This window comes from Strix uralensis, chromosome 18, assembly GCF_047716275.1.
Source record: "Strix uralensis isolate ZFMK-TIS-50842 chromosome 18, bStrUra1, whole genome shotgun sequence".
In the NCBI taxonomy this organism is placed as follows: Eukaryota; Metazoa; Chordata; class Aves; order Strigiformes; family Strigidae; genus Strix; species Strix uralensis.
In genome coordinates, this window is record NC_133989.1 from 17370269 (window position 1) to 17485193 (window position 114925).

The window sequence follows — 114925 nt, forward strand, 5'->3', positions numbered from 1 at the left end:
CTTGAACCAGTCTGGAGCATCGAGAGAGGAAAATGTCTTCGTCTATGCTGGATGCTGGGCTGTCCCTGAGAGGTCACACGGCGGGATGGCAAGCCTTGGGTCGGCCCTTCGCATAACGCCGCCACACATCTGGGTTTGCCCAGACATGCCCTCTTTTTTTCCCCAGCAATTTTGTTTGGGCAGATTTTGGGGACTTTCTGTGTTCGTCTGAGAACATAGCACCGTGGTCAAGGCTGTGCAGGAAGAGCGAGTCCCCTACACGTGCACGGAACAACCGTCAGTGTGTGGACAGCAGTTCAGAGGCCTTAGGAAAAGGTAGAGCCCTGCTCCTCGACCACCGTGAGCAGCCTGAATAAACAAGCTGTGCACTAAAGGTCAGCCCTGCTACATCAGCTTTGTCAGCCACTGGTTTGGATTATGTCACTTGGCATGGTGGCACGACAGAGCCCCTGTTATCTCAGTGACTGCTGCGGTGTGGCACTGATCCCAACAAATTTTGTACGGGGTCCTGTTATTCCAGAATAGGAACAACCCTATGCACAGGCAGATGCTGGGGGTTGAGCTGCCTCAATGCCTCAGACCCCTCTAACTGGGGGTGCAATACTTGGCCAGACACTCAGTGGATTTTGCCACTAGCAGAGTGTTTTTTGGCCTTATCACACCATGCAGCAAATTTCTGCTATGGTCAGAAATGAGTCTGTTCAGCTTATTAATCACCCCAGGCGAGCCAGTGGATGGGGTCCCTGCACAGAGCAATACCACACTGGTGGTGCTCTCTTGCAGACGGTGTTTTGGCACTACTGAAGAACTTAAGAGTAACTTAATCTGAAGACATTCACGTGAAAGTCCCACTGCACTTTTAAATAACAAATAGAGAGACAGTGAGATCATGGCCGCTCTGCTCACTGGCTGGACGCGCAGCTGCATTGTGCTTACCGGGGCCTCCGTGCAGTGGGGGCTGGAGGAGAGCGGGGCCCCCGCAGGGGCTGCGAAGCTGCTGGAGATGCCCATGGGGCTGCAGGAGAGCAGGCAGGGGAGGCTGAGTTTTGTAGGGCTGCAAAGCTCAGGGACTGAGGCACAGGCTAGCAGGGAAGGAGAAAGGAAGAGTTAAACCAGGTCTGCGCTGGAAACAAGTTTGCTGTTGTAGCTCTAACGTGGTTAAATTGGCAGCTTTCATTGTGGAGATGCAGATATTACTCACCTTTGCCAAGAAAGGCTATACCTGTCCTCGGAGGGAAACAGCGATACTGGGAAAAAGCTTATAGCAGCCTGGCAGTCACTGTTCAAGGGCTCTTGTAGATACAGACTTGGTGTATAAAAACTTGAACCACCTGACTGACATTGCTGTGCTAGCAAGAACCTTTGGACAGACTGAAAATAGAAGCTCGGGAGATGGGAGGTTGCTTCAGGGGCCCCCCAAAATGAGTGACCTGACACGGTACATGGGCAGTTGGCTGCAGGAGGGACCAGACAAGAATTCATTTTTTCTGCAACATTCTCGTTTTATTTTGATTATTTCAGGGTTTGATGATAATGTGTAGGCTGTTTTCAGCTTACACCTCTGGCAGGCTTGCTGGAGAACCTGGAACTTCATTGTTTAGCTGCTGCAGCTAAAATTCTTGGGACGTGATTCTGCACATAGCATGCAAGATATCCCCTCTCTCTTGAGGCCAAAGCGAGCAAGCTGGAGGCACTCAAGGACGCAGAGTACGTGCTGAGATGACATCTCAGATCAGTCCTACTCATGAGCTAGCAGCCCTGTGCTGTCTTGCAGAAAGTCACGCAGCAGCAAGGCATCAAAATAAAGAGCAAGGAAACCACCATGAAGGCAGAACCTTCCCACCAGAGGATGGTCACATACCCGCTGGCACCAAGGACACTCTTGGGAGCAGAGATCCCCACTGCTGGAAGAGGAAAGATGGGTGAAAGGGGATTCAATTGCCAGGAACAATAAATGGTTGTGAGGCTGTGACTGGCACACAGGTGCAAAGCTGCCAGACTAGGGTCCACCTCTTCGGGAGAGCCAGGGGGTGCTGGTGGACATGAGCTGTGTCGACACCAGTGACTCAGGGACAGGGAGAGAATTCCCAGAGAGGAAAAATTAAACAGCCAAGGGAAAAGCTTCTTTTGTGGGACCTCTGCAGTGACTTTTTCAGAGGCTTTCATAGCTCAGGCAGTCATGGGCTGAGGAAAACTTCTACTGGTGGTACCTGGTACAATAACACAAGGAGATACAGGTGGGTCACTCTGTGACACGTACATGGAAGATCAAGTCCACCAGTCATATTGCCTGCCATCAGTACACCAGAGATGGCAGCAGGAGGTGAACAGGAAGTGTCTGAACAGTCTTTGAGAACATGGCAAAGACATCACAGCGTCTCTGAGAACAGAGGGTTATAAACCCTGGCTCTTTTGCTAATAACAAAACCACACTGCCTACAAGAAGAAACAGCCTTGATGAATTGTGAGGCTGTGAACACTAGATCACTGTGAGATGAATTAAGATATGTATGATCAATGTTTCCAGGCCAAGGTATCCCCCTGCTGCCTGTTCTTGGCTGAGGGATATTTCCTACAACTGTCACTAAAGAACTGCAAAAGGAGCCAGCACCCTGAGATCATGCTTGAATCGTTTCTTCAGATGCTGAGCCCAGGTGGAGGAAACCATATCTGGAGTCATACACCCACCCCCCATTCATGAAGCTGCTCAGCTGGTGGACGTTTGTACTTGTGCACACACTCCACGTCAGGAAATGGCACGTGGAGGACCTTGCATGAGGGGTCTTCTTCATCTGTGGGTATGGAAGAACTGGTGATGCTAAAGGTAAGGAAAGCTCAATACTGCACTGCTGCTGCCCTCCCTGGGCTGGGGAGATGGGGCAGTGCTCAGGCAGATGTGCTACAGCTGTGAGTGCAGCCAGTATGTTGTCCTGGAGGTTTGGGCCAGTGGGCACTGCCCTTGTTCTGCCTCCGTTAACAAACTGGACTGCACAGCCTGGAACCAACCCAGCCCAGTGCCAGTCCCACAGTAAGTGCCTCCATATACAGTAAGGGATGACTAACAGCTCCAGTCAGGTGTGAACAAACCCTGTATTGAGGAGAGACTGGTAATACTGGGAGTAGATGCCTACAATGCTTGGCAGGGTTTGGGTGTCTGGGCTTATGGCCAGCACTGACCTGGTGCGGCTGCAACCTTGGATCAGCCTTCCAGGGCACCACCGATGGTGGGAGGGTGAATTGGGAGATGCTTTATCAGTGGCTCCCTGCTCCACTCGGGAGCTGCATTTCAGCTCAGGGTCCTCACCCTCAGCCCGGTCTGAGCTATGTTCCAGTGAGGCTTCTGCCAGGCCTGGCAGCTCGCTGACCCTGACCCACCAGCTGGGTCAGCAGTCACTCGAGTGTGACTGACCCTGGTTACCATCACCAAACCTGCTCTGCTCCTCTTGCATGGTGGGTATGGCATAGCCCTGCTGTCACCTCGTCTCCAGCTCACCTGTCACCTCCTACTGCCCTCAGCACCACGAGCCCCCATGGCTGGGAATGGGAACAGGAGCAGCTCTGTGCACTCTTGTACTGAAGGAGCCAATAACACCAGAAAACATTCTGTACTGTGAAAGCTGTATGTTAAATAGGTCAAACTACTACCAAGCTACTACTGTGAGTGCCTACACATGGGCAAGATTTCTCATCATGAGCAGCTCTTTGTTGCATCAGGAAACAAGATTAAGTGCTAGGTTGACCAGAAGGTACAGTTCACCCGCATGGGTAATGGGATCTCCATCCTTGGAGATTTTCAAGGTCTGGCTGTGCAAAGCCATGGCCAACCTGATCTAGTGTTGGTGATGGTCTCACTTGAAGCAAGAGTTTGGGCTAATGCCCTCCAAAGGTCCCTTCCGACCAACACAACTAATTCTGTGTCAGGGGGCTTGAGGTTCGAGCTGGGCAGGCAGCTGTGGTGAATTGTCCGTAATTTCAGAGCACAGACATCTTGTATTAAATGTCTCAAATACCTTATTGAATGGGACTCAGCTGACCTGCATGTGGGAGGTGCTGGCTGAGGCTCTCTGAATCGTGCACTGTGAGAGTCCTCTCTAACAAATGGTCTTGGCATATATGAGGCAAAGAAAAAAACATCTCTGTTGTTAATTAACCCTGTCTGTGTTTTGAAGCTGACTGAAGATATCGAATAGCCCAGGACTGTCCTTTGGAAAGAGCTACTTGGCCATTTGTAAAAATACATGTTTTAAGCAACAATCAGCAGTTTTTTTATGGTGGGCATGATGTAAATTTATATAACAAGCCAGATGTTCTGCAATGGGGCTTTTTTAAAATCATCCTGTCCCAATTTTTTCCATCTTACCATCTTTAGCTCCCTTGCAAAGTAAGCAGTCATGCTATCGCATTACCAATTGGCAATGGCAGCAGCTGGCTGTAACCCAACCTTAGCAGCATGGGACGCGGAAACAGATGGAGCAGCAAATGCTCTTTGTTTCCTCTCCTGCTTTCTAAAACAGATTGTGACTAAAAACATACATGAGAGGTTTCTGCCATCTTCCCTGCTACTGTGGCTCCCTGGCTGCTGACAAAGCTACAGAATGAGCTGTAGCAGGGGTTGCCGCTCCCCACTGCTCCCCACAGGAGAGCTCTGCCTTTTTAGAGGGCAGCTGCAAAGAGGGGAAGGTCATCAGTCACGATGTTTACAGGCCCTTAGAGGGGAAAGAAGGGTGCCGTGGGTGAGATGGCTGAGCTGAGCTGAGGGCTCCCCATGCATCAAGTGCTGCTCCTCCTGCTGCGCTGAGTCTTGGTTCTGGTGTTCATCTGAGCCTGGGTGAACCGCTTCAGTTCATAAAACTGGCACAAAACAGAAGTGAGTGGTGTTTTGCACCACCAGAACGGGCAGGGAGGAGAGAAGAACGGGGCAGGAAGATGAAGGTGGGAATGTCCCTTGTGAACAGAGACTGACTCTGCTGTCCTGGGTAATCCTTGTCCCAAAGCTCGGCAGACACGCGAAGGGAAGTCTGTGCTGCCAGGTCACTTTCTGTGAGCCGAACTCTGAGGCTGCTGGCAATGATGGTCAGGAAAATGTCCACAGCAGATGTTTGTCCACCTTGCTTCAAAATTCCTGTGAGACAAAACCTCCCCAAAATAAGGTGCGTATGTCCCTGCTACCACATCAGTCACAGGTTCCCACGGGACTTCTACTCTGTCACAGCCTCTCACACCTCTTTGTGTCTGGTAAGAGCTCTGCTGCTTTCAATCTAGGTCCTCTAAGGATTTACCCATCAGTCCAAATGCGTGAGCTGGGCAATGATGCTCTCTCCCCGGCAGGAGACATTATACACTGGAAAACATGAAACTGTGTGTGGGGTTGGCTGCATGAGTCCCACCATCAGCTGCCTTGAGCCGGGGGACAGCTGCCTAGAGCAGAGGACACTTGCTGAGAGGCAGGTGGCCAAGGCCGCTGACGTAAGACTGAGCTGGCACTGCCACGTGCCGCCACACAGCAACGTGAGCGGTGGTGACACAGCTGTCCAGTCTCACCGCAGCTCCCTGCTCCCTCTCCCGCCCGGCTGCACGAGCTGCCTGACCTGTCTGGCTTTGCTGTGGCTGATGTTTGCGCTGGACAATGTAATGTTGTAGCTACTTGCCAAGAACTGAGTTTACTTTTTAGCCACAGACGGAACCTGTAATTCCTCAGACTAATCCTGCAGTCTGATGGCTTTTTCCTACAGGCCTTGACAAATTAATTGAATCCCCATTTCTGTGAGAAACCTGGAAGGAAAGTCCCACAGTCAGGACTCCAGAGTTAAAGAAAGACGGGGATCCGCGAGGTCACCTACACCATTTCTCACCAGTGCAGAGGTCTGGGGATATTTCTTGCTGGTCGTCTTGTCTCCTGGGGCAATCATTCAGACATCTATCTGTGATCCTGTCAGGGTGTTTTGCATTATAATCTTTCTAAGTTTTCTCAGCTTCATCCCATTATTTCTGTTCTTCTTAACTATCACAAAAACCATTTGCTCCATTTTGTTGTTTATAGATGTCCCCAACTGAAATATCTGCAGGTTATTATTTCTCACCATATCCTTTCAGTGAAATAATACAGATTTGATTTTTTAAAACTTAAACTTAATCCCTTTTGCCCTCAGATAGTGTCTTGAGTTCTGCCTGCACACCACGTGCTTACTAATACACATTGATAACAAAAAGTCCCATAATGAGTGCAAGAAGTGGTTTATTATTATTATTCTTTATCTTTTATCCTTTCTCATACAGTCAAGGCTTTGAGGACCGTGCTCCTGCTGAAGTCAGTGGGAACAGCAGCAAGTTCTCTGCTCTACCACATAACTGCAGGGAGAAGTTAGGTTTCTGAACCTGTGGTTGCCAGTGTTGCAATGCCAAAATGCCAAATCCCTGCCCTGTCAGGCAAGCTCAGTTCCTCCCAGCATCCAGGTATTCAGCTTTAGGGAAACCACTTTGAAAGCTGTTCTTTGCTAGTTTTTTAAACATCTACTAAGTATCTACTAAATATCTACTAAGCAGACCAACTCAATGAACAGGTTCTTGTATTTTGAGCACTGCACACAGGCTGGGTGCTGACAATCCGAACGCATACCTCTCCGTCCAAGTACCTCCATGGCTGAGAGGAAACGCTTGAGCTCACACCTGAGCAGCGTCTCAGGGGACCACCCGATGCAAACCCTGAGTAATCCGCCATGGCAGCGTGTCTGTAGGAGGCCGTGGTCAGCCCCACCGTGCCGGAGTGGTCCCACAGGGCAGCCCCGAGCCCAGGCTGTCAGGCAGCTTGTGGGGATGAGGCAGGTCTGGGAAGCCCGTCTGCAGGTTGGGGTCAGGATCCTGCCAGTGATGGTGACCAGGGTCAGACACAGTCCAGTGACAGCCATGCAGGTTTGTAGGAAAGGCAGACCCAGGCCAGGCAGTCAGTCTGCAGGTCAGGGTTACAGAGACCCAGGGCTGGGCACAGCCACGTTGGTGAGGGCACTGGAGACAAGTACACCTCCAACACAGCTCAGGCGGAGACTGAGGGCCCAGGGCTGATCTGAATTGGGGCTCCTGGGGTGCAAGCCCCAGGTGAGGCTTGTCAGAGCTGTCAGGGCTCGTTGGCACCCTTGGGGCCCTGCTCACAGTTTCACTGGCAGGTACAATAACAGCATGAGCATGGTCAGTCTAAATGAAGCCAACGGTCTGCCTCTCCCCATGTCCTGATCTCCAGGAGTGGTCAGTAAAGGGAGACCTTCCCTCATACACAATTCCTGGGCAAGCAGAGGTGGAGGGGTGTAGATGCTGGCACTGCTGCTCCTTCTATTGACACCTCCTCAGAGCTTCTGGGAGCAGAAGCAGCAGCATCAAGCACTGAGACTAGAAGAGAAGCTGAGGACAGGAAGACTGATGCATGGGAGAAACTCAAATCCTCAGTCCTTGGGGAGCAAATTGCCCCTCATCTCACAGAGATGGATTACGATCATCTCCTGCCAAAAAAAGCAGGGACCTCTGACTGGCAGCCAGTTCCTCCCCGTGTCCTTAGCACAAACCACAGCAACTTTGCACAAGCCAGTGGGCTGCAGCTGGGATCTACACGAGGAAATGGGACCTGCTCAGATCCACCTTATGCAGTTACCACGAGATCCCTTTGATGCCTTGGAACCTATTCAGGATCTCCTCACTGCCATACGGACATGGTCTGTACCAGCTTCACAATTTGAAGGGTATTTTATTTTTAATTTAATATTTCAATAGCTTTCTTTACCATGCTTTGCAGCCATACCAGCCTATTTTCAGTCTTTTTCCTCCTGGTGATATAAACTGTTCTGAGCCATTTTAGCAATCTCCATGTTTCTTACAAGCATGTTATCTTTTTGGCTTATTCATTTTTTAATAAGCTCTTCTGGGAGGAGTTTCTTTGTTGCTGTTGCTCTTTTGATGATACCAGATCAAATACATTATACTCACTCTTATGAGTAGCTTTTTTAATAGCATGGTTCTGAATGCAGCCCTTCACACGTCTCAGCACTAAACCCAGTTGCTTCTTTTATGTTCTCCAACCAACTGCTCAAAAAATCAAGCCTTTGTGGTATCTGAAATGTAGCAGCCACGTGGCATGCTGATGTGACATTTACTCACTCAGTGTGGGGGTAATTGGAGACTCTTCATTATGATGATGTTTTCTGCTTTTGGCAGCCTCTCTGATCTCCTAAATATATCCCTGTCACCACCACTGGTTTGGAAGACTGTTCACTACAGTAGTCCTAATATTCCCCTTTGCCTATTTAGGTGTGAATTTTCTATTTATAGGGGTTCGGTGTTACATGTGGAAGATTAAAATTGTTTAGGCACATTGACTCCGAAGTTTCTTTGGCATCCAGCATCACTCCTCCACAAACACAATTTCGTTGGTTCTTCCTGTATAACCTGCAGTCTGCTATTGCAGTGTCCGACTGATCATCTGCCGTGCACCAATTTCTGGTAAGGTCGTTCTCAGTCAAAACTGGGTAGTCCACTTGTTCCGCCTTATTTTTTTATTGCTAGAATTTGTACAGAAGCACATTTGTGGATGTTACACAGTTTCTGTACCGTTTTAGGCTGGACTTCATTTGTTTATCCTCCCACTTGTCATTTCCTTCTGCAGTTTTGTCAACCTCCATCCCCATCTTTTAATCGAGAGAATTTTAATGACTTAGGGAAGGATGACCCTAAATTTGGGGGGGTTTTGCACATCAGCCTTCTTCATTTAGTGCAATGTAACTTGATGAAGTGTTGGCAGCCCGACTCCTTCGCTCGCAGCCCGTGCCCACACTCCCACGACCCGGGAGACCCTGCCGGCACCCCCCGATCCCGGCACCCCCCGATCCCGAGGGTTACCTCCTTCTTTCGGGCACGTCTGCCCGGGGAAACGCGGCCAAACGGCCCCGGTGCAGCCCCCGGGCGCCGCTTCCCGGAGCGGCTGCGGAGCCTTTGCGGGGGGGGGGGGGGGAGTGCGGGCGCCCCCCGTGCGCGCCCCCATCCCGCACCCCTCCGCCCCCCGCCGGCGGCGCAGGCAGTGCAGGCAGCAGGCGGCGTGCTCAGGCAGTGCAGGCAGCAGGCGGCGTGCTCAGGCAGTGCAGGCAGCGGGCAGTGGAGGCAGCAGGCGGCCTGGTCAAGCAGTGCAGGCAGGCAGCAGGCGGCCTGGTCAAGCAGTGCAGGCAGTGCAGGCAGCGGGCAGTGGAGGCAGCAGGCGGCGCGGTCAGGCAGTGCAGCAGGCGGCGAGGTCAGGCAGTACAGGCAGTGCAGGCAGTGCAGGCAGCAGGCGGCGTGGCAGGAAGCAGAAGCATGCGGTCCCACATGGTCTAGCGGTTAGGATTCCTGGTTTTCACCCAGGCGGCCCGGGTTCGACTCCCGGTGTGGGAAAGCACATGTGTTTTTACTTTCCATCTATTTTTTTAAATTCTTTTTTGTGTTAATTCTGCGAGATCGCTTCCACCACCCGCAGCGCGGGGTAAAACGAACGACTCCCACCCCAAACCCTCTGTGTCTCCCCAGGGACGCCCATTAAGCAAACACCCTGGTGCTCGTCGCAGTCAGGGACGATGAAGAAACACCAGCAATGGCTGGCGTTGCCCCCACGTGTCTCCTACAGATCAAGTCATCCCACAACTTGGAAAACTTCTTAGGAAATGTGTTACTGAGAGCTTCCCCCGGCCTTCCCGTCAGCTCCAGCGGTGAATTCAGCCAAGCACGTAGCAATGGCAGCCACGGCCCTGCAGACCTGGACACCCGTGGCCGATCCACTGCCGGCCAGGGCAGCACCTCGGCACAGCAGGGCCAGCACCGCGGCTGGACACAGAGCTTGTGTGGCTGCTTGCCAGTCAAGGTCCCTCATTAGCTACCCCCACCCAGGCTGAAAGTAGCCAGCCCGAGGTGTGTTGGGCTCATCCTTCCTCCCACACCAACTGGGCAAAAAAAAAGACATGTCCAGCCTCCTTCCAGAGCCTGGCTCTGTAGGGAAACAGTGGGAGAGAAAACCCTCAGAGAAATTCAGCACGAGCCCAAGCACATACTTAAGTCGCAGTGATGGGGGAACAAAGAACACGGGTCTGGTTAGACCTGACCTGACCTTTCGGTGGCTGTGGCTGACTAGGAGCAGCAGTAACGAGTGGTAAGCGGTGGCAGTGGGGTGAGGGACATGCGGCCAGCGCGGTGCTATGGGAACAACCACAATAAACCTCATCTTGTCTGTGAGAAAATTATTAATTTTGTTTACAACCAACCTGTACACAAATTATTAGGTTGGAATAGACCTATTATAGCCAATGGGTTTTTTTAATTTTTAAACAGCTCATTTTTCCTAAATGTCCCAAACTCAATTAAGTTGACCAGTTCAGTTTAGAAAGATTTGGACACTCTGTGCAAGAGCTTCAGGATCTTTTTAGGCTATTAACATTTCAGGAACTTTGTTAGAAATGACATTAAATGATACAATAGCCTGGCAGTTTCATGAAAACAGGTTTTCATTTGGAAATCTCTGGGCCTGAGTTCTTGTGCCTCAGTTGGTTTAAGTATCTCTATATGCAATAGCAAAATTATCATTTCAGGAGGCAAAGTTTGTTTAGAACTTCTCTTTACATTGTTTCAGATTTGTAGGACAAAAAGGAAATAACCTAAAACTCCCAGCCGTTATTCTTGTGCTGACTTCAGCAGGAAACCCACTCAATGTTATCTACACTATGTTGAACAATTGGCCAAAACTTACTGCGTATTATTAAATTTAAATACAAATGAGCAATTTTGTGGGCTCCCAGGGGAAAGAAAGCACTGTTAATGAGGCAAGTGGGGTTTGTTTCACACAACACTACTTACTTTCTGAGTTAAATCATACGGCTTCAAGGCTCCAACAGTCTGCAGGGGCTTGGGCTGAAAGCTGCACTAGAATGCCAGGTCAGTGACAATTTAAGTTACACTTTGGACTAAAGTGGCTAAAAAGCTGTCAGACAGTGGTGGCCCATTAAGGGGGGTGTAGTTTCTGACAGACGGGTACAGCTGTAACACCTTCAGATGGTGTTACTCTTAATAAACTTAATGAATTCTGTCAAGACCTCAACCAGAGGGAGGAAGGTCAGACCACAGGCGCTGCTAAATCACATCAGAAGAACCAGTTGTGAAGGAACACAAACAATTTTACCTCCCTGCCCAATCTATGACCTGATCTGCTCTATCCCTCTGTCCTACAATAAATAACAATCTTGAAACAGCAAATCTTTAACACTACTCCAGACCATCATCCCAAGACAAGATAAAAGTATTTCGGCAAGGTAAGCACGTATGATGTTTCCTCCTGTGCTTTCAGGCACCAGCATCAGGAGCTCCGGGACTTCCTGGCCCAGGCACGACTTACAGACATGGTGCGTTTGTCACACCCGTTCAGTTATTTCCGCCTGTCAAAAAGGCAATGGGCATGAGATCCCCAACACAACTCTCACTTGGCGCTGCCACCCAAGATGTCATGCTTACGCTGGAAATGTTAACGTAAGGGTCAACTGGGACCTCAGGAAGGGTGTTAGTTTTCTTTTACAGCAAGCACAAAGTTATTTGATGCAACAGAAGTGGGTAGAGAAACGAAGAAATTCACTCAACAGTCAGAATCCAATATAACTGCTCAGCAGGTATTCTTTTATTGGCAGCGCTGGGGTTGCCCTGGGGATTCTCCACTAGCAAGGGACATCAGTTTACACACACACAAATCATATATATTTGTTAGATTTCCTGGAAAGGGGTGTCTTGTGGTAATGAGTTCCCGGAATTCATTTACATAGTCCGGGCATGCGTAGTAAAAACAGGCTGAGGGTCTTTGGTGGTCGGGGGAAGTATGTGGTCTTCTTCGCAGTGTCCGCTTGCGCTGTGAGGTAAAGTCCAGGTGTCTTCTCCCTAAATCGGCGAGATCATCCTCCCTAGATGGTATCTCTGGGTCCTTCTGTACAAGTTCCCCCTTATCTTAGTTTGCCCAGGTGCCCGCTGAGGGCTTTGAGTCTGGTATCAGTGAGTCATACAGGGAGCGTTTTACTTTTGCCTAGACAGACGAAGAGGCCGAGGGAAAACAGTTGAGGATTCCTTGGGAAACAAACACAAGCAAAACTTTCACACATCACAGTTTAGACTTAATCAGAAATTCATTGGTTTGAGCCCTTTCAGTAGAAATTTAGACACCGACATTAAATGGCCTGTCTACACAGGATACACTCTTGTTATTCCAGCAGTGCTCTTTGTTCTTTTGGGGGCAATTTTATAAATTGGCTTGTCTGAATTATACTTGAAAATGTCGTATTGAGAGGAAACAGGACACTAAATATGGAAGGCTTACAAGTTTGGGTCTTCATGAAACAAGTTTTAACATTTACTTTCCCCCAAATTTAGGATAACTTTCCAGCTTTTTTAATCTCATCGTCTTCTCAAATTTAGTCTCAACTCCTAAAACATATTTCTGAGTGCTCAAAGATCTTACAGACCCTCTAAACATTTAGACTGCAACAGGGGAGGTTCAGACTGGAAATTAGGAAAAAATGTTTCCCAGCAAGAGTGGTCAGAGAGTGGAACAGGCTGCCCAGGGAGGGGGTGGAGTCCCCATCCCTGGGTGTGTTTAAGGGTCGTTTGGATGAGCTGTGGGGGGATGTGGGGTAGGGGAGAACTTTGTAGAGTCGGGCTGAGGGTTGGACTCGATGATCCCGAGGGTCTTTTCCAACCTGAATGATTCTGTGATAGTGCAATAAGCATTTAAAGAGCTAACACAGCTTTTGGAGCTAAGAGACTAAACCCACTTACGGTTACACGGTGCGCATGAAAGGGGAAAAAATAACACTTTCCTTAGCAAATACACCTGACCTGGACAAGACCCCCGTGTACACCAGGGCAGAGGCTGCGGCACACACCAGAACAAAACCCGGGGAGAGGAGGAGTGGCAGCAGGCTTGCCGCAAGGCAAGAGGCCGTGACGGGGCTGCCCCGGTGTGGGGCTCGGCACTCGGGCTCCAGCCCCCAGGCACCCGGAGGGGTCCCGGCTGTCCCCAAGGGAACCCCGAGCGCGCTGCTCGACAGCCGCGCAGGGCCGCTCGGACACGGGATGCACCGGCTGCGGGACGGCGCCCGGGGCCCCGCAGAGCTCCGGGGGCAGCAGCGAGGGACCCTCGGCCGGGGCGGGGTCGGCCCCGGGTCACCTTTGACCTTCGGCGGCGCCGCGACCGGGCGCGAGCGCTCTCGCGAGAGCGCAAAGGCGCGTGACGGCCCCGCCCGGGCCTCGCGAGCGCTGGAGCCGCCGCTTCCGGACGCGATGTCTCGCGAGAGCCGGCGGGTGCGGGCGCGCGGGGCCTTGTCTGGCCCCTGCGTCTCGCGAGAGCCCCTGCGCCGCGCGCTGGGCGCCCCCGTGCCGTGCGCCGAGCCTGCGAGCCGCGAGCCGCGCCGGGCGCCATTTCGGGGAGCAGCCGTCTGTGCCAGAGCCGGCGCCCAGCGCGGGTCCGGGCACCGCCCGCCACGGTCGCGCCGCCCCTCGCCGCCTGCCGCCCTGGGGCTGGCCGAGCGGCGCCGTCCAGCTGAGGTTTAGCCGCCTGGAGAGGGGCTCCGGAGCCCTCGGGCCCATCCCCCACCCATAGCGCAGCCAGCGCCGGAACCGGGAGCCGCTGCCGCCGCCGCCGGACCGCGGGCGCCCGAACGAGGACAGCACCCGCCCGTGGCGCAGGTACTGCCGGGCGGGGGACCGGGCCCCGCCGCTGGGCGAGCCGCGGGCTCGACCCGCGGAGCGCTGTGGCCCTGGCCTGCGGGGCGGCCCGGGAGGCCTGCGCCCCTCCCGCCGCCATGGTCGCCTCGCCCTCGGAGGCCGCCGCCGGCTTCCCCGCCGGTGTCCGTCGCGCCCCTTTGCGAGGCCGAAGCGCCCGGCGGGGCTGCCCCCGCCTCGAGGCCGCGGCCCGGCCGTGTGAGTTTGGGTTGTTCCTATGGCCACGTAGCGGGCGGATCCGGCTGTCCCCGCCGCGGCGCTGTCCCTCCCCGGCTCCCCCCCACGATGGCGCTGTGCAGAGTGACCGGCCTCGGCCGCGGGGTCCGGCCCTGCTGCCGCTCTCGCAGCCGGAGCTGACAGCGCCCGGGCGGAGCGGCGGGGAGCGGCCCCGGAGCTGTTTACATGGTGGGGCGGGGAGTGACGGGAGGCGGCGGAGCGCCGGGCCGTCGCGGGCGGGCGGCTCTCGGCAGCGGCGCGCAGGGACCGGAGGCCGCGGGTGGTGCGGTGCTCGGAGCAGGTCGGGACGGGTTGGAGATCCCAGAGTCGATAAGTTGTGATCGCCCAGGGAGCGTGCGGAGGATTGCGGGTGGGAAGCTGCTGGGCAGAGGTGCGTGTGCTGCTGAGAGCTCAGCTGAGCTTCCGAAGCATCGTTCGTTCTCCCTGGATTTTCCTGGTGTTTTACCAGGAGGCTCCTTGCAAAGCGAGAGTGGAATTGTCATTCTTGGAATTTCAAAACAAAAAAGCAAGTAATTTTGAGGAGAGGACCTTTTTAAGCTCCTTTTATGTAATATAATACAGCAAAATAGGTGGAATCTGCTTTCAAAATACTTGCTAGATTAGTAGCAATAAAGTTCATGTCCGTTTAGGTTTTCTGTAGATCTGCAAGGTTTCAAGTATCGTTCACTTCTTGTTTGTTTTGATGTTTTGGGGTTTTTCGTGTTGTTGGTTTTTCTGTTTGTTTTTTTTTCCTCTACAGAGATGTTGGGCATATGCAGCTTTTTGAGCAAGCTGAAAGGCTTTTATGAAAATTATTTTGAGCTTCTTCAGTGTGTAATGAAAGATACTTAAAAATCTGTCATGATTTTTCTACTCTTTTAATAAGGACTCTTGTGATATTTTTTAAAAAGAGTAACTTTATAAGGAGTACGTGCATTACCTATGAATTGCAAAGTCGATAGTAGGTCTGTGTTACTTGAACAGAAGGTATTCTGATAAAAACATGGTGTTATACCAATGAAAGTGTTTTGTACAGAGTACAAAGGGCACAGATAGGATGGGGTGGGACTGAAGGTCCATGTAACTCGGGATCTTGTCTGTGGTGTTGGCCAACAGTAAATGACTAAGAAAGAACAGAAATACAGGACAAGCATACAACGATGCTTCTTGCTGTGCTCTTAGTCGTCAGCTAGTTGCGGTTCAGGGTCACAAGGCATGGCTTTGTTTAATGAAAAGCTTTTTCTGTTAAACTTTTGTGCTTTTTTGTTTTGGGTTTTTTTGAACACTGCATGTGTGTTTTTCTTTGTTGGAGCATCCACAGTGCTCTGTAACAGTGCATTCCGTGGCTAAATGCTGTGTGAATAAGGACCTTTGTTTTGAACCCACCGGATGATAGTTCATTCACTCTTATTATTTGGGTGAATGTCATTCCCTATTCACTTCTCCATGCTGCTCATGATTTGATGGTCCCTATTGTCGCCTCCATTCACACCCCCCGCCCCCTTCAGGATGAAGAATCCAACCCAGATGTAGCTGGATGTGTTGGTGAAATTACATACATGAAAATATAATTGTGGGTGGGAATTTTCATGTAGAACCCAGGTTTGGCACAGTGCTTTTTCGTGGTCCTTAATCATACTGATGTACTTGTTCATACCAAACACAGGGGTGAATTAAATCATATGTATGTATGTAGATGACTCAAAGCTGAATGTAAATACTCTAGTAACCGTTACATATAAACTAAGGATGATCGTATTTGTAAGTGATAGCACTATAGCCCAAGAGGTAATAACTTGAAAATGAGGTCAGCGTGCCTTGGTTAAGTAATTGAGTATGAACTTCCAGTGCTCAGATATTGCTAAAGGATTATGTTTTATTCTTGATTGTATTAATGGATGATGGTCAGATGTGGGTGGGGAAGTGACTTAATTCTTATATGTGGTGCAGCTCTGGTATAATATTCTCAGTTATGAGGTTATGAGCAAAGAGCTTAAGGGATCTTGAAATGTTGGAGCGATTTCATTATGCTGGCCAAGTCTCTGGACAGCGCAGTTCCTGCAGCAATGCCTGTAACCAAGGCATAAGAATTAACCTATATGAATAAAAATACATTTTATGGCACACATGCAGGAAAATCTTCACTCTTGGGCTGTCTGACTTGGATCTAGAGGCCTGGCCATTTTTGAGCTTAAGAAAGAAAATGGAGAAACTGTTATATTGAAGAGATTTGAGGAAGTTGAGTCTCCATACTTTAATGCAGAGACTCTGGAGAGGTTCTTAATAGTGTACCTGTATAGGGAAAGAAAATCGAATGTCAGAGGGATTCAGGGTGTAATGAATTGAAGTTGAAAAATTAGAGGAACAATTTAAAAAAAAAAGTTTGTGGTGACTAGTGTTACATGACATGGTGGATCTTTTTTGTTTGAAACCTGAAGTTCCAGACTGGGTGACTCCTGTGTATGCTTTAGTAGCTGTTGCTGCTTGAATCATAACCGTTTCTTCTGTGGCCCCCATGATGCAGGAGGCTGCATTTCTTAAAGGACCATAGTGTTCACCTTAAGTCTTCAGCTTAGTAAATATGATGGTAGTAAATCCCAGGAAGCTGCGAACAGGTTTGCCTGAATGTTTGTTCTTTGTTCTTTACCTGTCTCTCTTGGGTCCTTTGGTCAAGCTCTAGTACTTCTCAAGATGGCCACCAGATCTCTGTTTCTCTGTCATATATGTTCTGTGCTCTTTGTTTTGGAAGAAATAGGTGGAATATCTCTGGGGTTTCCACTGGCTAGTTGTGTTCAGTAGCATTTTGTTGTTCACAGCTATAATTGCTTTGTGTCACATTCTTTTATCATCTCACTGGGCAGAGCTTCATTCCAGTTCTTGTTGGAAATGTCTTCTGAGACACTGCTCTGTGAATTTGAGCCAGTGCAGTGATGGCCTCTTACGCAAAAGCCTTTGGAATATAAAGCCTCAAGGGTGTTTTCTGTCTCAGGTGGATTTTGTTTCTTCTTTCAGGTGTCCTGAAAAATGGCTGATGATATTGATATTGAAGCAATGCTTGAAGCTCCTTACAAGAAGGTGAGAAAAACGTGGCAGTGAGGTCCTGTTTACCTTTAATTTAGCATTATTCATGAAACTACTGCTGAACTGTAAACTAACATCCCTGGAGCCCTCATGATTTATCTTATTGGAGATGCATTACATGTAACTTACAAGTAAATATATACTGTTAATGTAATTATATTGTGCAGTAGTTTCACTTCAGCGTGATGAATAAATGCCCATCTATCTCTCTTTGTAGACTTGCCTAACGATATCTCACCTCTACTCCCATGAATTCACCTTTGATTCCAGTGTGAACTGTCAATCATAAGGTAGTAATTGAGTGACGTATCGCTGTACCGTGGTCCCCTAGGTTTAAAAAAAAAAAAAACCACAAAAACCCCACCCAAAATCAACCAAAAACAAAAAACAAAACACCCCCCCCCCCCCCCCCCCCCAAAACCAAGAAACTGAAAACCTCTCCTAAAATTGCCAGGTCCAGTTTGGTATAGCAACAAGGTGAATGCAGTGGTTTGGGAAAACAGCAGGGTTCCAAGAATAACCTTTTCACCAGTCCCATGGCAAGTAAATATTTGAACAGTCTGCTCAGTGCAAGAAGAGTGAGACTTGCTTTTAATGCAGAAGACTGGTGGCAGTTAATCTTTTAACAGGGCAGATGGAAATCTATTGCTGAGTGAACGAATTTACGGAAATTCTTGGATCCCTGAATAGAATGTTCTTAGCAAGTAAAAGACAGTATCACAATCTGCGGTGTCATTCTAAAATAAACTCTTGTATTCTTCTATCCTAGTTGTTTAATTAGGAAATGTCAATTTTTATGCAAAATTTTTATCAATTACCGTAGTGATGTCTTTTACCTAAACCAGCAGCAAATGAATACTGTCTTTTTTTGTTTTTCACCAAATGGTGGTGAAGTGTTAACATTATGCATGCTTTAGCACTGGTTTCGCAAAAAATGTATATTAAGTTTAAGTCGCTTAGGAATTGTACTTTGGATGTAACTGATGTGATTAAACTGTAAAGCAAGTATATAAATTATATAGCAGCTATTGTTAGTCTATTCTGCAGTGTTTATTACAACCATGTCATGAATTTTGGATGAGCATTTGTAAGTTTTAAGTGGTATATTTAGTTTATGTAATATGTAGCAGTTACGTTAAAATCTTGAAGAGAAATTTGTAAATTGTTATGTTAAAATTCTTGTGTCCTGGTTTAACATGGATATTTTCCATGTAAACAGGTATGGAAATAGGGAATGTTTAGGCTGGACTGGTGGATTATTGATGACTTTCTTGGGAGTCGACGTTACTAAAGCAGTGTGAATCCCTGTTTGCTTCAGGGCGAGATGTGTGACAGAGGTGACATCAAGCTCTTACAACCCTTCAACGAAAATGAGCGAAGATCTCGGGAATGACATCGGTCACAGGAAATCCATAGTGGCTGGCTGCTAGCATAGCCACTGGGGCTTAGGCAGAGATATAGCCTTGGTACTGATCAGAGGGGCACACAAACACAAACCTGAAACTTCCTCTTACATTTTATAGAAATAACATTTAACCACTTGAGTGCTGAATTCTACAGGATAACTTGCTCTCTAAACCATGTAAGGAAGTATCTACAATTTAATATACACTTTTAAATGATGTAAGTCTTGTATTTTGTAATTGTATGACTTAAATTTAAGCAGCAAAGTGGTTAAACATGCCTATCTAAATTTTCTAAAGCTTTCCACATTAATCTGTAAACAAGTAATTTAGTATTAAAATTTTTGTTTTGTATTTTCTTATTCCTATTCCCATTACCCTTTGACCACTTGAAATGTTTCCGCTTCGTCCTCACGATGTTCTTCTATCAACCCTGCTTAGGATGAGAACAAATTGAGCAGTGCCAATGGCCACGAAGAACGCAGCAAGAAGTAAGTATTTTCTCAGTTCTCTACGTTTGGGGGGAGGCTACTGATTTTTGTAAACTTGGGAATGCGTGTCAGTAGTGTTTAGGGAAATAAAATGGAAAAAATTGCAGTTGCAGCAATTGCAAATGTCAGCAATTACGAAATTTTGTTCTGGTTACAAACGTAGTTACACCCTGGTCACTGTCATCAAAGTTGTGAAAACATTTAATATTAGCATTAGATAAAAGTACAGACTTGGTAGGTGCGGCATTTTTAATTTATTTTTGTTGCTTTAGCAGTACAATGGATTTTTCATTTTAAAAAATGTTTGGTGTAGGATTTTATGTGATTTGGAAGAGTTCAAAGCATTTAAAGATAGGAATGCCTTCCTGAAAAGGTTTAGAGTGTTGGATCCCCTCCCTCTGTTCCTCCCTTGCCCCCCCCCCAATTTGAAAATTTTCTAAATTTTTTTGTTACTAGTCTAAAATTCATAAAATGATACTGTAACCTCTTTAAAGAACCAGAGTACAAGCCCACCTTCTTCAGGAAGCATAATTCCAGGGTCTGAACACCTGCTGATGACCCAAACACCCTGGAATCAAATCAGAAATTTGAAGAAAAATGCCTTGCGTAGAAGAGTCTCTGAAATGGAAGGCTTTTAAGTCTGTTAAATAAATTCTTTACCTTCCTCATCACCAAATGATGCTTGTTAGTTGCTGTAGGAAGAATAATATTGATTTGATAGTCAAGTAAACAGTAACCAGTGCATTTGTGTAATATACACCTAACTTAAGTGAGCATGTATGCTCTTGTCATCTTCTGAAGTAGTACAGCTGAAATGCTGTATGGATCCAAAGAATGTTTCTTCCTAGGTGTATATATATTTGGGACATGAAAAGTCCAATTCCAACATCAGACTTATGTTGGAATTGAATAATCTAAAATTGATTATACCTTATATCTGCATTCTAAACAATACTGTGAACATCGTTATCATGCTAAATACTGAGACCACTAAAACCCCATCAAAAGCAGCTTCTCCCAGTATTTTCAAGTTCTGAATTTCTATTGCTTTAAAGTATATACACATGGCATGTAAAACACTGCTTTTATTTGGATGGCTAGTCTCAAAATACAAACTGGGATCTGAAAGAAAAGCAGTGGCTTTTAAATTTTAGAATTGATTCTGACCTTGGTTCATGGTATAATGATGAGAATACTAGAACATACTTCAGTTAATTTTCTTTAGTTGTTGTAACTTCACGACTAAAGTAATGACACTTCTTATCTTTCTGCCCATGGTCCCATTTTCAGGTTGGACTTGTATCCTCTAAGTTTGTGTTTATACTCAGAAAAAACAGTAAATTCAAGTTTAGAAGAAAATCTTACTACTGTAAAATAGGAGAAAGTCAAGTTGTTTTGCTGCTGTTAGTCTGGCAGTGTTACTTGTGTGGAGCTTCACCTCTTTTCTGCTTTCCTAGTTGTACCCCTTGTGTCTGTTCAGAAATGTTGCTCTTGTGGTATCTTCCCATTTCAGTTTTCAACTCAGCAATTGCTAGAAGATTAGTTATTCTTGTACTGCAGTTCTGTGATAGTATGAAGCTTTTTGCCCCAGAATTTTGATTTGATACAGCTGTTGTTCCCCGAAATCTTTAAAGAACAAACTACACCATTTTGTCTGGGACTTGCGATAGTGTACCCTGTTGCTGAAGAGTAAGGTGTATATCGGCTTTACAAGACTTCCTGCTTTGCTTATCAGTTAAATTGCGTTGGGGTGTCAGTATCTAGAGGATATTCTTGATCTACTTCAGTTGGACGTTACTGAAAGAAGATTGAAACTGTCAGGACAACCATAATCCACAGCAAATATCAACAGCTGAAAAATAACATTGGATTCAGTGTGCAGCTTTCAAAAATTGTCCAATCATACTAAATTTCTGTTTTAGAAAGTTAAGAATCTGCAATTTTACCACATGCTTATACTGTGTGTCCAGTTTAATAATGTGATTGAAAGGCAGAACATGGATCTTGACTGTTAGGAGTCTTTGCATGCAAAAAGGGTTCAGCTCACAGTTGGATAGTGAATGGTTGCTATCTTTGCTGATGACTAGCTGCAGTTATTAGTTACTGGTACTGGCCAGTATAAAGAGCTGCAGGTAGTATTTTTCAGAGCTATTATGAGGGTTTTAATTTATGGAGATATTGGTAAGTGGTGGATCCTTGGAGGGAGACTGTGCCTGCCTAACTGTGACAAACTGCATTACAGTAGGAGGTGTGGTTAAGTGACGTTCATGCGGATCATTCTGGATTTCTGGGTGGTGTCACCTCATCAGAGATAATGAAGCTTCTGAATATCTGGTTTTGATGCAGCAGCTTCTGCCTCCGTACAAAAAAAATTAGAGAAACTGATGGGGTATTTTAGATAAGTAATCAATTAAAAGAAATATTCCAGTTCTTAAAACCAAATCACAAAATGTTTCTCTTGAGAGATAAATACTAAGATAGTTTTAATGGGTTGTCAGAGGTGGAGATAGGAGAAAAAAAGCTGCTAGTGATGGTTAGGCTCAGTTAGATGTAGTAGCCGAGAGATTTTTACTTTAGTAATTAAAACTAACTAGAAGTCTTACTTTCTATGGCCATGTATAAACTAACAGGGCTGAACTTTTTAGGGGGGGTGGCAGCATACAAAGATTTAAGCTTGTGAGTGATCACTTTGAAAAAAGATGGTGTATGTAATCAAAGCACCCAAAAGGAGGAGAGGAAGAATTCAGCAATGAAGGATGTTTTGAATTTCAGAAGTTTAGCAGCTAAGTTGGTTATTCCCAAAATGTATTTTGAAGTAAATTACTGTCTTAAATAATTGCTTGAGCACCTGTTCAATGTGTGTTTTATGTATACATACCTATATATTTCAAAAACTAAGGAGACTCAAGTTTTTATGGTCTGAGACTGAGATAGAAAAAAAAATTTGCAAATAACGCACTAGTCTGCCAAGAATGGAACAGTGGTTCACTGGTTTTCAAATATGAGGTATAATTGACTTACGGATTATAAAAGTTTAAATTTTCTTAGTAAATAGTTAAAATTATGAAGATCTGCAGTTTGCCCCAAACCTGTAAGAGCAGCAGACTTAGAAAAACAAGTGGGTTATGAGTGGGAGTAGCAAGTAGGAAGTAAAACTCTTAGGCAGTGCAGTGTGTTGAGACTGATGGCAGGGAGTATCAAGGGAAAACCACTTTCCCTCAGACTTGTCTCTTCCTTTCTATTTTTGTTGTGTTTTATTTTTCTGTATCATATAATTTCATCTTAGCATCTTGATGGTGTATTTAAAGTATGTTTGAAAGGCACATGAAGAACTGCATTTAGTATGTATTAGATTTAATGCAGGAAATATTTTTTCAGTCCTACTGTTCTTGGAAACGTGATTACAAAACTTAAAGTGCTTTGGAGCATGATAAATTTTAAAAGATTGCTGACATGCTTAACTGCCCATTTAACAAAAGAAACTTGTATAAATAGCAACAGTTAGAAACTTCTTCCTATCGATGTCTGTGACATCAGGTTAGAGGAACTGTGGAATGTGAGGTAAATAATTAAACACTGAGCTACATGTGTAACCAAAGCTGTATTTTTCTCTCTCAGGAGAAAAAAGAGCAAGAGCCGAAGTCGAAGCCATGACAGGAAGAGGAGCAGAAGTAAGGAACGCAAACGGAGCCGAGATCGGGAAAGGAAGAAGAGCAGAAGCCGGGAAAGGAAACGGAGCAGAAGCAAAGAGCGCAGACGCAGCCGTTCTAGAAGTAGAGATCGCAGATTCAGAGGCCGCTATAGAAGTCCCTAGTAGGTTATTTATGTAGAGTTGCATGTGTGCTGCTTCATTGTATGATGTGAAAGCTTAAAGTTTCACTCTCTTTCTAAATCAGTCACTAATCATCTCAAAAAAAGGTGAGAGGTTGAGGTTGAACAGTGTCAATAAATATGGAGTAAAAAAGAGGAGGACAGTAACATACTCAGTTTCTCCTGCTAGTTTTCATTCTTACCCAAATGCAGAAAGATGTAAAAGCAAGTGAATGTGTACCACTGACTGGAAGACAAAGTTTATCACAAAATTAAAATAACGAGCAAGTGTTCTACATGTCCTAACTATCCAGTATATGAACCTGGCGATTCATCTGTCAAAAAATGAATAATAGGCAGTGACTTTGTTACAGACTCATAAAACGTGTAACTCATTTAAAAAAAAAAAGTAAAAGGTTTTTACAGGGTTGCTGCTCTTAAACGGTTATGCATAAACACTTCCTGTGTTTAGGCATCCAAACTGGAAGTGTTTTGTCTTAGTAATGCCCATGCGTTGCATATTTGCTGTTTCTCAGACTTGTTTAGAGGCTAATTCTTCAGTTCTTCTCAGACCTTTGGCTTGATAGAACTTCTGCTATAGCTTATTCCCAACAGTTGTAAATCCTTTCTCAATAACCATTTTTCCAACATTATTTATTCTGTGTTTCTGCTGTTTTGTATTTTTGCCCTCCCCTTTGCTCTCCATCACCTCTTTTTGCCTTCAAAGAAGCAGAAAAACAGTGAGAACTGGGCTGTATGCTTGGCTTTCATTGATTACCTGAGGCTGCTGTTTGTGTCTGCTTTTGTCTGGGTCTCATCTCAACTGTTGTCAAATCTCAGAATGCAAGATCATGTCGGGGCAGGCATTTGAAAAGGATATATTTTTTTTTTAATCATGGCATGTAATGTCATCCGTGATGGAGAAATCTCTCTCAAGATGTTTGAGAAGACAGTATTTACCTCTGATAAATTGCAGGCTTGTACAGTTTTCTGCATATGAATGTTTTTCTAGGTGACTGGGTCCCAATCCAGGGAACACATTCCTTTTGGTGCTCTTGGAATACAGATGAAAAATGCCTGAGGTCTCAGGATCTCATTTTGCACTAAGTCACCTGGATGTTGGCATCTTCATATTGAAAACATGCTGCAGCTCCTGGATCTGCTGAGATGCAGTGGCATCCTGTGCTTTCATCAGTCCTGTGTACTTGGGGATCATAGAGCATAAGAGCCCTGATTTTTACTTTGTCTCAAGTATCAAGCCTTTCAGAGCCTCTGTAAAGCTGCTCTGGGCACCTGTAAGATTACAGTAGCTAGTTGGGTTGTGCCAGTGCCACCGTTGTGGCTCCAGGCTGAGTCAAACTGAGGACCTTCATCAAGATCTTCAGCCTTCTGTATGTGGAGCCTGCCAGTCTTCTCACCTCCAACGTAATGTCGTGTTCAGAGAACGTCCTCCATCTTACCTCTTGGTTGGGAGCTGCTGCATTGGAGGGTTTTATTGTTTGTTTCTCCCATTGGCACTGGGTGAGAAGGTTCTTCACTTGGAGAAATTTGGGAGTTTCAGTGCTCTGGTCCTCCAAAATAATTTCCTCAAGTAGAGGTTGAAAGTATGGATGTTACTACAGTAACCCATGTCTGTCCTAACACATTGATAGGTTGCACCAGGAAGGTACATGATTGCAAGAGGTCTTTTCAATTGTTCTGGTACTGTTCCATAGCTGTTCTGGGCAATTTGTCTGGTATTGAGAGAAAGTGAACAAAAAAGTGAGATAATCAAGTATCCCCTCAGAATACAAGGTTGTGCTTATTGGTTTGGCAGTGTTGTGTTCTTTGCTTCAGTTGTTGAATTGTTGCTTTCATTTAACCAAGTAGAATTTTAGCATTTAAAATAGTTTAGTGGAGCACTGGTGTAGGGCAACTACGTGCATCCCCGAAGCATTGGTACTGACTGTTGCGTAGCCAGCAGTTGGCTGTTGTTCACTTGTAGGTCGTGGATGATGCAGTTGAAGTGATTCACATGCTAAAGTGATTCCGGAATTGTAGTTTTTGCCTAGAAGTTGTGAAAGAGAAGGACCTCAGAAGATAGGAGGGGGAAGAATTCTTCATTTCTTGTTTAGGACTCTTCGAGGCAGACGCTCACTTCTAAAAGCTGTATAACAGATGCTGACTTTCAGGGAGACACAAGTTCTGGAGATGAAGCCTCTCGCACCATCAGACTCCTTTGGATCAGATATCCTTGAATCTACCAAAAAGGGTGCTTCCATATGAAGAAACCGTCTCTGTAGCAGTTCCATCAGCTCAGCGTTTCAAAAGTAACTGCCAGAATGCTCTCACTGACTGGAGCATTTGAATCTGGAATCTCACCTGTGGGGCTGTTCAGACAGTTCTGAGTTGGTGTTACTGCAGGCAGTGTTGTAGCTGGCTGCAACATCAAGTTCAAAATGCTTTGTGGCTGTATTTTTTTTAAAGTTTTATTTTTTACTCTTCCTCCTCCTTGTGATCTTTCTTACTTGCTTTATAAAGGCCCCTTTTCAAGCTACTATTTGTAAACCAAGATGTTTTTGCTGCCAGGCGTGATGTGGAAGCATCTCTGCAGTAGTGAGAAGAGAAAGTCTAGTATAGGTAATTCTGAAGGAAGAGTGTGACAGAAACCGAGGACTTTGAATTTGTCAACTTTAAGCATGAGATAACGATTAAATGTTTTAATTTTCTAAAATTGGGTGACTGGGTTGCATTGCTCAGTGTTCACAGGGTTTTAAAGTGTTATTCTTCTCATCTATCTTGTCCCTTAAGTGTTCTGCAGATATATTATTAGGTCAGGAGAAAGAACTTCTTGCTTAGACATCTGTCTGACAAATCCCAGCTATTGCTAACATACAGTAGAAGTCACTTAGACTGTTCTGTTGCTATTCTGGAATGAAGAATTTGGGCAAAGCTGCTGGGAAAACAGGGTTATTACATGAGGACTGAAAGTGCATCATGATTCTCCTGGACTTCGTTAGCCAAAGCTTGCCTTGTCGGAGACTTCTGTTGGAGTCTTGTATGACTGAGCAGGTGAAAGCTGATATTTTACTGTCTGTCTTCTGACCTGACTGTTGTTCTTGGACATGTGGCATCACATAGGTTTAGGAGAACATGTACCTAGCTGTGCTTTGGCTGTACACAGGACTCCAGTGCGTTTGGCTGATGGGGAAGGTAACCCCTGGACATAAAGATAAATTGCTTGTGACTTGGTACTTCCATACATGATAGCAGGAACTGGGCAACAATTGCAGAGAGTTCTTAGGCAGTAGGAGGAAAGAAGAAAATTCCCGAGATCTACAGCTTTACAAGCAAATCTCCTTAGGAAAACCCAAAGAAATACATCCTGCAGAATACTGTTGAAAAAGGATCCTCAGAAGGTAACTTGCATCATCATCTTGCCCCAGGCAGCTTTTTGCTCAGTCCATTCCAGTGGTCTGTTACAGCTTTAGTTTGCTGGGGTTTTTTAATGTTTCTCCCATGTAGCCATATAAATAAGATACTCCTTATTTGTCGTGTGAAAATGGAAAAGAGATTTTTGGAGTTGTGGGGGGATGATTTTTTTTTCCTCTGGAGTTGTGTGTATTTGAAAACTGTTATTGTGTATCTTCTCAGGTTTTTTTCATTAGATTTAGACAAACACTTAAAACATTTCTTTCACTGTTTCCTTAAAAACTCATGGTCTTGATTATTGACCATCATTTAGTTGGTCTGCATGTTAGTATTCTGGAGTAACTGTAATTAGTTTGTCTTGCTGCATTTGAATTGAAACGGAGAGCACTGTGTTTTCCATCAGGAAGTGTGTGAAGATGCAAGACAATCCCATCTCTGATAAGAAGCCAGCCGCTGGAATTAGTACCAACATCTCCAGGTGCAGCTTTTGGCAGTATGTGTCATAGGCACTGGAGAACCTGAATGGACGCTCCCAGCAGTCATTTCTCTGAACTTGAGTAGGAAGTGGAGTAATTTATCTTAAGCAAAAAAAGTCTGGTTTTGATCAATAGTGATCTCATCTCAACATGTGCCTATTTTTAATGTCTTATTTTCTCTTAATAAGTAGTTTCTAAATGGCTTTTTTTCTTTATTTTTTTCCAGTGTCATACAGGGCCATATTTCCCTTGCTTTAACCTGGCCAGCACGGTTTTGGATCTTGGCCCACTACTTCCACCTGTGTCATGACATCTTTAAAAATAGGCATTCTCCTCCTTGTTGTGGATGCTGAGTTTAACTATAAGCATTACTGTTCCACTGAGTAGCCAGAAGACTTTTATCAGACCAATTGGTTGGCTAAATGGATTTAGTGAAAGACTACTTAATGTCTTCAGACTGCAGTGTCTTTCGGGGTGTTTTCACATCAATTTATAGCCACAGCAGAAAGAATTAATTCTGTGCCGATGGAACGACAAAGCCCCTAGCATTCAGTCTGTGCAGCAGTGCCTCTGCCATTCAGTGGATATACAGGAAGAATGTTAACAGGTGTTGTTCTTTGCCTTGTATCTACAAGGAGATAAAGTTCAGGGAGAACATGATAGGATGAATCTTACTGTTCATGTCACAATCTTGTTACCTGTGCCACAATAACTAGCAAGAGAACTTTCTTTAACATGGAAGCTATGGGCAAATTGCCATTTGTTGTAACAGCCTCTGTGAAGCCTGGAGAACTAAAATTAGATTCAGCCAAGAGATTGGATTCCTTCTGTGGTGACACGTTTATATAAGGCTAACTGCTGGCTTAAATGGTTCAGTGTTTTGATGTCCATTAAGAACTTTACTTAAAGGAAGCTGTATTTACATATTCATAGCACTTCAGTGGCTAGAGCTGAGACAGCATTAGTGACTATGTCCCTTGCAGATGTCTGCAGGAAGCTACTGTGGTTTCCAGTTGCACCTTAAATTTCACTAAACTTTCAGTTTTAAAATGTTACGCTTTAGCAAATAGTCCTGCCAGCACCAGTTTGCCCAAAACTCTGAGGCTGAGTTCCAGGCCGTTAGGGTACTGCTTTGCAGTCATCAGTAGGTAGAATATGCAGGTGGACAAAAAAAACACGTAAAGAAGATTACAACAGTAACTTTATCTCACAATATTTTGCACATACAAATGTGCCATGTCCGGCTGGCTCATGATTCAGTCCTTCCTTGGAGTCTTGCATATTCTGGGATTTTGTGATGCTGATGAAACTGAGCAGGGAGCATATTCTGTGCCTTATGGTTTGGGGTGCTGCATGTAACTATGCATGTTATGGGTGCTGCTAATGGAAAGTGTTTACAAGTTCAGGTACAAGGGTGGGTGAGCACTTGCAATGTAATGTGAGCACAGACAGGAAGTCTTGAATTCAGGTACTCTGGTGAGTAATGTCTGTCTTTGCTTTTGCTGTAGTTCTGGTCCAAAATTCAACAGTGCCATCAGAGGGAAGATTGGTCTGCCTCACAGCATCAAATTAAGGTTTCTGAGTTTTTTTCTACTTTTTATTACATCATTAATAGGTTTTGATTAAAGTGAGACTGGTGTATTTGAAGGTTTTCTTACAATCTCTGTAATCTCTCTTTATAGCAGACGACGCTCCAGAAGCAAAAGTCCCTTCAGAAAAGACAAGAGCCCTGTTAGGTAGGAATTTTCACACACATTTGGGTGGGTTTTTGTGCAGTTGGAGTTGGAAAAGTAATGGTGGAATAATGCATGACTACTGGCTCTCCAGTTTATACTCACAAGTAAAGCTGGAATTCATTCAGAAAGCCCACAAGAGGAGAGCATTGAAAACATGTTGCTTTCTCTCCATGTCATAAACTGTCTCTTCCCCACCCCCTCCAGTAGCGTACAGTTTTAGATAATGTCAGTTTGCAAAGCATGTCTTGCTTTGCTTTTTGTGTTTCTGATTCTCAAATCTTTCTCCTGGTAATTGTGATTTAAGTTGGCTAGCTTTTCTGCTGAATCTTAATAATGTTAAATACAGAATGGAAAAGTACTGCATAAGTGCTTCTTTTTCCTATTCAGTGTGTATTGATGTTATTTGTAGAGAAGCCAAGTACCACTGAAATCCAGGAGGTGCTTATCCATTCTTAGGCTTCTCATTTAAGAGAATTGGATTTAGATAGCTGCTAATGAGCTTATTCTCCAAATTAATGCAGTTAAATTTAACCAGTCTTGCTTTGTTTTTTTAATTATTAGAAAACTCTCACTGAGACAATTTAGTTTAAATTTTTTGTGTATTCTCAGTGATATTTAAAAAATACTTATAAAAATGTAAATACATATTAGATGACTGGAAATTCAGTCCAGGCTCAGGCAAGCTAATTCTGTCCTGTGCTTAAGTACAAGTCAGATTTTTTTTTTTTTTGACTTGAAGCTTTAACACCTTAAAAGTGGTGCATCTAATTTCAGCTAATGATTGGTATTGAAATAAAATTAATCCAGTGCTTCTGGTGTCAAGGATGAGAGTAATTATTCACTATTCATACTTTTTTATGGCTTAACAAGCTGAATCTAAAATGAGGACTGGGAATTCTGTTTGTGTAGATGTTAGTATTGTTTATGCAGTGGCTGTCGTGACTCCAAAGTGACTGGGTAGATATTGCTTTGCAAACTAAAATCTTACAAAAAACCATCTATATTACTTGTCTGAGAGTTCAGACAGCTAGCCTTTGCTAATTAATCCCATTTTCCTTTGTTTTCCTGTCCTTTCATTTCATCTTTTTGACTCCAGGCTCCATAGTGGTACTGTTACCTGTTCTGGACAGTAGCAAATGGCATCCCTGTTTGATTGGGGCTTCTGTACTTAAAATATAATTTTCCAGTCATATTTAATGCTTATAGTTGAAACAGGATGTTTAGTCATGTTAAAGTAGTAAATTATATTATTATCATATTAATACTAGGTATTCAGTTCTTAACCCTGCCATTTTTAATATGGTGGATGGTTTTCTTTCCCCACCAGACTTTGAAGTACTGATATTTTTAAGTCCATGCATGGTTCAGAGGTGAGTTACCTTATTTTGGATTATTTTTCTAAGTGAACTTTCCTCTTTTCAGAGAACCTATTGATAATCTTACCCCTGAAGAGAGGGATGCTCGAACAGTATTTTGCATGCAGCTGGCTGCAAGAATTCGACCGAGAGACCTGGAAGAATTTTTCTCTACAGTAGGGAAGGTAATTAATAGTGAGGTTAAAATGATTTTGAATACTTGCTCAAGCTGTCCTAGTACAGGATTGATACTCTGTAGAATTGTAAGCAAGTGGCTTTCTGGAGCTTCCTGTACAGGTGAAAGGGGGGAATGAATGACCAGCTAATTCTTAAAGGCTCTGAGCATGAAAACATAATTTGTCAGGAATTCATTGGTAAGCATGTGATGTGATGCAAAACATAGCAATGCAGTTCTGATTCAAACAACTTCATTTCTCAGAAGTTTGTCTTTTGTGGATAGGTCTGCAGTTGTAGTGTAATTTAAAAATTCATTTAACTTTTAATTTTGAAAACCTTTTTGTTCCATCAACTGTAAGGTTCTGGCTTAAAGCATTACAGTGCTGCAAGTATTGTTGCCCCTGTTCTGTAGCATACTACATTTGACTTTGAATGGCAGCTTTTAGTGCGAGCTTGCCTCTGGGATATGTTTGCTAAGATAGCTTTGTGCTACTCTAGTTTTGTAGCATAATTACAAAGCCGTTGGCTTGGCAAATAATTGTCTGGCTCTTAATACCTTTCTGAGATATGGACTGCGTTAGTTTTTTCTGTTATCTCTAACAGCATTTCTATACTTGCCTTTCAGGTTCGTGACGTTCGAATGATTTCGGATAGAAATTCCAGGCGCTCAAAGGGAATTGCTTATGTAGAATTTGTTGATGTTAGTTCAGTGCCTCTGGCAATAGGACTAACTGGACAGAGAGTCTTGGGTGTACCAATCATAGTACAAGCATCACAGGTAAGGAGTTGTAAATCTCATTTTTGTTCATGTTGAGTAGTGCCTCTTTTATCTTGCTGGAAGACTGTTTGAAAATTTGGTTACCATTGAACATTTGGAAAACCTTAACAAGACTGATAATTTAAGCTAATTATAAAGGGACCTTTGTTTCCCATAGTTGACAGGCAAATTAAAGCAAATCAAAGTGATATAAATGCATTTTGAAAATACAGATGTTAAGAAAGTAGTAATAATGACACTGAAATAGTGTAACAGAATTGTAGTATATATTATGTATGCTTTCCAGCATATGTAAAAATGAAGCGTTCATTTACTAGATACAAGCCACAATTCTGCATGAAGTTGTTTAATTTGAGGGCTTTTGGAAGCTTTGTATACTTGATTGTGGTCTTGGATTTTGTAGATGTTAAGTTAAATCTGATGGATAGTGTGCAGATTATAAAACAGCTTCTATTTTTTACTGAATCTGCTAATTTTAATCTGATACATTTATAGTGCTTATGTTAGGATTTTTATTCAATTCTTACAGAAGGTGAGTTTTTCTTTTTCCCTTAGGCAGAGAAAAACAGAGCAGCAGCAATGGCAAATAACTTGCAGAAGGGCAGTGCTGGTCCTATGAGGCTCTATGTGGGATCACTACACTTCAACATAACTGAAGATATGCTTCGAGGAATTTTTGAGCCGTTTGGCAGGGTAAATTTTAATTTGGCTTGTTGTGTTGCAGTAGTTTATTTGAAAAACTTAGATTGGTTGTAGAGCGCTTGCAGCTTCTGGAAATAATTCAGCTTCACACCTGTAAAACATTGGTTTCTTTTTCTCACTCTTCTGTTCCTGTACATCCACGAGGCTTCAGTTCCATAGTTAGTATTTCAGAACAAACCAGAACCTTGACTTGGGATGTGGTCCAGTGATTTTAAATGGCAGGTCTTATGAAGGAAAGCTGAGAATTCAATGAGTACCTAAAATTACAAAACAAACACAGACCAAATAAACCCCCAAAATCCGTGTGTTCTATCCTACTTCTGCAGCTTGTAGACATCTCTCCCCATCTCCCTGTGATTGTGAGCCCTATTTCACAGGTTAAAGCACAAAGCACTGAACTGGGTCAGAGTTCTGTTCACTGTGACTGTAGTAGTTTCATCTGTTTCTAAGGATTTTTTTTAAGTTTTAGCTCATGTTGCTACCTTGAACTAGTGGTATGTCCTGTACAGGTCTGACACAGGCCCCTTTTTCCTCCTGATCATTGGGCTCTGGTTTGCAACATGGTGATGTGGTTTTGTAGAGAGAGTTACGGAAGTGAGCAGATTGAATCTGAAGTTTATGGTGAAGTTATAATAAATACTAGCCCTACTGTCCTAATTAAGGTAACTTGGGTATATCATTATTAGATAGGGGGGAAAAGTAGTATACTTAATACGCTGTTAATAGAAAAAAGTAAAAATTATCAAGTCCGTTGCTGTTTTTTCATACTACCTTTGGTTATTAATCCTGCCTCATACATACTGTAACGATGCTCTTGCGAGGCTTTTTTCAGATTCAATATGTGTATCCCTTTAATTCTGTTGTGCAAAAGCCTGGAAAATTGCATCAGTTTATTAAATTTTAATGCACATGGCTGTTCTTGGTTTGTTTTCTCTTGAGGTCTGGCAGTAGGATTAACGTAGTTTAGGAGGCTTACATGTAGCGCTGTGAAGGTTTTTCCTTCTGATTCCATATACTCCCATCTTAAACTCAGTTCCTCCTCTTCTGTGTTGCTCTCTCTTCCCAACACTATATTTATGGCTCATGGATGACTTACTGATATGCTTTAAATTAAGTAACTAAACTTCTAGGAGATCCCATATGCCAAGAATTATTTAAAATATGCGCCTTTTTCTTAAGTCCCTTGTCAAAGTCATGCAAACTGCTTTTCTTACCTTGTAAAATGGAGATTCTCAGTATATGAGATTCTGTGACTCCAGTGTTTCAGTTAGGATTTGATGATGTCTGCATGCTCTTTGTCTGCTGGAATTTGTGTCAGGACCAAGCCTCTGCCTGTAGCTGGACTCAAAGGATAAATTATACATCACCTTTATGTTTACCTGCTTCTAGTTTAGTATCAAAATGCTTACCTAGCTGCCTGTACACTAATTTTGACTTGAAGGAATGAGAAACTGATTTTAAAAAAAATTCCTGTATGTATATTTGGCAGGGTTGTATTCAGGTTTTGTTGTGCTATCTTGTGGTTTATTCCAAAATGTATAATAATAAGTAGCTTTATTCTTATTTTTAGATTGAAAGCATTCAGCTGATGATGGATAGTGAAACTGGACGCTCAAAAGGATATGGATTTATTACGGTATGACTGGAGTTGCCAGACTTGTTAGACATTTCTGAGTGTAACCTTCCCGTGTAGTAGTATAGGTTACTCGGCAGTCTGTTAAGTCTCATCTTAGAAATGTCATGTTGCAGGACATGCAACCGCGGCCTTTTTCTTTGTGCCAGTTCTCTGTGGGTATTGTGGGTCCTGTGAAAATGATTGAATTTGAGCTTTTTAGGGGAAATAATTAGGGGAAATAAAAGTTTCAGAGGTTACAACTTTCAGTTGAAAACATCTTTCCTCATTACCAGTGGACACACAGTTTTGTGAACTTGGGTTTCTTGACTGACCTGGCAATTTGTCATGGGGAAAAAAAGTCTCAGCTGGGACCTCTGGCACTTGGTGACAAGTGTAACCAAGCTAACTATATGCCTAATATTTGATGGTTTGAACACTGACAGAGTGTTTGTGTATTTAATTTGATGTAAAGCAGAACATCTGTTAGGAATAGCTAGTAACTGCATGGCAGTTACAAGGTTACAAAGGCGGTGACTGTCGTTCTTGGAAAGTGTTGAAAGAGAACCGCAGCCATGACTTCTGCTGATTGCAATATCTAGATGCTCTAGCTTCGACAGTAATTTATATTTAAATACATTATTTTCTAACTATGGGAAAGTAAATATCCAATCTTTTTCCATTCAGTTTAAATGGAAAATACAGAGCACGTTTAGGTTAGCTTGTAGCTACTGTTACCTTAAATCTAGTGTTTAAATCTAGTTAAAACTGTGGATATTACATGACAATAGAAGTGGTGTTGAATCCTGTAGGCAGCATTACTGAATTTATATTTTTCCAATCTACAGTTCTCAGATTCTGAGTGTGCCAAAAAGGCCTTGGAACAACTCAATGGATTTGAGCTGGCTGGTAGGCCAATGAAAGTTGGACATGTAACTGAGCGCACTGATGCTTCCAGTGCTAGTTCGTTTTTGGACAGTGATGAGTTGGAACGGACCGGAATTGACTTGGGAACAACTGGTCGCCTTCAGTTGATGGCAAGACTTGCAGAAGGTATGTGTGATGATTATGTGCGAAAATACAGAATTTGAGTTAATACGCCTCACAGAATATCATGCTAAACGTATGGAATGGTATTTTTAAGCTTTTGACAGCAGTAAGACTGCATCCCTAACTGAGTGAAAAGTGCTTGCTACAGGGTATGTTCATATTCTGCTCTAGGTACTGGTTTGCAGATTCCCCCGGCTGCACAGCAGGCTCTGCAGATGAGCGGGTCTTTGGCATTTGGAGCTGTGGCAGGTAAGAAATGATGACCTATTTATTCTTCAAAAATACTTCATGCTTTATAATTTTGAGACAAGGTACTTAACTACATTTTGTGGTCTTTTAAAATGAGAACATAGGTATTACAGCATGTTTTACAAACTGTAAAACATGGCAAATCCATGAGCAAATACACAGTGACAGTATATAACAGCTTTGGGTGTGATTAATTTTGCATTATTTTTGGCAAATCTGCTGTAGTTTGTTTAATTCATCCCAAGTCTTCATCTCTTTATCTTTACTATTCCCTGTGCTAATGGGGACTTTTATGTTCTAATGCAGTGTAAATGTTGACTGTTTAAAATGGCAGGCTTATAATTGGAAGGGGATTGACCCTTCTGAAAAAACAGAGCTGTACCAGGGCCAAGAAGATTATTAGGACTTTATGGGGAATATGACAGCTAAGACTACAGTAGTGTTAGGTTTTACACAGTGTATGTACTGGTGAGGAAGGACACTGTCAGGGAATGTGTGTGTTGCTTGGAATTGTCTATAGCTTGTGTGTTCTGCAAGTGGGTATGTTGAAGTGTTACTGAGACTTTATTCTGTTGCAAGAGGGAATGAGGCTGAGGATATGATTGCTGCTGCTAGTTCATAGCTGGCCTAAATAACACACTGTCCAAGAGGGCTTCAGAACTAGAGCAATGAGTAACCTCCTGCAGGAGATGAGTGATTTACAGAGTGGAATTTCTTCTTGTTATTTTTTATTAATACAAGAACAAGGGACTTAATTGTCATGGCAGTAGAAAAGGCTTGAATGTCACAAATGACTAGATGCTGGAATGTGTGAGAAGTGTCAGGAAATCAACAAAGAGTAGGTGGCATTGTTTTGTTTGTCTTCCAGCAGACTTTGTGACAGAAGTGATTCAGACTTAAGATACACCTGAATCATGTTACTGAAACTTAGTTTCAAGAGCATACATGTGAAACTGTGGACAGTTGCTAAAAGAGTATAATAGGGCCTTCTATAGATATACCCTTGGAAGGAAAAGGAACTGGCTAGTGAAATTACAATGCGGGTTGAGGAATTAGGTCTTTTCCTATTTGAGAAGAGAAAGACAACGACACAGTGGCAAGGAAAAAGCATATCTAGTCCAGAAAGAGAAGGATAGTTAAACACTGAAATTAGATCACCTTTAATGTAGGTGATAAAGTGGTATGACAGTCTTGCTTGAAAATGGGTGTAGTCAATGAGAAATGAGAGAAATATTTTTTTAAAAAATACCAAGTCTTTCCCCACACCCATATTTGAAACAAACCAACCAAAGAAATCCAAACTTCCCAAATGGGGAACATGGCTGAAAATGCCTGACACAGCTGAACTGTTGGGAAGCATAGAATTGGTATGAGACAACATGGCTGTGGAGGAATAAATAATAAGGCTGAATACAGGTTTTTGAACAATGTGCATGTTGAATAACTGTAGAAATAAAAGTGGTAGGAGTAGCATTGTTTATTCCACTTGTATTGTACAAAAGGAATAATGCAGAAGTAACTTTGGAAAAAGATAAAGCTTTTTACTACCGTAGAGTCATGAGCTATCCCCAAAGTGAGATTTGGTTATGGATTAAAGATCTCTTTACTCTTGTTAGAGAAAATTACTACCAGGAATTATGTCATTATGGGAGACTTTAACTTCCCTGATACAGATTGGAGAAGAATTGCTAGTAATAATGGTGGGGCCCAGATATTCCTGGATGTGATATCCGACAAATTTCTTCATCAAACACTCACTGACTCATGAAGAGGGGATGCTATTTTAAACTCAATTTGGTAAGTAATGAAGATGTTATGGGTGAGAATAGAAATGACCATTGACTTGAGGGATCATTAGTTGCTCAAGTTTAAATGGAAGGATAAACAAAGCAGGTCTGTAACTAAGGCTTCTGATTTCAAAAGCAGTGGTTGAAGAAACAAGGCAATAAAGTCATCTGGTCTAAGCAACTTGGATGTTTGCACAGGCAGGATGTAAAAAGTTTCTTCAGTTCCAAATTGCTAATGCTATATTGGATCTGTATTCCACAGAAAGAAGAAACAGTCCTGTTAGAAATGGGCTCCACACCAGCCTGGGTGACTAATTACCTCAAAAGAAAGAACAAATAAGCACAGAGCCTGTGAAGAATAGGAAAAAGAACTGATAATAAACCAGTATTTTTAGTTTGGGAAATAGATAAAATGAGAATTACCTGCTAACAGTCAGATTGAGTTAGACCTTGTAAAAGCACACATGAAGATTTACCAACTCTTGAAGAAGGAAAAAAAAAGGAAGCGGGGCTGAGGTTGAATGAAAAATTACTCCCAAGATGTTTCAAAATAATCTCATTATCTCAGTTTGTAGTGGGAACACTGATCATAAAGTTTGGAATTTGAGGAGGATAAGCTAGGAATATGGATTTAAAAAAAGAAAATTATTCACAAGGTAGAAGCAAAGCCAAGAGCTGAATGGACTTAGTTCAGAGTAGTAAGAAAACACATCAGATTAGTAAGGGAGTAGATACATGAAATACAATGTCTGATATCTGGTGTTATCAATAAATATTTTAAGTCTGTCATATATATATATATATATAGCTGGAGTATGTAATTCTAAATTACCTACACTTGAAGAACATAATCTGGCTGGTTTCCAGTCATGTTACCCTGACTTCACTTCTCTCCTTCAAAAGTCATACTAAAGATGGGTAAACTGGAGAATATTATTAGTGTGACATACTTTCAGAGGAACTACATTTAAAGACTTAACAGTCTTCGATTAAGACTGACCTTCCTAGACAGAGAAGCAGTAGTAGAACGCTCTGAACTTCTGAGTTGTGTCAGTTGGAAGTTTAGAGGAGTGAGTAGTACAGGAAGTACAAGGTGTGTAAAGAAGCTGGCTCAAAGAAAGAGGGGTTATTTTGGTGAAAGCTGGGAAAGTTAGAGGCCGTTGTTGAAGCCAAAGTTCAGGTGTTGGGCTGATCTTAATATTTACATGAATAACAGTGGTGAACAAGAGTAGGAGTGAGGTGAGCAAATACGTGTAGAGGTGCTGTCAATGGATTCTTGGGGTGTTGTACATTGTTCACCTGTTCATGATTGAAACAAATTCTAGTTGTATAGCCTGGGAGCTCAGTAGTAAAGATGGCCAAGGAGGAGGAAAATACTTAAGAACTCCGGTTTATCAGTGAGTGAATATGAACTGTCAGTGTGATGCCTTTTTGAAAGGGCATCTGTGTGCCTAGAGATATCATACTTGAGCATGAGAGATGTAACGTGTACACATGAACACTTCTGGTCACCCATGTTCAAGATGGGTTGAATCAAACTGAAATAGGGAAGCTAAAGAATTTGTTTCATGGGGGACCTGAGAACTTGGACACTATTTCCACAGAGAAAATTCCAGCCGGAAAAAGAAGCTAAACAGTTGTAGCTGTGTACTTTTCTATTCTCCAGTAAATTCCATCTAAAAATAACCATGAGGCTATAGAGCATACTTCTAATGCTTTGTGGGACAAAACATCCTTTATTTTTGGGAAGGAAATATCTGTTTATGAAAAAGATTGAGATAGTCTGCTGCAGTAGAGGAACAAATAGGTGTTCTCAGCCAGGACCTCGATTTGATCTGCTGTTCTGTTGTAAGTCATTACTTAGAAAACTGGGGAATACTTGGCAGGCTTTTGTTTATTTAAAGATAGCTATGTTTCACAAAATGCTTTGATAGATATTTCTGTATTTCTGCTTTCTCTGTACTAAGCATGTACTTCTTAGTTACGCTAAACTTGCTACTTTACTTTCATAGATCATATGTACAGAACATACTGAAAAAGTTACTTTGATCATAACTTGATAGATGTATTGATTTTAGTTTCCACATACTATTTAAAACTGCATGTAGGGAAGAATAAGAGTTGACAGTGAAGAGTGACAATTTCTAAATTCTGATTGAATTTAGAAGTGAGAGGAGAGGATGATTCTTCAGTCATGACCAACAAGAAGATTCAGTTAGTTGATGAAAGATTTGGTGGGCAGGGGATTATGTTTCAGAGGTGGTAGATAATTAACCTGTGAAACTTGTTGCCAAAAGATACTGTTAGCTGACCTTCCTGTGTTTAGAACAGATTTGATTCTTGTCCCTAGACAGAATTTGAACTGGTGATCTGTGTCGATTTGCCACATTTGGTGCAGGTGGCCTGGAGCATTCCATTCGGCTTTCGAGCCCCAGGCTGACGGACACTTGGGGAGTTCAGCCGCACGTGATGAATGTGCGCAGTTGTGTCAGAATTGCAGAGGGAGAAGTCTCTGTCCTCGTCTAGAGAGATTTAGGAGATCTGGGGTTTTACTATTTTTTAAACACATTCGTTTAGAAAAAAATTTGTGTAGTAAATAACTAGGTAATACTTATTTATAGATTTGGCCAAATCCATGTATTTTCTGCAGAGAATACAGGCTAAGATCGGCCTTCCCCATTATGGTTATTCTCTATGGGGTGGAGGATTTCCTTGTGTTCCAGATCTAGATGGAAAACATGCTAAACGTAGTCAGTTCTTGTTACAGCTCAGCCTTCAGAGCTTGCTCCTTCCATCTCTTATTTTTCAATACAGTTCCCAGTATGTGTTCTATTATGGAAGTCACTTGGGGAGACTTGGCTTCAGGGCTCTCACTGCCTAATACTTCGAGCAAAAAAATTCACTTGTGTCAGTCCCCCAGTATTGTGGAGGAAGATTTATTAGAAAGGGAAAAAGTATGTTGATATTTAATACTTTCAGGTATTTCCAAGTAAGCTTGGAAGCTTACTTGGGGTCCATCACTTCACTGCTTTCTAAACAAGTGATTTAAGATGATGGTTAACTTTAGTCTTCTAACTCCTTGTGTTCGTGTGAATTAAATTTGAACGTAAGTGAAGAGGCTTGTGTTTACATTTCTTGCACTCTGATGTTGGTTTAAAGATGTCAAGTATTGGAGTCATATACTTGGAAGTGCTTAGAAAGTCTGCATTTGTCTGTTCCCATTACTTCAAATGGGGACGTCTATATGTTGTCAAACAAGTAACTAGTGTTTTCTTGGCAAATTAAATGTTCTGAACGTTTGAAAATGTTTTGAATTTGAAAAATAGCGGTGACATTATGAAAAGACAAGAAAAAACTTGTGTCATTATGACACTTATATGAAAAGAGAACAGGTAAAATATCATGTTATTCTACTTGAAATTAAATTTGATAACTGCTTTCAGAATGTTGCATTTGGATAACTGTGTGCTTAAATGCTTTCTGTTAGTAAAGATGCCAAACTTCTAATTCCTGTAAGAATTGCTCTAATTATTTTCTCATGGAACAAAATAATGCCTTACAAAGAGTTGAAGCACAGCGAAGGCAAGGTGGAAACAATACGTTGAATTAAAGGACATGGTCATGTCTTTCCTTTTAAGGTATTGTTTCTTTTTGAAATATGTTTACCTTTGTGGAATCTCTATCAAGTACGGAATATTCCAGCTGAGAAGCTGAAATTAGTGAAACTACTCACAACTAGAGAGGAACAGTGAGAGTGGGTTGAGGTACTTGAACAAGCTCTTAACCACAAAAATACAAGCTAAACAACCTGGCTGGCAGGTAATGGTACAATAATGCTAACAAGCGTACTAATTAACTTCTGTATATTTTTCTTTAGATTTGCAAACGAGACTATCTCAGCAGAATGAAGGTAAACTAGCATTTGATATCAATTGTCACCAGTAGGTTTTGTTGCAGATACCTGTAAGTGAAATGCTTCTGGTGTAGAGTTTGCCAACAGCCTGAGAAATTATATTGTATTAGTGTCTTTTATGTCTGTAGGAATCATACTATCCGTTGGTTATTGACTGAAAATAACACAGTGTATTTTAAACACTTTGCCTTTTCTTAGTAGCATTTCCTCAGTGTTAGTAACATTCCCCAGCCATATGTTAATCCTAGAAAATGTGTGGGCTTGTGTTTTTGTTTGTGGGTTTAGGTGTGGTTGGGTGTGGGGTTTTTTTCCCGCCTTAGGCGTAGGGACTAGAGGGGCCATTTGAGAATCAGGAGTTTGGGGTTACTGTCCCTGGGTTAGTCACCGTCTTACTCAGCCCTTAATGTCTGCATATGTAAAGAGAAGGTGGCTGTTAGTTAAATTAACAGCAGCTTACAGCCTATGGAAAGGACAGCCTAGAAGACAGTGCTTATTTTTAATAAGATGTACTGTGATGAGCAACAATAAATGACAAGTAGTAATTTCATAGTTACTGGGAAAGAGTCTAGCTCTATTCTACAGTTAAAATGTTTATAACTGTAGATGTCAAATACTTCCTACGTTATGCGTTTCCAAGGGACAAAAGTACAGATACACTTTTTTGAAGGATAATTCAATGTGCTTAAAATATATTTTGAGAAATCTCAGAGATCTGTCGCTTTCTGTGAAGTCAGATGGGGTGGTGCCACTCCATCCTGAGCTGCTGCTTGGCTTCCTTGAGGAGAAAAAAATTAAAGGTGCTGCTGGCATCCAACTCAGGCAGAATTTTTAGATGCATGTGGGGATGCATGTATCTGCATTTAAATGTTTAAATTGCCAATGCCAAAACCAATGTACGGGGTTATCTTTTCAGTTTCAGCTGTAGTGCATCTGTGTTATTTTTGGTATCAGTTGATTTAAAATTTCTCTATCATAGATAGTGTCTAGTTACAATGTTGCTTTCTTGCCTTCGATCTTCTGTTTAGTTAGAGCTGTTGCTATTATTGCTGAACGTTGGGATTTTAAAGAATAGCTAGAAGATACTCAATTTAAATTGGAGCAATGCATAGTGTGTTCTTAGACTTGTTACTGTTTCTTTCCATTACAACAGTTCTGGCTGCAGCTGCTTCTGTACAACCACTTGCAACACAGTGCTTCCAGCTTTCCAACATGTTTAATCCTCAAACGTAAGTGATTTATTATTGGCTGTTTCTGTTTAGCATTTGTTGATGACTTCAACATCTGGGAAAGGAATTGGAATGTTGCAGAGTTTTTTCTGATGGGTTTTGGGGTGGATTCTGTCCAAGTGATAACAATTCCATCTCTGTCCTGTTCTTCCACCTCCTACAGCGAAGAAGAAGCTGGCTGGGACACAGAAATTAAAGATGATGTGATTGAGGAATGTAACAAACATGGAGGAGTTATCCACATCTATGTAGACAAAAACTCAGCTCAGGTATGCCTGGTTCCAAGGAGAGACTGAGCAGATCTTAGGAGTTTTGGTGCTTTGTGTAGTGTATAGAGGGAGCATTACAAATACTATTGGCTTTTTCCTAAACTGAATCTAAATTTCTTGAAGTTATTTTGCAGTTTTTGCAGGATGTAGGTGGTCCCCTCCTGTTTTGAGTCATTGTCTGTAACTTGAATGCAGGTATGAGAGTTTTCTGGTGCTGCAGTCCACTCTTAGATTTACACGGCTGAAGTTACTGTGGAAATACAGGCTGAAGAGTAGTGACCTCTTTAATTCTGGCATTTGGCTTTTCCCTTAGGCTGTGCATATCCCAAAAGCCAGGGTCTTCCACTTTGCTCTGTTTCTAGAGAGTACAGGCTTTAGCACAAAGGACACCCTGCTCCGGCAGATTCGAACTTGCAGTTCAGTGTGTGCCTAATCCCGTGCTTGGAAACAGTTGCATCCACTAGTAATGTTAAAGGCTTGCAGTGGGCAGTAGGAGCACCTAGATTTATAACAGAGGAGAAGAAAAAGGGCTACTGATGCAGATTTAATTACAGGTTAATGCCTGTTTTGAGGGACTCTCAGCCTGCATCTTAAAAAGGCTAGTAATATTTTTTTGTTCTGTGTTCACTTTGTTTACACAATCCCCAGACTGCTTATCTTTTCTCCTGCATTTCAGCTCTTAAAATATAAACTGAGGAAGGTCTGTAAAGAGATTGGCCTTCTTGAACCTGTTTTATATAGAATTCACAGCTCAAACTGAAGTACAGTTTTCAGATGCTCACATAGTCAAATTTATTTCTGACTGTCAGACCCTGGAAGTGGCCTGATGTGTTCCCTTCTGTTGTGCGAGGCTGAAATCTACACTACTGTCACTGTCGTTTAGATGGGATTGTTGTGCCCTGGTAATGCACTTGGCACTCGGAAACATTTGTTATCATTTGCTGCTTCTACAGAAGACTGTTGCCACCTGAAACCCTTTCGTGGGGATTACTGAGATGTTAAATTAGAGATGAGCTTCAGTCTGGTACATAAAACAACGTACTCTTTCCTACAATATTTTTAATCTTCGAAATCACTGGTATGTTGGACTGCTGGGCCGATGGGAGGTAGAAACCTTTCCCACAGTACACTAGTCTATTACTATCTTAGAGGAAACGATGTCCTTTGATAGATAGGGGGAAAAAAACCCAAACACCACCAACAAAAAAAACCCAACACACAAACCCCCAGAAAAACACCACCCTCAAAAATTCAACAGCCCTCAACTGTACCTCACATAAATTCTGAGCACATGGAGCTGCAAATCTGTTTCACGTTAGCAAGTTGATTTAAAAGAAAAAACATGAGTTAGCTTTGTTATGTGAAATCCATTTAGTCACAGTAGCAGTGATAACTCAGAAGTAAAATACCCACTGATATTTAAAAATACTGTATTTGAATGTAAGTTTCCACTGTGCTATTCTGTTTTCCAGGCTTAGATTCTGGTCATGTTATCTTTTAAGTGTTTTCATCTCCCATCTTTTTAGGGCTCTCTCCCAGACAGCCAGACTTCCCACGCTAAGGGCTGTCAGTAATCAGCCATGAAGATGTGATTTGTTGTGGGTGAAAAGATTGCAGTCCCAGCTAAACGTGTGGTCTCGTGTACCACACCAGTCTACACTGTGGTGTGTTAAGGAAAACTAAAGCTTTATGTTGCTTGTATCTCGTTTCACCATTTAAGCAGCTGGGATGCCTGGCAGGGGGAGGCTGAGAACAGAACTGTGCCTGTTAATTGCTTAGTGCCTTAAACATCAGCCCCTGATCTCAAGTTCCCCCCCCCCTAGGAGAAATGAGTTAGATCACAGTGGGAAGAATTAGTACAGCCAGGCAAAGGCTGCTAGAGGGAAGGCTGGGTTCTGTTTCTTAATATATTCTTTTCCTGTAAAATCTGTTTCAGCTGGAATCTGATCTGGTTCAGAAATTACTGGTAGTAGTCTATTTTTAAGCAGGCAGCCAGAAAAATGCATTGCACCTTACTGTGGGCGCCTGTATGTCTTTCAGCTGTTGAATGTGGATACTGCAGGACTCTGGATTAGGCTGGTTTAGTGCTTAATCTGCAGATAGAAAACTTAGCTATCTCTGGTAAAGTTAAAAGATCAGTCTGTCGTTCACATCAGATACCATCGTAGGCTGCTCTTGCCCTGCTGTGATGGGCTTTTTCCTTTAGTCTCAGTCTTTGTTCAAGTAAAGACAGACAGATGCTGAAGTTCATGTAGGAGAATTTTTACAGTACCAGTTTTCCTTGAAGTGCTGGACATCCTTCCTGCCCTGGGGAATGGGGAGTGCTTGATCCCTTGGAAAATCAGACTGAACTTGCCTATCTAGTTAAGTATTTCTGGTTAAAGGTGGTGATGTACAGAACTTTATGGCTAGCCAAACTCTTTGTGCTTTTCTGTTTTTCATGAGATTTGTAATCAGGAGCCATTACATACTCTTTCTGAAGGGTCGTCATGAGCAAGTGAGCAATCCCTTACTAGTTGATTGCAGACCAACCTCACATTCGGTCTGTTTTTCAAATCCTATTTATAAAAGTTTCATGCCAAGATACCCGTTAGAGTTACAGTAATGCATGTCAGTACTCTGTTTTCTCATGCTTGTTGTGCATTACTGGTTGATACCAGTAGGAACGTAGTGAGGCAGGTTTGCCTCTGTCACAGCCACACTGAGGAAGTGTCTTGAAAATAGATGATGTGGGACTTTTTCCAAGCTTCTAATGGACTGTAACACTTGTGTATTACAGGGCAATGTGTATGTCAAATGTCCTTCGATTGCTGCTGCCATTGCAGCTGTAAATGCATTGCATGGGAGGTGGTTTGCAGGTGAGTGGATTTCATGTAGAGACCTACATTTAGTTGTTAATTACAGAAATGACCAAATACTGGGTTTTTTTAAAATTGTTTTTTTAATCTTCTGATTAGGTAAAATGATTACAGCAGCATATGTACCTCTTCCAACGTACCATAGCCTTTTTCCAGATTCTATGACTGCAACCCAACTACTGGTTCCTGTTCGACGATGAAGATGGATTTAGTCAGTTTTGTACATAGTTATTTTTTGGAGGAAGATTGAGTTATCTTTTATTTAGATAAAACTAAAGGAAAGGATTTAATGTCATTTTGTGTACACTTCCTGCTACCTTTAAAAATAAAATGAAGTAAGCAGAAATGCAGTGTGTTCATTCTCCCTAACTAGCATTTCCACTGTATACAAAGCTGTTGACTTCTTGTTCTGCCTTGTAATTCTTGTACATTTACTAAGGTGATCTGTAGGAACTGAGAAGTAGCTCATAGAAAACAAGTTCTCTGTAAAAGGCAGATGGGACATAATGACATTTTTAATGTTTCACAAGCCTTTCTTTTAATGCAGCAATTACATTTTACATTTCACTAAATGTAGGTGATCTGCTAAAGGTTAATATCGGAGATAGACTTTATGAAGGGACATATTTAGTGTTTTGTATAAATGGGAAATTCAAAGGCTACTGAAAGCTGATTCTGGACAGCCACTCAGCTTGCTTTGTGCTGAATAATTGGTAAGAATAGAAGGATTGAAGGGTTTTATTTCTTGATGGTAACTTTTGATTAATGTATCTGTAAAAGTTTCTTTGTAAATACTGTGTGAGGTGTGTCTAAGTTTCCAAACAAAACGATCTCTGCATTTCCACATAAGTTTCTATGTATGCAGTGTGGCACAGTTGAAGGATTTCAGCCAAGTCTGAAAATTGGTAGGAAATACAGAAACGTGTTTTGTTCTGGTTGCATATAATCTTTGCTCTTTTTAAGCTCTGTGAGCTCTGAAATATATTTTTGGGTTACTTCAGTGTGTTTGACAAGACAGCTTGATATTTCTATCAAACAAAGACTTTCATATTGCAACAATCTTTGTAAGAACCACTCAAATAAAATTCTCTTAAAAAGGCCTTCATGAAGCTTCATTTCTCTGCTCGATTTGAGTTAAGCAGTGTGTGCTGAAGACTGGTGGTGAGTGATAGCTGCTTTGAAATGGTAGATGTTTGGAATACTGCTCCTCCTGCAGAAAATGCAGGAGCTGGTACCTGCTGTTTTGAACCCTCTGCACTGCAGCTGCGGTGGTGAGGAGCCTGTGGGTTCTCTCCCTGGCCAGGCAGGGGATGGCTCTTGCCCTGTCTCGGGCCTGCTGCAGGTTCCCTCCAGAGAGAACTCCCCCCTGCCCGTGTCCACCCCCAGCTTTCATAAATGGCTGTGAACTGTGGGGATGTAGGAGTGATGGATGTTGGCTTGTAGGTTTCTCTAGGGAAGCCTGCCCCAGCCGACTGCCCTCTCTGGGTACCCCTTTCCCACTGCCTGTCCTTTGTAGCCACTGGCTAATAAAAGCTGTTTGCCAGAGGTGCAGAGGGTGTGTGCCAGCCTCGCGCTGGACGCTGCCAGGGCCGACCCTGCAGTGCTGCTGCTCAGGGAGGGGCAGGACTGACTGCTGGCAGTCCAGGGGGAGCTGGGAGGAAAGGGGCTGGGCAGCTGTGGGGAGGAGCCAGGAATGTTCTAGAGGTGTGTGTCTGTATGTGACACAGCTGAAGAAAGCCAAGTGTTTGTTTAGTTGCCAGTTCTAATCCACTGGTGCTGAGTAAAACCTGAGCTGTTACAGAGCAGCTCTGTTGCTTGACTAGGTGGTTGCTGGCAGTTTCTCAGAGGTTACCAAGCTCTGTGACAGCAGACAGCAGGCTTTGAGTGGCAGATTTGTTTTTCTCCTTTAAAACCCGGGAACAGCACTTGCACTAGGTAAAGGTTGTATAGGTGCTGGTTCAGGTTCTGCTGCTGCTGACCTGTCCTACCTTTAAACAGAAATGGAGAAGCAAAGGTAAGCATTGCTTCAAAAGGCAAATAATAGGAGCTTGCAACACTAAACTAAACATTTCATAGTTCAGCTGTAGGCAGTGCCGTGGGCCGGTGAACGTCAGGGAGTAAATCCCCTGTTCTCCCAGGGAAGTGTTCAGCACCTTGTAGCCCCATTTAGAAGTTTCTGGTAGCACAGCTCCTCAGGTGAGGCCTCTTCCCCTGCCAAGGGGATGGAAAAAGCCGCTGCCTGTTCCTGTTGCAGCCCCAAGCCCTGCTGCTGCCCTGCCCTTCCCTTCCCTGGCGGGGCTGTACAGCAGCATGCCCCAGGTGCTGGGCTGCGCCCTGGGAGCTGTGACAGACCCGGTCACACTGGGCTGCTCTGTGCTGTAACCTGCAGCACAGCTAGTCCCGAGGGGAGAGCTTTGGGAGCAGCATTGCTCAAGGCCTCACGAGGAGGTTACGCTTCTCATGTCTGGTGTCAAAGTCATCCTTGTGACTCATCACAAAACACCTCTAGCTGTCATATGGCAGGAGTGGTTTTCCTTTTTCCAGTAATTTAACAATTCCCAGCTCTAGCAGCGTGGCCGTAGCTGTGCTGTTCCCTGCACCCGTGTGCTGCCAGGCTGGCTGGAAGTGCCTCAGCTGCTGCAGTTTGCCCTCAGTTGCTGAAGGACTCACCCAAGTCCTTCTGGTGTCCCCAACTCTGTGAGGGTGTTTCCCCATATCTCCAGTTTCAGTGGAACTGGGAAATGGGGCCAGCTTCAACCCACCCATTTTTGCAAGAGGAGAGAGATTTGACAGGTGATCTGAAGCGGCCACAGAGTAACTCTCCTGGACTTGGGAATGCACAAATGCAACGGAGCAGCTCCACATCAACACATCGGGAACGTGAGCTGCCCAAGTACCAACGGGAGAAATGTGTGCGCTGACTTAAACCTGTCAAATAGGAACTTCAATGTAGAACAAAGGATTATTAATTCTCATTGTCGTGGGAGTAAGAGATGAGAGGAAAGTAGAAATTTGGTAAAAAGCGTGTTTACAATCGGCAGAGCAAGGAGGATGGTGCTTCATCCCTTCATGAAGAGCTCTCACTTCCAGGTATCTACAGATTTTATTAAGGTACAGAGGGGGAATGGCTGGAGGGGACGCTCTGGGATAAAACCCAAACTCCAGGTTAGCAGCGGATTCCCATACCAATAGCCATGAATGTCCCAAACGTCCCACCACTTTGCATCATCGTTTTGCCAACTCCACCCATCAGCTCTCGTCCTCTCATGCCAATCCTGAGATAAAGAAAAACAGGAATTATATAAAAGCTGAAGCCTGACAGGTCACAGACATACAGCAGAAAACATCTGATACAACCAGCTAATGGTTGCCTGAGCGCCCAAATCGCCTCCTCTTCAGTCTAAATTTAAAAGGGTATCTTCTGCCTCCACAAGGAGACTGGCTGTGGTGCCCCATGCCTGAGCTACTGCAAAAAAAAAAAAAAAAAATATGGAGCTGTTCTCTCTGGGGCATTTGAGTGACCATTGCCACTGTCCCACGTGGTTTTCTTTCTTGCAGTGGTATCAGCTGATGCTGTACCCTCCTGCCACACCACCAGCAGCACAGTTTCACCTGCTAGTACCCCAAATACCCCTAATTTGGGGAAAGAAAAGTTACACTGTCCAAGTATTTGACTTGCCAGAGAATAAAAAGGGTCTGAGGTGTTGTATTAGCATCCTGTCTGGCTGCAGTGGCAGTATTTTTAACAGCACCAACTTAAAGCCATGTTGTAAACTAACTTCCTATTTACTACTGACACCGTATTTTTAATATGAGAGAAACCTGGAAGGCCCACAAGTGTTCAGAGGCATTTCTGTTCTTCAGTCCCCTTTTACTTGAGGTTAGACTGAAACAAAAAGAATTGTTCCTTCTCAGGAAGCTCTTGTAATAGTTGGCTTTTAAGCACTGCAGGGTCTAAGGAATTTAACGCACTTGATTTTTAAAACATGGAGGTTTTCTCTCAAAAATGGTACAGCAGAAGGAACGTAGCTGAGTCATTCAAGTACAACAGAACCACTGTCACTGCTTCTTCTAAATACCGAGATCTGTATTTTCTGCTAGCATTGCACCACTTACAAATACTCTCCATGATCCGAGAGAGATCAGAAAATTTTTAAAACTCTTATCACGTTAAGCTTTGTGCCTTTTCCTCCTTTTAGGCTCACTACCAAATCATCACCCTTGTTTAATCACAGATTAAAAAACCTCAAGCAGAAAGAGTTCTGCAAAATATGAAAGTTTGTTTCGGTAATTCTTTTCATGGATGATGTGTGCCAAAACCAGTCAGTGAGCCGTGCAAGAGCTAACTTGGAGCAGCAGGGATGGTTTGTTTCCATGCTGGGGAGTGCTGGGGGAAGGTGGAATATTGTCCCTCTCTGATTCACAGTGAGAGCGTGCCAGTGCCAGCCACAGCTCTGCCTACACTCCTGCAATTAAGACTCGGGGTCAGCCCGGTAATTGCCTCCATGCAGGGGGATGGGACACCCAAAGCACCCGTGATGCAGATCTCCAAGAGCTCGCAGAGTAGCTCGGGAAGCTTTAGAGTGAGGAGAGGGCTGCACGTGTATCTGCACAGACAATTCATCCAGCTCCTGGAGCTGATCTTCCACAGCCTCAGCTTCCCGACGCAACCTCCCTCACGAGTGGCGGGAGAAGGTCTGTGAAACTGCCACCTCCTCGTACGCAGCTGACCAGAGGTGATGCCCCGCCGCCGCCAGACTTTCCCATTTGAGGCTGGGGCTGACAGCAGGCTCCCGAACTGCGGCTCATTCGGAGCCACGGGCAGTTTCACCTACGTGATGACGCAGGACCAGTCCCACACCTCCCTTCCCAATCCCAGAGTGGGAGCGTTTCTCTCTGGCTATCGCTCTGTCACGACCTGTCTGTGGAAGCCATTTCCTCGGCGTACCTGAGGCAGGAAAACGTGCCGAATAGCGCTCCTGCTGCCATGCCCACTGCAAAGCCCATCATGAAACCCATCTTTACTCTGTCAAAGCAGCTGGGCTGCGATTGCCCATAGGGGCCCACGGTCACAGGCATCTAGAAAAGAAAGCACAAACCCCCACATGGATTTACTGCTTTGTCTAACCCACTCCTATAACCAAACTGGGACGGAGAGCAGGCCCGCAGGTTTTGGAGCCTCTCCTAAGCGCAGTGCTGGAGGCTTTGCAGGCTTTCAGACTTGTTTCCTCGTCTGTCAAGTAGCAAAAGCCAGGGAGGGAACGCCAGTGCCTTGACGACGGCCCCGTGTCGCCGCCAGCAGGCCCCGGGGAGCGCCGCGGTGTCTCTGGGAGCTGTTTCCGGACCTTCCTGTGCTCTCCAGCTCCCGATGAGCAGCGCACGACGCCACCTGGCAAAGCCTCCGCTGCCGGGCCCGTCCCCCCGAGCCGCCGCCGGCCTCGGGAGCAGAGGAGCGAGGCGGCGAATCCCCTCCAGGAGGCCGAGGCGGGGGCTCCGGCCACAGACCGGCCCAGCGGCTCCCCCGCGAGGGGCGGCCTCCACCTCCCGCCCGGCGCGCCAGGGCCCGCAGCGCCCGCTTCGCCTGACGGGTGCTTCGGCCGCGACCCGCCCTCCCCTGGGAGACCCGGGGCTGGGCCGCAGGGCCCCCGGGCCCGCTCGGGACGGGGGGGGGGAGGGGGCCGGCGCCCCGCCCGTACCTCGCTGTCCCCGGCCGCGCCGCGCCCTCCGTCGCTGCCCGCTCCGGCCTCCGCTTCCGGCGTGGCCCTGACGTCACCGGAAGGGGAGGCCCCTCCCCCCCGCGCTGCGGCCATGCTGCTGTGGAGGCGCCTGGTGGCCCTGGGGGCGGCCCCCGCCCCCCGCCGGCTCTCGGCGGCCGCACCGCGACAGGCCCCGGGACAGACCCCGCGACAGGCTCCGGGTAAGGCCGCGGGGGGGCAGAGCCGCTGCCCGGGCGGGGGGGCGGCGGCGGAGCCCGAGGCGCGGTGGGGCCCGGCCGGCGGAGCGCGGTCCCGCCGTTCCCGGGAGTGTCTGACGGCGGCTCCTTCTCCCTCCCCTCAGCGCGCAGTGACGATGGCGGCGGCGCCCTGCGGCCGCTCTACATGGACGTGCAGGCCACCACCGCGCTGGTAAGGGCTGGGCCGCGCGGGGCTGCGGCTGGCCCCGGCCGCTCGCGTTTGCGGGTCGCGGTGCCGGAGCCTCCCGGCTGCCCGTCCTCCCGCAGCCGTTGCCTCGCCCCCCGAATCCACGGGCTCCCCCCCCACAGAACAGCAAGTATAGGGGGAAGGGGAGAAATAAACTTTGTTTCTGTTTTATTTGGAGCGCTCACGTGTTCCCTGAGTTTAAGACTCTCCCTGCGCTCCTGGGGGTGGCCGTGGATACCGCAGCGGCATTGACAGCTGGCTCTTATCTGGGGCACGGGGCAGGCCTGGGTCGGCACGGGGCAGGCCTGGGTCATCCTCCAAAGGCCTTTCAGCTTCGCTGTCTCATCGCCGAGGGTGCCGCCGGCCCCGGGGTGTGCAGGGCCTCGGGGCCTGCAGGTGCGCTGCAGCCTTGGAGCTCCCACTGGCATCTGCGGGCAGGGGTGTTACTCTGACGGGTGGCAAGAAATTAGTTTAACCAAAGTACTTACCTGTGTAACTTTTCCCGACTTTTTAAGACCTTGTATTTCTTCTGCTCGGAAAATCGCATTCTTCTGCGATGGCTTCGGTGCAGACCGAGGTTACATGTGAGGGCACAGAACGTAATCGCCGGACACTCATTTGCTGGTGGCTGTGTGTGTGTGTAACGCGCAATAACCTCAAGTTTTCAAGATCTGGGCTGAGCTAAACCTAGAGACTACAGCAGAAGTGCTGCTAATCCCGGTGCAGAGGGAGGGTGTGCATCTGTGGAGGGGACAGAGATGCTTTTCCTGCTCCATTTCTAAGGCTGGTGGTTTCGTGTCCCTCAGGATCCCCGAGTCCTGGACAGCATGCTCCCGTACCTGACGGTCTGCTACGGCAACCCCCACTCCCGGACCCACGCCTACGGCTGGGAGAGCGAGGCTGCCCTGGACAAGGCCAGGAGGGTTAGTCTGCGGCTCTCGCAGTCCTTGTGGTTTTTCTGCCAGCGAGGAAGTTCAGCGTCAAAAGAAAAACAAAAGCAATGATAAACCTGTTGTAGTTAGTTCTCTGTGGGCTGGATTTAGCAGCTTCCTCTTTGCTTAGCTATACTTTAGCAGATTTATTGCGAGAAAAAATAGTGAGATTAGAGCAACTGAAATGGCAGAAACCAATGCTTCAGGCAAAGGTGCCTCAGGATTTTTGATTTCCTGAGGTCACAAGTGTGCTGCTGCAGTAATTCTAACTTCATATTTTATCATTCTCCTAATCTTAGGTATGGGTCTTAATTTTTTCTGGAAGTAATACGTACAGGGTTTTTGTCTATTTAACTTTTATGTTCTTTTATGACAGACTAATGCTTAATACCACTACTGCTAATGACTATGAATTCCTTATGTGTTTTGTATTAATGCAGACATTTAGACCATTTGACAAAGTACGAAGCATAACTTTGCCAAATACTAGTTGTAAACCTTTCAAGGCTTAAGAGGGTATTCTTGAAAACATTTAGCATGTGTTTTGCTCTGGTGAATTCACTGTATTTTATCTTAACAAATCAAATTTGTGTTTCTTTTTAAACAGCAAGTTGCAGATTTAATAGGAGCTGATTCAAGGGAAATTATATTTACCAGTGGTGCAACAGAATCAAATAATATGGCAATTAAGGTAAAAGGTTTATACTGGTAGTTATTTGTTATGTTAAAATTATGCTCTTAAGAACTGTATGCCCCTTTCAACAATTTAAATATTAATATGTTGGCCTAGTTAGCAAATATTTGCATTCCTGGATTTACTTCTGCTACATACATGGAAGAAATACTGGGATGTTTTGAGGACAGAGTGTACTACTCAATGTTTATCTTACGTGCACCAAATACAATCCTTCTGCTTGCATAATTAAAATCTTTATCATGAAATTTAGTGGAGATGCCGATTACGAACCTTTTTCTGACTAAGGCTAAGCAGTGTTTTAACCTTTAGTATGTGGTTGTTCAGCCTTCTCATTGTATGTGACTATTGCAAATGTTTTTTAAAAAGTAGTTTTGTTAATAGTGTCTAGAACTTACATCAGTTAATATTTTCACAGGTTTTTTGAAAAGTTAGATGCTTTGAAAAACGAGCATTGTTGGAAATATGTAGTGTGAATTACATGTCAGTACCTTTTAGATTCATGACTTTGGGGCAAATGGGGAAGATCCAAATGAATTATATCTAAATAGTAATTTCTTGTTTCCGATCATTTTGTGTAAAGCTTGCTTTCTTCAGTGGTCTAACAGCAAATTTCTTCTTCGTGAATTGTGCCCAACAGGGTGTTGCAAGGTTCTATAAATCCAGAAAAAAGCATATCATTACTACGCAAACAGAGCACAAGTGCGTGTTGGATTCTTGCCGTTCCTTGGAGACAGAAGGTTTTCGGGTCACGTATCTGCCTGTTAAAAAAAATGGGCTCATAGATTTGAAGGTAAGTTGTTTACTGACAGAAAGAAAGTGAAAATAGAAGAGATTTTTGCTTCAAATTGATGCTGAAGAGGGCCTTGTGTTCTCTTGATGATAAAGAGAAAAGGATGTTAAATATCACAAGGTAGAATGAGAGTCATAGTCAAATCTCCATCACCGTTGGAGGATTTTCTGTTGTGGTGCTCTAGACTTTTTCTCAACCAAAACATCCATCTCTCATCCACCACTCGCCTGCTGCCCTTCATACCCATGCAGGTGGAGCTGTTGCACACCCTACAGAGAGCCCAGTACATGACTGGGATGGAGCTGGCTTTGATACAGGACTTAGCAGTGAAATTTCATGACCTGAGCTACTCAAAGTGTCAGACACAGCGGTTACAGTACTCCCTTCCCATGGCTGCCCGTGTACTGGCCACGGTCCTGGGATTTAGAAGTTGTATGTGCTTACTTCATCATTTGTGTCCTGTAATACAGGACAGCATCAGTTTTATTTCTAGCCCCATCGTCTGACTTGGAGAGATGTGTGTATGTGGTGAGGAGGCAGGATCAGACCTGCAGGTGCAGAAGTGTTGGTCGTGTTCCCTGAGAACTTTGCTGGCAGACCCCTTCTTTGCATGCTGCTGTCTTGTGTATAGTGCAGTTCCTTTACAGCCAACCTCACTTCATCTACATGTGGCTTAAGCTGTTTTGTGGGTGGTTAATTCATTAAAGAAAATAGTTCACACAAATGTGCGAGACACAGCAAGAGCCTGTTCTGACTTGATTTAATCAAGTCAGGTGGCATGGTGCATACCAGGGTTAGGATACACAGAAATGCAATTGATTGTGCTTCTTTTCCTACAGGAATTTTGTGTTCTCATGGATAAGGGAGAGGCTAACCCATGGCTTTTTGTCATAACACCAGGGGTGTTTGTCATAACCCAAGGGGTTTGTTGGTAACGTGCTAGTTTGGAGACTGGTGGTTAAGATTTGCTAGCAAATTGAAGGTGTGCACAGCAATCTTGTTTCTGCTGTTAGTCACTACTTCTGCCTGAATGTTTCACCAGGAGTTGGAGGGTGCGTTCCAACCAGATACAAGTTTGGTTTCTGTAATGACTGTGAATAACGAAATAGGAGTAAAGCAGCCAATTCATGACATTGGTAAGTACACCACGGCTTCCAGAGGCTGGCTAATGTCACTTTTGCTTCATTTTACTTAATATTTTCATAGCCAAGTGCTACTGATGCAAAAGATTAGGTGTAGTATAGGTAAGGAATAAGTAATAATGCTGTCCCAAATAAAAACTTATTTTAAAAGGGAAAAGAGGATGAAATTCAGTACTTTTACAGTGACTATTGCAGCAATTACAGCCTTGTAGTATAGATCAGCTGCAGTGTTTCTAATTTCATTCTGAATTGTACAATGGATGAAAAAATTGCACAGAATAACTGGCCAAATTGAGTTTACATACTATAATGGTTTATTGAGCACTTGTAGTGTTTAAGAGGAGAAATGTGCAGAATTTGGGGCGACAGGGGATGATGAGCACCGCACTTAGACACCCCCTCTCCCCAACATTGCCATGTACAGTCATGAGCAATTGGTTTGGAGGTCAAAAGGCAGCTGAAGAGCCAGGTTTCTGGAACAGGAGGCAGGGAGAGGGTGAACCAGGCTCTGAGCAGGCAGATGGAGAGACAGGGACTGCAAAGCAGGTGAAGGGAGAGCTGGAGAGCCGGGGTCGATGGATCAGGCAGGGTGAGCAGGTGGCCCACATATGCAGCTCCCTGGATCCCATGGTGATTCCTTGATAACGTTTCCCATGACAGTGACAAAACACCCCACCCCCTTCATGTTCAAGATGTCCTTTCATAAGACGTTTGAGTTTTTAGACAGTTTTTAGGCTTTGGCCTATGCCCTGGAGTTTATGCTGCATGGTTCTGGAGGGTATTGTTTCCCCAGGCTGTAGTTTCTTAGCCTGTTGTGCAGCTAATTTTCCTCTTGCTTAGTTGCTGCATTTTTTTTTCTTTTTTATGCTCAGAGCAGCATTTTCCCCCAGACTCTTCAAGGTTATATTTCTTCATTGAGAAGTAATTGACCATCAGTCAGTTGCTTATAGGCGTGAGGACTCTATTTTCCTCCTGTCCTTATATTGTCAAGGCCGTTGCTGTTGTCTGACAATTAAATGCCAGAGATACCTGGAACCAAGCTCTGGTTCCCACAGTAAGTTCTTGTAACACCTTGATAACCAGCCTAGTAGGCCAGGACTGAGGCCTTGCAGAGCCAACCTAAGGCCCTGTTAGCATGAGGCGTTGGCCTGATATTAGCAGTAGCAATGCCATTCCTGCTGGACCACAGGAGGTCAAGTGAAAGATAATGTGAAACTTGTGCAGAGGAGAGGTCTGGGATGTAACTGTGCTAGGTACAGATTCTGTGAAAGATGAGTTGTGACTTCTTTGATGACAAAAATAATATTTAAGTTATCTGCCCATGAACATTACATTATTTTGTTCCTTAGTGTATTTTATCTCTGGATGCAAAAACATTGATTACAGGCTTGAGTGACTTTAGGTGGGAGTAATCAGTGTGCCTGAGGACTAGTGACAATTCAAGGACATTTTTGAAGCTGAGTACTGCCATACTTGAAAAATAGAGGAAATTGCATAAAAATACTTGGCGAGCATAAACTAGAACATAAAGCTGGCTTGTACTCAACTGGTGTTGGGAAGAAAAAGTGTCAAGAAAAGAATTTTAATTTTGTTCAGCTGTGGAGTCATCCCTGTGGGGAAACTTGGATATGCCGTGCAACCATTTGTATTAAACTTTGTAGGTGTGGGTTTGGAAACAATCTAACTTCTTAACAGCAGAAGACTTTTTAACTTCTTACCTGAAGAAATTCCCTGTAGTCATACCTGCTGACTTGCCTAAACCTGCGCCCAGCTAGGCATCACCTAGAATAGCTCCTACACAGCTTTAGACCCTTTACTGTAAAAGAAACATGGCAGCACCTATTTCTTCCCTTTTCACCTCAGAACTGGTCCCTGCTATAAAGTGATGCTTTAGATTCATTGCTGGAATCATTGGAATCATAATGATTAGATGAGATAAGATGGTGGTTTTTTTGCTTTTGTGTTCTTATTACAGGTGAGATCTGCCGTGCGCATAAGGTTTTCTTCCACACAGATGCTGCACAAGCAATTGGTAAAATTCCTATGGATGTCAATGACATGAAAATTGATCTAATGAGCATCAGTGGCCATAAAATTTATGGTCCCAAAGGTACTTACTGAAGTGCTTTTCTAGGGAATTGTTGTTTCTATGCTTACCTTAAGGTAACTACATAAGGTATGAAGTCAAACCTGTGTCCTAGTGACTGTTACTTAAACTGTAGAAAACCATTCTAGGACTGGCATTGGACTGACTTTGCAGTAGTTCAGTCACTGCTGCCAGACTTAGAGCTGCCATAAGTGGATCTTCAGTGCTGATGGTTTGTGAGGTGGCTTCACTGAAGGAAGAAACAGTATCTTATGATGGTGGGAGCGTTAGGAGTGGTGGCTTTTCAGGAGTCATTTGCTTGGTGTGAAGCAGCATTGATGCTGAAACAGTTGAAATGAAGTCCCTGGGTTATAGGGCAAAGTTTAGACCCAAGTGTAACTTGCAACTAGGAGATCAAAAGGTAACTGGAAAGTTTAAATTCTTAGTGATTTTGGTGTCTTCTACTTCCAATGACTTCTTCCCCCCAACACCATTTGTGCATCTTCTTTGCAGAATGGAGTTTAAAATCCAGCTATGGATTTTCTAGTTGACTCCCAAAAAGTAAAAGTTCAGCTATTATCACTGTTGTGGCCTGTTTAGTGTGTAACAGTGGATGTAGAAAGACAGAAATCATGTTTGCTGTATTCTATGTGGTATTCAGAAGCAAAAGGCAAAATTGTGATATTTTCAATATGTCTTCTTTTTCTGTACAAGCTCTCCTGAGAGCTGAAGACATACCTCTGGATGAGGACTAAGTTTCCAACCAGTAACTTTGGGTAGGTGACAGGCATAAATTTTCACAACTTAATTATGACCAGAAGTTGCAAGCATTCTTCCTGTGGTGCCAGTCACTCGTTAGGTGTGCCAGTGCACATGAAGACATGGAAATCGGGTTTCTAGGCGAGGAGACTAGAGAGTGAAATGGGCTGGCTGTCAAAACACGCTCGTCTAATCTGCTCCTTGGAAATTGGTTTCACTGATGTGACTCCTGGGATGGGTGCTGACCTGGTAATCCAGGGAAAGGAGTTCTTCTAGAGCTTTCGGTTGGAAATCAGTAAGGGAATGTCAGTGAATGACATACCTGCACATAAAAACTTCAGTGCAAAGGGAAGAACTTCAGCTGTGCACTGGAACTGTGAGAAGTGAGGGAAGTACTGAGTCCTTAGGTGGCTGAAGCACACTGGGAGGCTGAATGAAGAGGAACATGAACAGTGGGAACAAACACCATTTCCTAGAAAATACTGTACTTCTGTATGTGTTCACTATGGTTTTCTCCTGTGAGGTGTCCAAATATGTGTTTGCCATGGAAATAAGGAATGTTTCCAAACCTTGGATTCCCTTCTCATAATTTCAGAGCATATACTAAAACAGCTTTCCTTGTTTTCAAGGGGTTGGTGCTATCTATGTTCGCCGTCGACCACGCGTCAGGCTGGAGCCCCTGCAGAGTGGGGGAGGCCAGGAGAGAGGGCTGCGGTCTGGGACTGTGCCCACTCCTTTAGCAGTAGGCCTGGGGGCAGCATGTGAAGTGGCACAGCAGGAGATGGAGGTATGTGGGAGAAGATACTTGTCCTGGATTCCAGAAAATAACATAACAGGGCCAGTTAGGTCTCAGGTTCCTTAGGTCTTTTCGTGTCCATGTGCCTGAATTAAATTTGATTCTCATGTTGTAACATTAAGTAAATGTTTTGAGATCTTCACGGATGGTTTTAGGTAATTGGAAGTTGATTTTCAGCTTTCTTAAGTTTCTTTTTTTCTTTAAGTGGTTTGATTCATGATCTTCTACAGCAGGTTTACAGTTGACAGATTTAATGAAATACGGCTTTAAGTGCTTGTAGTCATCTCCATTCTGCACGTATGTATTAGCAGCATCTCTAAAATGGAATAAATCATGTTTGTGTAACATATATTGAGGAAAACTACGACTTCCTAGTCCATTGTCATACCCGTTAAATATAAGTTCAAGTTTACTGCAGCTTCACAACTAAGAATTTAGGTTTTTCCTAGCTTGGACAGTAAGGTTTATTTGCTAGGTTTGGTGTCTAAGCCTCTGTGTGCTGCTATATCTGTGGACACCAATGCATTCCTTACAGCTGGAATGTAAAAATCCTTTAATATAGTGCCAGTGGGATGCATAAGCCCGATATCTGTACACATAGGATCAGGCTTCTTCCTGGGAGACAGGCAGAGATCCACCACCTGAGCTGGGTGGTTATGGAAGCCTCGTTAGAGGCTGGAGAGCCTGCAGAGCCTAAATTCTGCACAAGCCTCGGATTGGGATTCTCTTCCTTGTCTGGCGGAGTTTTGGCGTTTCTAAACCAAGTAATGTTTGAGATAGCCTTGTTTTCTTCTAAAGTTTTTTCAAGCATGTAAACAAGCATGAATTGCATATGTGTGTCTGGCCTTTTCTGTGCACTGGAGCTGATAACGATACCTCACTGCTTTTTTAGTGTAAGTGACCTCATTTTTTAGTCGAGAACAAGACACTCACACAGTCCATTCTCATTACACAGGTTGTGTGTTGTAAAAGCTGAGTTCACAGTAATTTGCGAGCCCATGTCTTTATGTAGTTCAGTTTGAGAGCTCCTGGGGAAACAAGGGGCACTTACCCTAATAGATGCCCTCTCTTGTGTTGCAAAATGCATCATCTTATGCATTACCTAACTTGTCTTTAAACACAAAGAACTGGGTTGCTTTTATGAAATCCAATTTAGCAGGTTGTATACATAGATCTTTTTGAATGGTTTGGAATATTTTTGAAGGCTGATTGGTTGATTGGCTGATTAGAATTACTAATTGGTAATTCTCTTTTAAAACAGTCTCTAGAGTAGGCAAAGTTTGACAGGTTCTTTTTAAGTTTCAGATGTGTTCTTTCCCTAGTCTAAGCAAACCCAGGTACTTAGTCGGCTCATGGCTGGTGACACAAAGCTGTTTGAGTGAGGTCAAACTGTACACTGTTTATTATTTTGGTCTCTTTTCTGGTTTCTTTGCTAGTATGACCATAAGCGAATCTCACAACTGGCAGAACGACTGGTTACAAAAATAATGAGTGAAGTTCCTGATGTGGTTATGAATGGAGATAGAGAGCATCGCTATCCAGGTAACATTAGCAAAATCCTGAGCCTGTTAGAACTGTCTAGCTCCTCAGTGTTAATGGCCATGGCTGAATAATGCACTTTAGCTACACGTTGTGCAAGCATGGCCATGCGGGGTAGGATTTTCCCAAGATTTCAGTTGATGGAAGTTTTTTTTCCTATTTCATTTATTTGTATGTAGGATGCATCAATTTATCTTTTGCATACGTGGAAGGGGAGAGTCTTCTGATGGCTCTGAAAGACGTGGCTCTGTCTTCAGGAAGGTAGGTGGAACGTGTGGGAAGGATACCGCTATATTTTGGAGAGAAAACATTTTCTAATGGAGGTACAAACTAAGGAGTGGTCTCCTCTGTGCCCCGTATTTGAGTATTGGATTATTGGGTCAACCTGGCATTGATTGCATTCTAAAATGGTGTTTCTCTGAAGTGGCACGTTTCAAATGAAGATCAAATTTACTCATCCTGAAAGAAAAAACTACAAAAAATCCCCAAACAAACAAAACCAGAAAAACCAACCTAGAAATTCTTACGTGCCAGCCTGGCAGACTGGTTACCTGCGATCTGAGTAGCCTCGACTTGTAACTGCTGGTGACACTTCCATTTTAAAGGCTACTGGCCTTTGAGCAGCTTCTGTCCTTCAGCAGGATTTCACACAAGTGGCAGATTGTGACTAGAATCTGGCAAGGCTGGACAAATAATACCTGAATTATATTAGTTCAAGCGTCTGTGTTTAATGCAAAAGCAGAACGAAAATTAAATGCACTTTTATGGAGCTGCATTGACTCCACAGGAGTGACACGTAACATTTCTGTTACTAAGACAAACTTGATGCTTATGATGAGTTAATGGAGTGTAAAGATGCCCTCCTTTCCTCACCTTTGAGAAAAAAGCGGTCAGCATATCTTAATTAGAAATACGTTGGCACTATGAACAGGAAGAACAAGTCTCCACATGACTGTCTCTGAAGCTGAACACTTCTGTAATTTGAAAATCCCTTCTGAGGCTCTGCTTTGTGCACCAGAGAGCTGTAAACAGTTCTCTGGTTTGTGCTGCATGTTGCTACCTGTAAAAATTGAGTAACAACATGTAACCAGTTCTGCCTACTGCTTCGAGATGGAAGTTCTGTCTACTGACAACTATAACTAGATCATCTTGCTCTGGATTCCTCTGTGTGCTGTTTTTCCACTTAGTTGTTCTGCTGCCAAACAGCAGCTTGTGAAGTCTTTTTTTCTTTTTTAATGTTCCTGTTGATGTGTTACCTTCTCTGGCTAGTTCTGTCTTGGCTCCTTTGTCTTCTATTCATGGCCTTCTTCAGCTACCTCTTAGTCGGCGTTCCCGCTGCTTCTGTTTGGCAGTGTGTTTATTCTTACTGTGTTGTGTTCTTTCTTCTTACCTCATGCTCCTAATTTATTACCCTCATTCCTCTCTAACGCCTGCCCCTTCCATTCTTTTTCTTCAGCAGCAGGAATACCACTCTTCTTTCTTGTATTCGCTGGTGGTTTCTAAGAGGATGGGGAAGCTGATATAGGTTGTTGTAAAGAGTCATAGTAATATTAAATGTCTGTAAGTGACTTATTCTTTGTTGGAGATTAGTGAAGTGTTACTTCAGTTTAGCGTCTGCACAAGAACAAAAGTTTGAAATTTGCCTGCCTTGCCTTTCCCCAGTGCTTGCACATCAGCTTCTCTGGAGCCCTCCTATGTTTTGCGGGCAATTGGAACAGACGAAGACTTGGCTCACTCGTCTATAAGGTGCGTGGAGTGGTCTTTCCTAATGCTTCCAAATGTATTTTTCTGCTAAAAGTAGGTGGTGGATTTGTTTCATCACTCCATACGCATGTTACTCTAGTCCTTAATGGTTTTCTTCTGGTTTAGATTTGGTATTGGTCGTTTCACTACAGAAGAAGAAGTGGATTATACAGTGCAGAAGTGCATACAGCACGTTAAGAGGCTGAGGGAAATGAGGTGAGCCCTCTTCTTACTGAACATAAAGACTTCTTAGGTATGATAATCATTTGAAGAGTTGGACTTAGTTGAAAGTAATTGTTTGCTTCAAAAATCTGGTGTTGTCTCTGTATATAGCCACGCAGTGTTGCCAGAGTGGGTAGTGGGCCTGATCTTAACAGTAGTGACAAATTTTTGAGGAAACAAACCTGATAACAAACCTTCTCCTAGATCCTGCCTTTGTCAGGGAAAGAATATGAGTAGGGCAAGCATGTAAGGCACTACCTAGAAGTTTCTCAGCCAGAGATGGTATTACTGAGTTTATATATCAATAAGTTGTTTTGTTTTGGTGAAACTGAGAGACTCCTGACTCGTCTGGACAGTGTCAAATGCAGGGGCTCAAGTCTGTGAGAGACATGCATATTTCATGCCCAGAGTGGGCACAGGAGGTGAGGTGGAGCACCTGCCCTCTCACCTCTTGTGTTTGGGCTGAGGACACAGTTGAGGTCTGACCGCCTGAAGCTCACTGATGTCCAGAGGGGAAGATAGGTATCTCCCAATTTCTTGTGCTGTTGATGAAATTGTCTGCTTGGTTACTGTTGTGGATGTTGTCCTGTGCATTTTAGCCCTCATTTCTCCCCTTTCTTTACAGCCCTCTCTGGGAAATGGTGCAGGATGGAATTGACCTCAAAAGCATTAAATGGACTCAGCACTGAGAAAACATCGCTATCCATGGACTAGATGTGGATGTGGATTAAAATGCATTTTCTGTACATTCCTGAACAAATTATGCAGCACTTCTGGTTTTTGACACTTGCAATTTCACTGGAAGACTACCCTTTCTGATCACAAAGTCTAAGAAGCCAAAAATTAAACTAGTCTTTATTCTGGAGAAAGACAGGATAATATAACACCTGTTACATTTATATTGACACGCAGAAATTTATGCTAGAATGTAATTTATTTGGAAATGTATTTTCTAATAAGTGTGTTACTCCTGGGCTAGTGGAATCCTGGCGAGAGGTTGTTGCTTCTCAGTGTAAAGCATCCTGTGTAGCTGTTCTGTTTGCAGCACAGACCTATTGCCAGGCCTCCCGTTCTTTCTGTTTGAGGCGGGCATCCTGCAAGAGCAGCTGGTTTTGTGCTGCTCAAATGCATTGTACTGTGAGAAATTCCCAGATAGGAAGAAGCTTCTTGGAAAGGATGCCTCAGTGTGGCTGTGTGCCTTCACAGTTAAGTTGTATGTGCAGTTAAGAACAATTTTTTTTTTTCTGAAACTGAATATTTTTGTCTCTTCTGTTGGTTTTATCTTTTTTTGAGTGATGCTTGAGCAGACCAGTGTGCATTAATTCAAAACATCCTTCTGCGTTAGTTTATGATGCAATGATGATGCACTTTGCTGTCCCCTCCGTTGTGTTTTTCTCATGCAATTTTTTTTTTTTTTAAGTGAGGAAAGAAAACTTGAATGACTGAGGGAGGGGGTTAGGCAGAGTATGTCAGCTTCAGTTGCAGTACCAGTTTAGCTGGAACATGAGTGGTGGAGGTGGAGCGGAGAGCAGATGTAAATGCAATGTCTTAATGCAGTCTGGGGTTTTTGTTGGGTTTTTTTCTGCCCTTGTGATGAGTCCTTTGCTGTTACTCAGAGTTTGCCTGTGGACTGTTGGCTTCTGTCACTTTAGGGAGCCTTGCCCAGCTGAGTCTCAAATGTTTTGTGTGGAAATAAGAACCTGCAGCTCTGGAGCTTTCTCTGTGTGACAGACTGTTACATGGGAATCTGTTCCCTGCAAATGCTGGGGGAAGGTGTCTGTTAAAAAGGGTTTGATGACTTTAATTCCTAGCAGTGTTTCTCCTTTCTTACCTTTGTTGATCTTTCCAGTAGGAAACTTAACCCTGTATTATGAAGTGCCTTTGTTTCTGTTGCATAAGCAGACAGCTCTCAAATTAGTTTTGTTGATTGATGTATTAGCTGCTATAGACAGTAAGTCTTCAGTTCTGGATGGTACCTACCTCGAGGGTGAGCCATGTAATATAAAAGCTGCAGCTAAGTCTCACAAGGTGGATCATGTTACAGAAGCTTGTGCTTTTTTTTTTTTTCTGTTACCGAGGTCGGATTTGATTGTTTGTAATGCAAAGCTAATCCTCAGTTGTTCTGTTTGAAATTATTAGCTTTAGCAGTTTTAGTATTGTAGGGCTGGCACCTTGTATCTCATCACAACGTTTTTAAAACTCCCATAAGCATAAATAGGTTTTAGAGGTGTTGTATGTGCTACGTTTTATCCTTGGGCCATATATGTTTTCTGGATTAAGCATGTGATAACACTTTCCCAGCATGTTTTAGAACTATATGTTTATGAAATTGTTCTTTGTGTTTCATGGATGAAAAAAATAATAGATAAGACTTAAACTTGCCTATTTTCAGTCTTTTCGGATCCACCTTTCTGGCTGAACTGTGCAGCACAATCAGAAAGTTGCTAAATTGCAGCCTTTCATTAGAGAACAGGGAAAGATAAACTAAGTTTTTTGTGAACACTGTTAGAAGCTCTTTCTGTCATCAGGTTGACATTTGACTTTTGATGAGTCATTCTCAAACTCAGTGCCTTTTTCCTTTTTTGAACTCAAATAGCTTAAATTGTGATTATTTTGAGAAAAGGGAGCCCCCAAATCTTGAAGATTCTGACCACCTCATATGTGCTAAGATTTAAAATATAAATTCTACGTGAAGGTTTGGGAAACTCATTTGTACAGTTAACAAATGTTTGTTTGAAAATGCTTATAGGAAAAGATGAGGAAAAAGTGGAGATACTTTTCCCTGTGACAGAAGAAGTAATGCCAAGGATGACCATGTAGTTGTAGAGCACTGAATGCACTTAAAGCTTTTTGTATGGGAAGTAAATTTCTTTCAGAGGAGAATATTTACAAATGGAACTGCCTGTAACTCAGAAGTGAGGGAGATGTGGGGTTTTGTGGGGGCTTTTTTGGTGATTAATTGGAGCCATCTTCAGGGCACTAAATTCATAATACAAGGTGAGGATTTAGTGTCACCATTTTGCAATTGTCATAAAAATTGAGCCTGTGTGACATAAGAATAAAATAAACTTCCACAAGGGAAGCAAAAAATTCTACTTGATGGATTTTAGTGTTTCTAAATGCTGATGGAGCATACCAGCTAACTACAGAAAATATTTAATATTTCTTCAGGAAGGATAATACAGAATTAGTTATCTATTCTGGCCTCGAGGAGACAGAGGAGGAGGGTCAGTTAACAGATTTGGTGACAATGTTATACAGCCAGCCATAAACTTACTGGAGATTTTTTAAAATGATAAATTAACAACAATGTTATTGCTCCCAACAAAATACCACCTCTTATCTTTGATCTTACATCTGCCTGATGGATTGGCTTGCTGTTCTCTGCCTGTCTGGTGTGATGTCAGTCATGGTCCAACTGTTGTCAGTCACATTGTTTCTGCTACCAACATGTATTGCCCCATGCTTTGAAATTAAACAGTTTCCCAAAGCAGAGTCCCAAAGTTGGCCTGAGAGATCTCTTCTCCACTAAAGACTGTTTTGATTAAATTTCACGATGGTAATAAGGTCCTGCACTGGAAGAATGCAAATGCTGTTTTTTAAAATGGACAAGCTGAGTGTTTGGGAGAACTGAGCACTGACAGCTGATGTTCCTCCTTTCTATTTGAAACAATAATAAAAAAAGGCTGGTACAAGATGCTCTTATAAGAAGAAAAGCTCATACTAATGAGCAATCAAAGTGGTTTTGTGTTGAGTGGGTGTAGTAAAACCAACAAGCTGTTTAATTTCATTTTTAAAAAGTAACTATACAGGATCAATAAGGCACATCATAGCTGACTGACAGATTTTAAGTATAGACAGGAAGGAGGAGAGTATTTGTGGGAGGCGTCTGTGAGGATTATTTCTGTTGGAACACTTTTCTAAATGATCTGGAAATAATTAAGACTTGCAGTTGACACATGGTAATCAGAAAGGAAAATACAAAGTGATATGAATCATTTATTTAGTAAACTGGGTTCATTCATCCAAATGACATCCTTGTACAGAGGAAGGAATAGGATCAGAGGTTGTGTTTACAGAATGGTATCTCTAGGGCGCTGGAGAGCAAGGAGCTGGGATTTGGGGTAATGCTTCCAGACTAATGGGGTAGCAAAAGTATAATGCAAGCAGGAAGACGCTTTTATTTCAGATACGGAATTGGCACAAGGGGTGCTGGTTCCCTCAAGCTTTACTTTAAGCTATTTATTTATTTATGTGCTGTGTACATTTTTTCCCCCTAGTTGCATACCTAACACCCTAATTCGGTTTTGGTTTAGGTGGAGGAGACAGATAAATTTGCTCTCTCTCAATAGTTTCCTAGTACCTAATAAAGTCAAGTCCCATTCTTTTCTAACACCGTTTTTCTCTGCCTGCCTTCCACCACATGCATATTACAGGGGAACATAGTGGACATGGTTACCAATGATCCCTGTCCTTCAACCTTTTGCCTACCAGACACACTTTTTTGCTTTTCTGTTTTGCTTTCCAGAGACGCTTTTCCCCCTGCTACTGGTACCCAACTGCATCATGCTTCTAACTCCTCTTTGGTACCCTTGGTCACTTGTCATGCTCCTAATACTAGTCTGGGATTTTGTTCCCTCATCCACTCTACAAACAAATCTGCTTCTGTTAATCTTGAGTGAACTAAATATTCTCTCCCCATGAAAGTTTGGGCATGGCTGAGAAGACCGTTTGAGACCTGTGGAGGTACTCTGTGTCACAGGCATCTCCTTTGCTCCAGGCTGAGCTGCACAGCCCAGAACTCGAGGTGCAAGGAGAGGTGCTGGTCTGTAGCAGCTGTCCAGGGCATCGGGACTGGCTCTCCAGTGCGCCTTCATGGAGTCAGTACAGACCCAGTCTAGAGGCCTACCGAGGATGATGGAGTTGAGTTCTGGTTTTTCTGCTGGTCCACACAGTAAATGTCACAAGTCTCCACCAGACTTTAGTTCAGCAACAAAAAGCAAAATGGTGACTCATCACATTGCACAAAAGGTGAAAAGCCTTAGTTTTCTTCCGACCTGGAATACTCCAGTGATGCCCTTTTGTTATCCCACACCTTCTCCCTGCTGCAGGGAGGCTGGTGCAGCCCTGGAAGTGTGGCAGTGCTGCAGAGTGAGGCCCTCAGCTGCAGGGGCTCCTGCTGCCCCTCGCATGCCTCGGGCAAGTGGCTCTCCAGGGGTCCAGCACGCCCGCTGTGGGTACCCCTGCTGTGCCTGGCTGTTCGAGGGGTGCACGGTGACAGCTAACCCTGCCTACTGTCACTAATGCTACGAAAAGATGAATTACTGGATACTACCTACAGCAATCAAGGAGTAAGGTGTAAGCAGATGGCACACCTAGCAAGACAAAAAGGAGGTATTAGCTTCACAGAACTGATACATTTTCAGGGCAGCCATTATCATAAAATACCAAATAGAGTACAAAATCTGTAAAACCAGGGATAATAGCGAGAAGATGAACAAGTGTGGGCTGTTTATTGGAAGGAGGAGAATTTGGGACTAGAAAGAGGGGATGTGCAGGGAAACAAATCATGGCGTGGGAGTTACTGTGGCACCGAGCAGCCCCTGGCCTGATCCCATTGCCACAGGACAGCACACCCATCGCTTGCTTGGCCCTGGTTGTTAAGTGGTGAAAAACATCTAAATTAACTGAACTGTTGAACTCCCAGATTCGATGGAAAAGTGTTGCCATGTGAGGCAGTGATTGGTTTTCATTCATTTCTTGCAGCAGACTCTGCAGGTTTTTTTTCATTGAAAGTGGCTGCTGCTGCAGTCCCTGTGTCCACTGAAGCACGGTGACAGCATCTCCCGAGGGGTGTCGAGCTGTTCCTCAGCTCGGGCCAGGCCGGTTGTCAGGATTGCACCTGTATTTAGTCAAGCAAAGCACAAACACAGCGTGGGGCAGCTACGCTCAGAGGGTGCAGCGACCCAGGGTAATCTGATTTTAATTCTGCAACCTGGCCTTAAGCGAAGAAGTCAGGAACAACCACGCTCCCCACGGTTCTTCTGTTTGCCGGACGCTCGATGCCTCCTTCGGAGTCCCCGTTTCCTCAGGAATAACCCTCAGTTATACCGTCATTAATCGCCAGAAGATTTGTCACACTAGCAGCGTATTACTGTTGTCCCAGAGGCCACCGTACGAATCCCGTGCTGCGGGGCCGGCGTTGCTCCGTCCAGCCGCGGTACCGCCTTTGGACAGCCGCGGTACCGCCGGGGCACACACAGGCCGCCGCTCCCGCGCTGTCCGGGCGCCACCGCCCCGCCACGCCGCGCGCCCCCTACGGCGCATGCGCTGTCCGGCCCCGCCCCGGGCGGTGGAGGCCCCTGCGCGCGCCGCCGGGACCCGCCCCCTCGGGCCGCCCGGCCCCGGCCCCGCCCCTCCCTGGCGGCGGGTGGCGGCGCCGCATCGAGGCGGCCATTTTGTGTCGCTGCGCGGTCGGTGGCGCTGGGCTCGGCGCGGAGCGGGGCCCGCGGCGGTTCGGCTCCGTTCTAACCCTTTTTCCCGTACAGATCCCTCGGTAAGAGCGCGGCGGTGCCCGGGTGGGCCGGGCCGCCTGCCCTGCCCTGCCCCGCGCTGCGGGCCCGAGGCGAGGAGGCGAGGCGAGGGGAGGGAGGCCGGGCGCGGCGCGGCTGGCACGCGTCCCCGCGCACAAAGGGCCGGGCCGGGCCGGGCCGGGCGGCGCCTCCTGCGCTGCGGGCCCGGGGCGCCGAGCGGGGGCCGTTCCCGCCTCGCCGCGGCCTGGCGCGCTGAGGCCGGGGGTCCCAGGCCGCGGGCCGGCGCTCGCTCGCCCGCTCCCTCCCTCCCTCCCTCCGGCCGCGCCTCCGCCCGCGCCCGGCGGCCCGCGGAGCTGCGCGGCCGGCGCGGGCAGGTGAGTATGTGCGGGCCGAGCGCAGGCGGCGAGGGCCCGGCCGGCGGGGGCGGCCGAGTGACCTTGCGGCGGCGCCGGGGCCGGAGCCCGAGCCCGAGGCGGGGCCGTGGCCGGAGCCGGAGCCGGAGCCGGAGCGCGGGGGCTCTGCCGGCGGCGGCCGGGGCTGGGCGGGCGCGGGCGGCGCCGCGGCGGTGTGGGGGTCGCGCGGCCGGGAGCGGCTCCTGGCGGGCCCCGAGCTGCGGGGGAGCGGCGGGGCCGCGGGAGGTGCGGGCGCGGTGTCGCCCTGTCGGCGCGGGAGGAGGCGGCTTGGGGCCGGTGCCGGCGGGGCTCGTCCCGGGGAGGCTCGGCGGGGCCCGGCGGCTGCTCCTTGCCCGGCCCCCGGGGGACGAAGCGAGGCAAGCGCTTGGCACTTTGCGGGAAGAAGCCCCTGGTGCCTGCAGCGCTGCCACTGCTCGGCGGGGTCACCCTGTAAACACCAGTGGAGTTACCGTGCAGTAACGTAGCGCTCTTCTTTACTAATAAAAATTAACTCTGTAAAAAAAAAAAAAAACCAAAAAACAAAACCAAAACCCGAACAGCAAACAAAACCCGAAAAAGCCCAAAACATACTAGTGTTGAACTGGGTCCCAGGCGTTCACCAGGAGTCTGTGTGAACTTTCTTTCGAAAAAACTCTTGGTTCTGGTTTTACTTAGTCTTAAGCTTATCCATTCGTCTTAGTGATTTTTCTCACCCACCTCGATGTGCTGGGGTTAGGCAGAAAAATCGGCAGGTTATTTCTTTGGTGGACTCTTAAAAGTTGTTTCATCGGCTGTTTTGTGTCCAGTGGATGATGGTTCTCGCTGTATAGCTGATAGGGTGTTGTGGGGTCTCCTGTGAAGTCCCAGAGGTGTGGTGTCAGCGTTGTGTGCGAGCATCTGTGCTCTGGTCGATGGTTGTGTAGTTGGTACGCTCTTGCGGGTCGGGTTGATTGGAAAAGTCGTTACCTATGAGAGTGATGGATGGCTTTCTTTAAGGTTGAGAGAATTGAGACTTGCAAACAAAAGTAGATGGTGTTTGGTGGAAAGGTTAAATACAGGAGAGTGGAGTTTTGCACCTTTTCTGAAGAATACTGCTTGGTTTTATGTTGTTTTACATTATAGCATGTTGTGTTAGTCCACTGCAAATCCTCAGCTTGTTTTCAGTGTTGTGAAGAGGATCATATGCAACGCTGTGGTTGCTATACTGGAAATACATCAAATGATTTGGGTTTTTCTTCCAAATGGAAAGTTCCTTGCGCATGAAAGAGTTATCTGCTTCTTGAAGCAGGTGTATTTTTGCATGAAACTTTTTCAGGTGATTACACTCTTCTGCATTGTGAAACTGCTGTTTGACACTGCTAGATATGAAAGTATGTAGTTGAATCTTTCAAATATAGAATTGCTTGTTTCTATCAAAGGTCTAATAAAAAAAAAGTCTTCTTTTCCTGAATGCATTTGCCATTTTAATGTAAGTCTGAAGAGCGTAGTTGTATCCTTCTCACTTGTAAGTCTGCTGTTAATGTTCTGGAAGATGTGTATCTGTGTTTGTTTTTATTACCTCTGTTAGGGAGTTTGTGGATGGTTTGGTAGTACTTTTTTTTTTTCTCCAAGTTCACTTTGGTAATGATGCTTATAACTGAAAATGGCTTGTTTGGGTTGTGTGAGGAAGAGGCAGTCACCTGTTCTTAATGTGATTAATTCCTGGATAGTTTTCCAAAGAATCACAATGTTAGTGTGAGATGGTCTACTAAGCAATGAAAGAGCAAGGGTTTTCCATCCCTTCTTTAAGTACAAAATACATATGTTGCCACTTAAAATGTTTGGCTGTGTTGTTGAGTTGTAATCCCAGGAAGACAGTTTTTATACAGGAATGAAAAAAATGGTTATTTGATCAGGATCTGGATAATGAAATGACAGATTACAACTGAAAATACAGTATGTCAGTGGGGAGTTCTTACTGTGTGCTCTGTAGAGGTGGCTGCTTAGAGGTGACTGTGAAATGTCACTTAGTTTCACCAGTTTGTGTGACTCCTGAAGAATTCTTCACGTGCAGCTATAGGGAGGTTTTCTCAGGTGCCGTTTATGTTGCTTTGTTCAAGTAAGAAGATGTGCAGTTGGAGAGAGAAATATCATTATTGATGGAGCAAGGGTTTGTTAAAATTCAGGGTTTTCAAGTATTCTCGTTCTTTGCCTTTGAAAGTGATTTTTTCACCTCTTGGTGATGGGAAAATTTGAAAAATTCTTTGAATGTTTTCTGGTTCTTCTTATATTCTTTGTGGAAGGCCTATACATGTCTCGAAACCGTACAAAAACTGCGGTGCAATTGCCAACAAGTCATACAGGGATAAGGTATTAGAAAATGCACTCTTACTCTTGTGGCTGTTGTATGTCGCAGTGCCTTGTGGTGGTTGCAGGTTTGAACTTTCTATATGTACAGTTCTTTGTGGACTGTTACTGCTGTTGTTGCCTGCATTGATTTTTGCCTCCATTTATTCTTTATTGCAGTCTAAAAGTTGGTTTTAATTGGTTGCCCACAGGATTGGCTTGGCTTCTGCTACTTGTTAAGAAAAAAACATCTGTCTTTGCAGGTAAGAGCCTTTGAATTGAAGACTTCTTTATGTATGAGTATATCTTAAGAAATATTTGAAGCTTTTGGAATCTGTGAATTGGTATCAGAACACTTGGGTCAAATAATCTATAGCTAGTTGCTTTACTTTGACTCCAACTGGTGGTGGTGGTTCTGGCAATGTTGTTCTCGTAAACAGAATTTTCTGCCAAACTAATGTTTTGTTGTTTCATCAGCATGTGGTAGTCCGGAACGCTCTCCCAGTTATTTTGCACTGTTGGAAAATGTAGCTACTTTGCTGCAGGCCACAGATCTGCATGTTCTAACTATTGGAGTTTAGAAGTGTACAGCAATTGGTTCTAATTAGGTTTTGCAGCATTTAAAGGGATCATGTAGTTTCAGATCAGCTCACAGATGACTGTCTTAGTCTGACAGGTTGATTTTAGCCTTCTTTTAAAAAAAAAAAAAAAAAAAGGCGAAGCTGTAGTCTGCAGTTTTAGCTTTTGCTAGACAGTCTCAGCCTGGATGCTTAAAATTCCTCCTACAATACCAATGTTATTCCAGTTTTTAGTCTTCATCCTAGAATTGCCAGATACATTGTGTGTGTGTGTGTACTGCGTGGGTATTGTACTTTAATACTCCCCAGGGACTAAGTTGAATCTTCTAAACTTTTCTTAATTTGAAAAATGCATACATCTTAAAGGGCTACTCTGGTGTTTTTATCAATTTATGCATATGACCCAAATTCTTACTTTACTGACTAGCACATAGATGGAAGAGGTAATATTGTCATCTTGAACACCTTTTTCCAGTGTAACATCAACATTTTTAAAGATGTTACTGTCAAGATATAAACATGCTGTTACGGCTCATCAGATGAGTTAAATCAGGTTGACTGTTGGTAGCCCTCTAGTCCATTTTTGATCTCAGCTTGCTGATGGGAATGGATTGTCCACAGTACACGAGGATTTTGTGCTTCTGGTCTCTCCAAAAATATACCAAACACACAAAATGACAACAAAACCCACTTTTGCCTCAAAGTACCTTTTTGTACAGGGGGAAAAGCAGGCAGCCTGAGAAGACCTCTAACAGCCCAACAAAAAACCTTCAGTACACACTTAACAGGCACGTAGCCCATTCTGTGTCTGAAGCTAATGTTGCCTCTGCATGTATGTTGATCTTTACAAGTGAACAGGGAGATACTTGAGCAGGCTTTGCTTTTTCGTTAGTTGGAAAATCTGAGTGGGTTATTGTCTCGTAAGTGCATTTTGGAAAAAATCAGACTTGTGAGTGTTTAGAAATGTGAAATTTGGCTCTTTTGGTCCTTGTGATTTTTCTTTAAATCATAGCAGCGAAACTAAGACTTTGTTAAAGCACTGAAATCCTGAAAAATTTGAAGCAGTTATGTTTTCCGTTGGCAGAATGTTATTTTGCCAAAAATATTTGATTAAGTCCTTAATTCTTTTTATTCATACCATGCTATTGTTAGCTCTTGCTTAATAGCAAGCATTTGCTTAATACCATGCATGGAATGAACTATGTTGAAGTAATTGCAACTAGTTTTTCTAGCAGCTATATGCCTAAGAAGCTGTTAGGGGCTTTATTGTCAATAGTGATTTAGTGGACTGAAATGGAATTCTTAGTAACAAAACTACAAGATACTGCTTAGCATTTATAATGAAGTTTTGAATTTAGTGCAAGATTGAAACACTTGCATTATCCCAGAAGGTATGTAAATGTTCAGATGCTTGAACTCTTAAGAATTCTTTTGTGACCTTATCCGTTAATTTGTCTTCTAGGCTAGATTCATGGGATCATTAGTAAATGCAGTTATCTAGCAGGTGTCAATTCTGATAAAGAATATGTGCTGTTCTAAACCAGCACATCTGAGCAGAAAAACCTTCCTAAATTGCCTTTGTTCAGCTAATGGCCATACCGGATTGTCATCCCTTTTGCATTAGTAAGGCAATAACTAAAAGTAATTTCCCATTTAACACAAGAAACTTAGTGTCTTAACTCCTGATGCGTAAAAATTTCTGAAACTACTTTCTTTGTATAGAGAATAGGTAATAGACAAAATGTAAACCTTCTAGCAAGATTTGCTATTATTATTATTATTTTAGTTTTCAAAGCATAGGTGCAAAACCAGGGATGCTTTTATAGCACTTGCTCGCCTCAGGATCATCCAACTCAAAAGCAGTCCTGCGGCATAATGGAGTAAATTTTGGTTTTACAATACCCTTTAGTATGGCTTCCTTAGAGTAGGCAGAATTTTCATTTTAACTTCAGTTTCAGAGATTGCTATCAAGGTTAGGCAAATTTAAAATAAAACCACAGAATAATTGGAAAATAATGCTGTTTTAAAACAGTGCAAAAAGTCTTATGCTCTCTTAGATACGTACATAGCATAGATAGTTCTTACTTTGATGTGGTTTTTCTGCACGTGGGTCAGTTATTTTGCTGTTGGAAAAGGACTGGGCAGTGAACTTTATTCTCAAGTTAAAAGTGTCACTATAAGAGATAAATGCAAGGATGCTGCTTTTGTTACCTCACCATGGAGATGGAAAAGTTACTTTTAAAAAAAATAATCCTTGAGGTTTAGTATATATTCCCCTTTCTGTTGCAGCCATCCCTTGGTGGAGTAGGGGTTTTCTTAGTGGTATGTACAGTTAGATTTTTTTTTTTCCAGGCCTTCTCATGTTCGTCTTGCAAGTTCCAGTCTATCTTTCAAGACCCGTGTAGTAAGGAAATCAGATGTTCATTCACAGTGACTAGAGCAGCAGAGCTGACGTTGTGCCAGTGGGCTTGTCTGCTGTTTCCTTGGTCCTCCGCACTTTTCTGGTGTCAGCTGGATGTGGGCCAATGCCCTGTAATACCCCAGTACGTTGCTTGAGTCCATTAGTGTATGGAAGTGGTTAGCTCTGGTTTATTGGGCAACAAAACAAAATACTTAAGTACCCATTTGAGTAATCTGAAGTGCCATTATGCTAACAAAAGAATTACTGCTTTTTTTTTCCCTTGTAGAAGAATTGTCACTCTTGTTCTCATTAAGTACTGAATTCAGCCTTACCTGGTGTGGTTAAATTGTTGGATAGTGGCTTTGCCTAGTAGTTAAGGATGTATTCAAGGCGTGTCTACTCTAAAGCGATTGGAAGACCTGGTCAGGCAAATGCAGGTGACTTAAAGATTTGACTGTATGCTGGGATACAATACTTAGCTGAATGTGAAATGTTGGGAGATAGTCACTGACTGTAGTTGGTCATAGCTTTGGTATACAGCCAGAAGTCTTCAGTGCACTGCCTCCTGGTGTTGCATTGTATCATCTGGTTCATCCTTGATTTCAAATGCTTAGTTAACACCATTTGTATGTGACTAATGGGAGCCTCAGAGGTCTTCCGTACAGATACTGAACTGGCTTGTACTTAGGAAGCCAAGAAGTTTCAGAGGTGAAGTGGCTCAGGTGAAACAAGGTGCTACTGCTGATGGTTTGGGATGAGAGGCTTGGCTTCTGAACTGGTGAATAGTGCTAGTATTAATATGATGCTTTCAGTCTTTACTGAAGGTTTGTCAAGATTTACCTAGTTTCCTGTTTATCTTGAACCTCTGTTACGACTTCAGGCTCTTCTATAGAACATGTACAAGGTAACTGTCAAGATCTAGCTGTTCAGAAATCATCTTAAGTTTCCGCTAACCTCAGCTGCAGAGGTAATTTACTTGTGCCTGAGATGGAAGGTGTAATATTAGAACATCTGCAACTATGAAAAAATTATGACTTGTTTTTGACAGTTGTAAAGGTCAAATATAGCTAGGATGTGCACAGATGTTAATCTAGTTTAGGTGAGGTCTGTATAGTCACCAAATGTCTAGCGCTAGTTTAAAATGGTTAGCTAGCTTCATGGTCACCTAAACCTCTTGCCTTTGCTAGGAGAAAAACTAAGATCAGCATAATCTAGATGGTGCCTGTCAGGATGTCACGTGAGTCTCACTGTTGCTAGTTGTCCATACTGGGTTTTTGTTTGTAACCAACCCACTGTTATGTTCTTCACCTGGCAGGAGATAAAAATCGCCCCTCTAGCCCCCAAAATGAGAGAACTGTTTATTTCCCATAGGTTAGCAGAATTTGTCACAGTTACTTTGCCAGGTACAGTGAATACCATATCAGTGTATGGTAAATTAATTATGTTTGCTTGGCTATAAAATACTCATTTTGCTTATGTTCCATTAAATATTCAACTACTGATATAATAGTTCTGAATTTTGCTGTTCCTTAGGTTTTTGGGGTTTTTTTACTGACACTTGTGGGTCTTAGTTTAACAGTTATTTTGGAATTTCTAGTGCAAAATGTATACTGATTTGTGTTGGTAAATGTTTAATACTTCAATCTGTATGAAGTAAACAAACATGAATAAGGAACTTGGAATATAAACATGTTAACCTTTGCAAGATGTTGTTAGGTGTATGTAAACAAATATAGTAGATGGTGTCTGTAGGTAATTGCATGGTGTCATAAACAGTAGTCTGACATAGCCGTTGCCTTTTCTCATCTGCAGGTGTGTGTTGTTTCAGCGCAGCATGGCTGTGGTCATCCGCTTGCAAGGTCTCCCGATTGTGGCGGGGACCATGGACATTCGCCACTTCTTCTCTGGATTGACCATTCCTGATGGGGGCGTGCATATTGTAGGGGGTGAACTGGGTGAGGCTTTCATCGTTTTTGCCACTGATGAAGATGCAAGGCTTGGTATGATGCGCACAGGTGGTACAATTAAAGGGTCGAAAGTAACGTTATTGCTGAGCAGTAAAACTGAAATGCAGAACATGATAGAACTCAGTCGTAGGCGTTTTGAAACTGCCAATCTAGATATGCCACCAGCAAATGCTAGCAGGTCGGGACCACCACCTAGTTCTGGAATGAGTGGAAGGGTTAACTTACCTACTACTGTACCTAACTTTAATAATCCTTCTCCTAGTGTAGTAACTGCTTCTACTACTGTGCATGAAAGCAATAAAAACATATCCACATTTTCTACTGCCAGTATGGGGACTGCACCTCCAAATCTTGGGAGTACCTTTGGTAGCCCAACATTTAGCTCAACTATACCTAGCACAGCATCCCCAATGAACACAGTACCTCCTCCACCAATCCCTCCTATCCCAGCTATGCCATCTTTGCCACCAATGCCTTCTATTCCTCCAATACCTGTTCCACCTCCTGTACCCACACTGCCTCCTGTTCCTCCGGTTCCTCCGATACCCCCTGTGCCCCCCGTACCTCCAATGACACCTATGCCTCCCATATCAGGAATGCCTCCTATGAATCCTCCACCCGTAGCACCTTTACCCACTGGAATGAATGGGTCTGGAGCAGCAGTGAATATGAACAGCGGCTTGAATCCATTGTTTATTGGTCCCATGAATCCTGTAAATGCTATCCAGATGAATTCTCAAAGTAGTGTCAAGCCAATTCCAGTCAATCCAGACGATTTATATGTCAGCGTTCATGGAATGCCCTTTTCTGCAACAGAATCTGATGTGAAAGACTTTTTCCTTGGGCTCCGTGTTGATGCAGTCCATATGCTGAAGGATCATGTAGGTCGAAATAATGGAAATGGACTAGTTAAGTTTTTTTCTCCTCAAGATACATTTGAAGCACTGAAGCGAAACAGAATGCTGATGATTCAGCGCTATGTTGAAGTTAGTCCTGCAACAGAGAGACAGTGGGTGGCTGCTGGAGGCCACATAACTTTCAAGCAAACCATGGGTCCCTCTGGGCAGTCGCACCCTCCTCCTCCCCAGGCCCATTCTAGGTCCAAATCTCCTAGTGGACAGAAAAGGTCACGGTCGAGATCTCCCCACGAGCAGGGTTTCTGTGTTTATTTGAAAGGTCTTCCCTTTGAATCGGAGAACAAACATGTGATAGATTTTTTTAAAAAGCTGGATATAGTTGAAGACAGCATTTATATAGCTTACGGACCTAATGGGAAGGCAATTGGAGAGGGCTTTGTCGAGTTCAGGAATGAAGCTGATTATAAAGCAGCTTTGTGTCATCATAAGCAGTACATAGGGAATCGCTTTATTCAAGTTCATCCAATTACTAAAAAAGCAATGTTAGAAAAGATAGATATAATTCGCAAAAGATTGCAGAACTTCAACTATGACCAGAGAGAAATCCTCATGAACGCTGAGGGAGAACCAGGCTTGCCAAAATTGTGTGCACATATATCTAATATTCCATACAATATAACTAAAATGGAAATCCTTCAGTTTTTAGAGGGACTGGCAGTAGAAGAAAACTCTGTACAAATTCTTGTTGATAATAATGGACAAGGCTTAGGACAAGCACTGGTTCAGTTTAAAGCTGAGGATGATGCTCGTAAGGCAGAGCGTTTGCACCGTAAAAAACTGAATGGAAGAGATGTTGTTTTGCGTTTGATAACTGTAGAAGAAATGAGAGATATTGAGAGAAACCCACCATCTCAAGGGAAAAAGATACTGAAGATACCAATACAAGGAAACGCGACTGTGCCAGGAGCACAGGGCGCTGGCGGGGATGAGCATGCCTTCTTGGGGGGAAACTCTAAAGATGCAAACAATGGTCCTCCGTTTAATTTCCCTGGTAACTTCAGCGGGTCTGGCACATTCGGTCCCCCTCTACCTCCACCTGGAATAGGTGGCTTTCCTGATTCTAGACCAGGAATACCTACAGTTGCAACTAGTGGTTTACCTGGTGCAGGTATTGAGGTCCCAGGTTTTGCAGGTGGTCCTGGTAATTTGAGTGGACCGGCAGGTTTTGCAGGGGGTCCTCAGACTTTTGGTAATGGTCCTGGCAATTTAAGTGGACCCCCTGCCTTTGGTGCTGGTCCTCCCGGAATTGCTAGTGGTCTTGGACATTTAAGTGGACCTCCAGGGTTTGGACCTGGACCAGGAAATATACATATTAGTGGACCCCCGGGTTTTGGAACAGGGTCTGGGAAGCCAGGACCAACTGTCATTAAAGTGCAAAATATGCCCTTTACTGTTTCTGTGGATGAAATTTTGGATTTCTTTTATGGTTACCAAGTGATACCTGGTTCAGTGTGCTTGAAATACAATGAGAAAGGCATGCCCACTGGAGAAGCAATGGTTGCATTCGAGTCTCGTGATGAAGCTATGGCAGCTGTTGTTGATTTAAATGACAGGCCTATAGGCTCCAGAAAAGTAAAACTTGTTTTAGGGTAGCTGTTAATATGAAGTAGTTGTAGAATAGATATTCATAGTGCTGTGATAAATGCATCTGGATTGGTTTTTATAGTATTTCCAGGATAGAACCTGTGGATTGTTTAAATTGTAAAACAGATCGGTTTTGATAAGACAGAGCACTGGGTTAGCCATTACATAAGAAACACTGCGAGGATAGACGTGCAGTGGGTTTTCCCATACAAATATGTGGAGAAGCTAGACAGATTCTTAGATTCATCATAGAACTTTGGTAAACTATACTGGACACGGTGCTTCTCAAGGAATCTAGACTGGTTTTATGTAGTTTCGGATAAGGGAGATAGATGAAGTCAGTGAAGCTCTTCAGTGGGTGCTCTTGCAAGCCATTGTAAAATAGATATTTCTAGATTTGGTTAAAAGCTGGCTGAATTTGCTTTGTTTACAGGTCAAAGCTTTGTTTAAAGTCCTGATTTTACTCTGCAACTGAACGAATTCTCAGTGTACACAGATTGTTTTGTGTATGTATCTTTTTTCCAAGATTCTCACTGTATGAACAGTTGAATTATGCCCATTGCTGATGTGTCTACCAAACTAATTCCTATAAGTATGAGCAGAATCGTTCTGTAAAATTCAAGCTGTTCTTTGTGGAATAACCTTTAGTTATTTATATATTGCAATTATAACTGTGCAGAATAAGACTTTTGCCACAAGTATAGCTAACCTCGAACATTATCATATGAGTTTTATAGTACACTTATAAAACATTTGCAGTAGAAGTAACAACTTGAAAATACTCATTATTGTTTAAGTAGCTTGATTTGTTAGGATTACATGAATTACTTGGGATAGGATCTTTGACACTAGTTGGATATTGATGTTGTATTTCTCATGTGTCTCTTGAACTCCTTACATAGAGTCTCTGCTAAGAGAACCAAAGCGGTTATTAGTAGAAGATTGGAGTCCAGCTAAAGTTTTTAATTAGTTTATATATGAAAGAAACGTCTATCTTCAGCAACTCTGCCGTGAATTACTGCTATGGGTGAATTCAGAGATAAAATTTATTTTTCTCCAAAAATTGAAAGTACCGAGTTTACTATATATTTTTGCAATAAAGTTGTGCTGTTGTATTCAAAGTCTGTAAAGAGTTGCCATTTTATTTGCTGTGCAGTAAAACCTTCCGTGGAAAAACAGAGAATTGGAAAGGAAGTAATTACGCAGGTGAAAAGTAGAATTATTTTGGTTCATCCTTGCTTGGCTTATGATAAATTTTAAGACTTAGGCATTGCCTGAAAAATCCTGCTATTCCCTGCAAATCATTGTACTTAAACATAGTAAACTAAACTGTTTTGTTTTTTGGACAAAGAAAAACAGTGCCTTTTGGTGTTGCATATCATGGAACACTGAAGTGTATGGTCAGGCAAAATTGAGAGGTGCAAGTGGCAACAGTTTTATTCATGTGGTGTGTAGGAGAGATTCGAAAACCTGTGCAGCGCTGCATCCTGAGAGGATTTCACAGTACAGGAATATGTGGAAGGATTGTATAAAGGTGTACTTCAATAAAGAGGCGGTCGCATTACACGGATGCTTCTGTAATTCATTAGCATAATTTTGTTTTGACAGATTACTAGGTGGTCCCAACTTTGGAAAAGTCATGTGATTTGTATATACTGTTTAAAATTAAGCCTCCTGTTAATAAAACTGTCTGTCTCTGAAGCTTCATGTTATGCGTTTCAACAGTCTTTGGGAGTAATGTTTCAACAGCAGATCTTTGTTTCTTTTTTTTTTTTTCTCCTTTGAAAGTCTGAAAGTACTCTTGCTGATGTCAGAAAGATGTGTGATTAGGAGTCAAGCCTTTCAGTTTATTTTTAAAATTTTGCTCTTTGTTTTTTAAACAACTTTTATTAAAGTTTCATACTATATTGGAGTTACTTGGGTGCTTGTTTCTTCATGTTTCACATTAGAATAAAATTACTGAAAAGGAAAACTTGGCTTCATTGTTCACAGAATTGATTTAAGATATTAGTGTGTTGACTTGCAGAAACTGGTGATAACTTTTTCCAAGTTCAAATGAATCACAACAATGCTTGCCTTGTTGTGAAATGTAATTAAACTACAGGTGTCTGGAATTAGATACACAGTTCTGTGTTACTGTCTTTTGATTTCATGTCTTGATCCTCTTGGTAATGGATACAGGGTTATTAGTGTTTGTGTTAGACACGGCATATGCTGCGAAACATGCTTGTGTGCCTGTTCCTTTGGACTTTATAAAAGTGCAGGTTTGTTTTGGAAATACTTCCTTTTCTGATTCTTGATTTTTCTGTATGATCTGAAGATGTTTAAATGCTTATCTAAAAAAAAAAAAAAAAGGCAAGCCAATACAAAAAGCCATTGGTATTGGGAACATTGACATGGCTGGAATGTTTAAGTGAAGGATTTGGGGTGGGCAAGGGGCTTTTCATCTTGCCAAGCAGTTGATGCTCCATATCTTTTTAGCATAAATTTAATTAGTAAATATCCCCTCTTCCTTGAGAGTAGGCTCTTGGAAAAATAGGAAGTCGTAGCATATTTAGAATTTCTGTATGTACTACAAACAATACAACTGCTGTCCCAAATAGTTACAGTTGATCCTTTAAAGCATATCTAGAGAAAAGTTTATTATCAAGTGTCACTTGCAAGTAGAAGAAGTTTTCTGTAACAGCTCGCTTTGATGTTAGAAGCAGCCTTAAACTGCATGTCATGCGAAATTGAGGGATACCCTTATATTAACAAGACTATATGGCTAGATTTGATGAAATTGCTTACTTTGCATGTGTTTGTGTTCGTGAACAGCCTTAAAAATAAGGGGTAGGACCTCTGAGGTCCCGTCTCCATGTGGAAGGTATGTAACTGCCCTTGCATATACACTTCGAGGCTGGCTGCTAACAAGAGGTAGCAACAGAAAGGATCAGCTGATGGACACTGCTCAGATTCGCAGTTGTTTTGGCTTTGATGCTTTGAGTGTCAGGAACCGACATCCTGCTTAGCCTCGGAACCATACAGTCAGTGACACTGATGTCCCATTTTCTTCAAGTTATGGAAAGAAGGTACTTGTGTTTATACAACGAAGTTGGTATCTTTAGCAGTTCTGTGTTCATGTCTAAGTACTACTTCTAAAAAAAAATAAGTGGTAAAGTGTTACATTCATGATGTGATTTGTTAAACATACATATTTTTGCCGTCCCATTCACAAGAGAAAGTATGAATGTAATAAATTATTCAATGCTAAACTTGTGACCTACATAGAAGAACTGCAATGGTTAGATGAAAGTCTGACTTGAAAGTTACCATGTGTTCAAACAGTTACACGTAAATATCACAGTTGGATTTTGTTTTTAACACAAGTCAATTCTGTAATACCACAGACAACATTAAAGCCAGTTCTTTATTGGTGAATTGTTGTTACCACCTTCTAAATGTAGATTTATGAGAGGTTTGAGGCTTTGTAGGTTTAATGAAAACTGAAGGTTAATTTTTTTTATTCTAAGTAGCATAGATGCATTTCATAGCATCTGATGTTTTCCTTGAATTTGTTATGAGTGGAGAGGAAGATTGATGTAAAAATGAAGAGTATAGTCATGTGCAAGTTGACGTTGAAGCTCTGCCTTCTAAAGAATGTACATGCTGGTCAGTTCTGCTAAACTGCTCAGGCTGTTCTTGAAGTTGTTGCCTATACCGTGTGAAATTAGCAGCTTGTTTTGCTGAATGTATTTTGGTGCACTAAAGACTGCAGACTGTAGAAAAAAAATATTTTTCCAGTAACCTAGGCACACCAGTGGTGCGTTAACTGTAAATAACGATTTCGGTTTCTGTGTTTCGTTCCTCCTCAGTCTTCTGCTGTGGTGGCTCCAAATCTGCCGCTTCCCATAGCGCATTCTGTCAGTCCTCAGCGTGTCGTTCAGCAGTGTGCGCCTCTGAACAGTGCTGCCCTTCTGATCTGGAAAATTGAAACAACTACGTATTATGGACTGCTTAAAGCCTCTGGTTGGACAACAGACCACTCTGAGACCAGTTGCTTTAGGATGATTATCCAGATACATGGATTAGACCCTAAATCAAAGGATTGCAATTCCTGTTTAATACAGACTCTAGTGCAAACAAAATACTAGTTCTTACCTTTGACAAGATAATTGGTTGGAGGGAAGCAGTTTTGAAACTGGACTGGTATATTAGGAAACATTTAGTTTGAGTCTAGAGACATACACAGATTAGTTCTTTGTCAGTTGGCTTCTTTAGATATTATGCAGGTCTTTAAAAAAACAGATGCTAAATTCTGTTGCTGTAAGAGGTTTTTCAGAGACAGTGCCTTGTTCCTGGAAGCAGTGTTGCCAAATATATTTGCTCGTCTTCACCCTTTTGCAGGTTTGCTGATGCTCCCTTTTGTTCTGCGGCTGTATATTCTTTCATGGTTTTGGGAAAACTGAGCTAGTTTGTGTACAGAGCAAATGTCTCTCCCTCCTGGTGGAAGGGGAAGTGAAACTGTCTGTTAAATGCTCTGCAGGAACAGTAACCTCAAGGGGTTCTCTTCCTATCTGTTTTTGGCAGGGAAAAGATGATTGTAGTTGAAAGATTTGGCTTTCCCACGGAATGAAAATCTGTTGGTTGGTAGTATGCATTCAGCCTAAGGTTTGTGGCTGTGTACTGAACTCCACTACTCTTTCCCTATCGTATGATCAGGTGGGTATACTGTAGCTTATTTTCTATACAGATGACTTCGTCAGTAATTTTCCTGGAGCTTTGTTATTACGTGGAATGCATGGGTGGTGTTTGTGCAGGCAGTGCTTCCCACCTTCCTGACTTGAATGCTTTTCATTCATGGGTATAAATATCACATGTGAGAAAAGCAGCCCTGAAAGTGTTCCTTTTCCACAGCTCCAGACTGAATGCAGGTGTTGGATGGTTTAGCTTGTGACTCTTTTCACTCACTGGTGCTCACTTCTGTGCAGCTTCCTTTGTTGTTATTCTTCTGTTTATATATATGTATTCACAGCGTGGCAGCTTAGAGAAGCAACCAGATGAATTCTGACCTGAGTTCCTTTACTGCTTCTGCAGAGTCAAAGCTTACTCCTTTATGGCTTTTTTCTCTTGTATGCTCTCATGTCTACAGCCTTAAGTTCAAATGGTCTTACCAGTCGCTTCCCAAGTATTTTAAAGTAAGCTCTCAGAAACAGTGAACACTATTTCCTTTTAACACGAGTCCAATTTCCACAAAATCAATTTTGTAACTGTATTTACTGCTCTCACACTAGCTTCGCTGTTTTTACCCAATTTTTGGGAGGTCTTTTGTTATGAGTTACTAGTGAACTAGACCGTAGTTCCTCATTCAGTTGGTAATTAATAGCCAGGATAACTACAAGAGGTAGAGTGGGGATTGGCTTTATAGTAAGTACACGGTTGAGGGAGTACGATTTCCCTATAAAGTTTAAAACTGAAAATTGAGGACTTGGCTTGCACGGGGGGATTGATCAAGAGGGATTGATCCTGCCTAAAACTCTTGGTTGGCATAGCCTGGCTGCCTGGACTGGTTGGTCACTGCTTCTGGAAGGCTGGTGACTTTTTGAAATCTTCCTATTGTAGTTACAGTATTGTTAACCAAAGAATCGGTAGGATGGTATCACTCTGATTTCTGACCGTCTGAAGGTAGGTGGTACTTCCAGCTAGCTATTTCATAGTTTTGAACAATTAGTTTAATTTCAGCCATTTCCCATTAAATGTGACCGTGGATGTAGCATTGCTCCGTGTGACAGTAGAAAGCTTAGAAATGCTTTCTAGTCACTTAGAAATGAAGGCAGATTTTGGAGGGAAAACAGCAATATAGTCAGAAGCTAAATTACTTCAAGAATTCCTTTTAGGTAATTTTGAGTGCCTTTTATGATAAAATTCATAGGACTGCTGTCCCTAAGATTTCAAGCCTCTGTGTAGCACCTATTTGCTTCGTGACCTTCTTGCTGTGGTGGCATTTGCCAGGATGTGCTCTGTAATACGAGCTTTTTATGAAACTTCTGTTTTCAGCAGTATAACCAAAGCATTGCTGCTTGTTTTGACAGGGGGATGGATATGGAATGTGAAAAGTCCTGGCTTGTTTGAACAGGAAGCTTAACTCGAAAGTGGAAATTATGGCTGCCGATACCATGTCATTATTAGCCAAATGTTTCTAGTAAAAGGGCAACATTTATAAATCCCGTGTTCTTGAGGAACACTACTGCAACAGCTACAAAAGCAAAGAGCCTAATTAAAGTAAAATTAGGCACTGGCAGTTCATTGACTGAATGTAGGGGAAACTCCCTTCTTTAAGGAGGGGAAGTGGAGTGGTTAATACTAATTCACTTGCCTAGGATTCCCCCACTACATTGCAGCACTGCTGCAGAGCCAGTCTTCTGTTATAGGTCCAGTCTCTCATGAATAAATGGAGTGATTTTTGTACCACTTAGAGCTCTCTTCAGCTGTGGACTTGAAAGCTTTTAGGAGGTGAGGTAAGTGTGTGTGCAGGGTGGTGGTGTATAGCTGATTTGTCTCTAAGTAAGCCAGTGGCAGAATGTTTTCATCCTCACCTTAAAGGCACATGAGCATTAACATCAGTGAAGTGGCATTACGGCTGAAGTTGAGAGGGTGAGGCCAAACTTTCACTCTTTGCTTTAGTAAAAACAACCAAGTAATGCCCTAATCTAATGAAGAACGTTTGTGCTTCAGAAACTTCAGCACTGAGCTTCTGTGAAAAAGAGCAGAATAAAACAGTGAATAGATAGTTAAATTCTTAAACTAATCTGAAACATAAATTCAGTTGTTAATGATAGATTGTATGAGATATGTAATTGATTTGAATGGTTTGCTGTTAAGTCATCAAACCTGAGTCCTGCACAGTCTTACGTATTCAGAGATTGTAGATCAGAATTGGTTTTGATGGTCAAGTCTGTTTTGAGGTTTTTAAAGACAACTGTAGTTGTTGTTGCTTAAGTCAGTGGTAACCCCTTGAGTATATAAAAGCATTTTGAGTAAACTGTGTGCATGTCTTAAAGAAAAAAACCCTTCAAGTTACAAACATAACACCATGACATACCGCACAAACGTCCTGGATTTTTCGAAGGACTTTTTTGTCACCTGGGCACTCATCCCTCCCTTTGGGTAACTGACACTGTATTTTAAAGACAATAATCCAAATGGGATTTCTTCCTTGCAATGCAGGCAATATGTCATGTTATTTCTTTGAATGAGAAGGTGCTGAAGGAGCAGAAAGGAGAGTGTGCAAACAGTGTTTTCCTTCTGCTGGGTGGCTTGTGCTACTTCTCGTTAAAATTTGTCCTTAGTTCTGCCTGTAAAAATAACTTCAAGCATAAATAAGAGTTTTCTGAAAACAAAAATGCTTTGCTTTAAACAAAACAATGATACATCAACATAATATAAATACTGATAGGAGTCTGCAGATAATGTTACATCTCTACGAAATAGCAGCTATTTTCAGTGCAGCGACTTGACTGAACACAACCATAGTATCATCGTTTAATTCTGTTACTGTGAAAGGTGGGAGGAATCCCTGTAATTGAGTTCTGTGCCAGCCATGGCATGGTGGTGTAGTAACCTTCCTCTACATCTTGTTTAGTCTTGAAAAGGTAGTAAGAACCTGTTGTTTTGAATGTTTTGGAGCAGCCCACACTCCAAGGTTGCTTACATGTATAACATGAAAACAAATCCTGTTTTAATCTTCGTGTGGTCTTCAGATCTCTCTGCTACTGCATTAGGTACACATAAGGGCCCTGTTGGTGAAGACTCTGCGATGAACAAACTGCTAACGTGCTGAGCCTGTCTGATGTTTTGTCCTGGCTGCTGCCTGTCGCAGTCATTCAGCCGTTCTGCAGATGCAGATAGTGCTCTGCTGCCCAGAGAACCGGCAATTTGTAACCTGAGATTCCCAGTTCCACTTGATGGTGATAACTCCAAGTCTCTCTACTTAGAGTAAATGTAACTCAATTCTTGCTTTTACAGCTGTTAAATTTACTCTAGTTTTTTCATCAGAGAGGTTTTTGCTCAGAGAACTGGTCTCTGCCTTAGTTTGGTCACGTTTATTAAAAAATTTGTTGGAACTATTCATTTGACTTTGAGAAAATAAAAATTCTCACTTGTGGGAGAATCTAACGCTTACTAGCGATGGGTTATAGGAGTTTTCAGGTAACTTGCAGAGGCATGTTTTCTAAAGGGTGTGGAACACCTTTATAGCAAATTCAAACTTTGTAACAGACTTTTTTAGCGTATAGGTTGAAAAGTATTGCAGTACATATACTATGGATAGCAGACATGGAAGAAGCACTTCAGGAAATACTTCTCTGCAGTTGTAGAATCCCTTCTCCCTTAATGCAGGGAGATTGTATGGTCATTTTGGCCCACTTGGCACCGAGACAGGCGGAATAGCTTGAATCCATCGTAATGGGTTTGTGCTTTTGGGAAGGTACGTTGGCAGGAGAAGTTGGACCTGGCAGAGAACAGAAAAGGGATATGAGGTCAGTGTGATGCTTTGTGGCCTTTAAATACTTCTGTTGTTAGTATGGATAGAGGAGAGAAAAAAGAACTTTTAAAATCCCTTGCTATATCCTTTCCTTTGTTCTGCTTCCTTGATGTCAGGTTTTTGTGGTAGTGGCTTTTTGGTAGGTTTTTCTGTTTTGAAGCATCATCGTTCTGCAACAGCTTAGGATGGAGAAGTGAAGATGTTCATACTACAGATGGTAATAATTAAGTGGCAGAAAAGTACTTTGGGGGGTGTAAATCTCTTTCTTAAAAAGAAGCATATACTTAAAAGGAGAAAGACAATGTTGGCATAAGAAAGACTGAACTTGTAATGAATAAATGAAAAGCAATTTCTTATGAGTATTGTAGAAGCAATATTGGGGGATTTTTCCAGATCATATTTCATGAGGAGCTAGATTCAAGATTAAAGTCCATAAAGAAGAAAGCCTCAATTACATAATGTGAGAGATAGTGTGATTCTGTAATGCATGAAAACTTGAACAGTTGCTTGTGCTTTATGTCCTTACCCATTTTTTAGGCAAGAGTTGTCACTGTGCAGTAATAACTCCAGAGCAACGGAGAATAGTCCAGAGAATTCATCTGGTGTATCTCGACCTTTTGGTGATCATTCAGCAGTGCAACACAAACAAGAAATAGGGCAAACTTTAACTAAGTGGCTACTGCTACTATGTGGTCACCAAAATCCTTCAGTAATGTGAATTTGTTTGATATAAAATGTATTGCTGGGCATATTTCTTTTTAAAGTCTTGTTTTGAACTCATGCTGTTCATACAGTATGTCCTAGTCTAGACAGATGGACCTTAATGAGTTTGTGCCTTGAAGTCACCTGCGTAATATCACAGCTATGTTTGGGGGAATGGGTAAAGTCGTGTGAGCTCTAGAGTAAGTACGGGATGGTTTAGATTTCCAGCCTTTGGGAAGGGTAGAGGTTGCTAAAGGGATTGGCACGGTGAACACCAAGACGTCACCTCGAAAATTGTGGGTGGGTGTGTGTAAGTAAGAAGTGGTATGTTGATGTACTTGCAGGTGAAGCTGCAGTGTAGCTGAAGAACCAAAGAGGAGGAATATGCTGTAGTCTTCAGTTTCAGTTTAAGGAGTTTGAACTGAGAAGTGGAGAATTGAGCCATACCCAGTTTGATTTAATTTGGGGTAGGGGACAGAATGTTTAGCTGTTTGTGCCTGAGATGGGAATAGCTGGAGTTTTAAGGGAAAGAATGAGGCCTTACTTGAGAAAGGCAAACATCTGCAATGTAAAGTGGCATGTTTGGGGTTGTTACAAAGGTCAGTGTCGTTGAGCTTTTAATTGTTTTTCAGTTAAGTTGTTCTTTACATTTCAGTAATAAATACTTGAGAGTGGGGGGGGGGGGGGGGAAAGCAGCTCAATAAGAGTATGAAAGGAGTGAAAAAAATCTTATTGGTGGGAGAAGTCAGTGAGCACTTCTAGGATTGCAGTTACTGTTTCAACTGAAGCCACATGAATGATTGACCCAAAGCCCCAGCCTGCTTTAAGTTAGTTTTTCAAGGAAATTATTTTTCTTTATATTCTGCTACTAAATGCTATGGAGAACTTTGAAATGCCTTTTCTTTTGCACAAAGAGCTTGGAAAAGTAACTTAGGTTTTGCTTCAGTTCAGGTGTTAATTTGAACCCCATTGTAATTTAATGTATTACAAACTAATATCTGAAATAGAATCAATGTTGACCTAACAGTTTGTTTTTACTTATTTCTCAGAAAAGTGGAGAGAGAGAGAGAGTGTATATGTGAGTGTGTACATACACACACACACATGTATATATATATATGTAAAGGCATGCACAGGCCTTTCTTTGAACTTGTTGGTTGTGATTAAGGGGGATTTTGGTGGTGCATAAGTTAAACATTGAACAGTATAAAGGTGAACTTGTAGAAGAAAGTGTTGTTTCCCTAGAGTTGGGACTTAGCTCTTGTCCGTTGGCAGGGGGGAAAGCTGCAGTAAAGAAGATGAAATTATTGAAGTTCTTGTTAGCATTTGCTGCTGGAAACTACAATCCCATATGTGATTTTTTTGTGCTCTATTTCATCTTTTTTTTTTTAAGCTGTCCTAAACTTGTTTTTATTATCATAAATGGGAGCTTTGCCTTCTCAGTCGGTTTCCATGTATGTTTTGGAGGTCGGGTTGCCACAGCCCACACTTAGCACTTGTACCTGGGGGCTGCCTTCAGATACAGAAAAACCCAAATCCGTGTGGTGATACTGGAGCTTCAGGGTTCATGTGGAGACAACTCAGGAAGTCGAACGAGGTCGTAACTTCTATGCGTGTTCAGTAGTGCCTTAGGTGCTCAGTAGTCAATAACCTCTTTGCGTAAGGCTTGTAGTCAAATTCAGAGCTTGGAAAGGCTTGTCTGGGCTGGCAGCTGTACTGCTGCTTACTCTGGTTGTGGCTTGGAGTGGTTCAATGTCAGCACAGCCTCAACACTTCACCACTGCGCTCTGTCAGCCCTCCGCGGTGTGTCCGTCCTCCCTCAGAGCTCTCATCCCTGAAATGAAGGCTGTCTGATGGCACCAGGGACATTCCTTGCCAATGCTGAATTAAGCTGCCAGAGCAATGTGGTTAGACAGGTGTTCTTAATAGTATTCAATATTCTATTTTTTAACAATTAGGTGATGCCTTTTGTTTCAGGTTTTATGTCAAGTTTGTAATAACAGTTAATTAATCCCCTTCCCACAAAGTTTTGATCGATCAGTCAAAATATATGGTGACAGATAACTTGGAACACACTATTGAGAATACTGATTTATTGTCTGCCTGGAGTAATGCTGATCTTAACAGTACCTGCTCCAAACTCTCAGGAATAATGAAATGGTAGAAAAAATTGTAGTCATTTATATTCTCTGCAGAGCTTCTGGGCTGTGGGATGAGCCTCTGTGGCCCCTGAGGAGCTGGTGTGCTGGAAAGAAGCTGTATTTACTAATAATATTTGTGGACTGTGATCTTTCTCATGAGACTCTCTTAATCTCAGTTTAAAATAAAAATGCCTTTTAGTACATTTAGTGATACAAACCTAGCTTTATGATTTCTTTTAGAGCCTTATGGAGTTCAAGAAAGTAGGATCGCATTAGAATTTTTATTTGGTAATACATTTAGAAAGTGATGCTGACGCTATCTTGGCACCGGCGTCAGCTTTGTACTATCAAAACCTGCCCCCTGAAAATTGAACTAGTAACCTGAGAAAGCACTGCTTCTGGTGGTCTGTACCTTCAGGGATCAGAGCAGGAAAAAGAAAAGCTGTTTTGAGGAGAGTAGGGTGGTAACTGCAAGGTGTGGGATTAAACTAAGGAAGGGACTATGTTAGGTTGTTGGGAAGTGCAAGATTTTTCACCTGTGGTGGTCTGTTACATGTGTTGGGTGTATTTCTTGAGTTATTGGGTAGCATAAGGCCAAGATGGTGACAACTGCAGTTGGTACATACTGCTGGCAGAATTGCTGGCATTTCTGTTGCATTTGTAAGCGGAATGTAAGGCAGAAACTATAGTTGGTCCAATACAAAATAAGCTCATTGGAAATTAAAGCCTCAAGTTAGAGTTAAACAAGTTCTTAAATTAATGTGTAATACTTGGTGTGCGCTGAAGTAGAGCACGTTGGGTATCCTGTACGGAGTGATGTAGTTGATGAGAATTTATTAGTGTGATTAACTAGGAACAAACTGCAGGTTTTCTTGTGCTGAATCCTTGCTTGTTTTCTACCTTATGTGGAGCAGTGAAACCAAGCTGACCCACAGGACTGGATTATGCGGTAACAGTAACATTTTCTCTCCAGAAGACATCACTCCTGGCACTACTAAAAATATGCTGGTGGTGTTTGATGCTATGAAGTTACTAGGTTATGTTTTTTTGTTCTCCAGGTGGTTCTGTGGGTTCTGTGAGCTGCCATACTGCGATGATCTAAGCCACAATCCCCCTCTCACCTGTCCTCCCCAGCCTAAAGGGAAAGGGGAGCCTCTGGCTTTCAGGCTTAGTGGGATATGGAAGCATACAAAACCAAATGTAATTCAATAATTTTCGCCTTATGTGGTCCAACACTTGATCCTTAGTCAGCTAAATGGTGGCACCTACTGCAGAGGGCTAAGTACGGAGGAGTTTGTTCATGTTTCAAACATCCCTATGTGTCATTTTGGGGAAATGCGAGACTCCAAATTCCTGAATTGGGACAGTTAAAATCATTTCAGCATTCTTGTTCTGGAGCTTGCTTCCAGCATAGGTGGACAGTGCTTTCTTCTCTTATATTTGATTTGCTTTTAAGCTTTGGTTAAGCAGAATCACTAGAATAATAATTATAAATTAATACTAGACTTGTCTGGGGATTTTCTTTACATTAGAGAATGTTCTGTATGAAAGGAAGTTGATTTTTCTGTAGAAACACAGGAAAACGGTTGTAAGTAGTGAAATGCTTATATAGAACTTAAGTACCAGGTAATTCCTTATTCTTAATGTATCTCCTGTGTGATTTTTTTTCCTAGAATGTAGCATTTTTTTTAGTCTTGGTTTGATTATTTAGGACCAACTTCTTTACTGGTATGCTTCAATTCAGTGTGGAACAGCTTTGTTGAAAATATGGGATTTACCTTTCCATGTGTTCCCACAACTATAAACAACAGTTTCCACGACTATTGGAGTTCATGATCTTCTCTCCGGGGAAGAGGTGGTATGCATAGTAAAAATCATTTTGACTTCTTAAATTGGACTTCAGGTTGGTTGTCTGAGCCCTTCTTAAAGCATACTTAGTCCGGAGCCATTCTGTGTTTTACTTGAATAACTGGGAACAATGTCTGGTTGAGCAGTGAAAGACTTCTCTGGAATATGCGCTCAGGATGTTACAGACTTCTGTGGATAGCATTTTGCTCTAGAGTTTGAGGGATAACATGCGTGATGTATTATTTTTCTTCAGAATGTGGTGTTATATCATGTGCAGTTCTAACTAAAGGCAAAAAATATAGGTGCCTGATGGATCTGAAGCTGAGTGTTGGAAACTCTTCCCTTGAGAAAGGAATGTGCAGAATTCAGCTCAAGATGAAACTTCACAGGCAATGCCTCTCAACAGTGAGATCTCAGAGTTGTGAGAGCATTGGATCAGATGTATGTGGCTATTGTAAATATAAATTGTTGACCGTGGGGGTATAACATAACATCAGTTGTGACTTCACAGGCTGTTTCTAACAACACTTGCCCAGTGTCTTGCTTACGCTGCGTTTCTTCTGAACACGCTATGCTGGGATACACCCCGGTGACGGTGTATTTTAAATAGCGTTTGAACTTTTTATCATGTTTGGAGTTCATTTTTACTTGGCAAACTGAATTTCTGCTGTTAGAATAGTTTTGTGACTTCCAGACCATGCTGTACCTTAATCTGTCAGTGGCGAGTAAGTTGGAAAGATTGTTAAATTGTTGTTGCAAGCTGTTAAGGATCAATCCATAATAAATCCTTTATAAATTGAACGTGCTTCAATACCTTCATGGAAAGCGGTTTACTTTAGCTGCTTTGGATTTATCCATTGTTTTCTGTAAAGCAAAAGTTTCAAATAATAGACATCAATATTAATTATTGGGGGGAGGGGTGAGGGGGAAGATAAGAAATCAGTGAATTTTAGAATTTCCAGAACTTTTGGAAAATAGAAAAATTTGAGTGTTGCAACAAATGGAAATAATTCTGTCATGGTAAAGATTGTTGCAGGTCTAAAAACTTAATTTTGTATGAATGGATATAAATATAACTATGCTCTAAGAAAACTCAGTGAAACAACATGAAATTTGTTTTTCAAATGTTGACTGGAATCTGCAAGCTGAATGAGATTGGTGTTCTTGGAGTGCATACCAAGGAAAAAAGGAGGGCTATTAATAAAAATAATAAAATCCCGACTTCTTTCAGTTCAGTTACACCAAACTGTATACTTAGCCTGGGATCAGAGCCTTTGTGCACTGTTTGAGCATAGTAACCACTAGAACCTTTTTCTCTCATCGTGTCTCTCATCACTTGGCAGTGCTGTGTAACAAGCATTACTGCCTGGTCGGTGTTGCTGAAAACCCTGCTGGCGGTGCAGTGCTTGCTCCTTGGGACTAAGCTGGCACGTGCCAGCTGGGCAGTTTTCAAAGTGATGAAATACCAAGATGATGGCCCAAGGTTGTATGGAAGTTCAGAACACGGAAGCTTAAGAGAAAAGAAAACATCGTAGATTTTTGCTTAAAGAGAAACAGGATGGGAGGTTGCATTAGGCATGGGGTGGTTCCAAGTGCAAGTGCTGATTGCTGGCATTCTTGGAGCTTTCAGGATGGTCACTCCTCTCGGAGGAAGTGACCAGAGCCTTTGTGGAGAGAGGTGGAGGTGAAAGTCAACTGATACATTTCACATGAACAATTCAGGTTTTTATAGGAAGAGAGATGAAATTACTATAGTAACATACAGTTTACTATGAAGAATGAAAGTAAATTCCAGAATTCTTGCTTTAGGGGGGAAAAGAGAATATTTGAGCCAGTGATTATCATCATTAAATCCTGTTTGTGCTTGGGAATGAAAATGTATCTTTTTAAGCTTTTCAGATGCAGACAGGTTTCAAGAGATTTGCGCTTCTCCCACGAACTGTGCGAGCAGGATAACTGGGTGAAGGTGCTTACCTAGAGGCTAAGCAGATCATCAGGCGTGACTGAAACGGATGTTGTATCTAAACAGACCACCTACTCCTTGTTCTTGCTGCTGAGATACCTAAACTGGTCTATGATTAGTATTTTCTGCTGCTATTATTCAAGGAATGTATTGAAACTGGAGAACACCATACAGTGTATTTGGAAAGCTGTGAAGTGGAAAAGCTTTGTGTGGACTCTTCAAGGATGTCTGTAGGCAGTGATATATAAACAATTGCTGGCTGATGTTCAAACTGATGTTTTCAGATTAATCATTTTTTGTCTGAATCTGTTAAGGAGCTATCCCTCTTCTTTCCACAAAGGTTCTGTCTGTAGTTGTTGAACCTGCTTTCTTGTTATCCCCCGAGTTGGTGAGGAGAGAGTACGGCCTGTTAGAAGAACAGTTCCTGCTCAGCTGCTCCGAACAACCTGCCTGGCTGTACTCTGTTGTGTCCCGGCTGTCATGCATCAGCTGGGGCCCTGCGATCTCTGGATGGAGCAGGAGGATGTAGGGGGAAAGGATCCCTTGTGGCTTGTAACTTCCCAGGGGTTCAGCAGAACATCTCGGCTGTGTTTCAAGGGAAATCCTATGCCGTTACTGAATCCAAAACAGTAGGATGAGACAGCCTTCTGGGTATTAGTGTATTGAAAGATAAATCCTTGAAACCGTGGAGTATTTTCATAATTTCATTGCAACTGATCTGGAGAAGAGGTTCAGATAGCAGATGGGAGGTGGTGGGGTTTGAGGACTTGCGTCACTTCACCTCCTGGCTTCATTGTGTGGTTTAACAGTTCCCATCTCAAACTTTTGACTTTTCCTTATTGGTGCCTTTGTAACATGGAATAAATATGTACAGACTTGTTCTGCATGCAGCTTAATACCAGTAGTAATGGTTTCCTTCCAGAAAGGGACTGCTGCTGTTTGGGGATGCTAAAGCTTACGGGGAGCTGTTTTGTTGAGGTTAACTTTACTCCTGGTCCTTTGTGCTCTGGTGGGGAGGGAAGGTGGCTCCTGGTTCTGTCTCCTGTTGGTACAGAAGTCTCTGTTGCAGTAGAGGAAAATAGAGGAGAAGTGTTAGCGTGGGAGCCAAGGCTGGTTGTCCTGCTCTTCCTTGTCAAACAACTGGTGTCATACAAATGTGTGTGGTTGTCTGTAGACCTGGACTCTGCGGACGTGAGACTGTGCGAGATGTAAGCTGCTCTGGTGGAATGGTATGTGTAGGTAAAGAAAAAACCTGATACCTGTGACTTGTGATTTTTAGGGGAAACATACTGATTAAAGGCAACAGTTTCTTTGTGAATCGTATTTGGCATTGAAGGTAACTGAAGTGAAAGATGGATGGCTCCAACTAGTAGTCTGAACAGTTGACCAGACTGCTTCCAACTAGCCTCTTTGAAAATGCTGGCATTAAAAGCAGGTGATGATGACGACCTTAGTAGAAGGCAGAACTATGATCCTCTTTGCCTAAAGCTTTGCTAGTTCTTACTGGGTGCTGGTTTTGTCCTGCCACCATCACCGGAGCATCCGAGCGCCATGCAATAGCCTATTAAGTGACGTTGTTAACATCTGTCCAGGGTAGATGGCAGGCTGGGAGGTCTAAGGGATTAAATGTTGTCTAATAAAAGCTCATCTCTTCATTGAGATAAATATTTACACCCTGCAAGTATGAGAAAGCCACGTGGACACTCAGATTCTAGAAGGATCAATTATTTCCTTGTTTTCTGAACTCTGAAGGAGCTTCTCTATGAAATACTCACATTTAAAGTACTTGTTAGAGCTCTCAAGCTGTCCAGTCTCTTAAATGTTTTGATGCTTGAAGGCTTGAGAATTATAGTTGTTCCTTGAACAGAATTGTCTGCCGTTTGATACGTAATAAAACTTAGTTATCACCTCGTTACAAGATCATGTTACTTTTTTTTTTTTTTTTTTTTTTTTTTAAGACAGCCCTGAAAAGAAGGGGGCTATGTAGCTCCCGTGGCCGGGCGTGTGAGGATTGAAGGGAGGTCTTGCCGGCCCGGGAGGCTTTTACAGCTCTTCCCCTGTGTGAGCCCTTGGGGCCTCCTCGGCGGCGGGGGCGGGTGCTCTGGTGCCTGCAGCGCCCCTGCCCGGGCGTTCCTGTCCCCGTGAAGCGAAGGGCTGGGGCAGCACCTGCCCGGGCGGGCCCCGCGCTTCAGGGGCGGGTCAGGCCCCGCTGCCGCGACAACGCGCGGGAGAGTCTGTGGAAGCCCCTCGGCCGGGGCGAGCGGGCGCCGCGCTGGCGGGAAGGGCCCTTCGCTCCGGCCTCCCCCGCAGCCCGGCCCTGGGCAGCCCGAGCCGCCGGGAGCGGCGGGCAGAGCCCGGTGGAAACGCACGAGCGAGGGCGGCGGGGCGCGGGGGGGGCCGGGCCGCGCTCGGGGCCCGGCGGCGCGGAGGCCGCGCTCCTCGCTGCGGGGGCTGCGGGCCGGCCGCGGGGCGAGCCGGGCCTCCCGCCGCGGGGCCGCGCTCCCGCCGCCGTCGTCTGGCGGGGGCGGCGCTGCGGGCGCGCTCCAGGGAGCCCCGGCCCCGCCGCGGCGGCACCTGGCGCGGCCCGGCCCCGCCCCCCGGCCGCGCCTGCCGCCGCCAGCACCTGGGGGGCGGCCGGGGCGCGGCGGGCCGGGGGCTCGGGCAGGGCGGGCGGTCTGACCCTCTGCTCTGCCCGCAGATGGCCGGGTGCGTGTCCAGGGTGGAGCTGGCGGTGTCCTGCCGGAGCCTGCTCGACAAGGACCTGGGCTCCCGGTCCGACCCCCTCTGCGTCCTGCTCCAGGAGGTGGGCGCCGGCCGCTGGGCCGAGGTAAGGGCGGCTGCGGGCCCGCGCCTTGCGCCGGGTGCGAACACACCGGCGCTTCCCCGTTTCCATCCATCGCTTTTCCTGGCGGGTGCATGATGCGTTTGATTCAGATTTGCGTTCAGTGAGCGGTCAGTCCCCCATCCCCACACTCACACTCTGGAGTTTTACACTCCTTGGTTTCATTAATTGCTCATACATTTGCTTAGAGTTGCATCGGGAGGTCCGTTTGCCTGTTGCGGTATGGCCTGTCCTTCTTCCTTCGCTCCAGAGCACACAGTCCAGAATACAGTGTCTCACCAGCCTTTTTTCCCCTGGTTTTCAGAATTTATTTTGTACGGTGGTGTTTATACCCGAGGTGATTTCTTTTGTTAGTGAGCCGTCGGTCAGCCTGCTGGCTGTAGCCGGCTTTGTCACCGAAGCACATTTGACCAGTGCAGAACCCTCGGGGTGTAGATGAAAGGATGTGTGGAAGAAAGCGTGCTTCTTACTCACCATAAACAGCTTTGCTTCTGTGTTTGTGCAGCTAGATCGCACAGAGAGGATCAAGAACTGCCAAAACCCTGAATTCTGCAAGAAACTGGTTGTGGATTACTACTTTGAGAAAGTGCAGAAGCTGAAATTCGGTGTGTATGATATCGATAACAAGTCCTTTGATTTAAGTGACGATGACTACCTCGGAGGAGTCGAGTGCACGCTGGGACAGGTATGCATAGAGGCCTGCTAAGTGATCTCCAGAGCAGGTTTATTATGAAAAATAGAGTGAAGGCTGCTTTATCACAGGCTTCAACATTCAAATTTGAAATGTTTTCCCGTTGAACAGGTTAGTTTGCGTTACTGTTCAAAGTAGTTAGAAAAATCACTCTGTCAATCGCCAAGGGAAGGTTAGAAATATCCATGGTTTTATAGAATCACCGAATCATTCAGGTTGGAAAAGACCCTTGGGATCATCGAGTCCAACCATCACCCCAACTCTACAAAGTTCTCCCCTACACCACATCCCCCAACAGCTCATCCAAACGGCCCTTAAACACACCCAGGGATGGGGACTCCACCCCCTCCCTGGGCAGCCTATTCCACTCTCTGACCACTCTTGCTGGGAAACATTTTTTCCTCATGTCCAGTCTGAACCTCCCCTGTTGCAGTTTAAAGCCGTTCCCTCTTGTTCTGTCACTAATCACCTGTGAGAAGAGACCAGCACCAACCTCTCTACAACGTCCTTTCAGGGAGCTGTAGAGAGTGATGAGGTCTCCCCTCAGCCTTCTCCTCCTCACACTGAACAGTCCCAGCTCCTTCAATCGCTCCTCAATGATTCTATGATTTGCAATTAATTGCTTAATTTAGGAGGTTCCCATAGCACTGAAGGCAGTCTGTGAGTAAGGTGCTTGGAGAGCTCTAACAGAGTTTCCTTTGCACAAAGTGATCATTAGGTCGCAAATTTGGGGAAATAAGGCTATTTGAGAATCTGTATTAATTTTCTGAGGAGGGGTTTGTATAGCTAGGGCAGAGAAGAAAAATGGGGTTCATGTTATTAAATAAAGATTTGATAATTAGTCTGCTGATTTTTAATAGTGTTTTGGCTACTTGTGATGAAAATGCCTCTTGTGTCTCAGGGGTAGCAAAAGCAGGAGGCTAAAGTTAAGCTTAGAGACAGTGGGTACTGTTTGTGGACAGTGAGAGAAGATAATTTTCAGACAGTTCAGCCATTTAGGAGCATAAACTCTCATGGCTGTTGCTGTTGGAAATGGATTTAAATCCTTTTAGATCTTTTAGGAGGTCCTGAAGAGCTCTTTGCTCTCTAACTTGCTACTTACATTATCTGTCTTTTAACCTTAGGTTGTGTCCAGCTTGGTGTTCACCCGACCGCTGGAATTGAAGCAGGGAAAGCCAGCAGGAAAGGGCACCATCACGGTAAATAAGGTTTTTGTGTGGAAAAAATGGTTCCTCATTCTTTCATATGTTGGCTGGGACAAAGTAACATTTCTGGTTTTCTGTCAGTATATCTTCAAATTATACATGTGTACAGGAAATATAGATATTTGTAACTACCGTTTCTTCCATGGACAAAGTACAAGTAAAACTCTCTGGGGTTTCTTGTTTAATTTTTCTTTTGTCTGTGGCACAGATTTCAGCAGAGGAGATTAAAGATACCAGGGTTGTGTACTTGGAAATTGAAGCTCGGAACTTGGACAAAAAGGTACTGATTTTTTTAAATCATATTGCATGCTTCTGTGATATTTACAGTTAGTGTATTTTGGCCAGGAATTTCTGTATTTGCAGACATTTAACTACGCTAGGTAATCTGTGTAAGAAAAAAGGCTCGCCGTGTTTTGTTACTTAAAATGAAGCAAACTGGAGACATAATTTCATGTCAAACTAGAAACTCAATGGCCAGGTTTAGGTTTTGGGGGATTATTTTGGCTTTGGAATATTCTGTATATCAATACAGTTCAATTACATAATTGTCTCCAATGAATATTGTAGCTGTGAACTAAGCTTTCTGTGATGTTATTAAGGAAGAAAAGGTGGAAATTTAGATGTGCTGCCTCAGTGTTATTTTAAGCCAAAACCAGTCTAGGGATTTAGTGCATTCACTGCTCAGTCAGCAAAATGCTGTGACAAAAGTGGTCTGAAAGGTGGTCTTGGAGCTGATAAGTTCTGGTGGCTTAGAAAGTGCAGCAGTTTAAAACTGAAATAAAAGAGAGGAAAACAAATGTCTAGTTTGTTTGACTTTGTGCTTTGTTTGAAGTATTGTGTACTGATTAGCCAGCTCTTCTCTCTTCTGAATAAAATATAGGAGGCTGATTACTTCTGTTGGGTTTTTGTTTGCAGGATTTCTTAGGTAAATCAGATCCATTTTTGGAGTTTTACAAGCAGAGTGATGCAGGAATGTGGCAGCTGGTATACAGATCAGAGGTACTATTTCTACGCTGATGTTTTTCTTGAGTTGATCTGACAGCTTACTCCTGCCGAAAGTGGGAGTCCCACTCTTGGTCATGCTTTGCACCAGTTCTGCAATGAAAGTTGTATCCTAGAAAAGGGATTCTGCTCGCTGATCTGGCAGAAAATTGTTTATTTGCTGTCTCAGTGAAGAGTTCAACCATGCACCAAGTGAGAAGAGTGGCAGGACTCTCCTCCCTTTCAGTGGTGATGAGCTGTTAGGTTGGCTTGGCTCTAAGATTTAACTTTACCCTGAAATTCAAGCTTTTATTTCTTAGAGATCTTTTGCTTGGCTGTCCATGCATGTCAGGGTTGAACTGACTGAGGCTGTTCTTAGATAGCCATGCAGAACCCTCATGTTAATGTTTCTCAGTGACTTGCATGCTGCAATCCTCACATGATGTTATGCTGTAATTTTTTTAAGGTGATTAAGAACAACTTAAATCCATGCTGGAGGACGTGCAGTGTTCCTTTGCAGACGTTCTGTGGTGGAGATTTTAATAAACCTATCAAGGTACAGCATTCAGAAATTCTCCTTGTTTGTTGTTACAAGTAGTCCAATCTGTTGATGTTAACTATCAGTTATCAGGTTGTCTAGTCATATTTAAATATTTAGATTGCCTTTCTAGAATAGTAGTGTGGCGGATAAGTGATTATATGTCTATCAAGTATGAAGTCTGTATTAAAACATTATGAGTTGTCAAATTGAGAAGTCAGGAAATGCAGAAGTGACACACTTTCTAATAATTAGTCATAAGAAGAATTATAATGGATTTTTTCACTATTCTAGCCAGGGTTTCAGGTTTGCTGTGGGCTTTTTTTTATTTTATTTTGTTTGTTTTTTAAATTACGGCTTTCTAGCACTGTTCCTAAGTTAACTGAGAAGCTCATATACGTTATACAAGCTTGAGTGCCTTAGGATACCGATACAGAGAGAACCTTAATGCATCAGTCAGATTCATCCATTCATGAGACTGGCAGGCTTGTCCTGACTCTTTTTCAATCTGTTCCAACTAGAAATTTGGTTTTGAGTCAGAACTGCATCTCCTTGTGGTCTTGTATATGATGACTAATTCTTGCTGGTCCTGGCTTTTGGAGGTGGTAGCAGAACAATTGCATCTTTTAATAAGTTTCTACAAAAGGATATCTGTTAGAAAATTAATTTGTTGATTTCTGTTCTAAGCAATATGTGGATAATGTGAAGGCATTTAAATCCATAGTTCTATGTGAGTATAGTCTTTCTCTGCTTATCCAACTCCTAAACGCTTTCCATTTGCAGAATTTTCCTGCCTCATCCTGTCGGTGAAGAAATCTCATACTGGAAGTTTGATCTGAAAGGTTTAGCAAAAAGCATGCATGCTAATGTTTTTATTTGTGCAGCATGGCAGGACCAAAGAGTTACTGAGATCATTAACCTGAAAATAGATGTTTAGGTATGCTGGGCTTGTTGATACGTGGCAATGTTGTAAGTGGTGTTCATGAGCTTTTATTGTTGGAGAATTGACAGTCTTAGGTCAGAAAGAAGGCCTCTTGGTCCAAAAGCAAGCAGCAAATCTGGAAAGAAGATGCGTATTATCATTTGTCAAAAGTGACATGAGATGGCATGGTTTAAACGTTCTGTTACATGAGGCTGTGTTTGCTATAGTCCAAGAAAAATTGGGGTTTTTTGTTTTGGCGTTTTCTTTGGTTGGTTTTTTGAGTTTCTTTTGTTTGGTTGGTTTTGGGGTTTTTTTGTTTTGGGGGTTTTTGTATGTTCGTTTTCCAGAAGCTTTCTGTGCTTTGGAATGACCTGCTTCTTAAAAAGGATAGATTTTGGCTGTTAGTTCGTTTCAGACAAAATTCTCGATGAATGTGCAAATAATCTATTTAAAGTTTCACAATGCAGCTGTGAAAAAGGATTATACTGTTCTTGTACTTAACAGGTTAGGGAAGTCAGAAAAGGGAATCCAGGCTGACAGGCGGGAGTTTCACTAGCAGCACTAAAGAATATAATGTTGTACTGGGGTTTCATTTTTCATCTGGTATTTGCTGCTCTGAACCTCTTGTTTGAGGCTTCCAAAAATGTACATAGGAACAATTTTGCCTGAAATAACGGTAGTTCAGCATGGTGGAGGCAGCCATTTTGATGTGTCCCCTAAACATCAGCTTTGCCAGCTATGTATGAAGATTATGTACTGAATATGTGTGTGAACATAAATCTTTTGATAAAATTAACAATGCTACCTAATATTTTGGTAATTCTTTCTTCATTGTGATGCAGAATGGTGTTCTTGTTCTGTGTTAAGAACAGCTCAGATTTGCAACACAGCCTAACCTTCTTGGCAGTTTCATTAAAAATAGGGGCAGATGAAAGTAGCATCTCTTCCCCCATAGTTATTTAAATGAAAATGGCAAATGTGAAATTTGTGGGTGTTGGTGTTGGGACTAAAGCTGCCAGTCCACGTGTTTGATGGCATATACATAAAGGCAAATGCATTTTCTGTGACTTTTGAAAGTTCCTCCTCTAGATGAAAGGGGCCTTTTACCCACTGACTGTATTCCAAGGCTCATAATGAATATTGGATAGTTCATCTGTGAAGAAATAATTCATCAGTAAATAACTATATACAGTGTTCTGCAGTATTGCTAGCAGGATTTTGTTTGCAGTAGGACCACGCTTTGGGCTGTGTACAGGGAATCTTGGCCAGTTTTAGAAAATGCTTGTGAGGTTTGATTTAAGTGGTGTCGTGCTGCAAACTAATAATGAAACTGCTCGTAATTACAATTTTATTGAGTGGCTGAGAGTGGGAGCAGGAGCAAGCAGGAGGCGAGAGGAGGTGCGTGGAGGCGGCAGCTGCTGAATTCTCTGGAGCTCTCCAGGTGTATTAACACGAAGGAGACCCTGCACCAGGAGTCCACACCCTGACTCCTGCACGAGAGCCTGCTTCTTTGGCCTCCCTGGCATAATCCAGTTGCCTTTGGGTGATCTTTAAACATCAAAGTTGTTGAGAGAGGCGGAGTGAAGTTCAGGCAGGAGGGTGGGAGTTGCTTCATGGTGGAACACGCAGAAGAAAGAAGTGGAAAGGTGGTGGGTTGGGAAGGACTAAGGGGGAGAAGGGGGAGCAGAGTTTCTGAGGTGATGCTGTTTTCTCATGAAGCGTCTGAAGGATGACACGGTGCTTCCCATTTAGGTGGCTAGATGAGGCCGTGGTTGTACAGGTTGTTGTACAGGTGTCCCACTGATACCAGTGGAAGATCCCTGGTGGATCAGGGTCATCCTAAAAGAACCCCATCTCAAATTCCGATAGCTAGCTTTTGAATTTGACATCCTTATCGAAGTGTACTCATGGACTCATCTTCTCTCTTGGTCCTGAGGAGAAAGTTGTCACTGTGGTTTATACTGGAGTAACACCCATTTCTTGGATTACTAGAGGCAGATCTCAGAGAGAGCATTTTAATCTGTGTAGCGTGTGAACCTCAGTGGGGATGAAGCAGCTGTTCCCAAGCTGTTTCTTGATTGACTGCTTCTGGAATGACTTGTGTTCTGCAGTCGTGTGTATTGTGCATGCTATAAATGCCCCTCATAGTTGATTTTGTGGGGAGCTATTGACAATGTATGTTTTACTGTGTTTGCTCTAAGCCATAGTTATTAGCATACTTTTATTTTTAAATGCATTGCTCTTTTGCATTATCTAGTTCTGAAGCTTTCATGCTGATTTAAACATGACTGGTTATTAATTAAGGAGTTATAATTTGATTGGTATAAGATGCAGAAAAAGACAGATTTAGTGCTCTGTGGAAATTGTGGTTTCTTTGTGAATCAATGCTATTGCTGAGCAGAAGAAAAGAGTATATTCAGAAAGTGCTTAGATAACAAACTTTTAATTGCTTCTTCCCATTACCCCAGTTGTGTATCTTGTCCTGAATGATCTCACATTTATACATCTGGGCTGTGAAATGTTGGGGTGTTTTGTGTGGGTTTTTGTTTTGTTTTGTTTTTAATCTCTTGTGTCTAAACTGAGGAAAGCTTTTAATTAAAACTTTCACTGTGCGTACTTAAATGGGTGAGCAGTTGAACATCATCTGTTTTCTGAGATTCACTCTGGGTGTCTCTCTGACTCTCAGGTTTCAGTTAGTGATGTGGATGACACCAGCAGTTCAGATGTGATCGGGGAGTTCACTAGCACTGCTGCAGAGCTGTTGGAAACAGGAGAGCCCGCGGTGAGCAGCTGCTGTTCTCCCCAGGGCAGTGCGCCTGCCCACGGCTTGCTCTCCTCCCTTGCAGGTGCAGTGTGCAGACCACGACAGCGACGGGTCGCATGACCTGATAGGCACTTTTGAAACGAACCTGACTGAGCTGCAGAAAGCAGGTGACGGCTCTCCGGTGAGCTTTCTCAGTCCCTTTAGTCCATAATTCAGTCTTTCACAAACCCTTTTTAATATTGACCTCAGAGATATATTTTTAGTTATTGCCTCCAAAAGTGAGTTTTTCTGTCTGTATCTTTATATTACTAAGCCAACATATAGAAAGAAAAAACCTGGTGTGGGAATTATTACTCTGTTTTCCTTGGGTACTGTTAGCATTCCTATTCCTAAAGACATCCTTGAGCCCGTTGTCTGCTGGCTGCTAGCCACTTTTTCCAGCAGTTCAGCTTGTTTTTGCCTCTGCTGAGTCAAGTGGAGATAAAAGGGCTTGTTCATGCTTCAACAGACGGGTCCAGAGGTAGGGCTTGTCTCAGATAACATTTGTGCTTGAGCTGGTCTCACGAGCACTCTGGTCGCCTTTCTAGCTAATGGAGAGAAGCAGTGCTTCTCTGGGGCACGCTTTTTCCCTTGTCTTGGGCATCCAGTTTAGAGTAAGTTGAATCATTTGCTGGTGGTGCCAGTTTCTCTCTGTTGTCTGCGTTGAAAACCTGAACCCCTGTTCTCAGGGAGATGTCTCGCCTGAATTCAGACAGATGAATCTGCACACAGGATATAGTCTGTGACTGCTTCCAGTTGCCAGCCAGCTTGATTTCTGTGGTTGTAATCCTAAAGCTGGTGAAAGATTCTTGCCTTTTTCCCTAGCCCGTGTGAAATCAGAACTAATGCGAGTGAAACAAAACAGTGAAACACTGCTATTGGTAACCTGCAACCTAGGCTTTTCTGGCCTCCCCACCCTGAGATTTTGCCTCCTGTTTGAGTGCATTTTCTTCCCTTAACTGAAAAAGAACCTGATGACATTAAGAGAAATTCTTGGCGTTTGTGATTGACTTTTTCTCCCTCTGATACAGTCACTGTTCCATGATTGCATACAGTTATGTTGAGGAGACTTTTCTGAGGTCTTTCCTCGTGTTTTGCCTGGTGCTGGTAGCAAAAGCATCCAGTTTACCTCATCAGCTGCCAAAATAGTTGCAAATCTTTTAAAAATTAAGTTTCAGAATTCTGCCAGGTGTTTGGGTAGCTCTGAAATTGTGTGATGTCTGACACTGTTCTGTTTCAGTAATTTGTCCTGCTATAAATGCAGATATCTTGGAGCTTGCTTCTTGCATGTTTGCTTTCTGTAGGTGGAATTTGAATGCATTCATCCTGAGAAAAAACAAAAGAAAAAGAGCTACAAAAACTCTGGCATTATTAGGATAAAATCATGCAAGGTAGGAAGATTTTTGTTGGGTTTTGGCTTTTATATTTTCTGTTCATAATAAAATTGTTCTTGGGAGGAGTAAGTGTAACCCTGTCTGTCTGTTCCTCTAGATTGAGACAGAATATTCGTTTCTGGACTATGTCATGGGAGGCTGCCAGATTAACTTTACAGTGAGTTGTTTCCCCACTGCACACCTTGGTAGGGTGACAGAACAAGAGCAATGAAGTGATTAGTAGTTTTATTTGTGGTGTGAATGACTGCAAATGCAGTGTGAATTTGCAGTGATGAAGACTGCAAAAAACAATGTTGTATTTTTACTTTTTGTGATCAAGTAGCAACTGTAATGGAACTAGGGTTTCTTAAACTTCTTTTGAGAAATCAGTTCAGTCTGTCAGTGGAAAGGATTACTGCTTCTTAAACAGGCAGGTACCCCAGTGGGGAAAAGTACGTAGGCTTCTTTGCCCTTTCGTATGTAGGACTGTGTGGCTGTGTGCCTGGGAGAGAGGGAGCTGTGTGCCTGGTCTAATCCTCTCTTTCTAAGTATGGTTAGTTCTAATTTGCCTATGGTGACGCATCAGTGACTTGCTGTCATCATCTTGACTGATTAGGTGGGTGTAGACTTCACTGGCTCCAACGGAGATCCCAAGTCACCAGATTCTCTTCACTACATCAGCCCAGACGGGATAAATGAGTACCTGATTGCCATCTGGAGTGTGGGAAGTGTAGTCCAGGATTATGACACGTATGTAATGATCTTAACTGATGTAGCCACCCCATCAAAAATGTGTCACAGTGGGTGTCAGTGATCAGGGCTGGTAGCTTGTTCCAGAGCTGTAGTGTGTGAATGACTGGGAGCTGCCTTTCCTTGGGAGATCCCTTCAGGAGCTGCTACTGCTTCCTTCTGCTTCTGTCACTGCCAGGGAGGGCGGTGGCAGCCCTTCGTGATTTGGCATATTTGCTTGGTTTGTCCCTCCAGGTCTGCCTTTGATGGCCCTGGGTTACTCTGTAATGCTGCTTTAGCTGGTCACTAATCCTTTGTGACGGTGCATTTCAAACGTGAATGCCCTGTTTGATTCAATGGGAACACGTTTGTCTCCTCTGTCCTTTAGCCAGGCTGTGGTTGGGTTGGCTTTTCCCTTGCTACTTTGAAAACTCCTGAGTCCTTTGGGGTGCTGTACTGAAAGAAATTCTGAAACTGTCAAGCCCAAGCCTGAAACCCTTGGGTAACTGATGACTGGCCATGGGGAGCTAGATGGTGTACCCATTCCTTATGGCAGGAATTGAACCTTGGTCTCCATGGCTTTCTGGGAATAAAACAGAATAGTGAGTTATTAAAAATTGTTCTTTCTCATTTCTTGTTGCCCTTTCTCTCCAGGGACAAGCTGTTTCCTGCGTTTGGGTTTGGAGCTCAGGTTCCTCCTAGCTGGCAGGTAGGGCCTTCACAGCGCTGGGCAGTTGCTCTGTCCATGCCTGCATTCCCTAACTGTTTGTAGTGTCCCCTTTCCTAGGTATCTCATGAGTTTGCTTTGAACTTCAACCCCAGCAACCCTTACTGTCAAGGTGAGGACACCTCTTTATTAACGTTTCACTGAGAGGGACAGATGTTTGAATGTTTTATTTCTTTCATAACTGGTGAAAAACAAATGCAGCACCAAGACATGCAGCAAACTAGATTCACTCTGACCTGGGTGCTGACAAGACTGGATGTGTGCTGATGCAGACTCCTGTGTGGTCTACGTAAGCCCCAGTGAAGGGGTCTAGATTTAATTTGATTGTTTGTGCGGATGTTATAGGTGGCAGTGGATTCAGGTCAGCAGTGTGCCCTGTGCTAGGCGTGCTTCCAGAGCGACAATCTGCTCAGGCTGTTAGAGACAATGGTTACTTCACCAGCAATGTGTGTATGTTTAAATGTTGTCTTTCAAAGAGTTGTCTTAAAAGCTTGTTTTCTTTATAGCCGACTTCTTTAGTGGAGATTGTTTCAGCTGTTTTTAAGGGCTGCTCTCTAAACTGGATTACGACCTTTGAGGACCAAGAACTCTTGCAGCATGCAATGGCACAGAATTGTTCTTGAACAAGCATTTTTAACTCAGTTCCATTTTTCTCTCTGGTCTAAGGCCAGTGAAAAATGGAATCTGAGATTCAGTGTTAAAATGCAAGCATTTCCCCGGTCAGTTCAGCATTGTCTGCTTCATTGGGATCTGTGTCTTTGCTCTTTAGGATCCCTGTGCAGTAGTTTTGAGAGGCACTGCACTAAAACCTGCATGGTGGACAATGCAGACAGCAGTGGCAAATGAAGCTACATAGATACAAGCCAGGAACAGGACAATTTAGATGGATCCACAGAAGAATATGAACCATTTAAAATCAGACTTTTAAAAAAATTTAGTTAACCTCAGAAAAGCTTCTTGCATAGGAAAAACCTTAGGGATTGCTATTTCTGTTACAGAAATGTTTAAATCCTGAATCAAGGATCATTGTCTAACTTCAACACAAGGCAAATGAAAAGTTACTGTTCCAGGGAGCTTCTGGCCTTATTGTCTAATTAGACTGTAAGCAATTAAACAAGACAAATTTGATGACAAGGTAGAAAGGACAAGGTAAACATAGTCATCAGCGTGCCGTCACCGGATTATTTTTCCCACAACTTCCATGAGCTTTGTGATGTTAGAGGCACAGAGAGTGATGTGAAGGATGTCAGATGGGGGAGAAATCTGCACATCCTATCTCTGCAGATATCCACAGGTTTCAGGCCTGTGCTTTGTGTATTTGCTGTTATCCTGCTGCTGATCTGCGCTTCAGTTCACAGCTGTGTGAGAGTTGTTATCCTTTTGCCTTACTGTTTAGTAATGCTTCTAAAATAATTACTGGAGAGGTTGTGAGGCTCTCGTAGAGCTTGCCTGCCTTGTGTTACAGGGATCCAAGGCATAGTGGATGCCTACCGCCAGATCCTGCCTCAGATCCGACTCTACGGGCCAACCAATTTCTCTCCTATTATAAACCACGTGGCGAGGTTTGCAGCACACTCGGCACAACAAGGAACTGCTTCAGTGAGTGCACGTCCGTTCCTGTGGATCAGCATTGGGTTGATGTTTCTGTTTTCCATGTTAATGACAGGGTGGGATGGAATGGTAAAGTGATGTTGTCTTCCTTAGGATGCCAAGTTTGGTCCTCTCTTCCCAGCCTACAGAGTTCTAGGTTCTAGTTCTACTAGGTTCTCTCTTGGTACATAGTAATATGAACCTGTACTGGGTAGACATTAGCTTCCATTGCTCAAGTGATATTTATTTCTCTATTTTGCAGTTAGCTGGTATTGTACGTACTCTTGAAGTATATAGGGGTGCTGTGTTGGCTTTTAGACGAGTTGCACTCTGTCAGCAGTTGCCTCACTCTAACCTCTCCTGCCAAGCTCCATCACCTGTAGGGAATGCATACTGTATAGAGGAGCCATATGTCTTTTATTCCAAACAATTTTGCTCTCAAAAATATACACAAAGACCGCCTCCAAGAAAATATCAGAGGTCTCCCTATCCATCCCACCACAGTGGGATGCAGAATCAAGATATCTAGAGGGCCAGATTAATAAAGGAGCCTGAGCACTGTTAAATTGGTGTGCTAATTGCCTTGCAGAGCATCCATGCTACTCTGCCGTTGTGTTGCATGTCTCATTTCTCTGCTTGCATGGCTGTGGCTGCTGTTAAAATTCAACTCCCATTTCTTTAAACTTAATTTCTTTTGCTTAAGGATGAAGGACTCATATTTCCTGATAGACCTAACTGATTCCATTTTAACAGACCAATCAGAAGGAATTTTGATGTACGTGCTGATACTTGCTTTATGGTTTAGCTGTGCTGAGTATTTTTGGTTCTGCTTCTCTTTGTGTGTATGTCAAACACTTCCCACACTGTGAGGTGCTTGGTCTAGGAGATCCATTTCTTACATTTCTGAGAGTATTTTTTTAGCCTTCCCAACACTTGGGGGAATCTTCTTATTTCTCTTTATATGTTAAATATCTCTACTTTTTCTTATAGATGAAAAACTGTTTTAATAAAGCAGCTGTCAGTAATGGGGTGCAGCCATACTAACACTTGTGCTAACTGGGTTTTGGAATTGGAAATTAATTTTTATTTTACGTGTGTCTCATTTTTTATTTTCATTTTAAGTATGTAGATAGCTGCTATAAAACAGTGGTTGCTCATTTCAGAACCAGGTACTAAACCTTAGCCTCGGGAAAAGGAAGGAAATTTTAAACACTTCACCACTTTGAAGTATTTCTCTTCTTTGTAGAAAAGCTCCTGTATTCTTCCCCTCTTGTTATCTCTAGAGCGTCTTTGTGTCATGACATTTGTCATTGCTGTGTTTTGAGATTTCTAATAGTTATAATTTAAATTATTGGTAACTAAAAAAGAAGGCCTTTTGAGTTACACTCCAGGGATATTAAATATGAAACTTTGGCCTTTTTCAGATGTCAGGAAGTAAAGCAGCATCCATCAGTGAATTTTGTATGCAGCTTTGTTGATTTAGTAGTACTTTCCTCATCTCTAGTACCTTCTGCCAATTGATGTAATTGTTCTTCATAAATTTAATTTAAGCCTCTATCTTTTTTCTAATGCAGAAGAAATCTGAAGTGCCCAATGAAAGGTGTTGCATATGAAAAAATGTGAATAAACGTGTTTCTTTCATGTTCTGGTTTTGTCTCATCCACAGTGCCATTGGATTTCTTTCTTAGAGTAAGAAATTGCTCCATTTGCCTTCAGTTATGTGAACATTGGTGTTGAACTCCCTAACTGGGTGCTTTCTAATGTTTTTCAGCAATATTTTATCTTGCTGATCATCACAGATGGAGAGATCACTGATCTAGACCAAACTAGGCAAGCGATTGTTAACGCCTCTAAGCTGCCGATGTCCATCATTATTGTTGGAGTTGGTGAAGCTGATTTCAAAGCGATGGAGTTCCTCGATGGAGACAATGGTGTGCTGAAGTCCCTGACAGGAGAGCCAGCTGCACGAGACATTGTCCAGTTTGTGCCTTTCCGACAGTTCAAAAATGTGAGTTGTCTTTAACTTTGGAAGAGTCCTGGTGCCAGTATATATGCACTTATTACATCTGAAAAATGAGCATGGGTCTAGACAAGGCAACAAGCTGCATGCTCACAGTGCAATTGAAGCTGCTTGTTGCCAGTGGAAGTTGAGATGTTTGCTCCTGTGTTCGAAACCGTGTGCCTTGTTGCAGCTCTCTTGCAGCTTTTCTTAAAGATCTCTTGTGTCACTGATTTAGCATACTATCTCTTGGCTATTGCAGAGTTAAAGGAGTAAAGGAGATGTTTTCTCTCCTGGGATGCAAACATTTAGGCAAGAAACTGAAATCGTATTGTCAGTCTCTGATGTTGAGTCCTGTGAGTGATTTAAGCTGAGATAAGTCTTCCCTGCTGTTGAAAGCAGTCCTGTCATTCCCCAGCTCCTCCTTACTTCCACTGTGGGCAGGAGCATTCATTCATTCCACATGGAACTGGGTTGAAGAGTGGAGTCAAATGAAAACCCAAACCACAAATTGCGAGTGGTTGGGGCAATTTCTCCTCCAGACCAGGGCCATATAAAGGCTGTGTGAGCCTGGGCTGAGGTGGGAGCAGTGCTTTTCATCAGCAGTGCTCACTGAGACTGACTGGAAATGTTCCTAAAATGTCCCACAGCAAGGAACTCGTGAAACAGAGTGTAAGATGTGGCAGGTGTAGGGCTGCGCTCTGTATTCTGGAAGAGAGTTTGTCACTGGGCTGATAAATCCTTTCTCTGCAGTATTTCTGATTTATTCTCCCTGTTCTCCTTGCAGGCTCCCCGGGAAGCACTTTCCCAGATGGTTCTGGCTGAGGTGCCGAAGCAGCTGGTGTCGTACTATAAATGGCAGGGATGGCCACCTGTGAAACCGCCAGAAATAAAGATGATGTAGATTGCAGCCTGACCCTGGCCACCTGCATCACTGGGGTGGAGAGAGCTGTCTGCACCCACGCTCCCTTGCACACTGTGGGGTGCTCAGTGCCTTGAGATTGTACTGTTCACACTAATTCTCTTACCTGCTTGTGCTCTGTATCTTTGATCTTTCCTGTTCCTAACTGGAAAAAATGTAAATATGGAAAAACCCACAACTGCTGGCAGTTTTTGTCACAGAAAAATAGACCTTGTTGGTTTTCTACCTTGAAACAGTGACACATCATACCACGCATCATTGCTTGGCACGGCCCATCTGCTGCTCGGTATCGGAGTGGGCATGTGCACTGAGCTGCTCACGCAGCACTGCTTCAGTGTGCAGTGTGGTAGGAGAAGTATTGCAGTCGTGCTTGCTGTAATAATACTTATCATATCTTCCTTGATTTTGGTGTTTTTTTGTTTTTTTTTTTTTTCCTTCTATCAAGCTGCCTTGGGAATAGGGACCCTTCTGTCCTGGTTGGAACCAAAGTCTTGGTTGGATGCCTGAGGTAGTTCCTGTTGTGCCTTCATAAAGTGCCAGTGTATTTTTGTACGTAGAGGTTTATTTTTAAATTTCAGTGACCATACTTCTGGAATCTTCTTTTTAATCACATTTTTGTATTAGTAAAAATTGCTTCTGTGATGGCCTGTTGCTTGGAGCCCTTGTTGTAATTTAAGAACACTGCACCTTGCTTATTTGTGGGGGGATTAATGAAGATTAATCATTAATTAATTAGGGGTGGGGTGGGATTAATGAGTCACATTAATGTGACTTTCAAAATCCAGCAACTGGAATCATTGAAATAAAGGTGTTTTGAGGTGATTTCTTTGTGTCACAGAAGTTACAAAATGAAGAAATAACTATCCGTGGAACTCCAGAGGGGTGCGTCCTTGTCCTCAGGAGTGTTAAGTGTTTATTTTGTGCTCTGGGGACTGTAGAACAGGCACATGATAGCAAAGCACAGTTGCTTTGAGAGACTGGAGCTGATAGTTCGTTTCAAAATAGAGATAAATTGCACTACAAGTGGTCATCACTTTCAGTTTCATAAATAAATAATCTGCTTTGACTTGCATAACATGTCTGGACTCTCATTTCCTTTCTGGGCTTTTCCTTTTGTTTTCCAACAATGTGCATGTTTTGGTTTATGGAAGGTCTTTGCTATAGTACTAGCCTGGTGGGGATTCAGCATCTGAGTTAGCCTAGGTTGAGTGTCATCAGCTGCAAAAGCAGAGCAAGTTGTCTATCATCATAGTTTTGTTACCTGTTAGTCACTAAGACTGAACGTATATCCTGCAGCCCTGTCCTGCAGTAAGCTGAGCTGTCTCTTTACTGTGAAATTATGAAAGAACCTGTCTGTTCTACCAGGTAAACTAGGAAATGGTGAGGATACATTGGAAGACTGCCCTGATGATTCAGGCTATGACACTGGTAGGTTACAGATGTGTGTGAAAGCAGAACCTGTGTTTGAATCCACATCCTCAACTAGACTAGTTGTTCTGGATGGTATCTGCCACCAAACTAGTATGTAGTTTGTTCTTGAAGGGCTGTGTGTTTAGGACTACTGCTGAGCAAAGAGGAATTGTGCAGGGTTTTATTCAAACTTAGCTTTGACCACGACGTGTTTTCCCAGGTTCCACAGCAGCAGACAGCTTCCCCTAGAGAAAGCTGGGCTGTCTCTCCTGAAATACTCCATCATCTGGCCTGCAGCACCCAATTTTCTTGCACTTAGATTCTTGAAGGAAACCAAACAACAACCTCTCCTTGAGTGGCTGCCTAAACTAAAATGTGCTACAAGTGTGGAAGAGAGGGAGGAAAACTGCCAAGTCTTCTCTGAGAAACTGCACTGTGGTTGAGAGCATCCTTTACTCATGTTTTCAGCTGCTTACAGGCTGTAGGCAGAGCTCTCCTTCCCTGTATTACATGTACAAGAAACCTAAGGCTGGTTTTTGTGTATGTGTATGGATTGTATTTTTTTTAATAAAGTGTTCTTTAAAGGATATTTACAGTAGTAGTCCTGAAGGCTCACCAATCCCTTGTTGGGACTAAGAAATACTGATGGCAGTGTGTAGTGCTTGGCTTCAATGAGTGGTTTCTTTGGCAAGATGTAAGAAGCACGCTGGGACTTTTCTTTGCTCCAGCCTCGAGGGGCAGAAGATGAGCTCTGAGACAGCAGAATGCATAGTGGGAAGTCCGTTTCACCTCTCCTTTTTAAACAGTTCCCACTCAAAAGGAAGAGAGTGAATCCCCCATCTCTGTACTGGCTATGAGGAGTGGAGTCACTGTTCTACAGCTAGCTGAGGTGTCTCCAGGTGCTGGACTCATTGATGTTAGGAGAAACCTTCCCTGTTCTGGGGAGAAAGAGCCAAGATGTGGTTGAGGCAGGTCTGAGGAAGTTCTTCTCCCTGCAGGAGCAGAGAGTTTGAAGGAGGTGCTGTTGATCCTCAGGTAAGTGGCTGAAATGTGAACAAGCAAAGTGACACAAGTGCTGTGGTTGTTACTTGAGAACAAGAGCCGTGCAGGTGTGGGCCCAGGTGAAGAGCCAGGGGAGTGTCAAGCTTGGGAGCTTCTGAACTGGGGCAGCACAATTTTGCCCTTTTTCTCTCACTCGGTTCTCCCCAGGGCTCCTGGTTTTAGAGGCAGTGAAGATGGCTGCTGGGCACTTTCACAGAATCACAGAATCATCTGGGTTGGAAAAGCCCTTGAAGCTCCTCCAGTCCCACCATGAACCTCACACTGACCGTTCCCAACTCCACCAGATCCCTCAGCGCTGGGTCAACCCAACTCTTCAACCCCTCCAGGGATGGGGACTCCCCCCGTGCCCTGGGCAGCCCATTCCAATGCCTAGAACTTTGGTGAGAGGCTGAGAGGTATCTCCTGCCTTGGGCTGCCCTGGGTGTAGCTGGAATGAAGATCTACAGCATGGTTGTTGCTTGAGGTAGACTAGAGCTCAGGTTTGAGCTCAGGATTTCTTCCTCAGGAGAATGTGCTGTTCTCACCCAGTGCCAGTGCACCGCTCCCTGTCATCCCAGATCACACTCTCGCTTTATCTTCATGGTAAGCATGGGGAACACCCCAGAAGTCTCTTTACCCTGCCTTTGGCTGAGATTGAGCAAGCACCTTTCTACTTCAGTCCCCAAAGGTATTTCAGCCTCCGGCCTTTGTATAATCAAAAGCTATGGCATGTGGGAGCTCACTGGGGAGGGTTCCTCTTGCTTCTAGGACACCCAGCAATAAATAGTGGTGACATTTCATGCCAGACTATGCCATGGTACCCAACAGAGCTCCCTCCTCTACTGGGAGATAATGGTCCATCCCCTTTGCCCAGACAGCATGTTGGGCTTAAGGGCCCTGGTTTGGGTCTAAAATGTTTGGTTCCCCCAGGGACTGTTTCACCAAAACTGAGGCACTGTTTTCAGGTGAATGCAAGTGATGGGACTGCTCCTGGGGTTTGAGGAAGTCACACAAACTCCACTGGGAGATGATGGCTTTTGATCAACTTTGAGCAAATACCGAACCCACCCATCAGTGGAACGCTTTGGTGGTCTGAATGTCTCACTAAACAGTCTAAATTTGCACCTCTTGCTCCCTTGCAGTAGCAGGGTGCAGGGTCAGTGCACTGAGCTTTCTGGGCTGCCCTAAACTGATGGGCTTGCTCGTTTGGTTTCACAGAAGTGGTGCTGGTCTGCCGTGTTTTGCTGCTGCACTGTGAAGTGGCATCCTCCCCACTGCAGCATGTTTCCAGTGCCACCAGCGCCGCTTCCCTGCCCCTCCAGGAAGCTCTTGCGTAAGAAGGAAATAAAGGGAATAACTGCAGGGCTTGCTTAGAAGCAGCTTGGCATTACACAAGCGTGATTCACTTCTCCGTGTTTGCAGATCTGGATTAGCCACCCCAGCCTGCTGCAAGGTGCCTGTACACCGGGTGTGGATGCAGGTGTCTGGTGCTGGGCGCTGGCTGGGGGAGCTGGATCACCAGGAGGAAAAAAATGCTTTCCAAATCCTGCCGAGATTGTACGATTGCTTTAATCTGGCCTGAATCTGTGCTCCAGAAGGGCTTCAGCATCCCTCCTTTACCAGGGCTCCTGCATCCCCCTGCACCAGCTCAGCTCCTCCGGCCCCTGGCGTTGGCTTGTTGCCGGGGGGGGGGGGGGGGGGGGGGCGGGGTAGGTGGGGGGTGAGCCGGGCTGGCGAGCACATGCTCCTGTTAGGGAGCCCAACCCTCCTAATCAGAGGGCCGTGAGCCGGCCTGGGCCTCCCTTCCCCACCCTCTGTTTGTTTTGGAGGGTTTTAACCACAGAAGCCGTGATTTTGTGCTGGAGAAGCCGCAGGGCTGGGGTGGCCAAGAGCAGAGCCTGACTCCTGCCCTCGCCGCGGTGCTCAGTGTCCCCCAGGCCCAGCTGGGGAAGCCCCTGTCCCCGTCCCACGCGGAGGCGCGATGGCCTCTGCCGGGGCGTTTTCCCCCCGCAGCCCCGGGAAGGACCGTGCCCGCCGCCCGGCCCCAGCGCTCCGGCCGCTGCAAGGCCCGGGGCCGCC

General features: G+C 43.6%; 4 protein-coding genes, 1 long non-coding RNA gene and 1 other non-coding gene across 22 annotated transcripts; 4 read left to right on the forward strand and 2 right to left on the reverse strand.

Moving 5' to 3' along the window:
- Positions 1 to 9333: 9333 nt before the first annotated feature.
- TRNAE-UUC (transfer RNA glutamic acid (anticodon UUC)) lies at positions 9334 to 9405 on the forward strand. Its single transcript has one exon. It is a non-coding gene; the product is annotated as a tRNA-Glu (tRNA).
- Positions 9406 to 11636: 2231 nt separating this feature from the next.
- On the reverse strand, positions 11637 to 13223 carry LOC141951649 (uncharacterized). Its single transcript, XR_012631419.1, has 2 exons — positions 12871 to 13223; positions 11637 to 12102 (listed from the first exon to the last, which is right to left on the reverse strand). It is a non-coding gene; the product is annotated as an uncharacterized LOC141951649 (long non-coding RNA).
- Positions 13224 to 13421: 198 nt separating this feature from the next.
- On the forward strand, positions 13422 to 45455 carry RBM39 (RNA binding motif protein 39). Of its 10 annotated transcripts, none has more exons than XM_074887982.1 (17): positions 13422 to 13719; positions 16984 to 17046; positions 18897 to 18950; positions 22568 to 22759; positions 28152 to 28217; positions 28326 to 28379; positions 29802 to 29919; positions 30537 to 30689; positions 31245 to 31382; positions 32962 to 33027; positions 33852 to 34056; positions 34225 to 34302; positions 39967 to 39999; positions 41153 to 41228; positions 41392 to 41497; positions 44277 to 44355; positions 44455 to 45455. In XM_074887982.1, the coding sequence occupies exons 3-17, from the start codon at positions 18922 to 18924 to the stop codon at positions 44553 to 44555; spliced, it is 1494 nt and encodes a 497-aa protein (XP_074744083.1). In that variant the 5' UTR covers positions 13422 to 13719; positions 16984 to 17046; positions 18897 to 18921; the 3' UTR covers positions 44556 to 45455. The 10 variants fall into 10 exon arrangements, 8 of the variants coding, with proteins under 8 accessions (XP_074744083.1, XP_074744078.1, XP_074744079.1 ...); XM_074887977.1 differs by having other exon boundaries at positions 18897 to 18946; positions 22565 to 22759; XM_074887978.1 differs by having other exon boundaries at positions 18897 to 18946; positions 22565 to 22759; positions 28329 to 28379.
- A 1984-nt stretch (positions 45456 to 47439) lies between these two features.
- On the reverse strand, positions 47440 to 50125 carry ROMO1 (reactive oxygen species modulator 1). Its single transcript, XM_074887985.1, has 3 exons — positions 50052 to 50125; positions 49304 to 49434; positions 47440 to 47630 (listed from the first exon to the last, which is right to left on the reverse strand). Exons 2-3 carry the CDS (start codon positions 49432 to 49434, stop codon positions 47522 to 47524), a joined length of 240 nt encoding a protein of 79 aa, XP_074744086.1. The 5' UTR covers positions 50052 to 50125; the 3' UTR covers positions 47440 to 47521.
- A 15-nt stretch (positions 50126 to 50140) lies between these two features.
- On the forward strand, positions 50141 to 64704 carry NFS1 (NFS1 cysteine desulfurase). Its single transcript, XM_074887986.1, has 13 exons — positions 50141 to 50272; positions 50413 to 50480; positions 51302 to 51418; positions 52035 to 52118; positions 52762 to 52914; positions 53957 to 54050; positions 56032 to 56166; positions 57531 to 57688; positions 59134 to 59239; positions 59416 to 59497; positions 60899 to 60982; positions 61106 to 61195; positions 61827 to 64704. Exons 1-13 carry the CDS (start codon positions 50164 to 50166, stop codon positions 61888 to 61890), a joined length of 1344 nt encoding a protein of 447 aa, XP_074744087.1. The 5' UTR covers positions 50141 to 50163; the 3' UTR covers positions 61891 to 64704.
- Positions 64705 to 67598: 2894 nt separating this feature from the next.
- On the forward strand, positions 67599 to 111470 carry RBM12 (RNA binding motif protein 12). Of its 8 annotated transcripts, XM_074888094.1 has the most exons (18): positions 67605 to 67757; positions 70632 to 70714; positions 75243 to 77895; positions 95772 to 95900; positions 96421 to 96600; positions 97731 to 97805; positions 98020 to 98091; positions 98727 to 98810; positions 99259 to 99348; positions 103099 to 103197; positions 104360 to 104446; positions 104547 to 104606; positions 105045 to 105178; positions 105812 to 105866; positions 105945 to 105996; positions 107350 to 107483; positions 109246 to 109482; positions 110261 to 111470. In XM_074888094.1, the coding sequence occupies exons 3-18, from the start codon at positions 75265 to 75267 to the stop codon at positions 110375 to 110377; spliced, it is 4236 nt and encodes a 1411-aa protein (XP_074744195.1). In that variant the 5' UTR covers positions 67605 to 67757; positions 70632 to 70714; positions 75243 to 75264; the 3' UTR covers positions 110378 to 111470. The 8 variants fall into 8 exon arrangements, with proteins under 8 accessions (XP_074744187.1, XP_074744195.1, XP_074744188.1 ...); XM_074888090.1 differs by lacking the exon at positions 75243 to 77895 and having other exon boundaries at positions 67608 to 67757; XM_074888091.1 differs by lacking the exon at positions 75243 to 77895 and having other exon boundaries at positions 67608 to 67757; positions 70664 to 70714.
- Positions 111471 to 114925: the final 3455 nt, after the last annotated feature.

What these genes read in the sequence shown, in the direction of transcription:
- ROMO1 (XM_074887985.1), bottom strand. Translation starts at nt 49,434, where the DNA reads ATGCCTGTGACCGTGGGCCCCTATGGGCAATCGCAGCCCAGCTGCTTT. An exon ending in GGCACGTTTTCCTGCCTCAG is followed by an intron (nt 47,631 to 49,303) that starts GTACGCCGAGGA and finishes TCTTTATCTCAG; the next exon opens with GATTGGCATGAGAGGACGAG.
- RBM12 (XM_074888094.1), top strand. Translation starts at nt 75,265, where the DNA reads ATGGCTGTGGTCATCCGCTTGCAAGGTCTCCCGATTGTGGCGGGGACC. An exon ending in GTAGTCCAGGATTATGACAC is followed by an intron (nt 105,179 to 105,811) that starts GTATGTAATGAT and finishes CTTTCTCTCCAG; the next exon opens with GGACAAGCTGTTTCCTGCGT. An exon ending in CTTTCCGACAGTTCAAAAAT is followed by an intron (nt 109,483 to 110,260) that starts GTGAGTTGTCTT and finishes TTCTCCTTGCAG; the next exon opens with GCTCCCCGGGAAGCACTTTC.
- NFS1 (XM_074887986.1), top strand. Translation starts at nt 50,164, where the DNA reads ATGCTGCTGTGGAGGCGCCTGGTGGCCCTGGGGGCGGCCCCCGCCCCC. An exon ending in TAGAGAGCATCGCTATCCAG is followed by an intron (nt 59,240 to 59,415) that starts GTAACATTAGCA and finishes ATTTGTATGTAG; the next exon opens with GATGCATCAATTTATCTTTT. An exon ending in AAGAGGCTGAGGGAAATGAG is followed by an intron (nt 61,196 to 61,826) that starts GTGAGCCCTCTT and finishes CTTTCTTTACAG; the next exon opens with CCCTCTCTGGGAAATGGTGC.
- RBM39 (XM_074887977.1), top strand. Translation starts at nt 16,996, where the DNA reads ATGGCTGATGATATTGATATTGAAGCAATGCTTGAAGCTCCTTACAAG. An exon ending in TTTTTGAGCCGTTTGGCAGG is followed by an intron (nt 31,383 to 32,961) that starts GTAAATTTTAAT and finishes TCTTATTTTTAG; the next exon opens with ATTGAAAGCATTCAGCTGAT. An exon ending in GATGGCAAGACTTGCAGAAG is followed by an intron (nt 34,057 to 34,224) that starts GTATGTGTGATG and finishes ATTCTGCTCTAG; the next exon opens with GTACTGGTTTGCAGATTCCC.